The following is a 144179-nucleotide window of genomic DNA, read 5'->3' as shown; positions in this document are numbered from 1 at the left end:
GTTGTCTCTTTCCTTACTTAACATTGATCTGGTTGTTATATCCATTATCCAAAGAGAATTGAAGTCTACAACTACTATTTTGGAACTGTTTGGCAATTTTTGCTTCATATATTTTGATGGCCTGTTATTAGGTACATAAATGTTTGCAATTGTTATATCTTTTGCTGTATAAAATCTTCTATTTCAAAAATAATCTTCTATTACATATAATGTCCTTCCTTGTCTCTTGTAAAATTCTTTTACATAAAGTCTATTTCATCTGATATTAATATAGCTACCCCAGCTCTTTTTTGGTTACTATTTACATGGAATATCTTTTTCTATACTTTCATGCTAACCTATTTGTGTTTTTAGATCTAAGTAAATCTCTTATAGATAGCATATAGCTATATGATGTTTTTATTTTTTTTAGTTCATTCTGCCAGTCTCTTATCTTTTCATTAGAAATTTAATCCATTTATACTTAAAGTAATTACTGATAAGGAGAGACTTCTGTCATTTTGTTTTCTATATGACTTACACCTTTTTTGTCTCTCAGGTTCTGTATTAGTATCTTCTTTAGTATTATTTTTTGTAGTGAAATGTTTTAATTCCCTTCTCACTTTATTTTCTGTTTGTACCTCTATGATCAGAAGCGGCAACTAGCAATCAGAAGACAGATTCCTGATATTTGGAAGACAGGGTCCTTATTGTCACTCTGGCTCTGGCAAGCTGTGTGTAACTGCTTCAGGAACATGTGCTCAGTGGCCTGACATTTGGCTTGGGAGTGGGAATAAGTAACTGAAAAGTGATGAAATTGACTGAAATTAATCACAATTTAATGCCCAAACCTTCTCCTGGTAGCATCAAGTCTTCAGTAAACTGCAGAGTTCCAAAATAGTTATATCACACAAATTCTGCCAGTGTAACTGTGGGTGAAAAGCTGGATTTCTGATGCTTCCTACTACACCATCTTCCCAGAATCCTTTCATACCCAGGTAAGCCCTTTTAAGGGTCATCAAAAGCTTGCTGTACTTGCAATGAATATAATGGATCACTGGAATGAGAATAAAATATTTTTTTTTCTAAATTAAAGATGAAATATGATGCTAGGACCATTTCCAACTGCTTTCTCAATGCATTTGCATAATTTTTAGTCTTTTTTCCAGTGATTCCAAAATATACTCTAGTAGCTATGTTGAAGACTTGGCATTGGAGATTTTTAATAATTTTCTTTCTTGTGTATTATTCTGCTTAGTGACTCTCCAACTCAAATATAAAAGTGTGTTTCCCCTGTAGTTCCATGGAATATTTATTTACAGAAATGATTTTCTGCCTGGCAATATTGCCTGTAGTATCAAAAGTATTTTCTTTCACAGTCCCAACTTAGACATTGGGGAAGAGCAATAAGTACAAAGCAAAAAGTAAATATCATCTGAGTTATCTTTAAAAAAAGGATATGTACACATAACTTTTTTAAAGAACCATAATCTGTTAGGTAAGAATAAAATCAATGTGCAAAACTGCAATAAGATATAAATACAAATATACAGTTTCTGAAGTGACAAGGTATAAAGTATGAATATATAGAGAGAGACCTGAGGGATTTTGTTCATTTATGAAGATGGGACTGAGTTAGGGGATTCTCCTTTCCCCTGGAAAATCCCAATTTCTTCCCTCTTAGAACTGAAAGGGGCTAACTCCATGTTATGAGGCTACAGGGGAATTTCAGCTAACTCCTGTGGGGAAAGAAATGGAAACAAGCATTCCTCAACAATCCTACTGATCAACCACGCGTTTCTCATAAGCATCTTTTGAATTCCCATAGGTCCCACTGAGGGATAAGTGGGCAAAATAGAATCACCACATTTAGTTATCCTTACTATACTGACTGCCACTAACTGTAACAGCCATTCATAAAGGCTGGACCCACCATGGCACACATTAGAGGGTAAAAAGCAATAAGAGGCCTTACTGATCACCCTCACTTCCTAACAGGCTGGATTAGCTCAGTACCAGTAGGGAGCAGGATACCTACCTATGAAATCAGATAGCCATGGGAGTAAAAGTCAAACATTTCTTTGTTTTCCTTCTAAAATTACCCTCTATCATATTTTTTTTTCCTATTTGACAGCTTTTCTGGTCATTTGAGTATATTTGTCTTTATAGGTATACTAGAAGCCTAAACCGGCAGTCGGACATCCTTAGCGCTGCTGCGGAGGCAGGAGAGGCTCCCGCCACCGTCACTGCGCTCGCCAGCCGTGAGTCCGGCTTCTGGCTGAGCGCACTGACCACCACGGGGCAGCTCCTGTATTGAGCGTCTGCCCCCCTGGTGGTCAGTGCATGTCATAGTGACCGGTCGTTCCGCCATTCAGTCGATTTGTATATTAACCTTTTATTATATAGGATATTTGAAAAATATTTTGTCTTTTCTTAAAATTTTGCTTATTGATTTTTAAAGAGAGGGAGAGGAAGGAAGAGAGAAGAGAGAGAGAGAGAGAGAGAGAGAGAGAGAGAGAGAGAGAGAGAGAGAGAATATCATCGTTTTGTTGTTCCACTTATTTATTCATTCCTTAGTTTATTCTTTTATGTGCCCTAGCCAGGGATCAAAACCACAACCTTAACGTATTGGGATAACCCTCTAACCAACTGAGATATCCATCCAGGGCCAAAATATCTTTAGTCTTAAAAAATCTTTTGTCAGTGTATAAAATGGACTTTTCATGAATACAGCAAATAAATAAATATTGTTAAAATGTTGGTAACTATAAATAAGAGTGGAATCTCCATTACTATGTCTGCTATTGTCATGATAGGAGAATATAATTTGACCTATAGCATAACTCAGAGTTAGAATTGTATTAAAGGATTTTGCTTTATATATGTAAAATATATTGACTACAAAAATTTAAGAACTTAACATTTCTATTTCAAAATAATTCTAGTGAGCTATACATGCAGATATACCAGCAGTAATATAAACCATAACATTACCTATAAAAGGCTGAAGTGACATGTGGCCATGTATAAAGCAAATGTCATCCAAGACCCTCACACAGAGTCCCAAATAAGTCGCATTCAAACCACCAGTTTGAGTTTGATGCTCTAAATCCTAACCTGCAAATTTCTTAGGGTTTACTTTTTTATGTCCCTGTTGCTTCTACTCTAAATCTATGCAGCCTGTTGGCCTGACATGAATCTAGATATGTCACTTTTCTCGGATCTGCGAACCTCACTCCCAACAAGCATTCCATGAATCTAGGATCTTCAGTGGTCATGAGAAAAGCAATGTTATCCATAGAACAGCTGTATTGCATCTCCTGTTGCCTCTGCTTTGTTCCCATTGTCATCCCTCTCATAGCTTAATTCTGTTCTTTGCTCCCTCGTATATCAGCAACATTATCTCTACATCGCACAGGATTCCTGAACTCCAAGTGAGTCCAACACCATACCTGCAAAATCTTACCTCATCTAAGAACTTCTCATGGGCTTTCCAAATAAATTATGTTATCCATCTACCAAATAAATAAAAACTGCTCTTTTTTATCATGTGTGTAATACATATGAGTGCAGAAGACAAACTTGTATAATGGGGTCTGATATTTTACTCAGATCATGATATGTTTGGTATTTGCCATTATCTGTCATTACCTATCACTCATCTTCATAGACTTTAACAAATCATCTTCAATCAAGAAATGAATGACATTCAGAAGAAAAACATTTTCTTCCTTTTTCAAGAAAGAAAAGGGGAATGAGATAGGGAATCTGGAAAATAAGCTATATACTAGGTGACTATATGCTATTTGAGGCATATTTCAAATATTACTACATTCAATAGCTTTTTATATGAGACTTCACAGCAAATTAATAAAGGAGGTATTATAAGCCCTCTTTGTTCAGATGAGAATCCTGAGGCTAAAGAGACTGAGTAATGTTCTCAAGGTCACAACTGCCATTAAGTAGGGCAGGTGAAGTCCATATTAAATGTTGAATTAAAGATGGGAATAAATGTATAAGTTTTCTTTAAACATCCCTTTGTTATAGCTTTGACATCGCTCTTCAATATAAATTCTTGTTCCTGTGTGCACAAATTGACCACAAATTAAGCCAGGAGCCTATGCCTTAGTAAGAATTTAGACTCATTACAGATCCATGGAAGAGAATTTCAGAAACCCAAGGCTTGGGACATCAACTGCCTCTACTAGAGACAGTAATAGAAAAAAGTTAAATTTTTACCTACCAAATCAGTCATAACTTCATTGGTTTATCTAAATAACTCCATCACTTTATTGTAAAGTCAAGATAAAATTCAAAACTGAACTAGGATCTGTACTCTAACAATGTCTGTGACCTTAACATATTTACCCAGACTTTTACCACTCATAGTCATCCCCCAGACAGAGGAAATGACTCATCTTTCTAAAAACTGGAAGTGTTAAATTTAAAATAAAAAGACTTCTTTAAATAAATTATAGGAAGTAGTATAATTGTGGTATTACGTATTAATCTAATCCATTTGCAGGCCTTTAATTCTTGGCTAAGTTGAAGTTTCAATAAAAGTAAGTCTATAATTGAAAAATAACAGGTAATCAGCAGAAAGAAGCATCTATGCTTGGATTTTAATTATACTAGTTTCATAGGAAAATTTAAACTTTTTTATTTAAAAAAGTGCATCTATTACTTTTTTGACAAATGTAAAAAAATTTCCAAAAATCAGAAACCATGAAGTACTTCCTTTAATTATAAATAATCTATGATGAATTGAAAATATGACTGTGCTAACTTTTCACTTAAAGATTCAGCTATTCTAAAACTCAATTTTAAGAAGTCCATTGAAATTAAAAGGAAGACTGACCTCACTATGGAAATTCAGCAGGGAAAAGCCTATTTTCAAGGAGATGGTTGGTACCCAGTACGTAGCATGTACATTTTTTACATGACAGAGCACAGGATCTCAGAAGACAGAGAATAGCTTCAGATGAACGCCTCAAAGAGAAACTAAAAAGAAAAAGTTATCTATTTCCAAAGGAAGAAACAAGTTTGGGGTCTTGCTCAAAGAGAAGGTTTTTGCTTTAAACTACTCTAAAAAAGAAAAATGGCTGGCTGATATCCAATAGTGAAGAAAGCTTCGGCATTTCTAACCTTGGATACCTTAATGCACGATACACACACAAAAAAAACATATACTGCAAAGTTCTATCACTAAGCCCCCAGGAAAGATCAAGGAATCCTCCTGTGAAAGAAAGAAAGGATACCTACACAAGACAACCTTCTACTAGCTTTGCACTGGTGCCAGGATCTCAGACTCGAAGGCCCAAAGCTTAGCTGGATCTGGTCTTCCAAAAATGCCCAGTGAAAGCAGTAAAATAAAGGCCAAAGAAAATCCTGAAGTTTAAGGTCAAGATCAAAAGGCACTAGGAACCAAGATTATAACCTTAGGTTAATGCCTGGCAGAAAAAAAAGTGACCTGAGCATGTTGTAGGTGAAGCAAAGCACTCATGCTTGGCAAATAGAGTTGTTTTTATGGCTTGCTTTTTTTTTTTTTTTTTTTTGCTATATAGTAGAAAATGTTGGGTATGATCTTAAAGTAATGGGATCTTGGAAGATTATAGGTCTAAATAAACTTTCTTGGCCATCCAGTAATATTAGATAAGACATTTCTACTTTCAGTTTTTATTTTATTTTCCTCTGTTCTGGTTACTTTCCTGTAATTTCTATCATAGTTAACGGCACCACCTCTCCCCTCTTTGAGCAACTGAAAAGCAAGGGACTCATCCTGATTCTTCCTTCTGCTATTGCACTTAATATTTGTCTTTAAATAGACTCAGCATTTTAAAAACTTAAATAAGTTGTGTTTAAAAGAAAATTTTCATATTATTAATTAAACTGGAAAACCATTACCAGTTACTATAAAGAAATATATTTTTAAAAAGTCAATGAAAATAAAGCAAAATCATTAAATTTTAGCAGAATTCCACTCATTCTTTGTTTAAAAGGCTGATTAACAAATACAATTTAAGACATAGATTAGTATCAATCTAAGACTTTCTCCTTAGAGAGTTTAAAAGATAATTGAAAAGAAAATTATTTTTGCTTTGTGGGACTTAATTGTTATTTAAAACTGTGTCCTCAAGCAAAATGTCATCTGTAGTTGAGTCCCATACTTTGGGAAGCACTAGACTCTCATCTAAGAAAGAAAATCCAGACTCCATAGCCTGCTCTGATCTTACTCCTCAACTTCATTTCCTGCCATAAAATTAAAGGAACCATAACCCCAAAGTGCAGTGAGACACACACAGCATGACCACATTATTTCAGAAAGCTGAGGAGTGGCAGCCCATGGAGCTCAGACCTCAGGGACCACCGTGCAGCTCCAATGATGTCCTGCAGGAGCTGTGAGCTGCTGTCAAACAGCCTCCGCAGGACTCTGCAAAACACAAGGTAGGGAGTGGTACATTTTTTTTTATAATGTTATCTCTTTTAATGAAGTTTATTTTGTTACTTTTATTAAAAAGGGTTGGTGTCATGTATATTTTTCATACTTAAAGTTAATACACAATAATGGTTAGGATTAGCACACTACTAAAAATGTAAAACTAAAGGTGGGGGCTGTGTAAGTGTCCTTATTTTGCCAATAATTTGTAAATGCTTCTTCCTACATGCAATTGCCCTGACAGTAAACGATAAATGCAGAATCTTTATTGTGGGTTGATCTTTTGGCATATCAAGTCTTTGATTTTAATCACTACTTGCATCAATATCACCCCATTGCCTAAAACTTTGTTGTTTCATTCTCTGACCCACCCCTTCTCTGAGTAGATCTTACTGCAACCAGGCAATCTCCACAGCCATTAAATGGAGCCTGGAATTAACCACATGTCCTGGGCCCAGAATCCAAAGTGCCTGTGGAGTGTCCCACACATTCATGTACCCAGCAAACTGCAGCCACTCTCCCATCCAACAATTCTGTCACCCAGTGCTCATTGCTGGATGCCTGTCCTAGAGTCATACACCACTCCCCACGCTGCAACTGGTGTCCTAAGCTAACCAACCACTGGTTTAACAGGTGTCGTGCCCCCTGACTAGAATCTGGCCTAATACCTCACACCCTGCTCCTAGACACTGGCTGGAGATCTGCTTCCAACTAAATGAGCTCTTTCCTTTCCTAGCCTGGAGCTGAAACTATAGCACTGCCAGGAATTCCTGTTGCCATATCCTCCCCCACCAGATTCCAACCCCTTATAATAAATCATTCAAGGCCCAGAAGGCTAGTGCCCCTTCCCTCAGATACTGTGATTGGAAATGCTGGTCACTCACCTACTTTACACACTTACTACTCTTTCCTTGACCTGAAGCTCAGCACATCTCACAGTAGGCGAGATGTGGAATAAGACTGTCAGTGTGCAAAAAGCACTCATCACATGAAGAAATCTTAAAGGCATCTTTTTCATTCAATGCAAACAATCACCACAATTAATTTGTCTGCTGGTTTCTTTTTAGTGAAAAATAAACCTTTACATTTTCTCTAATGAGAAAACAGCAGTTTCCTTTTGTTTTATTGTTCCAGAATTTGATATGCCATAGTAGGATCAAATTTTTTTTTTTGAGATACCATAATATGTTAGCTATTAGAGAGCCCAGCTAGTACTTGGATTAAGTAGTTAACTTTGTGTTATGAGCTTGATCCTTTCTATAAAGCTCTCTGTACTATCTATATTTTGTGCTACCCAGTTTCCATGGCAACATGTTTGTTTCCATGGAGAAACAAAAAATGAACACCTGAACAGAGTTGAACTTGAAGATATAAAACTTCACTCAATGAATAATTTGCTCAGAAGCTCTTAAAGAACAAAATGACAAGACAAAAAAGCAGAAGCTATATATAGGTTTCAACTTTCAGTTCAGAGCTAAGAAACTACTTCGATCTCTTTTGATCTGGTGAGTAACAAAATCATTTTTTGGTGTCCTTAATAACAACTTTAAACTGTTCTTTTCCCTAAGGCAGTTTTTCTTTTCACTACCTAGGCAACAGGCCTTTTTAATGGTGATTTGATGGTTTAATTTTAGCAATTTGGTTCTCATAATGGCAATTTACATATTTTAAGAATTAATGGAATTTTCATAAAGCTGTCTAAATTTAAGTCAACTTAGTTTGAAAAAATAACTTATACACTAAAATAATGAAACTGTGAGTAAATGAGAATAAGATTATTTTTAAATAAAAATAGATTCTTTTTCTTTCTTCTTTTTTTTTTTTTAATGTCCAGACTTTTCCTAGCCTACCTATTGCCAGTTTGTGCCATTTGAATAGAGCTTGCAAACTGCAAATGGATGGAATTTCAGCTGCTTTGGCTGAATATGAAAGGAAGTCAGTAGCCTTATTTAAGGCTCACACTACAGTGACAAATTCCTAACACTTATTATAGCAGGACTTTGAATGTTACCAGTAAAATAATTCACACCCATTTGCAAGCTGCATTCAAGTGACATAACTCCACTTGTAAAAGACAGCCAGGCTCCCCTCTTTGCTCTGTAACCTCCCTCCCTCTGCCTGCCTACTTCCCCCACTTTATAATCTAGACACCTCCACTTCTATCCCACTTCTTTGTGTCGTGTTCTCCAGCCTTTGTGTTTTGTTTACCCTTAAGTCTCAACCTCCTTTTCCCCATTTTGTTCTGATGTTCTTACTCTACATTTTCCTCACCTTTTCTCTGGCTTCACTCTTGTTTTTTACTCTTTCCTCTTCATTCTTTAGCTTGTCTTGCATTATCCTTATTTTTCAGTGTCCTTCCCTGCCTTTAGCTTATTTTTATTCTTGCCATCGTTTCTTCCTCTATTTGCACCCTTTCGTCTCCTGGAAGTTTGTGCATTTTGCTCTGTCTTCTTCTTATTATGTATTGCTTTGGATGCCCTCTTTTTCTCTGTCCTGCCATGCATTATTTTTCCTTGATTGTTTGAATCCTAGTCCAACTGACTTTGTGCAAAAGATTATGATTGGACCAACTTAAAATATTTATTTAATATAATAAAAGTGAGAAGAAAAAAATAGCCTCAGAAAATAGCATCTTAAACAGTAGACAGCCTTCTCACAAATCAGTCTCTTAGCTCCCCATGTTCACAGTGAATAGAATCAATGAGATTTGTCATCTTCTATATTTGTGTGGATCAGGCATTATTCACCCTAATCAAGTAGTGAAGAGCAGGACTCTGAAATCAGTAAGTCCAGCATGCTGAGTTGTTGCCACTCAAGATAAAATAATTTTTGTACATTATGTGGTCAACTGACAAGCAGCAGAATAAAGATGTGTCCCAGGATTAACTGTAGTTTTTTAAGCAATAGTGACAAGGAAACAGGACACAAAGGTTTTTGTCCTACTCATTTTTGTATGGTGTTGGGGTAGAAGTACTTTCATCATTTTATATTATTTATTCTATATGGCAGATACAACAGTAAAAATTCCTTGAATACAGATTTTTTTTGCTGGTCCCATACCATCAAATGACATATATTTTGAGTTGCTCTTTTCTTCTTCTTCTTCTTTTTCTTCTTCTTCTTCTTCTTTTCTTCTTCTTCTTCTTCTTCTTCTTCTTCTTCTTCTTTTTAGTTTTGGAAGTTAGATGTTTATCTTTCTTTTCTAGATTTTCACCTAATTTCCAAAAGTATACAATAGTGTAAAGATAAATAGTCCACTCAGGTTTAAATGCATTCTTTGAACTATGAGATATATCCTAATATCTTATTTATTCATGACCATATAGTATTATAAACTATATGAGAGAGCTATATATAATTAAATCTACTGGCATAGTGGCAGATTCTTAATTTATGTGTGGGCATACTTGAAATTAATCTTTAGTGTAGATTATATTTATTAAGCACCTAAAAGTCGGGTTCATCCACCAACAAATTTCCAGTCTTTTAAATCCACGAGGGAATATTGGAACCCCACAACATCTACTGCTTTATCACACTCAAAGACTTGGTCACTCATTTTCACACACTTTTTTGTTTTCCTCAGTTTACTGCGTTTGCATTTAACAGTTTTTATCTTGCTTAAAGACAACAGGTTTTAAGAAAGACCATAATTTGGAAATTAAACCACTGTTATATACAATTTTTTAGTACAGAGGAATTTTCCATATCTTTTCTTTACTTCTGATCTAACTGGAGAGCCAACACATGTGGTCATGCAAATTGAACATTGCAAGGTTGTGGGGCCATTCTTGACCCATGTGTGGGGCCCTGTATGGAGCTGGATTCATTTTGCAATGCTCACTGATTCTATGCCATGCTCTTTCTCATCAGATGGAAAAAAATTTTACTATCATAAATGTTTGGTTTATTCTCAAAATATCCTGAAACATAACATTTTAGACTTGGGAAGAAACTTAGAAATCATCTGGTTTTCCTCTCTCATGTTACAGAGAAGAAGGATGCTTCCAGAGAAACAATGTACAGGAATACCACATTATTACACTTTGCTTGATAGTGCTTCACAGATACTGAATTTTATAAATTGAAGTCTTGTGACAAGTCTATTGGCACAATTTTTCAACACTGCTCACTTCATTGTCTCTGTGTCACATTTTTGTAATTCTCACAATATTTCAAACTTTTCCATTATATTTTTATAGTGATCTGTGACTAGTGGCCTTTGATATTGTTATTGTAATTGTTTTGGGGTCCACAAACTAAACCCATACAAGATGGAGAACTTAATTGATAAATGTTGTATGTGTTCTGTCTGTTTCATCTACTGGCCATTCCTCCATTTCTCTCCCTCTCCTCATGCCTCCCAATTCCCAGAGATACAATCATATTAAAATTATGCCAATAACCCTACAATGACCTCTAAGTCTGCAAGTGAAAGAAAGAAGTCACATGTCTCTCATTTTAAAATAAAAGTGCTACTCCTGTGAACAGAGTAATTATAAGAAAGCAAACAGCCTCATAGCTGATATGGACAAATGTTTAATGGTCTGAACAGATTAGGCACAACATTCCCTTGAGTCAAAGCCTAATTCAGAGCAAGGCTCTAACTCTCCTCAATTCTATGAAGGCTGAGAGAGATGAAGAAGCTACAAAAGAAAAGTTTGAAGCTAGCAGAAGTTGGCTGATGAGATTTTAAAAAAAGACAGCTCCATAACTTGCAAGTACAAGGTGAAGTGGCAAGTCCTAATGTAGAAGCTGCAGCAAGTTATCCAGCAGATCTAGCTAAGAAGTCAATGCCTGATTTCAAGGATTCAAAGGACAAGATGACTCTCTTATTAGGGGATAATGTAGCTGGTGACTTTAAGTGGAAGCCAATGCTCATTTACCACTCCCAAAACCCTAGGACCCTTATGAATTATGCAAAATCGAATGTGCTTATGCTTTATAAATGGAACAACAATGCCTGGACGACAGCATATCAGTTTGCAATATTTTAAGCCCACTGCTGAGATCTGCTGCTCAGAAAAGAAAAGAAAAAAAAGATTCCTTTCAACATATTACTGCTCATTGACAATGTACCTGACCACCCAAGACCTCTGATGGAGATGTTCAATGAGATTAGTGTATTTTCATTCCTGCTAATACAACATTCTGCAGTCCATGGATCAAGGAGTAATTTCAACTTTCAATTTTTATTATTTAAGAAATACATTACACTGGGCTATAATTGCCACAGATAGTGATGCCTTGATGGATCTAAGCAAAGAAATTGAAAAGCTTTTGGAAAGGGTTCAACCATTCAAGATGCCAATAAGAACATTTGTGATTCATGAGATGAAGTCAAAATATCAACATTAATAAGAGTTTGGAAGAAGTTGATTCCAACCCTCATAGGTGATTTTAAGAGGTTCAAGACTTCAGTGGAGGAACTAACTGTAGATGTAGTGGAAATAGCAAGAGAACTAGAATTTGAAGTGGAGCCTGTAAATGAGGCTGAACTGCTGCAATCTCATGATAAAATTTTAACAGATGAGGAGTTGCTTGTATGGGTGAGCAAAGAAAGTGGTTTCTTCAGATGGAATCTGTTCCTGGTAAAGATGCTGTGAAGACTGTTGAAATGACAAAAGAACTCAGAATATTATATAAACTTAGTTAATAAAACAGGGGGAGCATTTGGGAGAATTGACTCCAATTTTGAAAGAAATTCTAATGTGGGCAAATGCTATCAAAGAGCATCTTATGCCACAAATTCATTCATTCATAAAGGGAAGAGCCGACTGATGCAGAAAACGTCATCATTGCCTTATTCTAGGAAATTGCCACACCCGTACCAACCTTTAGCAACTACTACCGTGATCAGTCAGCAGTCATCAAAATCAAGGCAAGACCCTCCATCAGCAAAAATATTGCAACTCTTTGAAGGTTCAGATGATGATTAGTGTTTTTGGCAATAAAGTATATTTTAATTAAGGCATGTGCATTTTTTAGACATAATGCTTTGCATACTTAATAGACTACAGTACACTGTAAACATAGCTTTTATATGCACTATGAAAACAAAAAAAATTGTGTGACTTACTTTATTGTAATATTCATTTTATTGCAGCAGTGTGGAACTAAACTCACAATATCTCTAATATCCTGACCACAATTTTATCACTATATATATATATATATATATATATATATATATATATATATCAACAATGCCAGGTTTAGAGCCAACTCTCCTGATTCCTCGCCACAGGAATATCTTTTTTTAAGACATTTATGGTGACATAGGAAATATTACATATCTACCACATAAATCCCATAAGTATAACTTTCTAGACTTTTAGCCCAACTTTATTCCTAGACAACTTTATATTGTTAGAAAACTGACATAATTTCTGGCTAATTTTCCTTGTGCAGCTTGCTATGCAATCCAGAAGGATACTAAGGGGTTTTCTGAGAGAGGGCTAATGTAGTTGAGAATATTTAGATAAGGAATGTTCAGTGCTACTTTTTCATCTATATTACTTCAGTATTGTTTTGGAATATTATATATATGATTGAAGTAGAATTTCTTAGGAATTAAGATGTTTACTTTTCAATAATGTATTAGGAAACCACCAGTCTATCTTCTCTATGGAACTTTTCTTTATTAATATCAACCCACACTTTTCCTTGTCTTCTTTTTTATTTTTAATAATAATGTGTGGTTACTCCTATAGTATTTTTTTGTTTGTTTCTGTTTTCTTTTGCATTTAGAAAGTTCGTTAACTCTATGTGTACTGAATTTATCTTATAATTGCTTTCTCTTCTCCACAATCCTGGATATTCATTCAGTTGAGGTTACACGTGGGCTATTTAAGTAGACAAGAAATGATCTAGAGAAACTTCATCACAGAAGTCCTGATTAATTGGAAGCAAATATCCAATTTAGTCTGTGCTGCCAAAAGTGTTGTCAAAAGGGTACATCACAAACCTAAATGCTAACAGAATTAATCATTAAAGAAAAAAAATTAAAATGAAAATTACTATAAAGCAATAGCTAATAGTAATGTTTTAAAATGTTTCTTCTTTTGTTAGACATTTATATTAATGAAAAGAACAAGCAGGGAGGGAAAACTAGTGCATACCATCATAAAATCATGATGCTTTAAAATTTTTAAATAAATCTTTCTCTTTTTTTTAGAATTGCAAGAAGTATGTGATGGATTTGATCATAGACTTTCATTTCAAGGAGCAATGAAAGAAGAGAAGAAAAAACATTAGTACTCCAAGAAGCCATAGCCTCTGGCAGATGTTGCAAGAATGAGTTAGATCTCTGACCTTCTTTTTTTCTGTGGCCTTGTGTCAACTTTGAGTGGAGTTTCCAATTGCACAATGAGCATCTGGACAGTTTTGACATTTTTATTACACTCTGAGTTCTTAAATTGCTACCATTTTGTTTAAAGATAATTTCTTTCAAGATTAAAACAATTATTTAACTGCCAAGGATAATTAATCCCAATCTCATGTCTCAATACCAAACAATTATCTTTCCAGATCCAGTTTATGAACTTGTACTCATAATCAGAATACTTGTTATTTAATCAAAGTTAAGGTTTGATTGCTTGATGATATTAACATTCAAATCCACTTCTTTCTAGGCCTAATTCTGTTGCTTGTATTTGCTTTGTACTGAATTACTCTGATTTAAATAGCCCGTTTAACATGACTACTTTGAAACAAGATCATAAATTCTCACAAAAGCAAACTAAGGAATTCATAATCATAGCTCTTGGCCGCCACCTAAAGGTTTCTTTCTTACTGTATTTTACATAAGACCTACTGTGCATGCCTTTTATAATAAAATTGTTGATTATATGATCTCATGTGTCTACATAAGTATAGGGTAAAGAGACTTCTTTCAGTATGTCTTTTTCACTTTGTGTATTTACATTAACAGCCTATATAATTAAATCTACTTCCCAATCTATTCTGTATACAAAAGCAATTTAAGCTAGATCCTCTAAATAGTCTGAAAATTTTCTATTCATTCAAGAAAGAGTGTGTCCTTATTATGCACCAACCCCAATCCTAGGCCCATCTTGGAAATAGGAAAATATTTAAGTCACGGTCTCTGACTCAAGAAGCATGCACTAGTTGCCAATGATGTAAGAAACTGACTTCTCTTTTGTCATAATCTAGATTAGAATTATAATTAATCAGATGCCATGACATGAATCTAGAAGTCTAAACAAAGAGAAATGTTTCTCATTTACAACTTTCCAAGGTAAATTCAATCAAACTGATGTTTATAGAACCATTGCTGAATACAATGTATATGCTAAACTCTTCAAATTTTATAAATAATATTAATAACAGGTGTAATCTCATGATTATGTTTGAGAGTAAATGGGGTAAAAGAATTAATAATTCCATGCTCCATATCCTAGTCTCTCACTCACTTTTTTTTCCTCCACAAAAATATTTGATTTAATCAAGCACATTATCTCCAACCCCTACTTGGATTCTGACAAAGTCATGCTTTGAGAATTAAACTATTATGAGCTATTATATCATAGTGAAAAGTTAGATATGAGCTCTACAAACTTCTCATTTCAAAATCCATATATATAGAGCATTTATAAATCACCAAAATAATTTTTAGATGTGTAGACATGTTTTATTAGCATGAATATTTGCCATTATGAATTCCATTTATTTAGCCCTTATTTTACTTATAGATCACTATTCATTATTTATTAATTCAAAATATATATTTTTAGGCACTCACTATGTGCCAGGTATCCACCATTGTCAGTGTTCAATAAAACAGACTGGTCTTTGCCCTCAGGTGGCTTGTAAAGGAAACAATCAATTAATCAATCAATAAGGAAACTAAAAGGAAACAACACATGTACTGCAATAGAAGGTAATGTTGAAGAGAAACAAACCTACACTATAGGTAGGGTAATCAAGAAAGGCTTCTTGGAGGAGGCAATATTCAAACAGACCTCCTATATAATAAACAGGTAATATGCAAATCAACCGAATGGTGGAACAACCGGTCGCTATGATGCACACTGACCACCAGGGGGCAGAAGCTTAACACAGGAGCTGCCCCCTGGTGGTCAGTGCGTTTCCACAGGAGGAGCACCACTCAGCCACAAGCCGGGCTGACAGCTGGCAAAGCAGCCCACCTCCATGGCAGCGCTAAGGATGTCCAACTGAGGGCTTAGTCAGACATCCCCCGAGGGTTCCCGGACTGCAACTGCGAAAGGGCACAGGCCGGGCTGAAGGACTACCCCACCCCCCCGCCCCACCGAGTGCACGAATGTGGTGCACCAGGCCTCTAGTAAAGAATAAGGAGCCAGTTCTGACAAGAATAGAAAGGGTCAGAGGGAATTGTCTGTGCAAAGGCCAAAATATTGAGGGAGGGACAAGAGCAGTTTCATGCCACAGGAATGGAGAAGTAAGAAGGAACCCAATTGTGTAGGTTAAGGACTTTGGGTTTTATTTGAAATAAAATGAAAAACAATCATAGCAAGAAGGAATTGGAGACAGCCAAGAGAAGATGGAGACAGAAGTCTAGAACATAAATGCAGATGGGAGACCTGTGGTGACATGGACAAGGGTAGTGACAGCAGAGGCACAGAGAAGTGAACACACTTGAGATGAATTTTGGATCTATACTCAATAGGACTTGGTGGTAGGCCAGATGACCACTTGGTTCTGCCATTCTCTCCCAGATTGTTATCATTTGCTGATATAAATATAGTTTGAAATGCTGATATAGATTTCCATATTAGATTTAAATATATAAATTAGATTTTATATCACACCTAAGCTTTAAGTTAGCAAAAACAATAGTTTTATGTAAGTAATTAGAATGACCTAATTGTACACCAGTTAAAAAACACATTATCTAGCATCTTCTGCAAATGAAGTAATCTAAAAAAAAAAAAATTTATGGATAATGGTAGTTTGTATTAAAAGCATCAAAGTTTATTTAATTTTAACCAATTAAAGGGATTTTTTTCTAAAACTGTTAAATATTTCCCTAATCTCTTAAACAGAATATATTTTAAATAAATGAAACTTTTTAAAACTCAGGCTTACAATATTGAGAAATAGTTGCTGTGTCTCTGTAATATAGTGGTACCTCTAAATGTAGTGAGGAAAAAATGGGGGTTTCTTTACTCTGAAAAACTGAAAACTAATCTGTTTTGAAATAATTAAATTTTTGTTGATGTTGCTTCAATTGCTGCTAGTTTTCATTGTGCCGGACTGTAGCTCCATATCCTAACTCCATGTTTTTCCTCTTCTCTAAAGCTGGGAACCCTGCTATCAGTTTTTCAGGCAAGTTAATAGTAGTAGACTCCAAGTAAAATATGAGCTTTTGCATTCTATTTTGACTGGACAAAGGTTTTGGGTGGGTTTTTTTTTTTTTTACATGCTGTTTTCACATGAATATTTTAGGTCATTGCTTGATCAGCAAAATTCAAATCAGGGAGATGCCCTATGCTAGCATTTTATTTCCCACATTTTTTAAGATGCTCCTTGAAAAGGGAATTCACATTACCATATACATTATCCTTTTAAGTTTCTAAAAAGGATCTGTCCTAATGACGCAACTTCAGCTGCATCTTTATAAATGGTTTTTCTTTTGAAGCTTAAAATATAGTTTTCAAATGTAACATAAAACTTGACCATAAAACTAAACTAAAAAAAATCCCAAATTTCTTGACTTGTACTATAATGTTATCTCTTTCCCTTTTTCATTTTGACATGCATGGAAACGAAAACAAATCAAATGTCCACAAAACCCCAATCAGCAACACTACTTTCAAAGTGTCTTTTGACAAGTAACATGTGCATATTACAAATGCGAAGGCATGTTTGCAGCAACTCTCTGAAAGCTACATTCCTCAAAGCTCTCTCTGTATCACCACCTTGTTTCACAGAAGAAAATGAATAAATATGTAATAGAAATGTGAAAATGATTAAAGCATCTGTATAAACAAACAACAGTCTTAATGCGCACAAGAATTATTTTGAGGACTTCTTGAAAAACCAGATACCAGATGCCTAAAGCTGACCTGCCAAGTGAGAATCTTTAAGAGATAAGTCCAGAAATTGTCAATTGAAACACATATTCCCCAACTTATTACTATAGGTGGTCCTTAGAAGAATCTTTAGATAGCACTGTCATAAGACTCCAGGTAAGCAATCCTAAATGATCTGCCTTTTCAACTTTGTGGCAGACTGCATTTTCCAAAGATGACTGTACAATACATACCTTTACGCTTTTCCTTTAAGGTGACATTGACATCTCTCCACCAAAAGAAAGGGTGCATGTTTCCTCTCCTTGAATCTGGACAGACTTTGACTACAGTGGAAGTGATGCTATGTGACTTCCAAGACCAATGAATAAAATGCAACATAACTTCCGCCTGGTTCTCTTGGGAGACTTGCCCTTGGAATCCAGCCACCATGCTGTGAGAAAGCTAAGCAGACACAAGGAAAGGCCACGTGCAGGTCTTTCAGCTATAACTCCCGATGAAACCCCTGTCAACAGCCAGCCATCAACCACCAGACATGTGAGTGAAGTCTAAGATGATTCGAGCCATCAAATTTTATTTGAGCAATCCAAGTAAAGCAAAAACAAATTATCTCACCTTGTTAAGGCCAAATTTCTGATTTGTGAATAAAACTAATGTTGTCACTGTTCTAAGCTACTAAGTTTGAAGTGTGGTGGTTTGTTTGCTTTTTATAGAGGAATAGATAATTAGAACAAATTCCAAATATTCCTATGGCTTCTTTGGATAAAACATAAAGCCCTAGATAAACCTTCATGCATTCCAGTTTGCATTTAAGGATATCTGATTCTATCCAGACTTCCTTGCTAGGTCTCATTTTAGTTTATTTCCTAGATCTATGGTTCTCAATCAGGAATGGTTTTGCCTCCCAGGGGACATTTGGCAATTTCTGGAGACATTTAATGACTGTCACAACTGGGGAGAAAATGCAATTGACATCTAGTAAGTAGAAGCTAGGGATGCTGGGTAAACACCCTACAATGTACAGCATAGCTCCTCCCCACAACAACAAAGAATTATGAAGCCTAAATAGTGCAGAAGTTGAGAAACTTGGGCCCAGATCTAGTCCAGCAGTGAGGTACTCCATTCTCACCATCATGATTTTCTTCACCACCATATAGGTCTAGAGTTCTCAAGCCAGGACTTGAGAAAATTGTGTATTTGAGGGAGTAGGCACAGAATTAGAATATCAGAGTCATCTGTGAGGATTTTAAACCTATATAGGTGAACTTGTGGTGCCCAATCCTAGCTAAAAATTAGAAAAATTTGTCAAATTTTATTTTTTTTCTGAAATTCTTATTTTTACTATAATATTTTGGCATTTTTAAGTACTAACTCTATTTATACCAGCTCAATCCCCAACTCTAGATTCTGATTCAAAAAATATTTGATGCCAGTAGTTTTTAAAAGTACCTAGGTGATTCTAATGTGTAACTAAACATGAGAACCAGAAATATTGGTCCCTTTTCCTGGAGATTCTGACTCCTAACTTGTGAGAAGTGTTGGTGGAGTCTAGAGAGTGAAGTTGGAAAATCCTGGCAGGGAATTTTGTGGGCACCCCTCTCCTCCTTGCCCCACTGAGAACCTTTGGTCTACATGCTCTCATGCACTTAGCCTATCATGCTCTGGCAAGAAAAGAATCTGGTGCCAGACTCTTACTTCATCCTTCTGCACTTATTTGGGATGGAAGCAAACCCTAAGGCTTAGTTCATTCTTGTTAAGTCAGTAAGCAGTACCATTTAGTAAATGCTGAACAGCCAATTCTTATATAATGGGCTCAGTCTGCTATGCACATCTCCACCAAATATCAGCTCTATTTACTAGATTTTCCATTAATTGCTTAAGGTGGACATAAAAACATCAGTAATGTTTGTAGATTTTTACCACTGGAGTGTCAAGCTAAATTAGATCATTCATATAATTTATATAGTTCAAGATGTTGACTAAAGTTTTCAATAGGATGGTCTCCTGTTGAGGTTAATCTTCTAAATAATTTAGGACTTTTTTTGTCACCCACACTCTGAAAAACACTAGTGAGGCATATGCATTGCCATCTGCCTCCGATACTAAGCAGATGAATGTCTGCTTATTTTTTTTCAAATGACCTGGATGAAGAAGGAAAAAAATGTGAAATAGCCTATTATTTAAATAATTACCTTGGCAAAAATGTATTATTACATCATGACAGTAAGCTTTTCTGAACATGTTATTATTAAATTACATTTGCAGTTTAAAACAAAACAACTGCACTTTTCTTTTCAAAATGTAATTGTCAAAGGTAAACACCAATTTAATAAATTAAAATTTTTAGTAATTATCGAGTTGTAGCTTTTCTGTTTTTAACTCTTTCCCATTAAAGCCAAAACCAGAAAGACTCTTTAATGTTAAAATTATGCTTCCTCTCTATAAAAGGGAAATATGAATGTCTCTAATGGTTTCAATGTTAATTGTACAGTGTGTGTGCTATATCTGCTAGAAAATGGTCATGATTAAGACCATTAGCCCTTTACTCAGATTGCCTAAGTTTAAATCCTAAGTCCACCATTTACAATGTGATCTTAGGCACGCTATTTTATCTCATTTGACTCAGTTTTATCTTTTCCAAAATGTTAATAATAATAGTACTGATATAATAATTAGTTTTAAAGATTGAAAGATAACATAAGTAGAAAGTACTTAGCATAATGCCTAGCACATAGATGTACTTAATGAATGAAAATCAAATCTAACTATCAAAACCAAGTGATATTGCCTCTGTCACTAATTAGTTAAGCAACTTTAAGTCACTTTACCTTTCCAGTATTCAATTTTTCATGTGTATTATAAAAGCCTTGATTACTAATATTTAATTCAAGTTTTATATATAGTATTTCCTCTTCAACTGAAATCTAAAATATCAATTGCTTCTTCCAGGTAAGCTGCTAACAGGAAAGCGGTCTTATCAATATGACTTATACTAGAGGCCCAGTGCATGAAAATTCATGCACTGGAGGGGGGTCCCTCAGCTCGGCCTGCCCCCTCTCATAGTCTGGGAAACTTCAGAGGTAGGAGGTGACCCGGCAATCAGGGGAAGGTGACACCCCATCACACCTCTGCTGCTGCCACTGCCAGCAGCGCAAGCCTCGGCCTGCCCTGGTTACCTGAGCCTCGGGCAGCCCTGGGAGGCTGGGCAGCTGCCATCCAAGGCTTGCCTACACCTCAGGCTGGCCCTGGGCAGCTGGGGGGCTAAGGGGACTGGGGGACTCTGGAGGCAGGCATGCAGAGTGGGCCCAGCCTTGCTGTGCACCTGCCGCCCTGGAGGAGCTGAGGGGACTGGGCGCCGCCATCTTGTGGCTGTGGACGCTGCCATCTTTGAGGGCGTGGCAGTCAATTAGCATATTCCCTCCTTATTGGCTGTGGGCACTGCCATCTTTGTGATGGTGTAAGGGTCAATTTGCATATTCCCTCTTTATTAGATAGGATTGTGATCCCAAACAAAAGTTTCCATACTTATCTTCTAAAATATGAAATATGACATTATACATAAAGATTTTTTGAGAAATGCAGAAGTCTCACCCTCTCAGGTGACTCTCTGACTTCTTTTCAGCATCTCAAAAGATGTCTTCAACTTGTTCATGTACTATTCTCGGGCTCCTAACATGTCCTTCATGGAGGATGCTCTCCCTAGCAATAACAGTGACCTCCTGAATTCCAATCCAGTAGAGAACTGGAAGCCTTTGTGGTAGTTGATTTTTCTGTAGCATTTGACCTTCTGAATAACTCCTTCCTTTTAGAAATGTTTCAGCTCTTTTGGTTTCTATTAGTGAGCCTCTAGTATCATTGTTCTCTTGCTCCATTGACCATCCTGTCTCAACCTTCAATTGCTATGTTTCCCAGATTCATCTTCTTGGCCGTATTCTATAATCCTTCTATATATTCCCCCATAGAATGTCCATGACTTTATGTACTATCTTGCATATCTTTACTCCCAAATCTATAGTAATATTTCTACTTCTCTTTTAGGCTTCAAACCTATACTACCTCTGGATAGCTCTGTCTTAGGGATGGGCTTGGCTAATAATGTGTCTTGACAGGAAATCAGAAAAGTGGAAAAGAATGAAGTAGGGGTAGTTATTCTTTTGTCCCTGCCCTGTAGTGTAGTGTTATCAACTATAGTCACCATTTTATACTTTAGATCCTCAGGTTTATTCATCTTATTAAAACTCTTAATTTTAGTCTTTAAACTTTTCACTCACACCTGCTCTTCACCCCCACATCTGCCACTCCTCCATCTGGTACCAGCCTTTATCTTCCTGACCCTGTTTGCTCCGGGTTCTTTTAGGTCTCGGGATGACGAAGCCTTGAGGAAACTTCTTGTGTTCTACTTCAAAAGCTTTAATCACTCACTTAATCTAACATGTCCTACCAAGACCTTTATCTCTATGAATCCTGCTTAGTCTTAAGGATCGGGTTCCTGGTTAGCAAAAATAATTTTTCACCTTCCTCAAAACATAAATGTATGTGTATTATAATAGTTCCTTCTTGAATCTTCTGTCTTATGGCCTAAATATATAAGGAAAGAACAAGAAAGAATAAGGTTTGGGGATGATTTTTCAAGCTCTGGTGTCTTTTTAAAGGAAGGTCGTGTGGCAATTATGCACCGAGTGGGTACTTCTCTCCCTTCTCTAGAGATATATTGTTTGATATCTGGGTAAAATATTGAAGATGAACCTTTAAGTTCTTCAACTTTTGTTATATTTTATCCTTTAATAATTTAAAGAGTATTTATAAGTAGTTTCTTAAAGATGCTAGGCCTTATGTCATACTGAACATTGCATGTAAATGATAAAATCTGATGTTGCTTAGTATTCTATACTGTCTTTGGTGTCCACAATAGACAGTCATATTATTATATAGTTCTAGGACCACAAAACAACTGGTCAGGGTCTAGCTTCATAAAAATAAATTGCTTTAATGGGAGAGAAGCTGTTATAATTCTAAATGACTTTCTGCAGGCAAAATAAAACACAGAGAGAATAGGCACAATGGAAAGTGGTGAGGGACAGGACACAGAGCAGGTAACAGGTAATTACTATTTGGTAAAAGGAAATGTGAAAAGATAGTATGATTTGACTTATGTCACATCCCATTAGCCATCATGTAGTTCCTACTGCTTTGATACTGAATGTTCAGTTGATCCCAAGGAAACAAAAAGAATCAGAGGCTGGGCACTGCCTGCTTTGTCCATGAGACACTAGGAAGGGATCACAAACTTAAATGTCTACAGGACTCAGGCACGTAACATATATGAACAAACCCAGCCTAGGTATATAGAAAGCAGCATCAGACTCGCAGTGAAAAATGGACACTAACTCAAATATACAGTAGATTGTAGTGAGGAGTGTGGCAAACTAGAGAGCCTGGGTTCCTTCTTATGTGGCAGCAGACATGCAGTTTCAGCTCACTGCCTTGCAGAAATGTAGGCCCAGTTGTGGCCAATATTGTGATTGTTCAGGAGAAGTTGAAATTAGGGTTTTATGAAATCTTCTGAATTTAAAAAAATTCAACAATTTCTTTTGTTGTTAATCCTCACCGAGGATATTTTTCCATTGATTTTTAGATAGGGTGGAAGGGAGGGGGAGAGAGAGAGAGAAACATCTATGTGAGAGAGACACATCAATTGGTTGCCTCTTGCACGCACCCAGACCAGGACCGGGACTGAGCCTGTAACCAAGATACATGCCCTTGACTGGAATCGAATCCTTCAGTCCACATGTCGATGCTCTATACAATGAGCCAAATCAGCTAGGGCAAAGCCAACAATTTTTAAACCACTCTACAGGCAGATAGCATGAGGGCCAAACAAAACTTATATGTTCATATTTCATTCTGAAACTTGTATTTAACAGTCAGTCAAGAAGACCCAGGAAACCCAAACAAACAGGGGTATATTTGAGAGGCAAGGGACCTTAGCTAGCGGCAATACAAACACTTATTAGGCAAAAGTGTGAAATTTAGACTAAGGAGCAATTGTTATATTTCTTTTGCTAATATTGCCAAGATAGATTACGGCTATCTTAATAAAGCCAATCTCCTTTCCGTTGGCCATCTGATCTCTCTTAACGTGAAATGTATTAGATATTTTCCATTTGCCCATCCAGTTCCCTTCTCTACCCTCTTTGTGTCCCAGGATGCTGGCCAGTATAGATTGCATTGAAAGGTTACTTATCTCTGGCTTCCATTGGGTTTGGCCTATCTGGGGCATTGGCAGGAGTTTGGAGGATAGAGAGAAATTGACATCGGCACTTTTATTTGCCTGCTCTTTCCCTGCTGGTTCACTGACTGGCTCCCATCTTCCTATCTGGAGACTCTCTTTATACAGCTCCCCATGTGTCCTCTGTGTGTGTGTTCCTTGCAATACTACCTCTTCTTGACCCTTCAAGCCAAGGGTGCTAACGTCTTCCCACTGTTATATGCCCTCTCACTTGTTCCCTTCCATAAAACCTTCCCTATAGGTTTTAATTACCCAGCTTAACTACTTTCCATTTCCTGCTTGGAGCCTGCCTTAAGATGCCATTTCCAAGGACACAATCATTCCCCAGGGTTGGGATCTTAACTAGGCAAAGCTTCTCATCAAGTCATGTAATCCTTATTTTTCTGGGTCCTTTGGAAAAGCAGATGTTTGGCAGGAAGTATCAGAAACTTTGAGAATGTATCAAATCTTAGACCCAGTAACTTCACCTTGGAAAGAATTTTCCTAAGAAAAGAATCCTGTTTGAGAATTTAATTACAAATTCATGAAAATATGTTTATTATTAAAACTAGAGGCCCAGTGCACGAAATTGGTGCACGGGGGGGGGGGTGTCCCAGCCTGCACTCTCTCCAATCTGGGACCCCTCGAGGGATGTCTGACTGCCTGTTTAGGCCCGATCCTACCGCTACTTCATTCTTTTCCACTTTTCTGATTTCCTATCAAGACACAATATTGGCCAAGCCCATCCCTAAGCCAGAGGTCTTGGAGCCATAGCTGGAGTCCAGAAAGGCTGGACCCTCAGGCATAAAGAAAGGATCTGGCCTAAACGGGCAGTCGGACATCCCTCTCACAATTCAGGACTGCTGGCTCCCAACTGCTCGCCTGTCTGCCTTCCTGATTGCCCCTAACCACTTCTGCCTGCCAGCCTGATCACCCCCTAATCACTCCCCTGCCAGCCTGATTGCCCCTAACTGCCCTCCCCTGCAGGCCTGGTCCCCGCCTCCCAACTGCTCTCCCCTGCAGGCCTGGGTCCCCCACAACTGCCCTTCTTTGCGGGCCCAGTCACCCCCAACTTCCCTCCTCTGCCAGCCTGGTCACCCCTAACTGCCCTGCCCTGCAGGCTTGATCGCCCCCAACTGCCCTCCCTTGCAGGCCTGGTCCCTCCCAACTGCCCTCTCCTTCTGGCCATCTTGTGGCGGCCATCTTGTGTCAACATGGGGGCAGAATCTTTGACCACATAGGGGCAGCCATCTTGCGTGTTGGAGTGATGGTCAATTTTCATATTACTCTTTTATTAGATAGGATGGAGGCCTGGTGCATGGGTGGGGGCCAGCTGGTTTGCCTTGAAGGGTTTCCAGGATCAGGGTGGGGGTTCCCTTGGGGCATGGGGTGGTCTGGGCAAGGGGCCTGTGGTGGTTTGCAGGCCGGCCACACATACACCCCCCACGACCCAAGCGGAGGCCCTGGTATCTGGGATTTATTTATCTTCTATAATTGAAACATTGTAGCCTTAAGCGGAGCCAAGCCTCCTGCTTTCTCTGTGGCCACCACCATTTTTGTTGGGATTCATTTATCTTCTATAATTGAAACTTTGTAGTCTTGAGTGGAGGCCTGGGCCAGGAAGGGTGTGCGGAAAGCTTGGTTTCCTCCATTGCCGGGGAAACCCAAGCCTCCTGCTCATTCCGTGGCCACAGCCATCTTGGTTGGCTTAATTTGCATACTTGTCCTGATTGGGTGGTGGGCGTGGCTTGTGGGTGTAGCGGAGTGATGGTTAATTTGCATATTACTCTTTTATTAGATAGGCTGGTCAAAATGATAAACAACCCACCTCCCATCCTAGGAACATGCCAGGTATATTTCATTTGTTGCACCAGCTTCCCACTACTTTTTGCTTTCTTTATGCCTGAGGGTCCAGCCTTTCTGGACTCCAGCTATGGCTCCAAGACCTCTGGCTTAGGGATGGTCTTGGCCAATAGTGTGTCTTGATAGGAAATCAGAAAAGTGGAAAAGAATAAAGTAGGGGTAGTTTATTTCAGATTTGCTATGACTCTTGAACAAAGGTGACAGAGCTTGTCAGTTGGTATTCACACACTCAAAATCTCTGGGATTCAGTAATGCACCCTTCTTTTGCCCTCTGAAGCCTAAGGATAGTGATGCATGTCCCCACAGTTTCTAACTCAAGGATATAGCACTATCACTAACACCCTGTCCCCATGTTTATAAACAGCCCCTTCATTAATAAATTCTCCTCAAATTACCCAGTTTGAGTATGCCAAGAATCTGGGGGAGTCAAGGAGAGTATTTAAGTAAACTGAACAACAAACTCACTAGGGAATCCTATATAATAAAACCCTAATATGCAAATTGACCAAACGACGGAACAACCGGTCACTATGACGCACACTGACCACCAGGGGCAGATGCTCAATGCAGGAGCTGCACCCTGGTGGTCAGTGCACTCCCACAGGGGGAGCACTGCTCAGCCAGAAGCTGGGCTCACAGCTGGCAAGCACAGTGGCGGTGGCGGGAGCCTCTCCTGCCTCCACTGCAGGCAGGCAGTAAGAAGCAAGGGGTCCCACACTGTGAGAGCCCCAGACTGTGAGAGGGATGTATGCCGAGGGGTCCCGGACTGCGAGGGGGCACAGGCCAGGCTAAGGGACACCCTCTCCCCCCGTGCATGAATTTCATGCACCAGGCCTCTAGTAACATATAACATAGAAAGATACTCATGAAGAATTTATAGGGTGGGGCAAAAGTAGATTTACAGTTGTTCATATGGCAAATACTATAAAAATTAATAAACAAAAACACAAGAATAAACTCTGTGTTTAGCATCCTCACAACTATAAACTTATGTTTGCCCCACCCTGCATATTAACAACAAAAATGGTGAATCCAGTATGAGCAAAGCTCTATTTTTTAAGAAAACAAATAAAATTCACCATAAAAATGCAATATATGCTTCAAATTTACTATACTAAAAACACATTACTTTTTTAATGAAAACCGTTTTATTTAAGATTACTTAAAAGTGAAAGACACTGTAGTTATGCCTAGAGGAATTCAGAAAGCTTTTATAGGCATATTATAAATGATTCTTGACAATCAAACAGGACAATTGAGAAGGAAAGGGGGGGAAAATCATGTCAGCTGAGATGAGGTTAAAGCCTATGAAAAGGCAAGGGGAAGTGCTTGTAGAAAATCAGGTTTCTGTTCTGTAGAACAGGGTAAATGGAGTTGGCCAGAGGGAAGGAAGATGTCATGGAAAATGGTACTGGAAATATGATGTGGGGCCAGAATATTTATGGTTTCATAGTTGATGCTAAAGGCCTGCAGAATGATTGGAGAAATGCATAAGATAAACCATAAAAGGTTGTTGTTATTTTTTTAAGGATAAGATTAGATTTGTGTTTCAGAAGAAAAGCTCTCCTGGCAATGTGGGGATGAGATGACTGGGAGTTCAAAAAAAGGAAGAGAAAAGTCTGAACTACAGGAGCAGTAAAATCTTTAAATAGAAAGGAAAAGACTAGAGACCTTTCACTGAGGTGGGTTTAATGTAATTTGTTAACTAATAAAAGACAGGGGTTAGGCAGCATACGTCCCTAAGACAGAACAATAATACCTAGGACACACTAAAAAACTTGATAACCTCTGCTACTTTAGCTTGAAAAGGTTTCGATTGATGGAAAGTATCAATTGCATTTTTGTTGTGATTGCTTATCATACTGAAATGTGCATCTTTATAAAATTTTCTTATATTTCTGAATTTTCAGAGGACAAACTTCACAGACATAAGATTAGTGTTTAAAATACTTTAAAGATTTTCTTACATGTTGCCAACTGATTGCAAGAAAGCCAATTTACCATTCCACTATAAATGAGTTCCTATTTCAACCCTCTATTGTTAGCATTAAGTATTGTCATTTTGAAAAGTTTAATGGGTAAATCTTGCATCTCAGTTTTAAAATTAACATTTTTAAAAAATGATGAAGCTGAACATTTCCTAGGTTTTAAGTATTTGTATTCCCTATCCTCGAATCATATGCTCATGCTCTTTGCCCATTTATCTACTGGAGACATCTTCTGATTTAGTTGTAGGAACATATTCTATGGTATGTATTTTTATCTGCTTCTGAAATATTTATAAACATGTAAGTTTTAAAGAAATCATCAAATTTGTTGATCTGTTCTTTAAAATTGGATAAATCATTTTCACATTTAGAAAAAAGTTTTATTAGTAATAAAAATTATATTACTCTAATCCATCAGGAATGTCTTCTGGTATAAAGTAACTTTCTAAATTAATGTGTTTTTACAAATAGCTAACAAATTGTCCCAACACCATTTATTAAATTATTTATTCCTTCTTCATTGATTTCAAAGTATATTTTGTGTAATGTTAAATTATTATTGATATTAGAATATATTTCTGAGCTATTCTATTTACCAACTTAGTCATCTATTTTTATTATTACATATTACTTCCAAGTAAGATAATATCTTTGAGAAAAGATTGAGTTTTACTGATGCTTGTATTTTCCATAGGACCTATCACTTTACACATACTAAATGTTCAATAAATATTTACATATTTATTAAATGGATGTTTAAATTGAATATCCTATGCCTAATTTACAAAGAATTTCCTCACTATGTTAAAAGGTCACATTCTTCAAGGTGAAACATGAAGTAATTTTGAAATTGGAGAAGGGGGCTGAAAATGGAAGCATTCCAAGAATAAAAATACCATGTGAATTTGATTAGAATAATTTAAAATTTGTAGTGACTTCATTCTCCAGAGGCAATGTGATCATGAGAAAATGCTGAAAGGGGGAATGTTAGTCGTGGACTCACTGTGAGTTATTGAAGTTTGCAAAGACCTTTAACAGTATAATGATGTGCAAATCAGTCCACATACCACCATGGCTCAACAGATGAACTATGTCAATAGTGAAATGTTGTATTTATAATGTCTGGAGATACCTTTATTTGAGAGAACTAGTCATGGATCCTTAAAATGCTACACATTCAGAGTAATGAGCAATAAAGTAATAATTTTTAAAACATATATATTTACTTAACCTCCTGACTACATATAAGTTTAAACATGTTAAATTGTAAATAAAAGGCAGTATTAAGTATGTCATCTCTATCATGTACAAATTAGTAAAGCTTTCATGTCAAACTGTAAAAGGATGACTTCAGGCCAAAAAGATTGTGGAACAATGTGCTTTGATTAAGGAGACATAGAACTAGACTGTCATAAAGAATGCTAGGATTACAGGCTTCTATATAAAGACATGCTCATTACATCTATCAATGTGGGTAAAGAATTGTATAGTTACCAGAAAAGGAAAGTTATGTATAAAGCAAAGCAAAGATATTTGATGTTATTTTTATGACAATATGAAAGTCTTGAAGCATTTATGCATTTTCAATGTTGTTTATAGTATAAAATTTAAATAACCTAAATTAGCATTGCAAAAACCCTTGAGAAAATATATGATGACTTCTATAATGTTTCATTAATGACCTCCACTTTGATTCTCACAATAATCTTATTTGGTAGTGTGTGTGTGTGTGTGTGTGTGTGTGTGTGTGTGTGTGTGTTTCATAGATTATTTTTTTAGAGTAGTTTTAGGTTCACACAAAATTGAATACAGAGAGTTCCCATATACCTCCTACTCCTCCACACATATAGCCTCCTCTACTGTCAAGATCCCATAAAAGCAGTACTGTAACAATGGATGAACCTACAATGACACATCATTATCACTCAAAGGCCATAGTTTACATTAGAGTTCAGTCTTGATGTTGTACATTCTATGGGTTTTGACAAGTGTACAATGACATGTATCCACCACTGTAGTATTATAGAGTAGTTTCACTGCTCTAGAAATCCCCTGTGCTCCATTGATTTATCCCTAGCCCCCTTACTCTGGCAAACATCTCTTCACTATCTCTATATTTTTGCCTTTTCCAGAATGTCATGTAATTAGAATCATATAGTATGTAGCTTTTTCACATTGGGTTATATTCCTTAGCAAGATGCATTTAAGTTCCTCCATGTCTTTTATGGCTTGATAACTCATTTCGTTTTGGTGCTCAATAACATTCCATTGTCTGGACATACCACAGTTCATTATCCATTCACCTATGAAAGGACATCTTGGTTGCTTCCAAGTTTTGGCAATTATGAATAAAGATTCTGTTTTTGTGTGGATGTAAGTTTTCAACTCCTTTGGATAAACACCAAGGAGAGCAATTGCTAGATTATATGGTAAGTGTTTAGTGTTATAAGAAACCACAAAAGTCTTCCTAAGTGGCTATACAATTTTGCATTCCTACCAGCAATGAATGAGAGTATCTGTTGTTCCACATCCTCACCAGCATTTGGTGCTATTGATGTTTTGGATTTTGGCCATTCTAATAGAAGTGTGGTGGTATTTTGGTATTTTATTTTTTGTTAATCCTCACCTGAGGATAATTTTCCATTGATTTTTAGAAAGAGTCGAAGGGAGAGGGAGAGACAGAGAGAAACATCGATGTGAGAGAGACGTATCAATTGGTTGCCTCCTGTCTGCACCCCAACCAGGCCTGGGGAACCTGCAACCAAGGTACGTGCCCTTGACCGGAATCGAACTCGGAACCCTTCAGTCCACCGGCTGATGCTCTATCCTCTGAGCCAAACCAGCTAGGGCAGTATCTTGGTATTTAATTTTCAATTCTGGTAGTTATTTTAATTTCATCATTGCATAAATAAATAAACTGAGGCACAAGAAAGTTAAATGATTTTCTCATGGTTCTACAGCTAAGTAAGTAGCAGGTTCAAAATTAATATTTTTTCAGATTCCAAAGCCCTAGTGCTTTTTATTCTCTGGGTTGCCTTATAGCTAGACAAGAATAAAATTCAAATTCACAGATGGAGGACACCAGAGAGTAGTTTCCAGGCTCCTTAATTACTTGTCTTCATTAGGTTCCTCTAGAAGAAGACCCTGAGACAAGGAAATACCAGGAAGCAGAGGGGAAATGAGGGAGGGAAAGGCATCCAATAGAGGATATGCTTGAATACAGTTATCACTGTGAGCAATTGCACTTACTCCTGTAAGGAACCTGGGACAAAGGGACTCAACATTCCTCAAAATGTATTGTGTGACAGTACCAGTCCTTGAACTGTTTGAGACTGCTTCAGTATAAAGAATGTATAAAAAGTAAAAGTAAATATTTAGAAACTTTTATAACAATTGGATACTTTTATGACACCCACTTTTTTAATAAAAACAATTCAACATCATTTATTGTCATCTGGTAGTAACATAAGGGTATTGTAAGCCAATATGAATAAATAGATAAGAACTATTCTCTCAAAAAAAAGGACACCTAAAAAGCACAAACTGTATTGCTTTTCAATGATTTCTCACTTCATTACGTCATTTGTAAGTGGAGACACTTTGTAGCAGAGTAATATTATCTCCTTTCAGCATGATCCGACCTAGTTGTTTTCTTGACTTTGTTTTAGAATGACTCTCTTCTGCATCATCTAATACAAGGTTCATATACCCATCAAAACCAATGATACAGCCTTCTATCCACATATTCACTTGCTCATAAAGCCACACCTGATCCGAGATCTATTTTGCAAGTATCTGAAGATGACATTTATGGACTGGACCATCACCTTCTGCACCTTTTGGCTCTGGCCATGGTATGCCATGGTAGAAGCTAACAAAGACCACACTAAGCCGCCTGCTCCCTCAGAGCCATTTCTGAAATTAAGATGACACCCATTTTTTATAATTCATTTTTTAAAGTAACAATCCATGATGGACTGAAAATAAAACACTGGTCCAACAATAGCGTGAGATACACTGGTGTAGAACACAAGACCCAAGGTGGTTCCAAAGAAGGAGCCATGGAGCTAGGGTATTTATACCCCACTTCCTGTCGGGCCAGTCCTCAGTTGAGAAGTGTTCATTCCCCAGCACTTCTAGCTGTGTGGAATGAAGCAGTATGCCTGAAGGGACACAGGGGGGTCAACAAAGCATCTGTTGCAGACTTGGCCAATAAAGAATGTAAATTAAAAAGTTAATTCAGATACCACATCTCTATAATCATTCTGATAATGAGTTAAAGGCTAAATAAGCATTAGTTTGCTGCATGCTATGGAAGGATAATGCAAAGCTAGGATGAAACTATGCACAGATAAAATGTTTTATTCAAAAGTACCCATGCAGATAACTAGAACTGCTAACCAAAGCATGGGTTAGTGGGCAGGGTAGCTAAATTAAAGCTGCATCATTGCCCAAAATCCAGCTGTAATGAAAAGCTGTAGCATGTGGAAATTGGGATATGTGAGTAATGAGTGTTCGTCACTTTGCAAGGCTCCCTTCACTAACCTAAGACAATTTTATGTCATGTTGTTGGGAAACAGAATTAGATTTTCCATTGAGAAAGCCAAAGGGAAGAGCTCCTCTTCCTCACACTCCACGCCTACTAAAGTTCTGAAAATTAGACATTCCCAACCAGGATTGTGAAACTTGGAACCAGCTGTCCAAAAATGAAGGGATGATTAGAAAGCATTATCGCTACCTGGCCAATACTGCTATTGCTTATGCCTCCTTCCTTGGTTTCTGGCCTTTTCAATCCTGGTCACTCAGCCTCCTGCTGATTCTATAAATTCCCAATTTTCTTCCAATAATTTCCTTTTTTACTTATGGCAGACACAGTCTGACTCTGTTACTTGAAACCAAAAGTCATCATCGATATGAGATGGTAGAGAAGAAATCAGAGCTCTGATCCCTGCCTGCTCAGGAATTCTACTGAAGTGAGGCCAGTCTCCTCGCCAACCTGGTTCTTAGTTTCCACATTTGTAAGGTAGGATTAAGTCCCACCGCTGTACTTGACAGAAAACTAGCCTGTGAAATGTTCCCCGAATAAAGGGTTCTCCCTTTGGAGAATCCAATTGCATTCCGGCCTGTTAAGTTTCTGGAAAATCCTCCAGTAAATGATTTCACTTAACTTTAACCCAGCACTTCCCGAACTTAATTATGGAAGTTTTATAGCCTAAAACATTGACATCTCAGAGTTAATCATCCACAGAATAACTTGGGAAGAGAACGGGCTCCAGCAGTTCATTTTTCTTTGACTTTGCACCTGATACTGGAGTTTGTCCATAATCACACATGGGGCCTTTGAGGAATCTCTGTATTAAACCATTATGGTAGGGGTTCTTAAACCTCAGTGCATAAAGAACCATTTTAGAAACTCATAATAATGCATGTCACTGGCACCACACCAGATCTACAAAGTCAGAAACTCCTGGAATAGAACTAAGGAATCACTCTACAGGTAGTTACGTTGGAGGCAGTGCTCAGTTCTCAGTATGGAGAACAGTAACTTATGTAATATTTCAGTGAAACGTAACTTTTACTGGCTTATATTCCTTATCATTGGAAGAAGCTTGAAGTCATAGTCACAATAACATGTCTCAAAGGTTGGACTGTTTCATCTCCTAAGAGCTATGGATGAAGCAAGCTTATAGACAACTTGTGAATATCTGTTAAACTTATTACATATCTCTGATACCAGTTTCTGATACAGGTGGTCCCAACTTACGATGAATCGACTTACAATTTTTTTATTTTACAATTGTGTGAGAGCAACATGAATTCAGTAGAAACCGTACTCCAAATTTTGAATTTTAATCTTTCCTTGGCTAGTGATATGCACAGTATGATACTCTCTCATGATGCTGGACAGTGGCAGCCAGCCATAGCTTGGACTCAGCCACACCATCACCAGGGTAAACAACTGATACTCTACAGTGCATTCATTGTGTTAGGTGATTTTGCCCAACTGGCTAATGTAAGTGTTCTGAGCATGCTTAAAATAGACTAGGCCAGTGGTCGGCAAACTCATTAGACAACAGAGCCAAATATCAACAGTACAACGATTGAAATTTCTTTTGAGAGCCAAATTTTTTAAACTTAAACTTCTTCTAACGCCACTTCTTCAAAATAGACTCGCCCAGGCCGTGGTATTTTGTGGAACAGCCACACTCAAGGGGCCAAAGAGCCGCATGTGGCTCGCGAGCCGCAGTTTGCCGACCACGGGACTAGGCTAAGCTATGCTATTTGGTAGGTTAGGTGGGTGAAATGCATTTTTGACATGGTATTTTCAACTTAGGATGGTTTTATCAGGACATAACCCTATCATAAATTGAGGAGCATCTGTAATATTAAAATGTGGATATGGTTTTAGCTGTAACTATGAGGTCAATAATTTGTACAAAATCTAGTTAAAAGGCTGAATATACCGGAAAAGGGCAGTCTCCCAGATGTTTCTCTCATTCCTATGATTCCTCTATATCTTATTCATTCTCACCATAAACTGAGTTAGTGAGAAATCAAGGTTAAAGTAGTAGGAAAGAAAGTTAATTCATCTAATTTTATGACTTATTAACAACTAAAAGAATCTGATGATAGGAAGGCTGGAATGAATAGCTAAAATGTTACTACTTTGACACTATCTGTGAATTTCATTTGCTCTCATTATCACAAATGATGAAAAATTAGCTGTCAGAAATTTCAAAGCAAGACAGCAGAACATGATAAAGACAGGAATTAATCTGGAACACTTTTTTCTCTGTTAGAATTTTTCAGGTAATATGAGGAAGATAATACCACATGCCTTCACAATACGCTGTAATTCTCTTACAGGAAAAAGAATGAGTTGTAGTGGCCCATGGCATTTGTTAAAAACAAGGGCTTTTTTTTTTTGTTCTAGGCCACTAGTTATATTTACTGTAAGAAAACTCTACAGATTATTTGCAGGACTCAAGAGAATTCACTTTTAACTTTATAGACCAAAATGTACAGATAACTTGTTTGTAAATAACTTATAAGGATCACAGTCTCACAACTGGGATATTCTGACTTACTTTATTTTGATAACCAGATTGTAAATCTCTTTGAAACTGGGAAGTGGCGATAAATGATGCTGTGCTTTTTCTTCAACAACTCCATAAAAGTGGCTTCCTGACATATATCTGCCTGGGCTTCATAAAACAAAATGTGGAAGTCTTCTTTACAATACACACACACACCCTTATAGGAATTATGGCTTTTTTTCTTTATTACAGCACTGCACTGTCTCAAGGGTGGCTGCGTTCCTTTGGATGTAAAATAATCTCTGGAAAATACACATGCTACCCCACTGAAGAGTACTAATTAGAGTTTGAGTATGTTCATTTTGTGCCTAAATTTCAAGTCCTCATCCCCACCCAGCCACTTCTCAGGCCTTTCCTTTAAGACCACAAAAGGCAAAACTATAGTTGTTTAAAGTTGGAACTAAGGAAAGAAAATAAATAATGAAGCTGAGCTGGATTTCACTGTACATATTTAGCGTACATTGCCTATAGTGGAGCTGTGCGTACAAGTACCAGTTTTTCAGGTTTGAATTATTCATTTGGTCTCTCTCTAAAAAAAAAAAAAAAAAACAAGGGCAACAACAAAAAACCTGCTTTGTAGATCCAGGGCACTTGTAATTTTCCAACGGGGTTCCTGGTCTGCTTGGCTAATTCTGTGGGCTTCGATGTGCACTCCACACCTGAAAAGGGGGGGTTTTCAATGTTGTGGTTTATTAATCAGGTACTTTCCATTCACTCAGTTAACAAATAGAAAACAGAAAGAAAAAAGAGAGAGAGAAAGCCTCCTACTTGTTTTTTTACTCCAAATATGGAGATGGAAACTATTAAGCAAGTACAGAGGGAAACTCCGGCATACTTCACCTTGACCTGGCTGGACGGGTCTGATGCCTGTAAGGGGAGGCTGCTCTTTGAAAGAGGCTGGCAGGCGGCTAGTGGGAAACAGGTCAGACTTAACCAGGGCGAACCACGCCTGCCCCTAGAGGTAAAAGAGAAGCATCACTCTCGGTCTGATTGGAAACTGCCTCGTTTTCCATCCGGAGGACTGGGTTTTCTCCCTCGGCCTAGCCTGTTAGTGACAGGACCCGAGGAGGCGCTCGGCTTCCCGACAGATGCGCAGCAAAACACCCCTTCCTGCAGGCACCTAAATTTCCGATCTGCGAGCAGCAGAAATGCCATCCCACCTCCCTCCCTCGCTTCTCTCTCCTGTTTCGCCGGCCTTTGTAACTTCTTTGTTACGTTTATTGGGAAGTTGACGTTCAGGTCAAAAGACCCAAGATAACTTGCAAACGCCCAGAGCCAACCACCAGACCCTGGAAAGAGCAGGGCTGCCCAGCCCAGGGTTGATGCTCCGAGTGGAGGAGCCACGAGAAATCCCGGCCAGCAGCTTCTAGTACGGCTCCTGCAGGCTGGAAACTCCAGCATATTTGGACGGGTCAAGTCTCCAAGTGTTAGGGAGACGCGGGGCAGTCTCGGGGTGGGGGAAAGGATGAGCTCCTAGCTCTGCAAGCAAAAGTAGGCAGTGCGCGCTCGCAGAACAGAGGGTGCTGGAGGTGGGGTGAGGCTCCCGGACTCCGCTGTGCAGGCGGCAGCTGCCGAGCTTAGAGTATCTCCAAACAAAGGAGTGCGCTGAGCCGGGGGCGAGAGGCTGGGGTTTGCGCGCAGCTGCCGCTTGCGCCCAGCGAGCCTCTGCACCCGGTGGGCGCGCGTTAGGGTGCAGGAATTCGGGGAGGAGAGGGAAAAGAACGGGGCGTGCGATTCCCGTTGTACGGCTACGCTTCAGGAGTTCACGTGAACTATGGGAATGGCAACCATCAGAGTCAAGGGGGAGAAAAAGAGCTGGAGTGAGCAAAACAAAGAGCGAGTGTGGGCCGCGGTGACTTCATGCCTCACTAATGTCCCGCCCACGCTACTCCGAGCTTTCGCTGTAGCTGCGAGCAGCCGCGGAGCCTCTCGGCTGCCGGGACCCGGCGCTCCGTAGCGTGGGGCGGTTTCCTAGCAACTCAGGGCCCTGAGCGCGCCCAACTACCAGCACCCAGGGAGTCACCTCCCCACCCCTCGCACCCGCGGGCCCGGGCAGGACCACACCTCCCCGCTCCCCACCAACTGGCCTCCCTCTCGTCCTCACGGGGTGCACCCCGGAGCGCGCCAACAGCCCGGGCTCTGGACGGCCGGACATCTGAGCTGTACACTGAGGCCAAGAGAACCAGGGCACGAAGCTCCCGCCCCGCGAGGCCGGGCTTCAGCACCCCCGCAGCGGTGCGCTCCACTCCTTCCTACCCAAGCCGGGAGCTGCCATGCCTCGCTCTGGGTCCGCCAGCGCCGGCGGTGGCTCTTAGGGCGCTCCCGGAGCCGCTTCCCCGGGCTGCTGGCGCCCCCAGCTTCCTCCCGGCCAGCCAGAACGCTGCCACTTCGACTTCGCCCGCTGGTCCACGGACGAGGCTGCAAAGCTGCAACGAAGTGGAGCTGGCCTCCCTGCCCACCTGTGGAAGAAGCTCTCGCTGACTGATGCGACAGTGACTGTTTTCCCCTTTGGCCTCACCGGCGTCCCCTCCCACAGATGCAGCATCACCCAGTGAATGTACATTAGGCTGGTTTTTCCCCCCAGCTTCGGGCTTTGTTTGGGTTTGATTGTGTTTGGCTCTCCGCTAAGCTGATTTATGCAGCAGAATTCCCGTCGGCTGGAGAGAAACAAAAGCCCTTTTCTTTGTCCCGGAGCTGGCTGCGGAGCCTCGCTCGCGTTGCCGCCCCGAGCCTTTGGCAGTCGGAGGAGGCGCTTCTCGCAGAGATTTCGGGGACCCACCGCGCCGAGCTGGGAGGGCCGCGGGGGCCCTGAGATGCCGAGCGGCGCCTGGGCCAGCGTACCTGCACCGCTAGTTCCGAGCCGCGGGGTCCGCCTGCCGGGCCTGCTGGAAACGTCCTAGCGACCCTTGGTCCGCGGGGCCCCAAGGTGCGCCCGGGAGGCGCGAGCGCGCATCCAGAAAGCAGCCGAGCGGCGGGCGCTGTGTGGGCTGCTTTGCATTATGTGCTGCTCGGCCCTGGCTTTTCTTACTGCCGCATTTGTCTGCCTGCAGAACTGCCGGCCGGGTCCTGCCCCACTCCTCCGGGCGGCCTGGGTGTTTTCAGTTGTCCTTGGACTGGGCCAAAGTGGTAAGTTTGTGTGTGTGTGTGTGTGTGTGTGTGTGTGTGTGTGTGTGTCTTTTGTTTTCTTCTCTTCCTCAAAGGTCTTGCAAGGGCTGAGGAGCATCCCGGCCAGTTAAGTGGCCGGGTTTCAGTCTCCCTCCATCTGCCCAGAGAACTTCAGAAGGCTAGTGTGCGGCACCATCCCCCATCACATGTGGCCTGAGGGAGGCCAGGTGTCAAGCATGAACGCCCTGGAGTGACATCCATCACTAATTATAAGCGAGGATACTGTGTGTTGCTCCTGGGTGTTGGGAGAGCAGTAATAGAAGGGACGTTTGGAAGTGTGGGCAGTGGCATTTACAGAAGCCAGTTTAGGGGTTCTGCCCCATCCTTGAAGGCATCCTTAAAGATGCTCCACATCTTTCTAGCATGTGGGCCTAACCACTAGCTTGCATCTAATTCAAGGCTGAGGATAAATGGGTGTAACAGGAGTGAGTCTTCTGTTATTTGAGAACATGAAGGAAAAGGATGGCAACATACAAGTTTCTTCTGTCACAGTGCTCAGCCTGAATGAATTAAAAGTGCAAAAGCGTTTGGGCACTTTTGAATTATATGCAAATGTTAGATGACACTACTGGGTTGCTAGCAAACATAGTGTAATAGTAATAATCATCAATTTAGGATGCGTTCTTATTGGTTTTATACATAAGCCAAACACTTCTTTTTGCCAGTGCAATGATTATTGCTGCAGTTTATGTTTTGATTTACTTTGTGTGTGGCCATCCAGTCCTTAAGTTCTAGTAGAGCCTTTCTCTGACCGCTCCTGTTGAAGGAGAATTGTAATTGTTTTGCAGACCAAAATTTTCTCCAATGCTCTGAACTGGTGTGCCAAGTTTCTGCCTGAAGCTAATTAAAATGGTCAAGTCATACATAGCCTTATAAATAAGGGTTTCTAATGGAAACATCCAGCTAGCTTCACTTATTGGTTGCTTATATAGCCGTCTCATATATGTTTCAAAAGGAATTTACCCAGTTATGTGAAATGAGAGCAATTAGAGTAAATTTTTATCTTGTGGTTATTTTTTGCCTTATGTGTTGATTTAAAAATAAGTGAAACTTAAGGCAAAGGAAAGAGTAACATTCATTATCAATGATCTCTTAAGTGGAACATGCATTTGTTACAGCAAACTTTCCACTGAGCATAATTCCATCCTGTATTAATAAGTGACAAAGTGTTTTTCTAGATTTAATAAACAGATACAATAGTAAAACACACACAACAGTAAAATGACCAAAATTGTGTCCACAGCATATATTACGTCCCCAATTCGTAGGCAAAGGAAAAAGTTCTACTTGCCTCTAGAATTTGTTAATAATAGTAATCATTTTTATTCATTGGGCTTGTGATGATTAGTCAAGTTCTCCTGTAATAGCATTACATTTCCAGGCAGTGACTATAACTGACTTGAAGCAAATACTCTGAATGGGCTCCCTTGCACCTGCAGTTGTGAAAAGGGAATGCTTATCTGAAATCAGAACAAGGCATCCTTTTCCCAGCCTCTGTCAATATACAAAGGTTTCTCATGTATACTGGTTTGCATGGCAGTTAAAAACATGCAAAAAATTTAAATTACAGCCAGCACAAGTCAGAAAATTAGAGATCAGCATAAACTGTTGTACTTTTGTGATATAGCTACAAGGCTCAAATTATATGTCTTCACAGTGCAAATTAGACGCTTAAAGCAGAATAGAAATTTAGGTATCAGTTACAAAGGAAATCTTGTTCCCTGGCTCAGTAGTTTACACCAAGGAAATGTTGAGGGCATTAAAGCCATACAAAAGAAACCATAAACTGCACAACATACCTTTGGGTTTAGTTTTTGAATTAGAATGTATAGGTCCCAAATTACATAGCGGACTTTTGTTAATGAATATATCACGAGCAAGAAGAATGCTACTAATAAAATCTGAATATTCTTCTGATCTAGAAAATTTATTGGACTTTGTTATTCAATTTTCCCTGGTGGAAATTACTGACAATTCAAGTACCAATAACACTAAAGAGTGGTTAATGAGTAACTGGAATACACTAAAGAATACCTAGTAGTTAATATTTGAAGTCTTAAGGTAGCAACACTGTTATTTCTACATTTGCTAGTTTTGAAAGGTTAGAAACTTTTTTAAAATATATTTTTATTGATTTTAGAGAGAAAGGGAGAGGGATAGAGAGATAGAAACATCAATGATGAGAGAGAATCATTGGTCAGCTGCCTCTTGCATGCCCCCTACTGGGGATCGAGCCCGCAACCCAGGCATATGCCCTTGGCCTGAATCAAACCCGGAACCCTTCAGTCCGCAGGCCGACGCTCTATCCACTGAGTCAAACCAGCTAGGGCAGGTTAGAAACTTTTTTAAAAAATATGTTTTTATTGATTTTAGGGAGAGGGAGCGAGAGGGGAGGAAGGGGTGGAGAGGGAGAGGAAGAGGGAGAGGGGGAGAGAGAGAGAGAGATGAGAGAAACATCAATCTGTTGCCTCCCATACAGAACCTGCAACCTGGGCATGTACACTGACCAGGAATCAAACCTGTGATTTCACCTTCTGTGTATAATAAACTATTTTTCTTTTAAGTAATAACCAACTAGATTATCATTGTTTTTTAACTATAGTCTTACTTTACCTCAGAACATATTTTGTAACATAAGTGTTCTCAAGTTATTTATGGGTTACCTAAAGTGAGAAGATATTTAAGAGAACCAAGCCTTTGTTTATAAAAATCCAGTCTCAAATTATTTGTGCAACAGAAATCCAAATTAATTATATTTTAAAGCAACTGAGACACCTTCTGAGTAAAAAGTAAGTTTGTACTATATATAAAAGCAAATTAACTGATAAGATTAGAAAAAGCCAAAAAAAAATCCTGTGCCCCCAAATATTTACCTGTTACCAAATTATCTGAAATTTTACCATTTAATGGATTTATTTGGATTAAGCATGGTATTGACACTATGTTTCTTCTAATGTTTACCTTTATATTATGGAAATTGTGAAACACATGCAGAAGAAGAGATAATGGTATAAGGAATTGCCATATACCCATCACCCAGCTTTAATGAACTATCAACTCAAGGCCAACTTTTTTTATCTCCCTCCCCACCCAGTTTATCTCTTTTCCCCAACTAGATTATTTTGAAGTAAATTTCTTACATATATTTTATCCTAAATATTTCCATAAATCAAAATACTATTGGAGAAGTAACACACTCATTAATCCCAGAGCATGAATTTTTTTTAGCTGAATTTTAGGGCCACAAGATTTTTCATTATCTTTGATGGGAGGAATGCAGAAGTGAGGGCCTGGAGCAAAGACCATTTTAACCACTTACTTTTCAATGGTTCTATTATGGCTCCATTAAAAATATTTTTCTTAAACATATGCATATGTAACAGGCTTTTTGATATGCATGTATATGAAGAAGGAAAAAATAACATGAATACATCTACTTCCCCAGCTAAATGCTAATTACTTTATCCCAATGGAATCACAGAAAGTATACCTTGTTTGAGTTTGTTGGAAGGATTGTTATCGGTCTCTTGAATCATCATTTTTCCTCCTCTCTACTGGGTCATTTGTAGCATATGCATATCCGTACACACTGTAGTATCCCTCTTCTAATTCTCACTCTCTGCTATAGCCAAAATTCTTGAAAGAGCTGTCATACTTGTTGTCTCCAATTCTCCTCACCTGCCTGTTGAAGCCATTGCTACAAGTATCTACTCTGTTCAAATCACAGTGAGCTCCCTATTGCCAAATCCCAGGGCCAAGCCACAGTCTTCATCCTGTTATCTGTCAGTAAGTTAACACTGTTGACCACTCCCTCCTTCAAAGCACTTCTTTCATGGACCCACAAGCTCTTGGTTTAAGCTCCTTCTCCATCTCTGGTGTCAGTTCTTCATGTCCCAACCTCCAAATGTAGGAGTGGCTCAGGACTCAGTCCTTGGACTGGACTTTCTCTTACAGCTAGTTATTAAGTCCTCAGATGAGCTAATCCAGTCTTGGGTCTTGAGTACCATTTCTATGAAGACAATTTCCGTCCTGACCTCTTATCTGATATTCAGAAGTATAGCAAACTTATTCAACATCTCCACTGTATGTCTAAAGGCAGAACTACCCTAACATATTAAAAAACAAACCTCCAGTTTTCACCTTCAAGCTTGTGCCGTTCATACTCTTCCTCATATGAGTAGGTGGTAAATCAGTCTTCCTGTAGTTCAGGATAACACTTTGGTGGCATCCTTGATCTCTCTGTTTCTCTAATTCACGCTAGAATTTGCACTTTAAGAACTATAGTGTCCTACAAAAGCAGGTTCTACTATAAATGGTTTAACACAATGAGACACTTGTTTCTGCCTTCTCAGCCTACCCCAGAAAGCAGGCTCTTGACCTCGTAGGCAAATCTTTAGCAAAGATCAAAATAAATACTAATTTTTAATCAACTTTTTACAAATTTGTTTGCTTTCAAAATTTCTGTGATAATTATTTTCATTGAAAATTAAGTATAAAAAGTAATCCTGACTTTTTACCTCAATATCTATTTTAAAACTGGTTTCTATTTGGGCTATATAAACTGGAATTTGTAGTCTTTTTAAAAATATTTTTTATTGATTCAGAGAGGAAGGGGAAGAGATAATCATTGATTGGCTGTCTCCTGTACGCCCCCCACTGGGGGTCGAGCCCCCAAACTGAGCATATGCCCTTGACTGGAATCGAACCTAAGACCCTTAAGTCCGCAAGCTGACGCTCTATCCATTGAGCCAAACCAGCTAGGGCTGTAGTCATGTTTAACCAAACACTAAGAAAGGTAATAAATAAAAAGACAAACTATTCTAAACCTTTTAATCATTATTCATTTAAATTTTCTTCAACCACCTACATACAGCCTTGTTCTGGGTTTGACAACAGTTAATATTGTGAAGCATTTGCTCTATGCCAGACACCCTCCTGGACATGTGGTATAAAAATAAATACTTTCATGCCCACAACCCTCTGAGGTATATACTCTGATTATTCCCCATTTTATAGGCAAGTAAATTAATTAAAGAGACATTGAATAACTTCTTCAAGATCTCTTAACTAATAAGTAATGGAAACAGAATTCAGACCTCCGTGGGTTTGACTCTGTACTCTGAATCACTGTTACAGACTATCTTCCAGGGGTAAAGGGATCCCTATCCTTTTCTGCCTCTCCACAGGCAAGGAATCCATGAGGCATGCCCCTCCAGAGACTTCACACCTCTTCTAGATCATTTCAAGAATTCTCTGCCCAAATACTAGTCCCAGACAACTTTCAGGGCCACACTGTGGTATCACTCTGCCACCCATATGCCAAAACCCTAGGAAAGGGAAAGTATACGGAACTTGGCCATACTGGCAGGAGTGTCCATGCAGGTGAGTGATAGGCAACTTTTAATACAGAATAAAGCTAGAAGTGAGAAAGAAGAGGGGCAGATCAAGGAACGGAGGGGTAATCCTTTACACACTGCCAAGTTCTCAACAAGAAATCTAGAGTGTGAAATTCTAAATTCAGACTTAGCCTTCTAGGGCTTTATAAATGTATATTAGGAAAACAGAACTTATTTTACTTACTGGTTTCTTAGCCTGGGTTGTAAATATTTACTCTTGTTATGCCCACCACAATATGTATTCTTGTTTTGGCCCTGAAAAAGTTAGGAGCAGACTTCCTATTAATTTAAATATTATTGGGAGGTTGACAAGCAATGAAAGCACCAGAGATCATTGCATAAGGAGAACCACCTCATGTCAAGAGAGTTCTAAGGTGTATACCAGTTACACTGAATTACACTTTCTTGTAAATGGTGTTATAGTGACTCTAGTATATGCATATTTTAGGTTTAGTTTTATTTTTATAACCTCTTATTAACTTAAAACATGTCACAGAAAACAACATTTTATGGACACAAATTAGCCAAATTTGGTTGAATCATTCAGCTGTCATATATTGACTATCTATAAGTACATGAATATGTAGAAGAAGAAAAAACCTATCATACTGCCTTCAGGGACTAAAAGGACTATTTTTCAATTTAAAAAACCTATGTTAATGTGACTTCTTTTCTGTTTTCACAGTAAATTGGTATAATTTGCATACCAAAGAAAAATGTAATTAAAGTCAAAGTGGTTTCTATTGGCATTTTATAATTTAATTAAAACAGTCTTATCTATCAACAAAACTAATAGGGTCAATTTTTGCTCGGAAACTACTAATATTAAACATAAGTTAAAATTATCTTTCCTGAAGTGAGTGAGCCATATAGATATTGGCAGGAAGAGTCCAGATAGAGACAACAGCAGGCTCAAAGGTCCTGGGGCAGAAATGTGCCTGGAATATTGGAAAAAGAGCAACAGGGACAGTGTAGCTAGAGAGGAGCAAGAGGGGTGAGTAGGTGAGGGAGGAGATCTGAGGGATTAAGAGCAGAGAGATCATATTGTGCTGGGTCCACGGAGAGTTCAGTGTGCCCATGAACTAGTTTTGGAAAAGAATTATAGTTGTATTTTCATATCTAACAAAATATGCATTTGTCTTGCCAAAGACCACCCCATGGTTGAATGTAATTATTCAAACTAAACCACCCTAATATGTTTTTCAAAAATAAACTTAAATGTGTTGCTTTTTAAAAAGTATTTTTATTATATACTGCATTAGTAAAGAAGTACATATATTACTTTAAAAATTATCTTTACTGAGTTACTTTAAAAGTTCCCCAACTAAAATTAATTTAGGAAGTCAGAGTAAGATAATTGAATTAAAATTGAAATGTTAAATTATGGTGGTCTTAATGGATATATACTCTTCAGATGATTTTAAAAGATGCTTTTATTTTGAGTGCTATTAGTCAAAGTACTAAAAGTTCACGTTTTAAGATAGCATATAAGGTTCAAAGACTGGCCTTTCATGCTGGCCTTATCAAGAAGCCAGCCATCATTACTCTAGTGAGTTATCTTCCTTTCCCAGGTATTTTTGTTGTTTTGTTTTCTTTTGTTTTATTCCACAAATACTGTCATATTTGTCAAAGACAGAGTCTGTTGCCACTCCAGATCAGTATTGGTGCAGTTTGATTCGTCTAGAGAATTGCTTCCAAAATTCACAAGGCTAGTTCAAGCCAAGGTCCAAGGAAGAGACCTAATTTGCAAGTGGAGGGAAAGACTAGTAATGAAAACAGGAGGATGAAGACTAGAAATATGTCTTATTAAGAATGTGAGGTGTGCAGTGGCTTTTTGCCAGGAATGTTTAGTCTTTTGCATGGTTTTTGGATCCAAGTTCCTTTTATAACAAAAATACTTGATATTTCAAGATATGCTGAGGGAAAAATGCAGCCAGAGCTAAGATACTGTTGTTCCACATGTATACATATCAGGGTCCTTTCCTTGAAATTGAACCACATTTTCCCAGGTACAGATTTTTTTCTGATTTCAGTGAAGGCCAGATATTTAGTACAATTCCCTGGAAACTGTTACTGATACTGGGTAGGGAAAGGAGCCTAGTGGACAGCTTCATTCCACTATGCTTCAAAGGGACTTCAGAATATTATGAGGTCAAATGAAGAAAATAATTAAAAGAAAAGTTCAAAATTCTACAAAATTAGGTTGTTAGAAATTACCTTAAGGGGTGCCGAACTAGGGAATGTTGTTCCTAATTGCCTGCTTGAGTGAGGCTAGGAGGCCAGGCTGGCTACACCTAGTGTTGTAAAGGTATTCATTAACTGCAGGAGAACAAAGAATGCAGGAAAGTTTTGGGGTGTGCTGGAATTGCTGTAGGACTGGCTGTTCTAGTTGGAAACAAAGAACTCATTGTGCAGAACTGTATTATTGGCAGAAAAGTGATCTAGCCACTTTATTTCTTAGTAAAAGGAATACCTCCCAAGGTATTTCTCTGTTGTCTTTTTGTGCATTTAGTTTGGATTTTTATGGAATTTAAGTCAAGTACACCATAATTTGCAAAAGAAAACTTTCTAGAAATGATAACTGGGGCTCAAGTTCTAAGAAAATGTATCTGGAAGACACTAACACTGTAAAACACACCCAAGAAGGGAGTCAGTTTCAGGCATTCTGAATTTTGGTTTAAAAGGAGACACAGAAGCATGGAACAGACTGTTGATCTCAAAGGGAAGGGGATGGGTGGGTGGGTGGGTGAGTGGGTAGGTGGGAAGAGATTAAAGAACTTCTATGGGTCTATGCATAACCCATGGACATAGGATAGACAATAGTGTGGTAAGGCCTGGGGCAAGGGGCAGGTTCAGGCTAGAGGGGATCAATGAATGCGGGGGGCGGGGGAGGGATATATGTAATACTTTGAACAATAAAGATTTAAAAAAATAAAAGGTCTCTTTGGATAAGTGTTTCAACCACAATCACATAGAACCAGAGCACTAAGGTGAGAGCCAATGTACGGAAGCACAGTGCCTGACCTCTGATGTTGGTAATGGAAATATGAGGACTAAATCTTGTTAGCACAAGTCTTTAATGCAGAGGAGGTAGGATGCTTGATGCCTCTTAAAGGATCCCAGGCCACAGGATGCTGGGGACATCTGAGGGAACTAAGATGAGGTGGGAACAGGGGAGGGAGTTCCTGAGCATGTACCTGTGCCCTATTGAGGGCAGCATAGAAAGCTGGAGAATAAAGCCCAGTGCTCCCTGTAAGGATGCACATGGTGTTGATATACATGTCCAGGGTTGACCTTCAGCTACTTAGAGGTCAGCACAGCTTTGATGCCAGAGGTCACTGCTCTCTGAGAACACAGTTGCAGACTAGATTACCGGGTGACAGCCTTGTTAGAGTAGAAATTTATTTATAGGCATTATGAAAATTCAGATATCAGGGCTTTTTGGACAAATTACTGATTTACTTGGCAGTACAGAAATGTTTAATCAGTTAAAACTATCACTGGGTGTTATATGCCTCTTCTCTACAGGATCAACTTCTAAAATACTGACCGATAGCATAGCTTTTTTTTTTACTGCTACACTGGGTACTTAACAATTTCTTTGGGCTTATTTTTTAAAACAAGAAACCCCACATATGGAACCAGGATTTTCTTGACCCTTTGACTAAATTAGATGCTTCTAGCTCTACAATAAAGAATTTGAGCTCCAACCAGAATTTGGGCCTTCTAATTCTGTAGAGCTGCCATAGTGGCAATTTGTTAGGGGTCCAGAAAATCCCAAGAAATATGGAATTATACAAACTTTGGAAGTCTACCTCTCCAGAATAGTGACACTCCTATCTATATAGGAAAGAATTTCGGTTTTCAAGAACTTTACCCATTATAGCACAAACTCACTTTTCTAGGGCTTTGAGGATGCTGTACAGTAAATGGCCTAGGATGGTCCAAATGAGTTGGTTAAACAAGGCAGGCTGCTGGATGTGACCCCCTCCATCCAAAAGATCATAGGAGATATCACATGAATACTGGGAGACTGGCAGGAAATTCCAGAATCTGAGAGCATATTACCAATAACTTATATACCCATGGCATATTTCCAAAATGTTCTTTCATTCATTCCCTTTCTAAATTTTTGGCGTACAAAGGTGAAGCGTGTTGGAAATCTGGGTGATTTGGGGGTTGTTCAGGAGGTAAGGCCACAGGTGAGAGCACAGAAGCCTAGGGACAGAGTTTGGAGTCTGGTTGTCATTTGGGAAGAGAGCAGAGCCTTCCAGGCTAACAGGAGTAGATAAACTGGCCTAGCTCAGCATACTCAATGGATCTATAACGTAGGTCTGACAGGGTAGAGAGGTTCTTTATAGCCTCAGTCATGGCAAGGGCGTAGCTCCTCTTGACTCATTAAAATATAAGCATACTTGATTGTACATATATATTTAAAGACAGCTTGGGAGTCTGTAGCAGAAGTGAAAAGGGTAATTAAGTATTGGAAGACAAAAGAGATCTGAGGTACAAAAGAAAGCTGAGTAGAAAACAGGGGTTCTTCAGTAACAAAGATTAGACCTGGGGTGTTGGATGCTGGGAGATGATTTCATTTCTCTGAGTAGATTGCTGATATTTTGCCAGATTTCACTGGTCCAGCTAATTGGGCTGACTCTCGATAGCAACCTAACAATACTGTGTGATTTCTAACAGACAGCATTTTGGAGCCAGACAGAATAGAGAGGCAATCATGTAATAAAAAGACCTGGCAAATTCCTCAAGTTTTCACTGCCCCTCCCTGTCTCCCCTTGAGGTGACATCCTTCTGTCATCTGCTGTCATAGCACCCTGCCTGGTCCTTTTTGTAGCATATTTGTTAAGGTTCTGTCATATGTCAATTATGCTGTCATTCCATAAGCTTCACAAGACAGGTACCCTATTTTTAATATACTGCATAATGGCATGGTGATAACAGGTATTAAATAGCTACCAGATAATTCATGGATGGATGAATGCTACCCAAATCAATACAACTTCCAAATTCCTTAAGACATGGAATTTTCTGCTTTCTATTCCTAGATGATAATGTCCTTTCCTCTTTTGACCAAATCTTTGCCTATTCTCTTCATTGTAATCAAGAAATCTTGTAATAATACTAACAGAGCTGCCCATGAGAATGTGAAAAAGAGTTAAAGTAAAACCCTGGTTATTTAGAGTGCATGTAAAAGATAGTATTTTAGTTAATTAAATCCATGATCATTCATATTTTGACTCTTTCTTTTGAAAATCTCTTAAAGATGTATTTGTAAAATTTCCTGTCATGGTAAGAATTCAGCCTTTGAGATTTGAAGAAAGCCCACAGTTATCATTCAATCAAGCACCTACTCAGTACATTTGACTTGCACTAGTTGCAGTGGGAACAGAGAGGAAGTAAGATTTCACGCAGATTGAATAGTTGAGCTTGGGGAACAGTGTGAGTAAACAACACAAGAGAGTGAGAGTGATGTGTGGCTGATGTGGGTGGTCTGGGCCATTAGTGCTGCAGGGCTTTAGACTTCTTCTGATTCAGACAGAATAAAGGTCAAATGTGTCCTGATGCCAAGAGAGAAATTTTAAGTCTCTTAAATATTAATACTTAGTTCTAATATCTCCTATCTTTAGCAGAGAATTATAGTGTAGAGTTTGACTTGCCTACCAGCACTTCTTATTCCCCATCAGAGTGTGTTTTTCTCTACAGAAGGTGCTAAACATACAGCAACTTCTAGTTTGCTATACATTCTATTTATTTTGTCAATGGTCTGCCTTCTTCCATTAGAATGTGGTATCTGAGCCCAGACCCTAAACCTTGAGGGAAATATGAACAGAACAGCATCTACCTCAATGATATACCACTTTAAAGGCAGAGATTGGCACTTATATTATAATCTAATAGGTTATATAACATAAACTAAAATCCAATAGTTGCTAGTCATTTAACAAATAATTTATCACCAACAACTGTGTGGAAAGCACTGGTCTTTGTGTAAAAGACATTAGGAAACAAAGGACAAAGAACTTCATCCTAATGAGTCTTATATCTTGGATGCAGGAGAAATAAAATAAAAAGTAAACATAATTACTAATAATTATGTAGTAGGTTAGAAAGTGATTTGTACTGTGGGAAATAGTAGAGCAGGATTAGGGGGATAGGAAGGAGTTAGCATTTTAAATGGATTAGACAGGATTGATCTGATTAAGAAAGGGGATGTTTGTGCAAAGTTTTGAAGGCAGTGACCAAGTTAGCCTTATGGATAACTGGAGAAGGGGTCGAGAAAAGAGGATATCACAGGATATAAGGTGAAACAGGTGGGAGGATGGAAGGACTGGAGGTGGCAGATTGTTGGTGTCTAGATCCTAGAAGTGAGTTAGAGTAAAAGACAGGAGGTGGTGGTCAGAAAGGGTAATATGGGAAATTGAGATTGTAGAGGGGTTTCAGTTACTGGTAATAACAAGGTCTAAATCTATGATCATGGAAGCAAGTAGTTAAATCAGAGTAGAGGACAAAATAATTGGTGAAGAGAAGAAGGAAGTGAGGCATCTAGGTATTGCAAAAGATGATCTGCATATGTACTGAAGTTGCCAAGAACTGAAATAGGAGTATTATTGCTGGAGAGTGTGGTAACAGGCAAAGAGTGAAAGTTCTCTAGAAATGAGAAGGCATCATCCTGGGGCAGTAAATGCCTGCAATAATGCAGAGTTCTGGACAGAGTACAGAACTGTGAAACTGTTCTGAGTATGACCTGAGTACAGTGTGAAAGCTGGGAGGGTTTAGAGATGAGAGAGGTGGAATACCCTGGAAGTGGCAGTGAGAGCTAAGGAGGGCAGCTATCTGCCTCCAGGCCCAGTGTCCTGAAGACTTTGGGAGAAAATCAGCCATTATTCATGAAGTCAGCAAGGGAAGCCTAGTCCTCAGGGGAGAGCCCGGGTTTATCAGAGCAAGAAAGAATGGGGAAATTAATAGGAAATTAATACAGGGAATTCTTCTGGAAATGGACTATGAATTTTGGAGAGGACATGGAGGGGATTCTAGGTTGTAAAGGAGTGCAGATGGGAAAAGAAGAGATTGTGCAGAGCCATCTAGGGGTAGAGTATGTGGGGAAATTAGGGCATTTGCAAGTCTCAGACTCCTTGAAGGGACTGGTGTAAACGTGTGAAAAAGAGATTAGTCTTTGTGTACTCAAGGTAGACAGTGGTAGTGAGGCTCTGAGTGGTGAGGGGGAGGGGCAGGCTCTGGGGCTTGATCTGGATTCCTGTGGAAGGTAGGGAGGAGGTCTGAAGAAGCCTGCTTTCGTTCTGGTTTGACAGGGTTCACTTTACCCCATCTGCCGAGTGGGAGATGGGTTTCTTTGAATGCCTTGGGATCCCCCTGACTCCAGATGATGAAGCTGACTGCCTGCGGAGGTGCACAATACCTGAAGGTGGCACAAACCAGCAATGTTTTAGAAGTGAAAGCGTTTACTGAAGACTACCCTAAGAACATCTTCCTAGGGGAATTTGCTTCTTGCTAAATATAGTTCCATATGTGTAATATGTAAATTATATACACATATGCAAACACACAACTAAATAAACAGAACAAAAATAATTAAGTAACATAATACAAATAACTATATTTCAATGTAGTATGTAAAGATCACAACACAAATTTCTTAAAAGTGGAGAGATCAGCTACATCTGAAGGGAGCAGGAAGGAATTGATGGCAGAGATGTGGAAGTGAGATAAGTATCTAAGTTGCATGCTGGAGAACTGGAAGGATTGTAATACAGGGAGATGCCCAGGAAATGCCCAGCAAGCAGAGAGAGGAGGCACACATATTGGTCAGGACATAGGGCATCAGGGGAGAAGTGAAAGAGAACACAGAGTTCGATATAGGTAGATTTGTTTGAACTTTATTATTCAGGTGGCAGGGAATAAATCACCAAAGGCTTTTTATTGTTTAGTAGGGTAGTAATGTGATATATTAAGGACAGTGTATCAGGGAGTGAATCTGGCACTAATGCCTATATTGAATCTTAGTGGTAGATGACGAAGGTAAAAGACTGTGAGAAGTTGTTACAATAAACTAAGGGAGAGATGAATGCTAAAGAGATCTAGATAAAAGTAAAGAATTCTTGGTGATTCATAGGTTGTTGGGATTATGGTACAGGGAGGAGTTAAGTTTCACCACAAAGATTTAAAGCAGAATAACCAGAAAAATAATATAATTAGCAGAAACATCAGTCAAGGGGTTTCAGTTACTGGTAATAACAAGGTCTAAATCTATGATCATGGAAGCAAGTAGTTAAATCAGAGTAGAGGACAAAATAATTGGTGAAGAGAAGAAGGAAGTGAGGCATCTAGGTATTGCAAAAGATGATCTGCATATGTACTGAAGTTGCCAAGAACTGAAATAGGAGTATTATTGCTGGAGAGTGTGGTAACAGGCAAAGAGTGAAAGTTCTCTAGAAATGAGAAGGCATCATCCTGGGGCAGTAAATGCCTGCAATAATGCAGAGTTCTGGACAGAGTACAGAACTGTGAAACTGTTCTGAGTATGACCTGAGTACAGTGTGAAAGCTGGGAGGGTTTCAGACAGATAGGGAGATGATTTTTACTTGAGACTTACAGATTTGGAAGTTCTAGTGAATCTCAGTGGAATTTCCAGCAGATTGAGAATTCAAGACAGTAAGTTGCATGAGAGTTTGGAACTACGGATGCTAATTGGTGATCATGTGCAAGAAGGTAAGACTTACTAGTAGTCATGTTAATTCATAAAGCCATCAATGCGTAGTCTAGAGAGATGGAAAAATAGTCAAAGATATAAGAAGATGATTAGTTGTGAGAATGGAAGAAGTGATAGAATGTCTACCCACCGTTAAAAGATGGAGGATATTTAAACATTGCTAAATGCTAGTTGCTAAATAAAATTAGGAAGTCATTGTTGGCCTTTGAGTGAGCGATTCACTAAACAGATAGAGGGAATGATCTTGGCAAAAAAGAAAACTCTTCTCCCTCTGAAAAGAGAATGAAGACAATTTTAAGTTTGTTTTGTGTTTTTTAAAGTTATTTAGATATTCTGGGTAATACAAAGGTATGATTAGGGCCATATCTTAAGTATTCGAACTTGGTAGAAGTGTTTGGGGATTTGAGGAGTAAGAATTAGAATAACTGAATGTGAGAAATGATGATGGAAAGTCAACGAGATGAATAAAAGCAAGGTCTCGGGGCTAAGTGAAGTAAGAAAGGAATTTGGAAGAGACACAATCCTTAATATGCCCATGACAGTACCCCACAAAGGCAGCTTCAAATGCTAAAATGTATGCTGTTGCATCACCCCATTTGTGTCTGATCTACTTAAGTTTATTCAACTTCATGTTTACAATTATTGGGTCAGGAGCCTTCCTTCTGTCCCATGCTGTGGTTCCTTTGGAATTTGTCACTCATTCGGCTTTTCTTTGGCCTTTGGACCTAAGAACTCTTTCATGGTTTCATGATCCAGTAGTCCCTTTAGCTCATGAGAATTCCCCACCACAGTCCCTGGCCCCAAGAATTCCCAAGGTGAAGGTAGTGTGATGAGGGCATAATCTGGACAATTACATGGCAGCTAGTGAGGCAGAAAACCATCAGCAAAGTGATGAATACACTGTAAAATTTAGGAAAGTCTCTGGTGATAACAAAGATGGAAGAGCATATTAAATATGAGCTTTGAACTTTAAAGAATAGAGGTTGATACTTTTGGGAGGTAGGGCATGGGGAATAACTCTACAAGCAGCCAGTGAGAACAAGATGATTAAAGCATTGGTTGAAGATTAACCCAAACAATGATGAACTCTGACAAAGCTGAGTTTTGATGAAGGAGAAATAGTAGTTGGACTGTTTTGGGAAATATGAATAATATGGAACAAGAATTGCATAGTATAATGTGGACTAAAGATTAGCTCATGATATAGTGTCAATAATAAATGTCCTGAATTAACCACTTCTATGGTAGTTTTGTAAGAGAATATCCTTGGTCTTAGGAAGTACACACTGAAGATGATGAAGTAAAGCACTGGAAATTGATATATTTGTATAAGCAAGTACCTAGTAAATTTCCAGCCAATGAAATTTAACGGGGCAATTATTATCTGAAATAATTTAAAGTATTATAGAAAATTAAATTTCTATCTTTGAAAATATTTAGGTGATAATCTTTTTATTATAATTCAGAATTTCCCTTGTCTGAGCCCAAAAGTAAAATTTAAAATACTAATTTAAAACAAATTTGATATAATTTACATCAATAAACTACATCTACTTAAGGTATCAATCAATGGATTTTGATAGATGTGTGGATGGACCTATGAAACTACCGCCACCGTTGGCATACAGAACAATTCCATACCCAGAAAAGTTTGCTTGTGCCTCTTTGCTGACAATGTTAAAACATAAGACAGTAAATGAGTCTGCATTACTGGGCAGCTGATATACCTAGCAGAGAGGGTTTTGGATGGCCTTTTAAAATAAACCTTTCATTTTTTAAATACCTTGCATCTTAAAATATTCCCATAAATTAAAAAGAATTGCACATGCTATAAAGCACATGTTGTCCACCCATCATGTCATTTAACTCACACTCTATTTTTTAAAATATGTTTTTATTGATTTCAGAGAGGAAGGAAAAAGGATAGAGAGAGGAACATCAATGATGAGAGAGAATCATTGATTGGCTGTCTCCTGCATGCCCCCTGGGGACTGAGCCCACAACCTGGCCATATGCCCTGACCAGGAATTGAACTGTGATCTCCTGGTTCATAGGTCGATGCTCAACCACTGAGTCATGCTGGCGGGGCTCACATTCTACTTTTTAAAAATGTTTTTACAACTCAGTGGATGCATACAGTACATGAACAAGGGGAGCATTTTCCCTACCTCATCAGCAAGGAAACAAAACCTCAGCAAAGTTAAATTATGAAGCCAAGGTCAGAGGACAGGCAGAGAATAGAACAAGTTGCCTGCTGCCCTTTCCAGATTTGGCTTCCAGTGCAGAACTGGAAATTCACAAATGGAAACAGCAACTACAGACATCATTTCAAGTGCTTCTGCCTAATTAACATGCAGCCCAGAGCCATCCCCTGGCAAGAGGTTGGGGAAACAGAGTTGTAAATGGAGAAGTGCTCCCCCATACTGAGCAAGTGCCAACCAATCTAGTTCAGGCAGTTAGTGAGAGGTTCAGGCTGGGGCTTTGGTGTGAAAACTCAAAGTTTCCTTGTGCATGGAAACAAAATGAATTTCGAAAAGGGCACTGAAGCATTTAGGGAGGTCTTTGGCACTGAAGATAGAAAATAATCCTACGGGGAGAATCTAACATCTTCATCTATAAAGTGGGACTGATGAGAGGAAAAATAATGACATGCTACTTGTGTGAAAGAATTATCTTGACCTAAATGGGGATTATTATTGAGTCATCACTTAAGGACTTATAATAGTACAATCAGCAAGGGTTTTAAATCATACTTTGGTATAATTATCTTTCTTTATGGTATTTCCTATTGCATATAGTGTTAAAGAAAAAAAAAAAAAAAACGACTCTAGTCAGAACTGGGTTCAAACTTGGTCTCTGTACTTACCAGCTTTATGACTTTGGGATGATACTTTGCCTAAGCTTTTGTTCCCCATCAGTTAAAAGGGCATAGTAATGCTTTCCTCATAGGATTTTTACAAAGTTTCAATGAGATAATACATATAAAGTGCTTAGAACAGGCCCCCAGAGTAATTACTTAGTAAATTATATTTTTTATTATCTCTAATTTTAACCTATTGTATATATAAATTTAATTTTCAAATGTTAGAGTAAAATATAAATATAAATACCTTTCTGGTCTTTCAAATGTAATTACAGGAAAACCAAATGCTAAATGAACTAAAATTCACTTTAAGTTTTCATTTATTTATTTTACTTAGAACAAGTCTTTATGATATAGGGCGTTCCTTTTCTGCTCTAATCAAGTGCACACCTGTGATACAACTTCAGCTTTAAAAAATATAATGTAGAAAATGCATTTTTACTACCCTGAGGCATTTCTTTTACCTCCTTAGCTATGGCATTTGTGGTTTTGACATGAATTGTGGTGTGATTTTTTTTTTTTAGGGAGAGAAAGGACAGTCATACCTGCCAAGAGTCGGAGAGGAAAATAGGAAGAGCCCCTGGAACTCTAGTATGTTAGATTAAAAACATTATTCAGAGCAACAGAGTGGGAAACCGGTGAATATTTTGGCTTTTATAAAAAGGGAGTGTGCCTCATAAACAGGACAGTTGGAATGTATGGAAAAGTTCCAGTTAAAACAAGACACAAAGCACATGACTAATATTGCTTTTCCAAGTTAGACAAATGCAGCTTTAACCAGACTTTGCCTCAGGGGGGACTCCAGAGCCCTCCCTGAATCTTGAGATTTTGATCCCTTTTGAAGTTCCAAGTCCAAAGTTATACTGAGAGGTGCTGTGTTTTGACCCCCTTCTTTCTTCCTGAGTTTCTCCCACTTTCTCCCAAATTCCCACCAGGTGAGTGAGGGTCAGAAGACAAGCTGATGTACTCAGATAAAGGAGCAACTGCAAAACTAAACGTGACCCTCTTCAGGAATGGTTATTGTTGTATGTTGCATACCTGCTTGGCCCACCAAGAGAAACTACATTGTCTAGGAAATAATATGAACTGCAGTGTCATTTTCGTATGTAAATGACAAATATTCTTAATACTCTTTTATCTCTTCCTAATATCAATGAATATATATATCAAGGTGTAGATAGCATGTAATCTAAGAACAAACAAATTTTAACCAGGTTTCAGCATGGTACCTATCCTTCAAAACCTGTCAGGCCCTCCTTAATGTGAAGAGACTTCATCACTAACTGGCATTCTCTTTCTCCTGTCACATTTCCTGTCACCTCAGCATGGATTGCCTTGCTCATTGCTTTTATTTCTTGTTTTATACCACCACATTACTGCTCACTTAGGGTGACCTTAAACCTCAGCTTACCTGAGCAATTCCAGTATACACCTGCTGTACAGTGTAATGAATAGTTCCCCCTTTCAACTGTTCTTATGTAGAGCATGAGCTATACAGTCATCCAGTGTATGCTGCAAAGGTTATTAGAAAGTGTATAAATGAATAACAATGAACACCCTTCTTGGGATGGCCTGTTTGAACACAAATGAGTGTCATTAGTGGTTTCTCAGTGATTCTTATTGTAAATTCCATCATGAACAGAGTTTTGATTTATGCCATCTCAGCCCACTTTAAGTTCTGACTCAAGTCGGGATTGCCCCAAACAGGGCAGGGCAGGTGGATGGAATGTACAGCGCTGCCCCAACATTTCTTAACCTGCCCAATGTTAAAAGTGGCTTTTCCCCTCTTTACTTCCCAAAAACCTTTATGCCAAGCATAAAATCCTCATGAACTCTCATGAATTTTTTGCTATGTAACAAGGGAGGTTGAAACTTGTCTCTGAAACATAAAGACCTATAATAATAAAAGCGTAATATGCTAATTAGACCGGATGTCCTTCCAGACGACCTTCCATAAGAAGCTGGGGCTACGAGGGAAGCCCAGGTCCTGGGTGCCTGTTGGTGGCCAGAGGGAGAAGCCTGGGTCCTGGGTGCCAGAGGGAAGCCGGTGCTAGCAGCCGGGGGAAGGAATTTCGTGCATCAGCCTCTAATTACATATAATAAAAGCCTAATAAACCTGGTTGGGGAGAAGCAAAGATAAAGTGCTATTTCTTAACATGGGCATTATATGAAAGTTCTCAGAAAGAAATTACTCAACCTTATGCAGGGGAGGAAGGGGTCAATTGAAATCTGATTTAGATCTCAGCAATAAGGGAAAAAAAGCAAATGCAATTATATTGCTTTGTTCAATAACTGGGTTTTGGAAATGAAGATTATTTTAAAATGTAAATAATCAAGAGTTATAAACCTAAGAAATTAAACTGCCAACTTGATCTCAACTTAGGATATCATTTATTCATCAGACATTTCTTGAGTGTGTTTCAGGCACTAGGCTCAGATTCTGGGCCTAAAGAACACACATAAGCACCTTTCCTCCAAGAACTGCTAGCCTAGTAGCCTTACTTTTCCAAGGAAAGAGAAAAAAATGAAAAACAAACAAACAAACAAACAAAAAAACACCTCTTCAAAGTGTATGGTCTATTTCGTGTAAAGTAATGTTCTGCTTAAAATTTGTAAAAAAGCATTTACGTTAATCCTGCTCAAGTCTTCCTCTTATTATCAAAACTCAGGTGAATTTTCCTCTTACATCAGAAACAGTTCTGAGAGACAACCCAGAATGAGGGCAGCAACTCCATGGTGATGTGAGTGGCTCAGACTCTTTTACCTTTTGCCACCCTTAGCATTAGCTTCCACGAGAAAGGACCTCTTGGGTCTGAAGATGGCTGCTGCTGGTCTAGACATCCTTCCAAACAGCTGGTGCACTATCCCCAGCTGCTCAGTTCTGGCCATTAACAGCCCAGAGCTGCCACCTTCTCAAAGGAATTGGCTTCCATCAAAGCAAGCCACATGGCTCAGGGATGTCTGGAGGTTAACCCATCCTCACCGCCTAGCTCCCCTCCACCGCCTGACTGCTCCAAAGTAGCACAACATTGTCATACCATTTGTACTCCGAGTTCTGGGTGGAATCAGGCTGAGGCCGACTTCAACTGCAATTACATCTTTGCTTGGCACCTTGCCCAGTCCTGACCTTCTAACCTCACTTCCCTTTTCAAGAAATCATTTGTCAAGAATCTCTATCTCAGGTTCTTCCTCTCTGGAGCTAAGACAATGTTTCTTATGATGTCCTCATTCCCTCATCTTTTCTTCTGAGTCCCTATATAAGAACTGAACATTATCATACCACCATCTATTCCTCCAAATACAGCTTTAGACTATCAAACCTAATCCCTAGAATAGCTAACAGAGAAGACAAGAAACAAATCCAAGCTGCTTTCCACTAAACATAAATATGGGTGTATGTTTTTCAAGTGCAAGTAGAGGCAAAATTATTTAGATAAAATGGTTTTCCCCATAAAGATACCCATTTTCATTTTCATGAGCCGAATGCTTATTTGCTACAAGTTTGAAACAAATGATATGGTAGACAAGAGGAATATTCGGCTGGGTGTTGCTAAGGAGTAGTACTTTTTGATGTATAATTTTATAGCAAATTACAATAGTTAAAATGAATTTTTCAATTAATTGTATATGAGCATAGCTGAAATATGCATTTGTTGCAAAACAACATTTTAGTAAGCTGAAGTTTTGCCACAAATACATTAATTTAATTATATCTGCTTCTTTGTCTATTTCAACAGTAAAGTTATATTTCATATATTCTGAATACTAAGTAAAAGAGCAAATGAAAAATGCTAATAAATGAAGAATGCGGTTTTGTATTATGTTTATATGACATTCAAGGGGAAATAAGTAGGAGGAAGAGAGAAATACCAGCAGTTATCCTATTTCCTTGTTCCCTGTGTTTTGAGACACTGCCTCGGGCTCTATCTTCCTCTTAATCCATCTGGAGATCTTCAGAGCTTTCTACCCAGATCCACCTTTCCCAGACAGCTCCCTATGCTTCTACTTTTTCTCCCAGGCCCCTTTCTTTAATCCTTACTAAAATTGAATTGCCTTTGGTTTTAGTTCCTGTGCCTGCTTTTCCAAGAAGTAGCCCTAACCACCCTCCCCTCCTTATGTGTTTGTAGGGGCTTTTAGGAAACAGTTCCTCAATCAAAATGTGGAATAACTAGGTAACGGCAAATTATCTATTTGTTCGTTGTGATTTTTTAAATCAAATGATAGCATATGGTAAATTTCTGTATACAAGAGAGCTTTCAATAATCAGGTAATATGTTTTAAAGGTATCTGTAAAATGTACAAGACCATGATACACATCGAGAGCCAGGAATACCCAAAGTTATACTTCAAACTTTATTCTATGTGTGGTCAATTTGCCTGGTTTTGAGTGCTATCAAAGTATATTATGGACCCATTATAACAGTGCTTACTTTGTTGTTGTTTTCTCAAGGAAGTAGCTTTTATAATTACCCAAATTTAATTTAATTTGTAGAGTAAATGTAATTAGGAAGAGAATACTGCCTGGGGAAAAAGTGCATTTCTGCTTTTTTCACAAATCATTCTGTCTAGGAGTAACAGGAGAATCTAGAATGATTTATTCTTAATACCAAGGACTATAATATTTATCAGTTTTAGTTGTTCCTTCTTCCAGATAACTGTGGAGATCCTTTAAATTTTGTTGAAATTTTGTGGCATCAATTTTAGAACAGAAAAACATTAAAAGTGTTTCCTAAAACTTTCACTGATCTGATCACTTGATTTACAGAAAGATCTCAATCTAAACATTGAAACTTCTATTGTCTTCTTTAAATTTTTTTATCTATTTCCTTCCTCCTTTCACTTCTATGGATTAAACATTCTCAAAATAATATGAATAAGCCCATCATCTAAATTAAAGAACATCCAAGAGAGTGTCATGAGTATGCAGTTTCCCAATTTTTGTTTACTCTATCCTGTTAACAATGGATATTTATTATACCTCATGAAAGAAGTTAAAGAAGTCATTTCACATATGTCCTAAACATTTAACTCTGGGAAGCAACTCAAAAATTATTCAGATTAAGTTAATGTTCACTTTGCAAAATGTGAACAAAATGAAGGTGTTATAAGACATTTTCAGAAACCCAATTATAGTCGATAGTCATGCCAAAATTTAACCTGTGATAGATTGGACTGATGTGTGTATACCTGACTAAGTTAGATCTTAAGAATCATTTTTAAATAACTAAAATACAGTAACTTTTACCTTAATAGGGATTTTTATATATTAGCTATATTTTTAAACCTTTGCCTTTATGACCCAAGTGACTTTATTTTGAAAACAGCCAATTACATTTACAACAAACTTAAAGACACATAATGCCTTCCTTTTTTAAAAGCTAGAATTAAATGCACATTTATGTATGAATATATGTATATATACAATTAACCATTATAATATTAATTATAATAACACTACAATAGTCCCTTTACTGAGTGTCTACTATACCATAAGTACTATTCTTGGCATGCGTATACTTGCTCATTTCATCTCATATTGGTATTTTATATAAGTGTAGTTAGCCCAGGGTTACTGTGGAGGAAATGGAGCCCCAGCAGATTTAGGTGACCAGCCTAGGGGCACATAGTAGCTACTATGGAGCAGTGCTATGAAAATTTGGAACCTTGCTCCCAGTATTCATTTAGCAATACTAACTCATCACATTTACTACCTACAGTTGTAACAAAATGAGAGAAAAGCAAGACTCACAGCCCATGCGTATGAAGGAATAAAATTATTCAGAAAGTACAAACATACTGATGATATGATGTTACATCCTCCACTGATTTCTGTCAAGGCAGCACATTTTTTAATGACATGTGATTTGTGAGGCACTTAGGACTTTAAAAAAAAAAAAAGTACAAAAGAGGGTTCTGAGGCTATGTGGTTGAAAATATTATCCTTCTGCTTCCATTGGCTTAAGAATTTCCAGTACAATCCACTTTAAAAAACTATCCCTAATGAAAACACGGTGCTAGAACATAAAGAACAAGGTCTTTATTGCCACAACACTGGACAAGGAGCTCCTACCGTCCTAGAGGGAAGAAGAACCGCTCAGGCACACCCTCTAATGAGGTGTCGGCAATGAGAGCTGCTAGAAACCACCTCTGGAAAGTCGCCTTCCTGTGATACTGGATCAGGGATGGGAATGAACTGAGTAGACCCAGAGGCTGATGACAAACTGCCAGTGTCTGTAAACAGAAGTCATACGTTGATTTGTGGACAGTGTAAAGCTTTCCACTTGCACAGAAGTGTGTGTGAGAGAGACAGACAGATACACACACACACACACACATTCCTAACACATAGTGACAATAGCCCCATAGTAGCATATCCACTTGGTGTAAAGAATTGCTATAATTGGTGTAACCTTTTTTGTGTTAGGTTTTTTACTTAATTGCATGTTTTAAAATTTAAAAAAAAAATCCTTAAAATGCTCTTTACCAAAGTGTATCTGGCTTGTCTTCTGTAAATTCTAACCATGACACTCTACAGCAAGAACGTTCGACACTGTTCCCCTGGAGTTCAATTTTTGGCCTTCCTCCAGTTCTGCAGAACTGTAAGGCCTACCCACCCACCTCCTCCATATCCATTTATAGGATCAATTTTCGGTAGTCCTATAGACTCTGAGAAATGTCAACTTTTAAACCTGGGAAGTATTGACAGAACCAAAGTCTCTATCCCTCATAGTCATCATCCTCAGGTGTCTGAAGTTTCAGAACAGAGGTTGGCCTAGAGCTTTTTAAAGGACGCAGCCAGAAAGCAGAATATAAAGAAAATAGATTTTTGTTTGTATCTTCATTATTTACCTCATGTGCTATGGAAGTGGGAGCCTGACTTGAACTTGAATTTGGGTTGACCTAGGACAGAGTGAGAAAACCATTACAAACATGAGGAGCAGAACTGTAGGGTCTGCTGCTTCCCTTCCAGGAGATTGCAATCTTAATTGCCAGAGCAAAAGTCCTACCGAGTCAGTAAAAGGCTTGGTCAAGTATGATCTGCAGTAAGCTTAATTCCATGTTCCCACTGGGTTAAGTTTAAGAGTTGTAAAGAGTTAGTAAAGGTCAAGTTGGATCTGCAAATGTGCTTGATTTCTGGACCTAAATTGGTTTTCTTTCTGGAAACAAGTAAAAAGGTCACTCCCTCTTCTGACTACTTTAGGAATAAGCATCTTTTACAGTTTTGCGCTAAGCCAGTTGGAAGGATTTTAGGCTATTGGAGTCTTCCTAGTTAGATGGCCACACTGGTAGTAAAGGGAGCCCAAAACAGTATTTCTTTTTTGTCCTTGGAATTCCAGGCCAGTGCATCTATATTAGTGAAAGAGTTTTAGATAATGTATTTTAAAAGTTGGTATAAAGCCAAGGACAAAGGGTACAAGGGAACACAGAGAGGAGATAATAGAACAGCAGGGATGTTAGGGAAGGATACTTGCAGCTTAACTCATTGCTATCTCGGGAGTTACAGGGAAGAGTACTCACTACCACCCCAGTTAGCACCTCTCTGCTATGATTACTCTCCTACAGTTCCTCTCTCTTCTCACTGCCAACACCCACACCATACCACCTCCAGGTCAGAACTGTTTTCGCCCTGTATTCTAGAATGTTTGGGGCAAGTTGTAAAAGAGAAACCAATTGGATGGGGACAGCTAGAGACTATGTGGGCTCTATTCTCTTTCAAACCATCATGTCCATGTGTGATTGTGCATGCACACAGAGTCTTCTTTCATGCCTGTTACATTTTTAAAAGAGACGGGCACAGATTAGAAGAAAAAAGAGACATCCTAGATATGACTGCCTCTGGGGAACCGTTCCTCTAAAGCAGTGTGATGGGGCGGGGGAGGTTTAGATGGGAGATACCTGTATACTATTAACAATAAAAAATATTTTAAAAAAATAGAAATAAAGCAGAGTGAGCATCTCCTCACTATGTTCATAGTGCCCTGGTGGTCCCTCCCTTGTGCTTATCACACTGTATTTCACTGTCTGCTTATATAGTTCTCTTCTCACCTGAACTGTGAGGTACTTACAGCTAGCATGTCAATGCTATTTACTGTGTGCTTGTGAGTGAGTTGAACAGTATGCTGTGGTTTCCAGTGTCCTTGGGATATTTCAGAGTAAACAGTAAAGGATAGAATGTAGGAAGCATGTAGGGATAATACAGAAAGGATGTGGCCCTGGCTGGTTTGGCTCAATGGACAGAGCATTAGCCTGTGGATTGAAGGGTCCCAGGTTTGATTCCGGTCAAGGGCACATGCCCAGATTGTGGACTCGATCCCCAGTAGGTGGTGTGAAGGAGGAAGCCAATCAATGATTCTCTCTCATCATTGATGTTTCTCTCTCCCTTTCCCTTTCCCTCCAACATCAATAAAAAATACATTTTTTTAAAAAAGAAAGGATGTGATTATTCCACTAAAAACTCATAACAAAGTAATTTATGACTCATTATTATATTTTATGTGTTTAAGTATATAATGATGAGCCTTTTTTTAATGGTGTAAGTAGTTTGTGGCTAGAGGGACAAAGGTAAATAGTTTCCAAGTACAATTATGTTATTAAAATGTCACAGCCAAGTGTGGGTATCTACGGAAAGTGAATTGGTCATGAATTAAAGTGGTCCAGTCAGAGTAATTAAATGAACTAAAACCATTCATTTTAACTACGTTACCTTTAAAATACTGAATCATGTTTGGTTCTGATATTCTTCAAGTCAAAATAATCAATATTAACACAAATTAATTACAATATATGTCCTTCAAGATTATTTCTCAGGAAGGCCATTCACTATAACTCAATGTGGATTTTCCTGTTGAGATTGAGGTCTGTATTTGATTATTCTTATAGGAAAAATTCTAGATCCAAAAACACCTCATTGGTTCAGATAATATAAATACCGTGAAACTTCAACACATTAAACACTTTGGAGGGTTCTCTACTATTGCAGCAGAATTCAAGCCAAACCCCAAAACCTAGCTAAAATCATAGTTCTACTATTCTCATCTCCCCCAAATAATAAAACCAAATAATAACTATCCAGGAAATGCAATACCTATTAATAGCAATGAGCAGGTTAACGCCTCCCAAAAGAAGTTGTGTATTTTTTGATGTCATGTACTTAAAACTATTGCCATCTTATTTCAGTTTTCAAAAAGCATTTTGGTCTAGAAGTGCATATACTTCCCAATAGGAGAATAAGCCATAACCCCTCATTTTGTCTTCCATTTCAGAAAACAGCAGATGTGCATCTTCGAATGCAGCATCCTGCACCAAGTGCCTTGCGCTGGATCCAGAATGTGGATGGTGTGCTCAAGAGGTGTGCCTAATTTTTTTTCTTTCTTTGTTCTTTTTTTTTTCTCTTTTCTGTTTTTCTCACAATCACCCTTCTCTCTAGCATAATTTCATTGCCCTGAAACTCCATACCTTGAAGGTGCATCAGGAAAACGATACTGATGAGCATCAGGAAAATTTTATTTGGTTTTATGCCTGGAAACAGCATATCTGGCTGAATATAAAGTATAACCTTTTTATTAGGAAAATTATGGTAATTTTGAAATGAAGTGCAAACCATTTTATGTTTTCCATCTGTTCTATAGAGAAAATTGGCAAACGCAAAGAGTAACTTTTGCTTAGGTCAGAAGGCTTTGTGTGAAATTCTTGCTGCAGCTCGGGGCATTCGGTTATATATCCAAGTTGGATCATTGTCTTGTACTTGCTTATTAGAGAAAAGCAAGCTAATTTATTGGTCTGTTTCATTTTTTTTAATACTTGGAGATAAGTGATTTACTCTATCATAATATTGTGTATCAATTCTTTAGTTAGTTATGGAAAATGGAGTGCTTTTTTTTTTTACGTGATAGTGTGTACATTTAAATTCTGTGGTATAGAAAATAATTAAGAAATGTTTATTGTTAAAAATTTGTGTTTTATATTCTAACAAGAGAAACATATCCCAATATCATCTTAGTAAAATAATTATAATGCATTCCTTCTCTAAAGTAGTTTTGTGGGTGTTGGTGTTGGTAATCTCTAATTAGAACCACCTATTATATAAGTTGTAATGAAGAAGCCATCTGCTAATTTGGGGTTTCTATTATGAGACTGCGTAGGTAATTTTGTATTTATTTATGTAGCCCCTGAGAATTAGAACAGATAGAACTTTAATGGCCTTTTGCTTGCGATGAAGAGAAATCTCTAGCTTTACTTCCTCTGATTTAGCTCAACAACTGCACCTATCATCATCTTTCCAACCTCTCCTATTACTGCTTGCTCTTATGCATCCCTAAGGAGGAAAAAAGAAAGGTGAAAAGTAGCAAAAGATAGTGGATGTTACTTTCTTCCATGAAGCAAGGCAAGAAAGTGGTAGGGGAGGGATTCATGGAATAGTAGCCATGTCTGAAAGTAAGTGCCCCTCCTACTGACAGCCTCAAGGCTTCTGAATGTGGCCTGGGTTTTACCAGTGAAAAAATCAGATGTCACTCAAAACTAGAGTTTCTCTGTCAAGAATGCGTCATAGCTTGATGTTTCCTGACCCTAACCCAATACTCCATTTTAGATTTTTACTGTATCACTAAGGAAAATCCTTAGAGTCATGGAGTTTGGGCCAACTTGACATCAGTTGCTGAGAACTTTAGTGTGTGTAGTTTAGAAGACCTTTCAAAAGATGGTTTGGAAACCCAGTTATCAGCTAAATGCACCATGCCAGCCATATAGAAGGTCTGGTTCCAAAGGGACCCCCTCTCCATCTCACACCGCTGCTGGCACGAAAAATCTGGAGAGTCACAGTTATGGGAGTTGCAATGTCAGGCCTGCCAGGGGAGGAGGGATTTTGAGTATTCAGAGGCATGGCCGGTCAAATGGAAGGAGGTAAGCCAAGGGAAGAGGTGGGTGGCTGCCAGGACAGAGAAGACAAAACCTGTGTATGCTCTTGATCAAATCCCCATAAAGGGATCTCAGAAAATATTCAGAAATGACTTGGCTGTTCATGTCTCAAAATATTCTATGTACTGAAGGGTAGTCTAATTTAGAGGTTGAAAAAGCAGGCTCTGAAATGAGATCACCTTGGATTCCAATCCCAGTTCCATCCATTTCTAACCATAGTAACCATATTAACATGTCCTCTGAACCTCAGTTTTCCCTAGCTCTAAAATGGACATAATAACTGCACTTATGACACACTGTTGTAAAGATTAAGTGAAACAGTGTGTGGGAAGCACTTGGCAAACAGACATTGCTTAAGAAATGGGAGTTGTTATTATAAGAACTTTGGTGAAACTCTGGAGCAATTCATTCAGGCTTAGGAAAATCAGTATTGCCTGCGTTAAGAACACAACCCTAGGTGAAGCAACCAGTGTTAGGACTTGGCCACTAGACACATCATTAACAGAAGGAGCTGTCCACTCCTACAGGCTGACTTGACATCACCAAGAGAAAGAATGCAGTGGTTAGTTTTGAAAGATCGCCCACCGCTTAGGTAAGCGTGCAACTGATGTCTATTATTCCTCAATCAGCAAGGGTGTAGGGACAGAGAAGGAAGATGTGGTTTTATCTGTTCTTAAGCCTGGCTTATATGATTTTCAAAGCTGGTCAAAAGTAAAAGAAATGCTGAAGAAATTCATTACCATCAAATCAATAAATGTATTACAAGAAATGTTAAAGGGGCTTCTTCAAAATAAAGAACAAAAAAATATGAATAAGAAAATATCGCAAAGAAAATTCTCACTGACAAAGGCAAACACATAATAAAAGCAGTAGTTCAACCAACACTAAGCCAGTACAAAGGTTAAAAGGCAAAAGTAGGAAGATCGTATGTAATTACAACAGTAAATTAAGGGATACACACAAACACACAAAAGAAGGTAGAATAGATTGAAAAAAATAAAAATAAACATGGAGGGGGTGAGTAAAAATGGTAGTGATTTTAGAATGTGTTTGAACTTAAGCGACTGTTAACTTAAAATAGACTGCTATAATCATAGGTTGGTATATATGAAGCACATTGAAACCACAAACCAGAAATCTACAAGAGATATACAAGAAATAAAGAGAAAGCAATCCAAACACAACACTGCTAAAAGTCATCAACATACAAGGGAAAAGAGCAGGAAACTAAGAAAATAAGAGAACTACAAAAACAATCAGAAAACTGTTAATAAAATGGCAATAAGTACATACCTATCAATAATTACCTTAAATGTAAATGGATTAAATTGGCCAGTCAAAAGACAAATGGATAAAAAAGAAATGGTACATACAGGGTGTCCCAAAAAATGTATATACACTTTAACAGCTGACTCGATTACATTTTGAAAATGAAATGTATTTTAATAAACACTGCTTTTATAATTATTCAAAGTGTGTATACATTTTTGGGACACCCTGTATATACAATGGAATATTACTCAGCCATAAAAAGAATGAAATCTTACCACTTGGGACAACATGGATGGACCTAGAGGATGTTGTCTTGGGTGAAATGAGTCACAGTGAAGGACAAATACCATATGAATTCACTTATATTTGGAACCTAAGAAGCAGAATAAACAAACAAGCAGAAACAAACTCATAGATACAGAAATAAACTGATGGCTCCCAGATGGAAGTGTGTTTGAGGGGCTGGGTGAAAAAGGTGAAGGAATTAAGAAATATAAATTGGCAGTTACAAAACAGTTATGGATGTAAAGTACAGCTTAGAATATAGTCACTAATATTGTACTAACTATGTATGGTATCAGACTTATTAGGATGATCACTTCACAAGTTATTATAAATGTCTAACCAGTATGTTATACACCTAAAACTAATAATAACATTGAATGGGAACTGTAATTGAAAAATAAAATTTTAAAAGTTTAAAGAAACTTAATTGGTATCTATTTTTCTTCAGTATTCATGCCCTGAAGCTAAATTAATGATCAGTTTGTTGTAACCACTTTAGCTAAGAGACTCTTATGACCTGAATAAAATTAAACCTATGAACATATAGTACATATATATATATATGACTAGTTATTTCACTAGTTATATATATCTATCTATCTATATATCTACCTATCTATCTATATATATATATATGACTAGTGAAATAACTAGTACTAAGAATGACAATTGTACTATAAATAACAAAGCAATGAATAAAGTAAAACAAAAACAAGAAAAAACCTCTCTGTGTATTCTCTCTCTCTCTCTCTCCCTGTGTTCTCTTTTTTCTTCCCCTCCCCCACCCATCTCTTTCTTTTTAATAACAAAAAATAAAAGATTCCTAGAAAATTTACACAGGATATATACGCAATTTGCCTACATTCTTGTGTAGCATGTAAATCTGCATATATATATATATATATATATATATATATATATACATATATATATACATATATATATGTATGTGTGTGTGTATATATATATATATATATATATATATATATATAATTTACCTTCTCTTTCTCTCCATGCTACAGAAAAGCAATTGAAAAATATTGAAGATAAACAGAACCTTATCAATATTACCTAGTTTGCCTCATGTTCATTTTTAACATATGTGAAGGACTTGACCAGTCTCTTCCTCTCCTGCCTGATATGTCAGATACAGGTTGTGATTGCATAGCCAGAAGTTTAGAGGGCAGCCTGGAGCATAATTATATTAAAATATGATACCAAGGGCATTCACTATCAAAAAGAAGATGTTAGAATTCTTTCATTTCTGTGCAGATTGCCAAATCTGAAACTCAGGACTCAGAAATGAGGAGGATAAAAAACTTTTCTTATGTATCTCCCCAGATTATTCCATTAAATGGGTGAAAGTAATAACTGAAGAAAAGCCAGCCAGGGTAACTTCAACATGGCCTTTTCATTCTAAATAGGTTTTATTATTTATTTATCTATTCAAAAGATAAAGTAATGTATTTTAGAAAGAAAAAGAATACACTCGTTATGTAATAAATACAATGAAACACTTTATATGACATAAAATTTCCATGTCTGTAATATCAATTCAATTAATAACCTCAAAATAACTAAATTTATACTTTAGAATTTGATGCCAAATTTAAAAACTCAACATTTGATTCTAGTTTTGTTGTTGTCGAGTTAATTGGGGTAACATCAGTTAACAAAACCATGCAGGGTTCAAGTGTATAACTAAACAAAACATCACCAAAAAGGTTTTAGATGCAGACAGTTGAAGTCTAAGTTAGCTTGAGTGCTTCTTGTAGAAAAAGTAAAACCTAAGAATTAGAAGAAATTAAAATGCCACAAAACACCAAAAATTAAACGGGTGTGGCTTCAAATTCTTGTCTTTTATACAAAGTGGAAAGTAGGCCACAGTGGATAGGGGCAGCATTCCATTCTTTATTTTGATGCCATGGTCTGTTCTTCCCTTTGCAACCCTAATTGTCAAATTGGCAATGTTTTTATGACTTAGTTGTGTGTGTTGTGTTTTTTTTCAATAGAAGTTAGCTACTTTATTCCTATTATTATTATTTCTGGCCTCTGCATTGGCCTTGCCTAAGCCCGACATAGTTCTTTCTGCCTGGGCATTTACACACTATGCTCCTCTTCCTGTATTTTCCTCCAGAAATCCCTGTAGCTCACTCTCTGATCCTTCAGTTTTGTTCAAATGTCATCTGACCATGCTATTTAAAAATGCAAACAAGAGCCCATCTCCTTTTCACATCCTTTTCAAAGATAGCTGGCATATATTATATTCATTTCAAGTGTACAACATAGTTTTTACATTGGAGTAAAAACAACCAGGCTGATTTAGACATTGCAGAAAATTGAGACTATTTGGCCTTTATCAGCAAACTGATTTGACATTTCAAGGTCAAATGTCATAGCATGATCTATACTTGCAGTGAATCAATCACATTCACTTCTTTTCAATTCTGTATATACAAATAGCAAAACCCCTGGCTGAAAAAAAAAAAATCAGTTATTTGTGCTTTATCCCTTTCCTGATTTAAAGGCTTGGGGCTCTTACATCTGTAAAACACATGTCGCCCTTGGTCTGTGTCCTTTCATGTGAGGCATGAATGAGCACACATTCCCCAGGCTCTGGCACAGGTGGGATTCCCCACCCCCATCTAGCCTGAGGCTTTCTGATGGAAAGTTACAATAAGAGGATGTGCCACCTTTCTCTGAGGAACTCCAAGTTGTTTATAAACCTAATCTCACATTCTTAGTACCTCTAAGTTTTATCAGTAGATAGGGTAAATCTGAATACACAAAATTAAGGCTTTGAACATTTTTAACTTAGGTCTAAAATCTAGGTGTATGGTCAATAGAAAAGCAAATTACATTTTTTCTGTTTCCATTAAGTCATTTACCAAATGACATCTGAAAAAATTGATTGAAAAGGAAATATTATTCTCTATTGTCTTTTCATTATATTTATATTACAAGTGTGATCAGTACTGTAAAAGCTCACATAGTAAACATACTTTTTCTGTTGCATGTTCTCCTTTTTTATTGTACTATAGCATTTTAAAATCATTTAAAAGAAACATTTTTAGCATTAAAGCCATAGGGAAAAAAAAAGCCATGGGTTTTATTTGTCCCATTGTTCCTAGTTCTCCAACCCTTGTTCTAAACTGAGATGGGAATTAAATTAAAATCCTTATATGAATGTTTTTATATTGCCTACCACCATCCCATCTAATTACTCTCCACTGCCAGGCATGTCCCTGTCCATAATTAGTGAGTGATCTCATAATCAACTAATATTAAACTTAATAATCTCCATAACCCTAGGACAATCTGTGCTTCCCCTAAGTTTAATGGCCATGATTATTACATTTCCTTGCTTCATTGCTGAATTCACTGATGTTTTATTGACTCTTTGATGATAGGAGCTCTGTCTATCTTGTTCTATTCTGTATCCTCCGCACCTAAAATACTTCTGTCTCTGAGTAAGTATTCAATCCACATTCTTTGATTGAATGATTAATTGATTGTTAATCCAGTTCTCTGAATCAGCTGAACTAAAGGAGGAATGACTGAATGCCAGATGGAAATAGCCAGGAAGGCCCTAGCCGGTTTGGCTCCAGTGGACAGAGTGTCGGCCTGAGGACTGAAGGGTCCCTAATTCAATTCTGGTCAAGGGCACATGCCTGGGTTGAGGCTTGAACCCCAGTATGGGGCATGCAGGAGGCAGCCTATCAATGAGTCTCTCTCATCATTGATGTTTCTATCTCTCTCTCCCTCTCCCTTCCTCTCTGAAATCAATAAATATATATTTTTAAAAAAGAAAAGAAATAGCCAGGAAGATCACTGAGCAAATAAATATCTAGCTAATGTGTAAGCAAATATCACATATAATTCAGGCCAACATTATATATAATAAAACATATTTCTGTACTTTTCAATACATATCTTGTTCTTAGGAAAAAACCTGGATGATTACATGAAGAATAAAAATATCATTTTCTTCACAGTTAGATAAACTAAATTTCAAGGTTGCTCCATTAATTCCAAGTTTATTGGATGGCTCTTGGACAAACATCAACTAACCAATGCTGAATGATAATGAACATTTTAGATTTAGTTGCAAAATAAGGAGAATTTGAGCTGCCATCTTATCTCCCTGCCTCATTATGAGCATTGATCGTACTTGATTATTGAATTACTGTTGTGTGTATAAGAAGTTGGCAGTTTCATAGGCTAAGAAATGTAGATTTCCAATTCATTCGCTTATGAATTTTCTGTACTTAATTAAGCATGTGACTTCTGAGGACTTGCTCTTGTATTCCAAACATAACAATATGTAATAAACATACCAGTTGAGTTCTTTGAGAACTGAGGCTTAAATTTGGAACCGCTGAATGGTCTATTTTGGATAAATTTTCTTCTGGAGCAATCTCTCCAATTTAATGTCCTGTCATTAAATTTTTAAATATTAAGTTGGTATAATTTTACAGTGATCAGTTAACAAAAGTACTTGGTTTAAATCTCCTCTTTAATATTCATTTTCTCTTTAAGTAAGATTTAGAAATTAAAGCTTTACTTAAAACAAATTTGCCAATACTCTTATTGGAAACATGCGGCTCTTTTGAATAGTTGCATAAGTGGTGCAATATTAGAAGATGGCTTCTTTGCAAAAGTTGTTATGTGGTTTTCTTTGGTTTTAATTGAGATGATATGCACTAAAAATGTCAGTGATTTTCCTTCTTTTAAACAGGATTTCATTTCAGGTGGATCAAGGAGTGAACGTTGTGATACTGTTGCCAATTTATTAAGCAAAGGATGTTTGATTGATTCAATAGAATACCCGTCTGTGAATGTAAAACCAACTGAAAATGAAATTAATACCCAGGTGACACCAGGAGAAGTATTGGTCCAGCTGCGACCAGGTTTGATGATTTTCAAATAAATCTATGATGATTCTTAATTTGAAATTATACTTAGTTTTACTTGCTCATATTTAACAATGTGTGGCAGGCAGTATTGTTGTAGTGAAAATAACAGTGAATTCTGAATCAGGACATCAGAATTCTAGCCTTTATTGTGCCTACAGCTAGCTAGCTGTGTGGCCTCAGACACTCCAGCAAACTTGACGGCACTCTATTATAATTATGTGTTTCCAGACTTGATCATGCTGTAGTGTAATTGTGTTCTTGCTCTACTGCCAGCCCTGGAAGAAAGAGAACATATTTTATTCCACTCTGTTTCTCCGATGCTGGCATATAGTAAGCATTCTATAAGTATTTGTTGAATTTATTGGTTGAATAATTAATTAGTAAGAGATATGAATTAAGCTAGGTCCTTAGAGCCTTTGTGATAAACTTTTAGACACAAAACTACAATTCATAATTGTCATAATTAACTTGAGCAGCTTTGTGTTGGCCCCTGACACTAGTACACACTCTACCTCCTATATTTCTTCTGTACTTGCCCTTCCATCGCATTGTATTCCACAGTTTGGCATATATAATAGGCCACTAGAAATTATTTCTTTTCTGCCAGTGCTAGAGAATCCCAGTATACAACCTCATATGGCAAGATAAATTCAGGTACACTGGTGTGCATCACTCAATTAAATATGTTTAGTTTTAACTAATATGCTAGCCTTCATTTTATTTTGTTCTGAGTGGTCTTGTCCTGTCATTAAATTTTTAAATAACCATATTGACACACAAGTTCCCTATTCCAAAGCTGAACTATTTCTTCCACACTCTTGGATTACCAGAGAAACAAAGTCCATTTCTTTTTTGGCCATAGCATATTCCAAGCTTCCAATTAAAACTGTGCTCGTCACCATATAAAACAATTATACAGCACAAAGTATGGATATATATGAGCAACAGTTGGAAAAGGATACACAAAAAAATGAAAGTAAGATTGTGATGCTTGCCACCTTCTGTTGCTGCCATATACAAAGTGGCTTAGACAACGGGAATTTATTTTCTCATAGTTCTAAAGGCTAGGAAGTCCAAAATTAATGTGCTAGCTGGTTCAGTTCCTGGAGAGGAAGAGAGAGTAACAGAGAGATAAAGATAGAGTGAAAGAGCTCCATTGTGTCACTTCTTATAAGGACACTAACCCCCTCATAAGAGCCCCACCCTCATGACCTGATCTAAACCTAATTATCTCCCAAAGGGCCCATGTCCAAACACCATCTCATTGTGAGTTAGGACTTCAACATATAAATGGGGAGGGGCACAATTTAGTCCATAGCACTTGATAAATAAAATAATATTTTCAAAGGTCATGAAATAATTTCAGAAGTAAATCAAATTTTAGACAAGAAAACTGATTTCCAAAAAGTGAAACTGTTTTTATAGGCCAATATCTCTGAGTACTGCACAATAAAATTTGAAACCGAGAGGATGAACAAATATTAAATAACAGATTACCTAATAAAAACTTCTGAATAAATTCTATGACCAAGTATAAATAACAACTGTAGTCATAGACTATTTAATAATAATAATAACAGCAAAACACATCAAGATATATAGTATGTGACTGAAACTATTCTCAGGAAAAGTCAAAATTTTAAATGCTTTTATTATTAAAGAAGAATGAAAAAAAATAACTAAGTATCCAAGTAAAGGTATAGGAACAACAAAAACAAAATCATCATAAGGAAAACAAGATGAAGGAATTCATAAGTTAAGAATAAAACAAAGTTAATGAAATATAAAATAGAAATAAAAAAGGAAAATGAATGTATAAATCCAAGAGCAAATTCTTTATAAAAGCTAATCAAATAGATAAATTGTTGACAAATCTAATTAAGAAAAAAGAACAAAAAAGCAAATAACCTAATTATATAGACTATAATCAGAGAAACAAATAATGTGAAAAATACTTTAAGAAAATATTAAACACAAAAATCCATGGTAAAATGTATAAATCTTATAATATAATTTTGTAGAAAGTGTGATTAAAAATTGACTCAAGAAACAAGGAAACCCTAAGAAACCTAATGAAAATATAAAAGTACACATGAGTGTATATATAATTTGCCTCTAATTAATATGATTATATCCTTTAAAACTGTCTTTTTAAAAAATATTTGAAGATTTGAAATTACAAGGTCCATTTTTTTTTTTCTACTGGTTTGTTACATTTAAACTTATAAACATCAATGACTTTAGCTTGGTCCCTTTTGTAGATATAATGATGATTGAATCCTCCCAAGACTATAAATTAATTAACAGTTCAAAAGTTGAAAAATTGTTTCAGTGCTGTTTCCACAATGATAGTAATGATTATGATAATAATGGCATAATGGTATCGAGGCAGGAGAAAGATCGACAGACTTGGGAGATAATGGGGAGGTAGCATCCTCAGAGGTTTGTGATTGATGATGAGCATGGCCACACATGGGCTCTGGCTCAAGCATCTAGGTGAGAAGGGGGGGGTTGCCCTCTGTAGAGGGGGTGGTAATGAGTTCAAATTGGGACTATTTGGGTTGAGGTAGTGACTTATATGTATGAGGCTGAAGTTCAGGGGAGAGATACAGACTGGAGATAGAGACATGGGAGATGTCAGCATGAGATGGTAAGTGAATGCAGTAGGCATAAGATCATGGGTAGTAGAAGAGTGAAAAGAGAAAAGTTTTGATGTCTATGTCAATTATTAAGGGCTTGATTTTATTCAATTTCCCTCTACTATTTGAATTTATGTTTGCAAATTAATATAAATGTCTAATATGTATAAGTCATCTTTTCAACACAGCTATGACATAACTATCTATAATAATAAAAGCGTAATATGCTAATTAGACTGGACTCCTTCCGGACGACCTTTTGGACGAAGTCAGGGCTGCAAGGGAAGCCCACGTCCTGGGTGCCTTCTGGCAGCCAGAGGGAAGCCCGGGTCCCAGGTGCCAGAGGGAAGCCAGTGCCAGCAGCTGGGGGAAGGAAGGCCTACTCTTGCACGAATTTCATGTGTCGGGCCTCTAGTATTTTATAATCTGCATATATAGCAAAGAGTCATTAAATTAGGTTTATTAAATTCATCTAAATAATGCATTGTGACATCAAAGACATGCCAGCTTTGGGGCATCCTATCTAATAAAAGAGTAATATGCAAATTGACCGTACCTATGCTACACCCACAAGCCACGCCCACCAGCCAATCAGGAGAGAATATGAAAATAAACCCAACCAAGATGGCTGTGGCCACGGAGAGCAGGAGGGAGGCTTGAGTTTTCCCGGCAATGGAGGAAGCCAAGCTTTCCACTGGCCCTTGCCGGCCCAGGCCTCACTCAGTGCTACAAAGTTTCAATGATAGAAGATAAATAAATCCCAACAAAAATGACGGCAGCCACAGAGATGGAGAGAGCAGGAGGCTTGAGTTGCCTCCAGTGATGGAGGAAGCCAAGCTTTCCACTTGCCCTGGCTGGCCCAGGCCTCCACTCCAGGCTACAATGTTTCAATGATAGAAGATAAATAAATCCCAGATACCAGGGCCTCCACTTGGGTTGCCAGGGGGCGTGGCCGGCCTACAAACCACCACAGGCTCCTCGCCAAGGCCACCCCACGCCCCAAGGGAACCTCCACCCTGATCCGAGACACCCTTCAGGGCAAACCAGCTGGCCCCCACCCAGGCACCAGGCCTCTATCCTATCTAATTCTATCTAATAAAAGAATAATATGCAAATTGACCATCACTCAAACACACAAGATGGCTGCCCCCATGTGGTCAAGGATGACTGCCCCCATGTGGACACAGATGGCAACCACAAGATGGCCAGCAGGGGAGGGAAGCTGGGAGAGACCAGGCCTGCAAGGGAGGGCAGTTGTGGGCGATCAGGCCAGCAGGAGAGGGCAGTTGGGAGGGACCAGGCCTGCAAGGGAGGGCAGTTGGGGGCAATCAAGCCTGCAGGGGAGGGCAGTTAGGGGTGACAAGGCCGGCAGAGGAGGGAAGTTGGGGGTGACCAGGCCTGCAGGGAAGGGCAGTTGGGAGGGACCCAGGCCTGCAGGGGAGAGCAGTTGGGGGAGACCAGGCCTGCAGGGGAGGGCAGTTAGGGGTGACCAGGCAGGCCTGAAGGGGAGGGCAGTTAGGGGCAAACAGGCTGGCAGGGGAGCAGTTAGGCATCAATCAGGCTGGCAGGGGAGTGGTTAGGGGGTGATCAGGCTGGCAGGCAGAAGCAGTTAGGGGCAATCAGGAAGACAGGCAGGCGAGCAGTTGGGAGCCAGCAGTGCTGGATTGTGAGCCAGCAGTGCTAGTAGGATCGGGCCTAAATGGGCAGTCGGACATCCCTCGAGGGGTCCCAGATTAGAGAGTGTGCAGGCTGGGCTGAGGGACACCCCCCACCCCTGTGCACAAATTTCATGCACCGGGTCTCTAGTAATATATAAAGCTATATTGTACTAACTCCAGATATTTAGAAACATCACTCCTCATAATGTCAAAGTCCATTCCATCATGATACAAATAAGAGTTGAGAGTTTGCCCTAACTGGTTTGGCTCAGTGGATAGAGCATCAGCCTGTGAAGGGTAGCAGGTTCAATTCTGGTCAAGGGCATGTACCTCAGTTGCAGGATTGACCCCTGGCTCTGGTTTGGGCATGACTGGGAGGCAACCAATTGATGTGTCTCTCTCAACATCAATGCTTTAAGAGTTGAGGGTTTGATACAATGCATACCTAAGTGTAAAATGTATCTATCCCCTAATATTGTTTTGATTTATTTGGTTTGGTTATAGATAATCACTTTATTGCTTACTGATAAAAATTCATGACTTTCAATATAACATCTATTAAGAATTTTTTTTTAATTTTATAAATATTTCTATAACATCACATACTGACTAAATGTTTAAAAGAATGTTAGGACTATATAAAAACATGTATAATATATAATGAATATTTAAAATGAGTTTTTAAAATGACATTTTATTACCGTATTTTCCAGCGTATAAGACGACTTTTTAACCCAGGAAAATCTTCTATACGCCCAGTTGTCTTATACACCGGAAAATACGGTATTTTATTTTACTTTTCACTTCTTAAACTATACTTTTTTTTTTTTCTTATTTTTACCTATCAATCTTATGGAAAAGTAATAACAGAAATAGGTCACTGATCCTAGTTGATGTTCCTTAAGAACACTGAAATGAAATCTTTAGGAAGATAGGAAAGAGAAGAGAATTGTCTAATTCTGCTTTAGAGTAATATAATCCTATATAATAAAAGGCTAATATGCAAATCGACCGAATGGTGGAACCAGTCGCTATGACATGCACTGACCACCAGGTGGCAGATGCTCAATGCAGAAGCTGCCCCCTGGTGGTCAGTGCGCACCCACAGGGGGAGCAGCACTCAGCCAAATGCCAGGCTCACGGCTGGGGAGCGCAGTGGTGGTGGCAGGAGCTTCTCCCACCTCCGAGGCAGCACTAAGAATGTCCTATGGGGAGTGGACCTAAGCTGGCAGTCAGACATCCCCCGAGGGATCCCAGGCAGCAAGGGGGTGCAGGCCAGGCTGAGGGACCCCCTCCACCCCCGCCGCCCGAGTGCATGAATTTCGTGCACTGGGCCTCTAGTGTATATGATAAGGATTAGTATAATCTATACCTCACTCATTCAAAAAATATTTCAAACTTGATTCATTTTAATATTGTAAAGAAAAAAGTTCTTTATTTAGTGTAGCTTAACCTTTTGCACTCGGATGTCGAGTGTGACTCAACACGGTTAGCATCGGTAGCATAGAGATTAAAATTGCAAGCAAGTGCAAAGGGTTAATTTAAAATGTAAGATTTCTCAGGTATTCTTCCTAAATTCAATAATTTAAAAAAATAAAAATGCAGAAATTATGCATTTTCCCCCCACTCCTGCACATATACCCCATTTTACCCACCACAAAAATTCAGAATTGTGCTGGAGTCTGTGCTTTCCTATTTTCAACCAGTCTCATTCTTAGGCCTTCTTTTTCTCCTGCCCAAGTATAATTAATAGTAATTGGCTGCTCTTTCTTCCCGCTACACTTTTGTACATTCTGTTATGGTTTTTCAATTTCACCTTATGAAGAATATTTTAAAATTATCTTTTCTTAATGCCCAGTCATATTTGTTGTAGCCAGTACTTCAGAGATGCTTACTCCATAATTTGAGTGATTCAAAATCATGCTAAGAACTTTTAATTAATTCTTTGGGCTATTCAAACCAATACTGGCAGTAGCTCTAAGTAGGTCTCAATTTTCCTCCAAGTCCTCTTTCTCATTCTCTTAAAGGATCTGAGCCTTTAGAATCTCAAAAGATATGAGAATGAAGCTTTCCTGGAGATAATAATATACATGGTAGTAGCATAAACATTTTGGGGCTAGAGGATCCTTTTTCCTCTTAAAGAGAGAAACGAAGACCACCCCCCGCCCTAAACTGTGGGAAAGAAATCATAGATATTAGCTTCTTACTGTGATAAATATGTGGGCCTTTTAAAAGGCTATATATAAATGTGCTTCAAATATTGTCCAGTTAAAAAACATTTATAAGTGGCTATGCATGTACAAAACCTAGAAGCTTCAGAGATGGATAGACAGTTCTTACCCTAATGCTGCTCTAGTAATAGTAATGATAATAATTACTAACATCTAGTGAGACCAAGATTTGCTTGCTGGGCTGTGAGCAACTGGCGTGTGTTGAGGGCCCTTATGTGACTAGCATTTGCTTCGAGCTCCCTGAATAGGCCTCCAAGGACTGTGTTTTGCTGATGCTTCACAGACTCTGCCTCTGAGATAACCAACAATATAACAACCTGCACAATACACTTAACTGGTTTATTTTGCAATGACTATAAAAAACAGACAGCCGTTCATCTTTAGACAGAGCCACCATAAACTGCAATGATCCACCAGGATGAAAATAACATGTGGCCAGTGCCTAAGGCCTTCAGCCGTATCTCCAAGTCAATGATTAAAAAGCAACTACGCAATTTGTAAAAAATATAAAAATAAAAATGTTTCAATACTGACCCACACATTAAAGTTCAAACTCCTCCTCATGAATCACACTCCCCAGTTCTAATCCATTTCTGTTTTTCACCGATCCAGCCCCGTCGGCCAAATTCTATCATTCTCCTAAATTGAAATGCTCTACCCAAATTGCAGATACTTCTACATGGTCAGGCTTTTTCACCAGGTACCGAAAGCTGAGCCCAGCTCCTAAATGTAAGGACTGAGAGAGTTGGCTAGGCTGGACGATACATGCCAAATTTCTCCCCCAAACTCTGGGGCCAAGAAATTAGCAGTGTTACAGTAAAGGGGTTTCATCCACATATTGACATATTAGGAATGAGTGAATAGTCCTGTTCTCCCATAATTATTAGGTACCAGAAAAACAATAACTTATAACTTTGAATGCATTCCTTAATCTGGCTGGAAAACTTCTGGTTTGTGAAATAATTTAAGAGAAAATATTGCTACTTTTAAGCACATTAAGACTGCAACTACCGGTATGATAGGCTAGATTAGAGGATCCCTTTAACTCGGATGTCGAGTGTGACTCGACACGGTTAGCATCGGTAGCAGGAATCGAGAAAAAAGCAAGCGAGTGCAAAGGGTTAATCGGTAGATCAGACTACCAATTATGCATACAAATTGGTGTTTTTAAAAAATATTTCCATTCAAAATATTCTCCATGGACAAATAATGACTTACAAAGCATTTACTTTATTATTTAAAAAAGTAAAATTCACAAAGTATTTAAACTGGTAAGTTTTCACCATCTACTTAAATAAGAATACAGAGCTACCAACTCTGCAGGGCTGTCCCTGGGAGGCTCCCAGGGCTCTCCTTGTGGCCACCCTCTTCTCACCCAGCTCCCTTGCCTCCATGATCCCTCCGCCACATGTTTATTGAGAGAGAACCCAGCATGGTCCTCACTGTGGCACTGCTGGCTACTGTTCTTTAGACCACTTTCTCATTCCTTCTCACAACTAACTGCTGAGAAGAATCATATCAAGTGATTTTGATGATGTACTAATTGTTTTGAATTGCTTACTATACTTCTCAGTAACAGAGTTTCACATCTCATATATAAATATGCCTTAATCCGAAAGAGTGAATTTATACCTGAATGCAACCTTTACATGAACCATAGCCACCTACTCTCTCTTGAGATGAAATGCTGCTTGCTGTCTTGTGCTGTGCTTTTCTAGATACTAGAACTACATGTTCAGATGGTAATAAATACATTTCCTACTGCATTTATACTGAGCTGGTCCATTTGATGATACTATCTCTATCTGCCCTATAAAATTGTGAGAAATGCATTGTAAAAGTTGGAAATTCACACATTTGTGTGGTTTTCAAATTGCCTTAAAATTATTCCAGAATATTCCTGATTTCATTAATTATGCACAAATCTGTTATTATTGTTCTATATCTAAAATGCGACTTATTTATTGAGATATTTAAAATAAATACATGATATTTGTCTTTCTTTGAACTAGGAGCTGAAGCTAATTTTATGCTGAAAATTCATCCTCTGAAGAAATATCCTGTGGATCTTTATTATCTGGTTGATGTCTCAGCATCAATGCACAATAATATTGAAAAATTAAATTCCATTGCAAATGATTTATCTAGAAAAATGGCATTTTTCTCCCATGACTTCCGTCTTGGATTTGGTTCATACGTTGATAAAACAGTTTCACCATACATTAGCATCCACCCAGAAAGGATTCACAATCAATGCAGGTATCTAGTGTTTGAGGTGGATATCATAATGCTAAATGACATTTTTTTCGTATTAAATCTCAGTTTTTATATAAAGAAATTACTAAATTTTATATTTTTGTTTTATTAAATGAGAAGTGAAAATATTTGGAGGGGAAGTATATTCCTATCTGAAAACTTCTGAGATTATCTGTTGCTTGGGCTTTTTATTTTTTTCAAATATCATTCACTTTTTATCACACATAAAACACAAATAATATGAGTAATTTTGGACAAACCTCCAATAATCAGGCTTCCATGTATATAAATACCTCTTTGAACATTCTGTATTTCTCCTTTTGATTGCTTCAAATTTGTTGAACTAAGGTTTGTTGAATTTATACTACTTATGTTGCCAGTACTGCGTCTATTTCCCCTTACTGTATTGTGACTGTGGATTACGTTGTTACTTGTGATGTAACTACTAAGCAAACTCAGCTAACACATGGAGGGTAGGTCATAAAATGAGAATTTGCATTCTAGAAAGAGCCCTTTTTCTTTTGAAAGTTCAATTCTAAATAGCATATGCCCCACTATAAAACAAAACCGACCTTAAGAATACAAGTTTCTCACAGTAGTCTAATTAGCCTGTTGAGTTTTCAGAGAGAAATATAAATGTTTAGGGCCTCCTTAATAAAACATTTCATTTTAACATCTTATTTCCTACTTCCATAAATAGCCCAGGCCACTTTATAGTAAGTACACACACGTATTACCAAAACAGTGCTGCTGTAGTGCAACCAGGACTGAAACACTGCAGTGGGGTTCCTGAGACTTCTCCCTGTGGGGATGCACCTGAGGAATGACGCCCACTTTTTGGAACACCATGGAATTCTCAAAACATTTTTTTAAAATACTTTTATTGATTTTAGAGAGGAAAAGAGAGGGAGAGAGAGAGAAGAAACATCAATGATAAGAGAGAATCATCGATCAGCTGCCTCCTACATGTCCCCTACTGGGGATCGAGCCCGCAACCCAGGCATGTGCCCTTGACCAGAATTGAACCCGGGACCCTTCAGTCCGCAGGCCGATGCCCTATCCACTGAGCCAAACCAGCTAGGGCTCAAAACAATTTTAATGAACTTTGAATGTTAGTCAATAATTGCACACCATGCATCAATTTAACAAATAGCACAATATTTTAAAATAATCTAATAATAGTATAGTATTTTCACTGAAATCCTAAAAATCATTTCCCAAAAAGTATTTTTCAGTTGTTCCATGGTCAAATGTGATAGGAAATCACTACAAATTTTTATCTCCTCTTCAAAATTAACACTGCATACTAACATAATAAAGTCCCTTAAGTGTCCTATCCTATCTAATAAAGAGGGAATATGCTAATTGACTGCCCCGCCCTCAAAGATGGCAGCTCTCACAGCCAATAAGGAGGGAATATGCTAATTGACTGCCACACCTTCAAAGATAGTGGTGCCCAGTCCCCTCAGCCCCACCGGGGCAGCAGGCATGCGGCAAGGCCAGGCCCACCCCGCGCTCCTGTCTTCTGAGTGCCCTAGTCCCCTCAGCCCCCCAGCCGCCCAGGGCCAGCCCGAGGCATAGGCAAGCCTCGGCTGTCAGCTGCCCAGCCACCCAGAGCCGGCCCACAGCACAGGCAAGCTGCGGATGGCAGCTGCCCAGCCACCCAAAACTGCCCGAGGCTCAGGTAACCAGGGCCAGCCAAGGCTTGCGCTGCCGGCAGTGGCAACAGCAGAGGTGTGATGGGGCATTGCCTTCCCCTGGTCGCCATGTCACCTCCAGCCCCTGAGGGCTCCCAGACTGAGAGGGGGCAGGCCGGGCTGAGGGACCCCCCCCCCCTCCAGTGCATGAATTTTCATGCACTGGACCAATAGGGGGCAGACTCTCAACACAGGAGCTGCTGTGAAGCACACTGGCCATTTACAAAGAAACGGCACCATAGACCTGGCACCAACAAAGCAACACTCAGCTTCCCCCAAGTGGGACACAGGCCCCACTACCACACCAGAGTGACACCCCACCAAATTGCAGCTGATGCTGCTGAGACCCCATGGCGCAAAATGCGGCCCACAGCCCAGCCCAGCCTGCAAATTGTGGTGCTGTGGGTACCAGGTAATGATGTCACATAGTAATGCCTGGCTTCCCTAGTGACTAGCCTAGTGACTAGCCTACTTGAAGTTTCTTCAGCCCAGGAACATGACTTGCTTTATAGCCAGGTGGAAACATTTCACACTTTAACCAAATGTCTGTGAAGCATTTTCCCGTGCCTCATCTAATTTGATCCTCACAGAAGTCCTGGAGTAGATAGATAGGAGACTTGGTGGAATCCTATTTTCTTTTCATTAGCCAGAAAACAGAGATTTAGAAAGCTTAGAAACTCCACCTGACTGATAAGAAGTAAGACATGGTGGACCTTGAAAATGACTTCAGGTTTTCTCACTGCACAGAATATAGTCAAACACTGCTGCAGTTAAGTATTTTACCCTTTGTTCTCCCTGCATGATCTACAATAATAATCTGCTTCGTGTTGATATTTACTGCTGTGTTGCTGACAAGTACCTGAAAGAGAAATTGGGGTGCTTCACTGGCCTGGAAAAAGTTTAGCTACATCAGAAAGCAGGTCTAATTAAGCAAGTTTATTATATCCAATATAATAAAGAGGTAATATCCAAATTGACTGTCATGCCCTCACACAAGATGGCCACCCCCATGTGGTCACAAGATGGCCGCCACAAGATGGCTGGCAGGGGAGGGCAGTTGTAGTTGACCAGGCGAGCAGAGGAGGGCAGTTAGGGGTGACCAGGCTGGCAGGGGAGTGCAGTTGGGGGGGACCAGGCCTGCAGGAGAGGGCAGTTGGGGCAACCGGGCCTGCAGGGGAGGGCATTTAAGGGCGACCAGGCTGACAGGGAAGGGCATTTCAAGGCAACGAGGCCGGCAGGGGAGGGCAGTTGTGGGTGACCGGGCTGGCAGGGGAGGGCAGTTGGGGGCGATCAGGCTGACAGGCAGAGGTGGTTAGGGGTGATCAGGCTGGCAGGCTGGTGAGCATTTAGGAGCCAGTGGTCCTGGATTGTGAGAGGGATGTCTGACTGCCAGTTTCTGGGCCGAAACCAGCAGTTAGACATCCCCTAAGGGATTCCAGATTGGAGAGGGTGCAGGCTGGGCTGAGGGGACCCTCCACCCCCCATGCACAAATTTTGTGCCATCGGGCCTCTAATATATATATATAAAAGGGTAAGTTAACTCGCTCATGCGCGATATATATAAAGCTCTAGCTGGTGCCAATAGCATGCATGTGCTTCAATCTGTCAGTGTCAATCGTGAATTTGGTTGACACTTCTATTATAAAGAAAGGGAGAATAGCGATATTAAAATATATTTTCTAATTAATTTCCTTTCAATGTGCATGAATTCATGTACCAGGCCACTAGTATTATATAAGAAACATGTTTAATATTCTTTATTTTTTAACACCAAGTTATTATATTCCTTTTTCCTACTTGCAAAGAAATACTGACCAATATTGAACTTTCCTTAGACTTTATAAAGTACAGATTTTAACTAATAAAATTTCCTTGGCAAAACAAACAAAAAAACAACTATTACCTTCTCACACCAACCACACAATTTTACTGTGAGTAATATTTTGGATCTTTGAAGGAAGCATAGCAAAATAGAATTTTCATTTCTTCTTTACCCACACAGCGACTACAATTTAGACTGTATGCCTCCCCATGGATACATCCATGTGCTATCTTTGACGGAGAACATCACTGAGTTTGAAAAAGCGGTACATAGACAGAAAATCTCTGGAAATATCGATACACCTGAAGGAGGTTTTGATGCTATGCTTCAGGCAGCAGTCTGTGAGGTAAGTTTCACACCATTGAGTGTTTGTGCAAATGCAAAACTCCCCAAGAATTTAGGATTTTCTTTTTCTTTTTTATTTATGGACTGAAAACATAGCATAGAAGAATACCTATATCTCTTATTCATCAGCAGTGTTACTCATTTTGGTCTATGTTTAGGACTGAGGAGCTAAATTTGGAGTGGGTTATAAATAGGAAAAGATAAAAGGGTTACTTATGTACTTGGAAAATCCTTTCCAAAAGGGTCGCGCTTTTCACTCACCACCAGGAAGCGCCTGCTGTCCTATGCACATCATGTTGGGTGTTCTGCACTTCTTATACCTGGCTTGTCTTCACTGGGGGATCACAGGAATCTCTAGCCAAGAGCTATTGTGGCCAGTGGCTGTAGTAAAATAGAGAATATACAAATAAAAGTTAATTCTACTTATGAGACAGCATTGTATTTATGAACATCCTTCCAGCCTGTCTTGATGTCTGGGCATGTGAATTTATTGTTTACTTGAGAGAAAGACCACGGTACAAATCTATGTTATTGTACGAAGTCTAATTACATATTTCTTTTAAGAGTCATATTGGATGGCGAAAAGAAGCTAAAAGATTGCTGCTGGTGATGACTGATCAGACATCTCATCTTGCTCTTGATAGCAAATTGGCAGGCATAGTGGTGCCAAATGATGGAAACTGCCATCTGAAAAACAACGTCTACGTCAGATCAACAAGCATGGTAATGTAGCTGTAGCCTCTTAGTAGGTATGACTATTGGTTGAAGCATAAGTTTAAGTGGGCAATTCAGCTATTCCTGTACCAAGAAATTACCTCAAGGAGCATCATACATAGTTAGGATAAGCCATGAGAGAGAAGTTCTAGAACAATGAAATATAAAGCTAAAATACTTTGACAACATCTAGCTGACTTTCTGATGTGCTACAAAGCACTATATTTATGAAAACAAAAGTGATAGAAGAGTGATAGATATATTTTAGGGTCCTGCACTTGAAGGACTCTAAAATATATGTGTGTTTACATATATAACTTTGCTTTATATAAATAAACTAGTTCTTCGGGGTTAGTATCTAAAAACATATGAAGGATTGGTTAAGAAAAGTGTCTTTGGCTTGAGGACGCCTCACAATATAACAGGTAGAATCTAAGTAGAGCTGGGATTTTTTTTTTTTTGGGGGGGGGGAGTAAAATAAGGCCAGCTTTCTATATTCTATATCTCACTCCTTCCCTATGAAGCTTATCTATATTTAGGGACTTTTCTTTTTAATCAGAAAATATCTGGATTGCTTCCTGAGGGTGTTTCAGCTCTGAGTCACATATTTACATATACTCTCCTAGTATCATATCTTTCCCAGCATTATTTATGCTACATGTAGGAAAATCAACTGCAGAAAGCATCATTTATTTCTGACATTGACACATATTTATACATTCATACAAATATTAGAACAGAAACTTCCAAACTTTCTCAGATCTTCGTACTCTAGTGTCTCAGTAATTTTTCCCCTGGTGCCATTAAGCCAAAACAAAAACCAAACCAAACAAAACAAAAAACCTGACCATTCTGTTTTTTAAGTAGTCAAGTCCAAAAACCTTAACTATTTATGACTTAAAAACTTAGCAGTCAGTTAAAATATAATATACATTATGAAACTCATATACATATATTTGTGTCATTCTTAGTAAATCAGTTACTAATGGGAACTTCCAAGCCTTGGAATCAGATTGGACATGGCCGCCCTCATTTCCTGTTTCTCACTGATTTTCATTCTGCCCAGCTTTGCAAAGACACAGTGTCTTCTAAAGGAACCAAGTCAAAGGTAGTCTTAAAACTGTGAACTACATCCAGGTGCCTGAGAGATGCCAAGTATCACTGTTTCCCTTAAAAATGTAAGACATTTCCAGGCACCCTGTTGAGTGTACTGCAGCACTCCAAGACACCTCCTGCCCAGGTTGGGAACTGCAATATTTAAAGCATATAAATTATGCTGAAAAGTGTGTGGTTCCCATGAGTAAAATTTTAATTGTTTAAATTTAGTTAATGTGGAACATCCTACCAGACTTATTCAAAGTCTAGAGGAGCAATTGCACTACGGCATAAAACAAGTTCAACCCTTGGTTGGTTTAGTCTCTTGAAGGCAGCCTCAAATTTTAAAAATTTAAAAAGTTAACAAGAGTTTGAATTTAAAAAGGTAGGGTTTGGAGTTATTTCAGCTGTCTTTCCCTTTGTTAATTCTCTTCTACTCAGCCACATTTCACTTTGGTTGACACATCCATTTCAATTTAGTCATTTCTTATCTTTCCTTCCTTCTAGTTAACCTATTTTAATCCGAGATGGAATTTCAATTTGTTTTCTTGGGAGTGGAAAAGACAAGAGGAATTATTCTATTGTGAAACAAGGAGAAGCTTATCTCAAAAATAAAAACAATAATCACATTATTCTCAAATTGCAATGCATTATTCTTTTGAAGTCTTGCCAAGTCACTGAAGTCATCTCTCCATAATTGCATTTTAGAGGGTGCTGTTGCTCATCTAGGAAGGATTCCTTAAGGCAAAGAAATGCTCTCATAATTTTAGACATATGCCACGCCATATAACCTTATGGAAATTAATTACAACTCTGGTGGAATTTTACAAAGTATTAGGGCTTTTATGACAACAGGAATTTGTATAATCTATTTAGTCTCAGGATAATAATAACAGTATTTCTAATATGGCCAAAATAAAGTATATAATAAAAATTTTCACCTTACTTCATGATTCCTATTTTATTTATCTCTGCTTAACATTGCATAAAAATGTAACTTTTTAAATTAATTAGAGAGATAATTTTACAGTGTTAGCACTTTTGGGCGTTATGAACATGCACAATCAGGAAAGTAAAGGAACTGTCCCCCAGGCAGAATACCCCAGAAGAGTTTTACTAATAAGTCCATGTGCAGTAGGTTTTTTTAAAATATTGTTACAACTTTTAAAACTAACAACATGCCTGTTATCAGCTGATTGCTCTCTGAACTATCTGCTTTAAATTGTAAATGTCGTGAGAACAATAATGACTTCAGAAACTTCAGAATAGACCTAATTTTGAATGCTTCTCATACGAGCAGTAAGTAACCAGGAACTGATCTCTGCAAACAATATCCAGTTTATTTTTCCTTTTAAATTAAAAGCAAAAGTTGCACACAGAATCAAACTGGCCAGGCTTACACTAGCACTGCTTTTATAATGGCTCTGATAATGAGAAAAAAATAATGGTTTGCCTCAGTGACACAATGGAAACAAAATTTGATGAAAATATTTATGAATTGCAGTGTTCCAATTAAATTATGTTTCAGTTCACATTTAAGCATAAAACATTTTAGTACTACTCAGTGATTGACAAGCATATAAAAATCATTAGTCCATGTCCCTCACCTCGGTAACTAGGACATCACGATTACAATTGATACTGGGTCAGGCAGGAGCCACAAACTCAAACGCTTCAGGGGCCAGTTACCAAGGGTACATAAATCAGACAAGTCAAAGCAAGCATATCCAAGAGCCCAATATCTAGCCTTTAGTAATGGCATCAAAATGTGTTTCATTAAGTTTTTTAGTGAAAGCTGTTTTATATTAGGCAGTCGTTGTGTGGTGTTTGTCCCTTACATTTCCACACCACCACCCAACAACTCAGTGAGGTGCAGATATTGCTATCACCTCCATTTTATAAATGGGAAAACGGAAGCAGTAAAAGGATCAGGAACTTGCGTGTGGTCAGACAGCCCAGTCCTAATCAGTATTGCCTATGGTAAATGCCAAGCAGTGTGACATCAGGACATGAGCTGCTACTGACCGCTAATGTAAGCTTAATAATTAGAGAATGCTAAGTAAAAGCCTTTACACATGGTAACACGTTTAATTTCCATCATACCTCTGAGAGGTAGATACTGGTATTTATACCTCTTTTATACATAAGGAAACTGGATCACAGAGAGGTTAAGACAGCTGGCCAGTGTTACATAGCTAGTAATTGCAGAAGCAGGAGTTGAGGTCCCAAAATTGTCTGTTTTCAGAGACCCTGCTGATGGTATGGTTCTCAACTGGAGTGATTCTGTCCACCAGAGGACATCTCAATGTCCAGAGATATTTTGCCTGTTACAACTGGGAGAGGTGGGAGAAATTAGCATCTAGGAAATAGAGGCCACAGATGTTGCTAAATCTCCTCCACTACACAGGACAGACCCCCAACCACAACACAGAATACCTGGCTCGCGAATGTCAATAGTGTCACTGATGAGAAACCCTGGTCTATGCAATTTTACTGTGTAGGCATGTACATAGAAAATAGGCTGAAGACACATAATGTAAAGTCTTCATTTCTAAATAAATCTCTGTTGTAAGATTGCTTTCATGTTGCCTCTTTCCTCTAAAAAGTAAACTGTAAAAAATAGTCCAGATGATTGAGAACTTTAACGAAGGCACTGGGGTTGGGGTTTGGGGGGGCATATCATGATATTCAATACTACAAATTCTATATTATTTTACAAAATTTTTTTATGAATCTCACTTTTATGAAGAGAATCTTAAACAGTTCTTTTTTTTTTGCCACTACATATGCACATATTAAAATCCTCCCATAGCCCGGCCAGCATGGCTCAGTGGCTGAGCGTCAATCCATGAATCAGGAGGTCATGGTTCAATTTCCTGTCAGGGCACATGCCTGGGTTGTGGGCTCGATCCCTAGTTAGGTGGTGGTGGTGTGTGGGGTGGGGGGGGGGGGGCTCTCATCATTGATGTTTCTGTCTCTCTCTCCCTCTCCTTTCCTCTCTGAAATCAATAAAAATATATTTTAAAAATTCTCCCATACATCACTACCCAGTTATCTCTTTAACCAAAATTGCTTTCAACAAATCTTTCTTACCCCTTCCCTCTGACATTTTAAAGTCATTTCCCACAAGTCACAGTGAAGGTGTTGGTGAAGAAGAAAAATGTGAAAGAATCCTTTTGCCCTTAATTACATTGCAGCTGTCTTGGCACACTGCTTTCCCTTCTTCCAGGAATGCCTGTTATCACTATTAATTATTCTCAGAGTTTAGAGAAACAATGTGTGATGGGTTAGAGTAGACGAAGGGGGAGTTAGAGAAGAGGAGCAGTGACGTCACCACAACAGCTGGCTGAGTGGGAGTGTTCCTGCTAGTGAAATACTAGACATAAAAGATAAAATACTTAAAAGATAATGTGCTTCATGGAGGAAAGGGGAAGGGGTTTCAACGATGGCCATTAATCCACAACTCTCCTGTCAACAGTGGTTTATTTAAACATCTGTTAAGCATTTGTAATTTTAACAAATCTGCATCAAGGTACTTGGAATTTTCTTTTAAAACAGATTTATTTCTAGGGTTCAAAATAAATGTGTTCTTTTAAGCTTAAAAGTCCAGTTGACCTTTTTTTTAATGAGCTTTTGACCAAACTAGAACTTTCTTGATTTAAATTTTGTGTACTTTTGGTCAACGTGACTTCCTGTTTTTGGAAGGGGAAAGAGATTAAGAAGGCTTCAAAAGCTGCTTATATCTTGGACTGTGAGTTTAGTATAAGCTAGTTTAAAAACATATGGGTTTAATTTTCCTTAAAATATGAATGGTTTTAAAAATTAAGAAGGGGGAATGCTTGGCAAATTGTGATTATTTTTTTGTCAAAGCAAAAATATTTGAAAAGTAGTTGCTGCCATTTAGAAATACTCCCAATACAGCTAGACTTGCCTTTCCTTTACTTGTCTTTAATTTACTAGCATTATGCAAACTATCATGCATCTATTTTAAGAGTATACATATTATTAGGAACAAGGAATAAGAATTTATCTGGTAGGATTTATATTTGAGGGATTATTTTTCCATTACCTTAAATTTATATTTTATGAATTGCTCTGGGCAAAATTGTTCTTATGGAAATCCATGTGCTAATACTTTTTTAACTTCTTCATGAATTGGCTTCATATCACATTTAAATGCAGTTCATGAAAATTTGATTTGCTTCTACCACAGCAATTATAAATTATATACAAAAAAAAAGCATATGTGCTATGGTTATTATCTTAGTCCATTTGGGCTGCTGTAACAAAAACCCATAAACTGGGTTGTTGTTTTTTTTGTTTTTTTTTTAAATATTTTATTGATTTTTTACAGAGAGAAAGGGAGAGGGATAGAGTTAGAAACATCGATGAGAGAGAAACATCAATCAGCTGCCTCCTGCACACTCCCCACTGGGGATGTGCCTGCAACCAAGGCCCTTGACCAGAATCAAACCCTTCAGTCCACAGGCCAACGCTCTATCTCCTGAGCCAAACCGGTTAGGGCTGGGGGGCTTATTAACAACATAAATGTTATAGTTCTGGGGAGTGGTTAGTCCAGGAACAAGGCACTGGCAGATTCAGGGTCTGGTGAGAGCCTACTATCTGTTTCATAGGCGACACTTCTAGCTGTAAGCTCGCATGGTGAAAGGGCAAGGGAGTTTTTTCTACTGGTCCTCTTCTATAAGGGAACTAATCCATTCATGAGGGCTCCACCTTCATGACATAATCATATCCCAAAGGCCCTCCTCCCAATACCATCACCTTGAGGGTTAGGATTTCAAGACATAAATTTGGGGAGGGAGACACAAATATTCAGATCATAGCAGTTGCTCATGTTAGTGATAGTATTTTAAGCACAAGGCTATCTTCTATGACTTTGTATATACATTTAATATATGGGTCACAGAACTTAGGCTATAAGCAAAATTAACAAAATTAGTTTTTTACTAAGTTCACTTATTTGTCAAAATACAGAAATGTTAACCAAGATTGTTTAACAAAAGTTTCCCTTAAACAAACACAATTAGAATTGGAGGCTAGAAGGGGGAATAAAAACTACATAGTAATTTGAACTTGGGCCACATGATACTAATTAGGCTCAGTCACATGATCCATGGCTAATGTAACTAGGCACCAATGGGCAGGTAAAGTTTGCCATCACCTCTCTGAGAGGTGTGTGGTATGAAGTTGTTATTTGAGATTATGAGTTTAATTTCTAGAAGAGCATTTACAGAAAGAAAAAATATCAAGTACAATATCTAACAATATCACTAGATGTAGCAATTTCCAAGTTGTCATATTTCTCATATATACTAAAATAAATTTTATTCCCCTTCTACTCATCCCAAGCTTTCTCACTACTACAAGGAATGTCACAGTTGGCTCTATGTAAGTTTTATTTATCAAAGTAAAACAGATTTATAACATATATATATATATATATATATATGACAAAAAGTTTAAGTAGAATAATATGTTGAGAGATCTATAACCTATTGAGGGAAGTAAAATCATGATAATTGCTATTAGTTTGAGTACCTACTCTATGAAAGAAGCTGCACTAAATAGTTCACATACTATTGTTATCTTTTTCATCTTGCCAGCAATCATGGAATCAGATACCATTCACATGTTAGAGAGGATGGACCTAAGATAGAACTTTTATCATAAAGTGACAACTTGGAATTTGAGTACAGGGTTTTCTGCTTTTAAACAGAATTTGTACTATATCATGTTATATATCAAGATATATATATATATAGATATATATATATAGTATATATACATATATATATAGATATATAACATGATATATATATTAGTATGTATGGGTGTATATTTGTGTATGCATAGGCACATATTTGCCTTTAAACACTTTTATTGAATTTTGCCTCAGAGTGTGATTGTCACTAATATATCTGTCTGAATATTAAATTATCTTTCAGTTATATCACTTTGATCACAATGTTAATCTAAAGAGGCACTTAATACTTTGTGTACTATGTTGAATTCATCCCTTTTCATTAGACAAATGCTATATGCTTTCATGGAGCTTTTGTCTATAAAATATTCTTTAATACATTGATGTTGATCTTATTTTTTTAAACAATTTAAATGTCTCCAGTAAAACCATAACCCTTCCCAACAAAACACATTTTTATGTCAGTCATGTGGTTTCCTTCCTAAGAAATGTTTGGATATGTGTGGGATCAAGCTACTAAAGTTCACTCCCTTCTTTATTTCATTGTCCATTAACAGGAACATCCCTCGCTAGGCCAACTCTCAGAAAAGTTAATAGACAACAACATTAATGTCATCTTTGCAGTTCAAGGAAAACAGTTCCATTGGTATAAGGTATGTTCATTCCCAAATACAAAAATTAAAATGTTTGCTTTGGTAGTTGAAACTAGAATACTTCTTTGAACCCCAGGTAAGAATTCTAGAGTATTCTGAATACTGTATTAACTAATGTATACTACACAGTGTCTTAAGTTAACATGAAGTATAAATTTTCTGTATAGCAACTAGAATAAAGTGTGGGCACTGATACTTAGTGTGGTACTAACGGTGACAATAATGTAAAAAGTAGTTCACGCTCGAGCTACACCTTTACATCCAAGGTCCTGCTTATGTGCTAGTCCATGGTAAGATCCTTATAATAGACTAGAGGCCCGATGTACGAAGATTCGTGCAAGAATGGGCCTTCCTTCCCCTGGCTGCCGGCACCGCCTTCCCTCCAGCCCGGAGCCACCTTTCTGCCTTTCCACGCTGCCCAGAGGCCCAGAGCTGCTGGGGCAGTGTGGAACACCTGAGTCATCGCCATGGCAATGATGCAAGCATCCCACCCTGCCCACGGCCGCAGGGCACCTGCATATGCAAATTAACCCACCATCTTTGTTGGGTTAATTTGCATACTCACTCCTGATTAGCTGGTGGGCGTCACAAAGGTACAGTCAATTCACATCTTTTTATTTTATTAGTGTAGACTAGAGGCCCGGTGCACGAATTCGTGCACCAGTGGGGTCCCTCAGCCTGGCCTGCGGGATAAGGCTGAAACCGGCTCTCCAACTTCCCCCAAGGAGTCCCAGATTGTAAGAGGGCACAGGCCAGGCCAAGGGACCCCACCAGTGCACAATCAGGGCCGGGGAGAGACATGGGAGGTTGGCCAGCCGGGGAGGGACTGCAGGAGGGCTCCAGGGCATGTACAGCCCGTCTCGCTCAGTCCCGATCTGCCGGACCCCAGCAGCAAGCTAACCTACCGGTCGGAGCGTCTGCCCCCTGGTGGTCAGTGCACGTCATAGCACTGGTCGACTGTCTGCCCCCTGGTGGTCAGTGCACGTCAAAGTGAGCAGTTGAGTGGCCTTAGCATATTATTAACATATTACGCTTTGATTGGTTGAACAGCCAACCAGATGACTGGACACTTAGCGTATTAGGCTTTTATTATATAGGATTATGTTGGGGAATATCAACTTGTTAATAGCAGCAGCTAACCTAGATTTGGTCAAGGTCATCCAAAAAAAAAGAACAAGAGGAGCCATGGAAGTGGCTGACCAGCCAGAGCCTCCCCACATAAGAATAAGCTTGTGTCCAGAATCCTTCTGGCTAGGAGAGACCCACAAGCAGAATAGACAATTAGCAGCTATGTCACTCTGGCAGCACCATGGGCCCACCATCCCCCTCCACCAACACTATTCTTCTGTGCCCTACTGTAGCTTGCTTTTTGCAATCTTAGGTTCTTTCTTCCAAGAAACCCTTTTTTTCTTCATTTCCATGATGCTGTGATACCCTAATTTTCGTTGCACATGTCTGTTCTTGGATTTTCTTCAACTCCTTTGTCATCCTTGTTCTTCCTTGCTCCTGATGCCTTTTACTTATTTTTTTAATACTTCAGATAAACTACATTTTCACTTGACTTCAATATATACTTGAACCCATTTCCATTTGCCTGAAGCTGGTGTTCTCTCCACCAGCTTCCATAATACCTGGCTACTTATCATATTGACCATCTGAAAGCACTACTTTAATCATACTCCTTCTTTCCTTAGAAATCTATAGTGAAACTTTATTTAATTCACTGTTTTCCCAAATGTATATACCTGACCCCTCCTTTTAATGTAACAACCATTAACATCCACAGAAGTAGGACTCTTGCCCAAATCCAATGCCCAAACCACTTTATTAATGACAGTAACAGCTTCCACTTATTGAATACTTATTATTGTCAGGCACCAAGTTTATTAACTCATTTAATATTCTTAACAACTCTTAATAATGAGGGTAGTATAAATAATATGCCCAATTGTAAAGATGAGGAAACACATTTAGATTTATTTAAATCACAAGTGTGACCAAAGTGCTCCCTAAAATAAAGTATCCCCAGGATTCCCTCTGATTTAAAGGATCAAGTCTTTAATGTAGCATAAGAGACCCTCTGGTCCCTGCTTGCCTCTCTGGACTCATCCTCCATTATTTTTGCCTTACATCTGTCCCTCCAGCCATGCTTCTAATTTTCCTGGGCACACCATTCACCAAGCTCTTTCTATCATTTGTGCCAATGTTCTTGCCATGCACCCACCATGCCTGGAAGCCCTTCTCCCTTGTTACTTGACTAAATCTTACTCATCCTTTAAGATACAGCTCATATGTCACCTCCTCCAGGAAGCAGTCCCTGTCAACCTTCCGCAACCCTCAAATGCTTCCTGGGTATCCCTCCCATTGGGGCCTGTGCATTCATTCTTTTGCTTCATGTGGACATTGTTTTGTGAAATTGTCGTTTATGCACCAGTGGGATCCTTAAGAATGGAAAGTAAGTGGCCTAGCAATTTAGCGTTTCCAATGTGGTACACAATAGGTGCTCAACAAAGGTTTTACAAATGGATTTAAAAATGTACAGGAATACATTTTCCCTATTACCTACAATTCCAAGTTGATAGTGTCTACGTAGTGGCTGGCATACTGCAGGAACTTAATACTTATGAATGATAAAAATGAGTGTATAAATGGATTTCAAGGCTTTCCATAATCTGGCTCCTTGTAGGTTAGTTATGCATCCTTCACTCTAATCAGACTGGTTTCTTCTCTGTTCTTATTTTATCTATAATTCAGATAAACCCTTAAGGCTTTGCTAATTCTTTTTCTCACCAGGAATACCTACAGTCTTCTCCATAATTATTCAGTAATTAAGAAGATCCATCAAGAACACCTACCAAATGAAGCTTCCCCTTGTAACTATTATTTTTTTCTCCAGTCTGGGCCAACATGTGATAAAGTTCATTCCATGAAACAGTCATTCTACAAAATGTTTATATATGTTACATAAGAAAAGAATTTTGTAATTAAAGAAATGGTGGGAGCCCGGCTGGTGTGGCTCAGAGGTTGAGTGTCAACCTATGAATCAGGAGGTCACAGTTCAATTCCTGGTCAGGGTACATGCCCGGGTTGAGGGCTCGATTCCCTGAAGGGGGCATGCAGAAGGCAGCTGATCAATGATTCTTTCTCATCATTGATGTTTCTGTCTCTCTCCCTCACCCGTCCTCTCTTAAATAACTATATATATATATATATATATATATATATATATATATATATATATATATATAATTTTAAGAAATGGTAGGAAATGCTGCACTAAATAATGCTAAATCATTTCTGAATTGCAGGACTTCTCTGAACCTTCAATTTGCAAGTGTACATTTTGAGTCTCTAAGTGAAAGAAACCATGTGTAGAACTTGGCAAACTTATCTTCCCTTAGGACCCTTTCATGTTTAAAATCTCTTGAAACTATGTTCCATGGAATATACTTTGAGAAATGCTGGTCTGTACTTTGATTGGGTTTTAGGTCAGCATGTAATTTGTACATGCACACACACTCTTGCATATACACATATACACACCATTTTCTTTTCTCATATTTTTTGATTCATGTAATGTCACCGCTCACTGGTAACTACAAGAATTTTCTCACTTGTTGATTGCTAAACCATTGCATATGATTGTCATTAATAAATTTTATTGGTATATATTCTAGGACCTTCTACCCCTCTTGCCTGGTACCATTGCTGGTGAAATAGAATCCAAGGCTGCAAACCTTAATAATTTGGTAGTAGAAGCCTATCAGGTATGTACATATATACTCCAAATAATTTTTAACCCCAGTTTCTATGACAAGGTACAAACTAGTGCCGTATCATCTTGAAAGGTGTGGTAGGAAGAACATTACATGTAGAATTGAGAACCTAATTCAGCCCTGGCTCTCCCACTGACGAGCCATGGAACCTTGCGGGGAAAGTCACAGGTATGTGCCTCAGTGTGTCTCACTGACAATAAACCCAGGTTGGGCTGCAGGCAATCTAAATTTCCTTCCAAATCAAACATTCAGTGAGTCACCAAATCAGGACTATAGAATATACTTTATCACCAAGAAATTTCACAACTTCCTATATCATAAAGATAAAGTAAGAAACCCATACTGGTATATAAAGTGGCAACCTGTCAAATAAAATGAATACCTGGGATATAGAGATTACTAAGAGGGTTTCCTTGTCCAATCAATTATTTTAGCAGTTTTATGAAACTAGTTTGAGCAAAAGGATCACCTTAAGAGATATTCTATTTTATTGACAGTTGTATGCTGTCCTCAGGCTGTGAAGAGTGGATGCCAAATGCCAAGATATAAAGAAACATCTGCTCTTTCAACCTATGTCATTCCTGAAAAGAATTCTCTGTTAGGATGTTGTTATAATAGTGACTGTTACTTTAATTCCACTAAGAACCAGTTACTTTCCACATGTGACCTCATTTAATCTGCACACCTGACCTGTAAGGCAGGGATTAGTATTCCCATTACGCATTTGTAGACCCCCAAAGAAGTTAAGCAAATTAACCAAGGGTCAAACAACTAACAAGCAGAAGAAGCAGGAATAGAATCCAGGCCTTCCTTAACCCCAGGCCCCAAGTGATGCCACCCATTTTGTTTTGTTTTGTTTTGTTTTCATTTTACATAGCATCCAAAGACGTGCTTTATTATACCTTAAATTTATGGACCATTAATCAAGTCTCACTTCCCAAATTTCTCTGATTCCCTTTCTGACACAGTAGAGTTGAATAGCGGAAATAGTAGCCCAAGTATTGTGAGAAATCCCAGGCTTCTCATTTTCTCCATGTAACATCTGCCTTCAACTCGGGTACAGATGGGAAAGACAGAAAGTAGACACAGGATAGAAAATGAAGGACTTGTTTAAACTTCCTTTTTTAAAAAAGAAAAATTAATCTTGTGAAAAAAGTTTTTAAAGGAAAATAAATCCTGTGAGATTTTCTTTTTTTTTTACCCAAAAGTTGTTTGTATATCTGAAAATACATTGAAGTAAGGAAGTGTATTTTTAATTCTATTGCTTTTTCACTGTTACCAATGAACATTAGGACTGGCGGAGCTTCTTATCAAAGAAAATCAACTGTGTGTACAATTCATTCCCATCCATAGTTTGTTCTCAAGAATAATCAAAATAAAGAAGGAGTTCACAGTATTAGAAGCCACCCTAGTTTTTATAATATGAACCCACTTATTACCCCCAAACAACTAATATAAATTGACAGACTTGCCTGGGTATCAGGCTGCACCAATGAAAAGGAAACAGCAGCATTTGGTTTTAGGTTTCTTATTTGCATAGGGTAGGTATGTGAAGCCTTAAGCTAATTGCAGTTCTGATTAACCTTAAACAATGGAAAAATACTAGTAAATCTAACAAAAACTTACTCTGGCTAAGTAATCTCCTTGAGTTGAGATTCTGTTATTATTTTATATATCTATATTTTCAAAATGCTTCTGAAATTTCATTTTGTTTTCACAGTCCAACAGAAACAATTCACAATTCATTGATGGAAAAAAAAAAAAATATTTTCATTCTAACTTTTCACTTTATTTTTAAGAATTTTATAAAAGTACATACAAATTTAGTACATGGTGAATGTAATTACATTTTATTTTTTATCTTTTACATCAACACCACCAGTAGAATTAAAATGACATAAAAATTATAACTCTAGCCCTAACCGATTTGGCTCAGTGGATAGAGTGTCGGCCTGCGGACTGAAGGGTCCCAGGTTTGATTCTGGTCAAGGGCATGTACCTTGGTTGCGGGCACATCCCCAGTAGGGGGTGTGCAGGAGGCAGCTGATCGATGTTTCTCTCTCATCGATGTTTCTAACTCTCTGTCCCTCTCCCTTCCTCTCTGTAAAAAAATCAATAAAATACATTTTTTTAAAATCATAACTCTAAAAACAATAGTAATTTAGCTGAAATTAAGGGAAAATATATTGATAAAACAATTATACATTACAGAAAATAAATTCTACCTCTGTACCTTTCAGTCATTAAAAGTGAAGCTTAAGACTGTGTTTGCAGCTTAACTTCTAAAAGCCAAAACTGGTCAACATTTTAGATATTTGTCTTCAATACCCTTCTTGAAAACATTGGTATAATAGCTCAAGGTTTTAAGAGAAGCAGAATTTCAGAAGGGCACTCAGAATATGAGGAATTTCCTTCTGATCTGTCAAACCATCACCATATCATCCCCATTTGTATACCATTATAAGTTTCTGTTGGTTTGCCAAAATTGTTCAATTAAGTGATTATAATGTATGAGCTCTTTGGGAGATAAAAAATGTGGCTCATACAGTCTTACCTAACCCAAAATAAAATTTACTAATTTGAGGAAGTACCTTGTTTTAAAGAGTTACTACCATAATTCCATGATTAATTATAATTAGTATACATGTGTTTATTGATTTTACAATTGAAGAAGAAAAATTACTCAAGTAAAGAATTAGAAGACAGTGGAAATTATTTTATTTTCTTCATATCCATCTACTCACTCTCTTTCCTTAGGTCTATATGTCATCTTTTTCCTTCCTTTTGTTTACAAGTATATGTTAAGGATTTTTGCATGTGTAGACTCTTAGTTTTATAAAATGAAAATACACACAGATCTACAGTATATATTTAATGTAGCTAGAATTTTTGGAACTCAGAGATTGTAATGGAAGAAATGTGTGCTTGGTACATGATTTACATAAATGGCATTACATAAATGACTTTTGAAAGTTTGCATAAATGAGTGGATGGTTTTCTGCTCAGTAAGGGGATCTAGTTCAGTATTAAGAATTGGAACAGATTTGATTGACACAAGCAAGCCTTAGGAACTTGGCAAAAATCCTAGGCCATTCATGGAGAATTGACTAGTGTAGGACCATATCAGGCAGGTAATTCTTTTGCCTATTGTATAGAAATTGCCTCCCAAAAATTGTCTTTCAATTTTGTACTAATAAGGCATTTTAGCCTTCAAGATAATCTCAAGTATTTGAAACTGAAATGTTTCTTGACAGCTGTAAAGGTCAGACGTATATTTCAGATTTTAAGCTGTCAAGATTTATCCTCTTTGCCCTGACCAGTTTAGCTCAGTGGATAGAGCATTGGCCTGCGGACTCAGGGGTCCCAGGTTCGATTCTGGTCAAGGGCATGTACCTTGGTTGCTGGCACATACCCAGTGGGGAGTGTGCAGGAGGCAGCTGATCGATGTTTCTCTCTCTTCAATGTTTCTAACTCTCTATCCCTCTCCCTTTCTCTTTGTAAAAAATCAATAAAATATATTTAATTAAAAAAAAAGGTTTACCCTCTTTGATGGTATGTGTTCTCAATGTTTTATTTAAAATTTTTTACATAATATAAATATTATTGGATTAAATGATTATTTTTGTAACAAGCTGAGTAAGATTTATCTTTGAAGTTATCAAATTACAAGAAATGCATGAAAATATATTTAAAATAGAGCAATTAAATGCAGATAGTTTAATCTTCAGTATTTCTTACATATTTCAAATATAATTGGGTTATTATGTGGAAATGATGTTTTTATTCATCCTTTAATAGAGACAGAATCTTTAAGTTAAATCTAGAATGACAATAAAACTGTTAGTTGCTTATATTTGATAATGCTATAGTATAAAATTTAAAAATGATGTCTCTGCAGAAACTTATTTCAGAAGTGAAAGTTCAGGTGGAAAACCAGGTAAAAGGCATCTATTTAAACATTACCGCAATCTGTCCAGATGGGACCAGAAGGCCAGGCACAGAAGGATGCAGAAATGTAACGAGCAATGACGAAGTATGTGGGTGCGCGTTTTTCCTATTTCAAGTAAACTAAGCTGTTTGGTATGCTTCCTCACAGAAAATCAAAACATCCTGAAAACCTTTACTTACCTCTGACCCCAAGGATCTTATTTAGACTTCAAAGTAACTTTTATTGTCTCTTTGCAAAGTTCCTACTTGTTTTAACTTCATTGACTGTTCTCTCAAACTCTCAAGTTAAGATAAGTATATATTATATACTTATTAATAAGTATATATTAATAAGTATATATTAATATATATAAGTATATATTAATAATAATAAGTATATATTATATACTTATTCAATGATAATATCTTTAAATCTAGGTGTCCCAGCCATTAAATATTAGGAAATCACATCTCCTCAAATAAGTAGTGTCTGCATTTATGATGATACTAATTTTTTTGGTTTTAAATCTGAAAATTCTCAGAGCAAATGTGAAACTGAAGGTGAATAAGCCACAGAAAAGAATGGGAGTTATGGAGCAGTTGATAAAGACTAAGAATTCCAAAATCTTTCACTTTGTGATTGTCCCAACCTATAATAATAAAGGGTAATATGCTAATTAGACTGGATGTCTTCCGGACATCATTCTGGATGTCCTTCCTGACAAAGCCGGGGCCAGAGGGAAGCCAGCCTGGGTCCCGGGTGCCTGCGGGCAGCCCAAGGGAAGCCAACCCAGGTCCCAGGTGCTGGAGGGAAGCCAGTGCCGGCAGCCAGGGGAAGGAAGGCCGACAATGGCACGAATTTTCATGCATCGGGCCTCTGGTACTCATAATGATCTAGGAGGAGGTAGGGAAATTTGTTAGAACAATAAAAAAGAAGTGTCATCATTTAATTAAAAAAAGGATGAAATGTGGAAGAGAGGGGCTCATATTAAGGTAGCATCAGGAAACAGGACAAGAGGAGATACTCTCCAGTGACCACCACAACAGAGAGTAAACACACCAAAACATGCTTTTAAAGGGAATTATTCTTGGATGAAGTGATTTCCAGTGAGTCCTTTACCTCTTGAGGCATCAGTTAGTTGCCTCATATTTAAGTGAATAGCTTGTACTAGGAGATTTATAATTCCCTTTGCTTCCATTTCTAATGCTGTATGATGTTATTAATTATTTTAATGCCATTATATAGAGAAAAAGAATAAAAGTTATTCAAAGAGATAGAAAGTCCTAAGATCCTAAGATTGAATAAAAGAGAATCTTCCTTTCTTTTTAGTGTGAATATATGTATTCCTCTTGGTAAATTTAGAATCTGAAGGTAGTATAGTTGTTCCAACAAGTTGTATATTTGAAATTAGTTATTGCTAGTTTCGAGTTCTGTAGGTTCCGCCATAGTCATTCCTTGGATTTTCATTTAAAAAATTATATGCCAATTTATAAAATACATATTTGATTTTCATTAAATATAGAGAAAACTTTATGCTAAAAAAGATAGCACTGTTACTTTCTGAGAAAGGGTTATCTACTTAGAAGTGGTTCTTTCTTTCAAAATCGGTTTTGGCAAAATGTTTTTCCTTATTTCTTACATTTTTCTTTTCTTTTTTCTTTTTTTTTCTACATACCTTCATTCCCCTCACTTTCAATAAGCAATATAAACAGTTTGACTCTTAGGAAGAATAATATGACCTCTTAATTATATAAACCCTACATTTTGCTCTACTATTAATACCGACAATGACTATATTATTGTATATATCTATTAATCCTTAACATTCTTAAAGACAACAAATTTATCAAATACATTTCTAAAGCATATATATATATATATGCCTAAATTTAGATATTTCATAGTATCCTATCTAATAAAAGAGTAATATGTAAATTGACCATACCTCTGCTACACCCACAAACCACGCCCAACAGCCAATCAGGAGCAAGTATGCAAATTAACCCAACCAAGATGGCTGCGGCCACAGAGTGCAGGAGGCTTGAGTTGCCCCCGGCTATGGAAGAAGCCAAACTTTCCACCCGCTCTGGCCTGCCTTGGCCTCTGCACAAGGCTACAAAGTTTCAATTACAGAAGATAAATAAATCCCAACAAAAATGACTGTGGCCACGAAGCTGGAGAAAGCAGAAGGCTTGAGTTGCCCCCAGCGATGGAGGAAGCCAAGCTTTCCTCCTGCCCTGGCCTGCCTTGGCCTCCACTCAAGGCTACAAAGTTTCAATTATAGAAAATAAATAAATCCCAACAAAAATGGCTGCAGCCACAGAGCAAGCAGGAGGCTTGGCTCTGCTCAAGGCTACAAAGTTTCAATTATAGAAGATAAATAAATCCCAGATACCAGGGCCTCTGCTTGGGTCGCCAGGGGGCATGGCCAGCCTGCAAACCACCACTGGCCCCTCACTCAAGCTGCCCCATGCCCCAAGGGAACCCCCACCCTGATCCAGGACACCCTTCAGGGCAAACCAGCCAGCCCCCACCCATGCACCAGGCCTCTATCCTATCTAATCCTATCTAATAAAAGAATAATATGCAAACTGACCATCACTCCAACACACAAGATGGCTGCCCCCATGTGGACAGACATAAGATGGCCGCCACAAGATGGCCAGCAGGGGAGGCCAGTTGGGAGGGACCAGGCCTCCAAGGGAGGGCAGTTGGGGGCAATCAAGCCTGCAGGGGAGGGCAGTTAGCGGTGACCAGGCCAGCAGAGGAGGGAAGTTGGGGGCGACCGGGCCTGCAGGGAAGGGTTGGGCAGGACCCAGGCCTGCAGGGGAGAGCAGTTAGGGGTGACCAGGCCTGCAGGGGAGGGCAGATAGGGGAAAACAGGCTGGAAAGGGAGCAGTTAGGCATCAATCAGGCTGTCAGGGGAGTGGTTAGGGGGTGATCAGGCTGGCAGGCAGAAGCGGTTAGGGGCAATCAGGAAGAAAGGCAGGCGAACAGTTGGGAGCCAGCAGTCCTGGATTGTGAGAGAGATGTTCGATTGCCCGTTTAGGCCCGATCCTACCTGGATCGGGCCTAAACGGGCAGTCGGACATCCCTCGAGGGGTCCCATATTGGAGAGGTGCAGACTGGGCTGAGGAACACACCCTCTCCCCACCCCCCTCCCCCTCCCCCGTGCACGAATTTCGTGCACTGGGCCTCTAGACATGTATATTTGTGCTAGGCTTTTTATTTGGGATATATAGAAATATCTATCTATATATAGATTGATAGATAGATAGGTAGATAGATAGATACCCATCTACCTATATTTATATCTTTATATCTATCTATTTTTCTCCATTCCAAACAAAAAGTCTAGTACAAATTATTTTTAAATTATAACAGATTTCAGTCTAACATGAAAAAAACCATATAATCTTATTTGTCAAAGTACCTTAAGATCATAATGTGGGTTAACAAATACAAATAGACACATAAAACCAACTGTGTGCAAAAAATAAAAAGGAAAAATTTGCCGAAACCGGTTTGGCTCAGTGGATAGAGCGTCGGCCTTCGGACTCAAGGGTCCCAGGTTCGATTCCGGTCAAGGGCATGTACCTTGGTTGCGGGCACGTCCCCAGTAGGGGGTGTGCAGGAGGCAGCTGATCGATGTTTCTCTCTCATTGATGTTTCTGACTCTCTATCCCTCTCTCTTTCTCTCTGTAAAAAATCAATAAAATATATTTAAAAAAAAATAAAAAGGAAAAATTTGGCAAGAGAAAGAAATTCTGTAGTTTCATAAAGGAACCAATATCTCCCAGCCAAGATTCTTCTTTCTAGACTAACTGCTCCACTAAGACAAATGTATGACCTTTCATTGAGATCTGAAGATTTGAGAGTAAGAGTCCTGGATATTTTTTCCTTGACTAAATCAGAGAAAGTAGCAGTCAATGCATCCTTTAACTCTCTAGTTCAGTGGTTCTCAGCCTTTCTAATGCTGCGGCCCTTTAATACAGTTTCTCATGTTGTGGTGACCCCCAACCATAAAATTATTTTCGTTGCTACTTCATAACTGTAATTTTGCTACTGTTACGAATCGTAATGTAAATATCTGTGTTTTCCAATGGTCTTAGGCAACCCTGCTAGCGGTTCTCAACCTGTGGGTCACCCACAGGTTGAGAACCACTGCTGTAGAGCCTAAGACCATTGGAAAACACAGATATTTACATTACGATTCGTAACAGTAGCAAAATTACAGTTATGAAGTAGTAACGAAAATAATTTTATGGTTGGGGGTCACCACAACATGAGGAACTGTATCTAAGGGTCGTGGCATTAGAAAGGTTGAGAACCACTGCTCTAGTTCATTAATTAGGAAACAAGTAAAATTAAAGAGGGATGTTACATCTATGTATGAAAGAGTGAATGTGCAATTTATAAATATTAATTTCTGTAAGATAGAAAATTGATTCAAAATATCATTAACAGATATCATATTGGTAATGAAAATAATCAAGACATGTATTTTTCTCCTCCCCTGCCCCAAATTTAGGTTCTTTTCAATGTAACAGTTATAATGAAAAAATGTGATGTCACAGGAGGAAAAAGCTATGCAATAATCAAACCTATTGGTTTCAATGAAACCACTAAAATTCATATACACAGAAACTGCAGCTGTCAATGTGATGAAATCAGAGGACCTAAAAGAAAGTGTGTAGATGAAACTTTACTAGACTCCAAGTGTTTCCAGTGTGATGAGAATAAATGTCATTTTGATGACGATCAAGTCCCTTCTGAGAGTTGCAAGTCACACAAGGATCAACCTTTTTGCAGCGGTCGAGGAGTTTGTATTTGTGGGAAATGTTTGTGTCATAAAACTAAGCTTGGAAAAGTATATGGAAAATACTGTGAAAAGGATGATTTCTCTTGTCCATATCACCAAGGAAATCTGTGTGCTGGTGAGTATAAATATATAAATATACATGCAGTTTTCACTAGTCACTATTAAATTAGCATATATGTTAAAGTATCTTTAAATCACAGCTTTATAATTACTAACCCCGAATCTGAATTTAATTTTTAAAGTTTCAGAGTCCGTGAAATTAAGGCATGGCAACAAATTTATATCACATGATTCTGATATTTATATTTTAAATAATTGTATGCAGTAAGTAGTTAAAAATAAAAAACAAAAATGAGTTATTATTCTCAAGTATGACTTGCCCTTGTGAAGATATATGCCAGAAAGGAAATTACAGATGATGTCTGACAGGCTTGCTATAATCAGGGTATTCTTCTAGAAGGATCTGATTCATTCTCATAAGTGGTCACTCCCTCCAGCTTGCTCAGAGGATAGTGAACTTTAAAAATACACTTTTTATTCATTGGAAAATGCTTACTGCATTATTATAGGTGATATTAGAAAGTTGCAGTTATTTAAAACTCTCCAGTTTATTTTTGTAACAATACCAGACACAAAATTGTCAAAAGACAGCATTCTTCAAGAAAATAGTGGTTTCATTAGCAATCTAGAAGATTAGTCCCAGAGGCCCCCACAGACCAAATTTTACAACAGAAACCTAAGCACTTTCTGGCTAATTCAGTTTACTGCCATCTGGAGGTTAGAGTCCGAAAAATCTGCAGCATTTAAAAATTAATACAAATCATTTGTTTTTCAATGAATTAAGTTTTCTGTGACAATGCACTAAATCCACTTATTGTTAAAACGCCTTTTTAGTATTTGCATTTTGGTAAACAAATAGTAATTAAATTATTGATAAATATTTCATTGTCAAAAGCATATGGAAAGTAAAAAAACTATACAAAATAAATTTTTTTGTGTGTAAGCTAAAATTTTGCCCTATATCACATAAATATGCGATGGCATATTGCCTTTTTATTCTATTATATACACAAAATATTTTGTATTTTAAACATGTATTCAGCTCAACCTGCTATCATAGGTAAAATGGATTATAGATGACTTTAGAACAAAGCAGTAATTATCTGCTAATTTTTTAGAGCTAATCCTGTTTGGGAGAGGGAAGAGAAAGAATCTGAGATCCTTTCCCACAGCTGTGGATATATCAAAAAAGTTTGAAATGCACTGAAAATCCCAGCCTCTGTTTATAATAAAAATAGTGTCCCGGTGCACGAATTCGTGTACATTGAAAGGAAATTAATTAGAAGAAATATTTTAATATGGCTATTTGCCCTTTCTCTGTAATAGAAGTGTCAACCAAATTCATGATCGACAATGACAGATCAAAACACATGCGTGCTATCAGCGCCAGCGAGAGCTTTATATGTATCACACATGCGCGAGTCAACTTAGCCTTTTATATATATAAAATAAACTTGCTTAATTAGACCTGCTTTCTGATGTAGCTAAACTTTTTCCAGCCCAGTGAAGCACCCCAACTTCTCTTTCAGGTAATTTTCAGCAACACAGCAATAAGTATCAACACGAAGCAGATTATTATTGTAGATTACACAGGGAGAACAAAGGGTAAAATATTTAACTGCAGCAGTGTTTGACTATATTCTGCACAGTGAGAAAACCTGAAGTCATTTTCAAGGTCCACTGGTTCTTATTTCTTTTCAGTCAGATCGAGTCTATAAGCTTTCTAAATCTCCATTTTCCGGCTAATGAAAAGAAAATAGGATTCTACCAAGTCTCCTATCTACCTACTCCAGGACTTCTGTGAGGATCAAATGAGATGAGGCATCAGAAAATGCTTCACATACATTTGGTTAAAGTGTGAAATGTTTCCACATAGCTATAAAGACTGGTCTGAAGAAACTGCAAGGAGGCTAGTCATCGCTAGGGAGAGGAAGTCAGGCATTGCTAAGTGATGTCATTACCTGGAGGGACATTTAGCATATTAGTCTTTTATATATATATATAGACTAGAGGCCCGGTGCACGAAATTCGTGCACTGGGGTGGGGGGGGTCCCTTAGTCCAGCCTGCCCCCTCTCACAGTCTAGGAGCTCTCAGGGGATGTCCTACTGATGGCTTAGGCCCGCTCCCTCTCCAATGGCAGCGGGCCTAAGCCGCAGTCTGGCCTCCTTCTGCGGGAGGTGACTGGGCTGATCAGGGGAAGATGCCACCCCCACCACCCCGCTGCTGCTGCCACTGCCGGCTGCCGCAGCCACCAAGGTATTTTCATCAACACGGACTCCAGTCCCTTCACCATGAAAAAATGACAACTTTCTTTAGGCGTTTTCAAGATGTGCCTTTCATAGGATATGACCTTCCTTTTTTTTTTATCCTCACCTGAGGATATGTTTCCATTGATTTTTAGAGAGCGGGGAAGAGAGAGGGAAAGACAGAGAGAAACATCAATGTGAGAGGGACACTTTGATTCATTGCCTCCTGCATGAGCCCTGACCTGGGCCCCGGCCAGGGAGAACCATGCAACCTAGGTACATGCCCTTGATCAGAAATGAACCCGGACCCTGCGGTCAGCAGGCCAAGGCTCTATCCACTGAGCCAAACCAGCTAGGGCAGGATATGACATTTCTTAGCCCCTCCAGCAGCGGACCTTAGTTTTTCCCTCCAGGAGTGAGGTGGAAAAACCCTAGATCAGCTTCTTGGATTCTTATTATCCAAGTTACCAAGAACACTGTGAGTGACAGTGTACAGGGAGCTTAGCCAATGAGCGGTCAGAAAGGTGTTTCCTCTGCAGCTCATGCACAGAGGCCCCCCTGGTGTGTGTTTGCTGGGGTGGGGGCGTGCTCCGAGCTGTGGTCAGCCCTGGTGTTGTGTCCACTGGGGTGGGGGCATGCTCCGAGCTGCACCGCAGCCACTCGGAGCATGCCCCCATCCCTGGTGTTGTGTCTCCGCTCCAGCCCGCCCCCAGCCCCAGCCTCCCTGCGGCCACTGGGGCTAGGGGTGGCACACAGTCCCCTCCTGCCCATCTGCGCACGCAGCTCCTCCTGAGCCAGTCATGATGCAGCCTCCTCCTGAGCCAGTCGTGACGCCTTAAGGTGGCCAGGCTAATTTGCATATTACCTCCTTATATATATATATATATAGATATCAAAAATTATTGTGCTGGCGCTCTTCTATATGACTATGATACTACTGACACACAGGCAGCTGAGAATCTGCTTTGAATTATTTGTATATAAATTGTAAGTGCAAACTGTAGACTGACAAGCATTTTCTTCACTAGTCTCCCTTGAGAATAAAAACACATGTTCACAGGTCGGTTGCCTAGGATTAGTGGTGCAGCCTGCTTACAGAGAACAGGGTCTGGCAGGCGTTTGTTTGGCCTGAACCTCATTAGTTTTATGCTTAGCAAATTGAGCCAATCCAAAAGTACACCCTATGTAACAGTTACCTTGTGAGGTGTTCTGCAATAGAGGGAGGGAGACAGGGAGGAAGGGAGGGAGGTAGGGAGGGAGGGAGGCAGAGAGAGAGGAAGGGAGGGAGGGAGGGAGAGATGGAGGCAGAGAGAGAGAGGGAGGGAGGAGCCTGTGGCTAAATTAGCCCAAGAAACACTACATAATCTTGTAAAATGTACCCCCTCTTGAAGACTTCTAGTTCACATCAGCATATTAAATCTTGGATACTTCTGCAGTCTAAAATGCATTAACTACATATAACTAGTGTTTTTCCTCAACTTATTTGTTGGCATAAATGCCCCAACCCCAACAAACATACACATCTACCACCTTGCTTTCTCTCCATACCCCGTAATAATAGTGCACAGCATACTTTTGATGTTCCCTGCCAACTGATGTCCTGAAGACGTGAAACGATTAGTTTGGCTTCTCTCGAAATCTTATCTTTAAACTTGCAGAACTGAAGCACTAGAAGGTTTGCCTCAGGAACCTTCAAAGTGATCCCAGGCCCTTGGCAATAAGGAGAGACAAAGAGAATAAATTATGGAAGCTATTAATCAAATACCCCCGTTTTCAAATCAGGCAGTTAACATTATTTCAGTCTTCGTGGCTTAGTTATGTTTGTGTTTTTCATTTAAAACTGAATATACAGTGACTTTCAAGTAGTTGGGCAGACTTCACAATTGTCAGCACAATACAACAGCATCAGGAGATTACACTAGAACAGCGTTGGAAATAGACACTACATCCTGGCGTTGTTTATGTCAGACAAGTAGAAAAGGATGTTGTTTGCACTCACCGCACTGTCGGTGTGTTTCCATGGAAAGGGGAGGGGAATTCACATTTGGAAATGCTTCACAAAGTCGGCGGCCCCAATAACTTAGATCCTCTGGTGTCTGTTGCAGGGCACGGAGAATGTGAAGCAGGCAGATGCCAGTGCTTCAGCGGCTGGGAAGGAGATCGGTGCCAGTGCCCATCAACATCAGCCCAACACTGCGTCAACCCAAAGGGCCAAGTGTGCAGTGGACGAGGCACGTGTGTATGTGGCAGGTGCGAGTGCACTGACCCCAGGAGCATCGGCCGCTTCTGTGAACACTGCCCCACGTGTCACACAGGCTGCAATGAAAACTGGTATGTGTTCTCTGACTCCAAACATGCATAAAGCAGTACTCCATTGCAGCTATGCTTGTCTTTTTAGTTCGGCCTTTCATAACCCTGGAAGTGCTGCATCTTCTCCTCCGAATTAATTATCATCATGCTAAAAGAGAACTGAGTGGGGGATTTGGGAATTTTAAGACTTAGATTCCAATTTTTGGCCACTAGATAGCTGTGGAGTATCAGAATTTAACAAGGCATTCACTGCCTTCAATTTTGAGAATAAGGTTTGCTTTTTTTTTTTAGCCTTTTGCACTCGGATGTCGAATGTGACTCAACACGGTTAGCATCAGTAGCAGGAATCGAGAAAAAAGCAAGCGAGTGCAAAGTTCATTGGTTTCCCCACCAGCTTTTTAGATATATAATTGGCATATAACCTTATGCAAGTTTAAGGTTTATAATGTGATGTTTTGGGGGTTGCTTGCTTCCCAGCTTACTATTAATTAGCTGTTTGAAATAGGGCAAGTTGTTGAAATTCTCTGTGAATTTTCTGAGGATATTCCCTATCAATATTCCTGATACCAGAAGTGAGGAAAATAATACCTTGCTATAGTTCTGTGAAAGAATTAAATTAGATAATTCATATTAAAAAAACTTTGTATTTATACACAGTAATCATAGAAAAAATGTTAGATAGTATCACTGAATGATGGTGGTTATGAAGCACTAAAGAAACAAATGATGGATAAATGAAAGGTGATATGTTAAATGAAGACAGCATTATTGTTTTGTGCCAATAATTAATTTCCGAATAACAGTTTGAGCCCTGCTCAAACAAAGCCACTACTCTAAACATTACTGTACACTCCAATTTGTTTTATTCAAATTTTTATAGCCTTCACTTTCTTGGAGTAATAGCACAAGTAAAATTTTTTAAAGAATGCATAGCAAATTATGTCTCTCTCTTATAAATGCATTTCCTAAACATAATGATGGAATTAATTCTAATGAACTAAACAAAAATTTGAACTGTGTATTTATTGCTAAACTTTTCTATTAGTGTCTTAATATTCATCTTCTAAAATATCTATGCTAGTTTGTGTGTGTGTGTGTGTGTGTGTGTGTGTGTGTTGAGAGTATTCATTTCCTATAGAGTTTCTTCTCAAGATGGAAAAGTCATTTTATAAATATTTTTCAAGTACAGTTTACATTTAATATTGTTTTGTATTGGTTTCAGGTCTACAACATAGTGGTTAGACAATCATATACTTTACAAAATGTTCCCCCCCCCCCCCGATATTTCCAGCACCCACCCGGCACCATACAGATATTATAATATTATTAACTATAACCTTAGGCTGTATTTTATATCCCCATATTTTGTCATGACCAATTTGCACTTCTTAACCCCTTCATTTTTTTCACCTAATCCCGCAACTCCTCTCCCCTCTGGCAACTATCAGTCTGTTCTCTGTATCCATGGGTCTGCTTCTATTTTGTTTGTGCATTTGTTTTGTTCTTTAGATCCCACATATAAGTTAAATCATATGGTATTTGTCTTTCTCTGACCAGTTTATTTCACTTAGCATAATACCCTCTAGGTCAGAAATCCATTGTATTTTTATACCAATAATGAACTGTCAGAAAGGGAAACTAAAAAAAAAACAAAAAAAAAAAAACAGCCCCATTTACAATTGCATCAAAAAATAAAATAAAATACCTAGGGATAAATTTAACCAAGAAGATAAAAGACCTGTATTCAGAAAATTGTAAGACACTCCAGAAAGAAACTGAAGAAAATACAAATAAATGGAAGCATATACCCTGCTCATGCATAGGAAGAATTAACATCATTAAAATGTCCATATTAACCAAAGCAATCTACAGATTCAATGTGATTCCTATCAAAATACCAAAGTTTGTTTTTCACAGAACAAGAACAAATAATCTAAAAATTTATATGAAACCATAAAAGATCCCAAGTTGCCACAGCAATCTTGAGAAAGAAGAACAAGTTTGGAGGTATCATGCTACCTGATATCAAACTATACTACAAGGCTATAGTAATCAAAACAGCATGGTATTAACATAAAAACAGATACATAGAACAATGGAACAGAATAAACAGCCCAAAAATAAACCCACACTTATATGGTCAATTAATATATGACTAAGGAGATAAGAGCATACAATGAGGTAAATACAGTCTACTCAATAAATAGTGCTGGGAAAATTGGACAGATACATGCAAAAAAATGAAGCTAGGCCACCTTCTCACACCATATACAAGAATAAGCACAAAATGGATTAAAGGCTTAAATGTAGGATTCAAAACCCTAAAAATCCTAGAAGAAAAAATAGGCAGAAGAATCATTATTTTGATTTTATATGTTATTAAACTATTTCAAGTGGTTAGAAAGTAACTTTGCCATGGTATTAAATTCAGCCAAAATTACAAATAAGTGTCATAGCTTTCTTTCCCAGTTTTACAAGTCTGCTATCCTAAAGCAGTATTCTATTCTAATTTATTTCTTGTAGAAAATACTACAGGCTACAACCTTTTAAAGATTATATGTTTTCATTTCTGTTTCCCCTTACAGGAATTGTGTGCAATGCCTTCACCCCCACAATCTGTCTCAAGCTATACTTAATCGGTGTAAATCCTCATGTGCTTTCATGGAACAGCATTATGTGGACCAAACATCAGGTAACCCAAAGCTTAGTAATCAAAGCACTGAGAAAGTATCGAATCATGTTCCCCAAAAGGGCCCATAATCAGCCATCCTAAAGAATGGACTAGCTGCTTCAATGTTTTCAATATCTCAGAGATGGTACTCAATAAAATTAGCTGAGTGTGTCTGTCACGGTTGGCTGAAGTGTTAGATCCCCCTTCTCAACTGCCCAGGTAAGTTCCCATGCTGTGCACCTCCATGGAAGTACACCAAACATATTTTCTAAAGAGGCCTCAGTGAACCAAGGAGTTTCCTATGTGGAGATCATTTCACCCTTAGAGACAATATCTATGGAGCCATAATTATTTTTCATAAACCAAACTTGCTTCCAGTTATAACCTTCCTCATGTCAAACCAACATTTTCATGTTTTGGGGGAAGCCAAAAAATTCTAAGTAGCAAGATATGCTTTTGTAAAGTGCATTAAGTTCAAAAGGGCTATTCCTTCCTAATACTTTTCATTATATAAATAAAAGTTAGTGTGAATGATTATAAAGGTGACACGATGGAAAGGGTATGGGACTTTTACTCTGAAGACCTTGGCTTAAACCATGTCCCTTGACATAGTAGTTAAGAAATATCAGTCTCTTACAATACTTCCCTGTGCCTCAATTTTTTCATTTGTAAAATGGAGATGGTAATACCAATCTCGGAGTAGTGTAAGATTAAATGAGCCAGTGAACACGAAAGAATTATGTAAATTAAAAGATGACACATAATGAAATTATGACTTCACTGAAAACATTCTCAACTGTTACTATACTCTCTCCTACAGGTTGGAGAGATTAGCAATAATCTCTCCAATCTGTAAGAATAATCCCAGCTCTTACAGAGAGAGCACAAAATAATAAACTCTCTCGAGTTTTGCTTCCTTCTTCCCCCCCCCCATCCACACTGATGTTAGCCCACACTGAATTTGGCTCTGAAAAGAGCCCATGTGCTGCCAGCTGGGGCTGTAGCAATCACTCCCGAAAGCTGAGTGCCTTTTCTAATAAATGGAGCCCTTACTGTCAACATGTCATTTGTTATGTTAAGTAAACAGACCTACCGTGACCTAAGTGTGGTTACAAAAAGTATTCCATTAAAGCTCCTTAGAAAAAGCCCTCACTTGACCTAAACCAAGATGATAGTCATGGCCATGGCTTAATGTTTGCTGATCCAAAATGACATTTAAAAAATGCACGCAGATTTGGGCCCCGAAAATGTCATCTACCCTAACCCGTTATAAACATTTGTAAAATGGCTGGGTAGCTAGGGGAATCCCCTCCCCTTCACAACTCTTGTGCAAGGAGAGAGAAAGGGCATGTGTTAGCCACCTCTATTATCTATTCATTCAATCACACTTAAAGGGTGTTCTTTGGTCTTTCTGGCTAAGCTTCTACTAGGCGAGAAGCCAGTAAGTGGGATCAATCCACATGCCCCCTATAAGGGTATTAGCTGATTGAGTAGCTCTGAGTCAGCTAGGGGAAATGACAGTCTGTCAGGATGGAAGGCATGCATGTCACAAACTTTAAGGTCGCTGTGAAAGACTCCAAGGGCATCATCTTTGAATCGAGCATCCTGGATTCTCCGTGTGTGAAACAAAGGAAAACTTGCATTTTGTGTTTGGTGCTTCTATTCCAATTAGTAGTCCTCCAGCCTCTCTTTAACCTTTCTTTCAAGGAAATCTTATCGTTGACCAAAAGAATACTGCGCTCTCTCTTCCCATTTGGAGAGGAGCCCTTGCTCTTGTTACTGAGCTCTTGGCTTATTCAAGAGCACACTTGGTCATCCCTGGGAATTCAGACACAGATCACCCATTGGTGGGTGATTGCTTTTCTAAGTCTTGGCAGGTCCCCTCCCAAAAGGCCCTCCCTCTCAGGGAGACCTTCAGATGTTTAGGTGAAGTCCCCAAAGTCTAAAGAATAGGCAAGAAACACATGCCTCTTTAGGCCAGGAGGTAATTTTTGAGTCTGGGACAGCTGGTAAGTTCTGTGGAATACTGACATATTGTGCAACCACGTTCCTCTTAGATTTGGATAATACCTCTGGCAGCCACAGAGTCTGTAGACTTTCCAACTAGAGTTTGCCAAAAGTCTAGTGCTAAAACAGAGACCTAGCATGCCCCTCCTCTGAATGCAGCATATCCTTTTCCAGCTAGTAATTATTTACTCTTAAAAAACTACAAGTGGAATATTTAGATGCAAAACTTGGTTAACAGACAAGTAAATAAAGAAAGAAAAAAAATTGAGGAAAGGGATTTTGTGTATTGTCCTGAACTGGACACTCTTATTTCCTGGAGAATCTATATGTAATAATTATGAAAAGTGACACTGCAATTTCAAAGGAAATATTTTTTCATCTGTTAGAGTAGTACTGATTTTAGCTTCTGCAGATGTTTACTTTATTTTCCATTACTGGTTTGCATCAAATGAAGAGGAGCAAAACAAGGGGAACATAAACTAATGAGGGGTGCTGTTAAATAATTTTTTAAATCCCAGTTTCCACTTGTGATCAAGGGAACACATCACAAAAACTGTCCCTCTCTCTATCATGGATACAGTTATATTTGGTTAAAGGATGTGGACATATTCCAGTTAATACTACTAAGAATCAAGCAAGTTGCAAATAAATACTCTTATTAAATGCTTAATTGTGGCTATTCTACAAAGGAGAGTTTTATGTTAAAAATATTTTAATAAAGGTGTAATAAAAATTGAGAATCTTCTTTGAATTTACAGTAATGGCAGTCCTCTGTTTTCAAAATGTAAATTTGCAAATATCTCTGCTCCTATTAATTGAGATGGTAAACTCTACTTGTTGGAATCCTTTGACCTACTCATTCCCATTTTTAATCAATTTATTTGTTTGCTTCATTACAGAATGCTTCTCTAGTCCAAGCTACGTGAGGATATTTTTCATCATTTTCATAGTTACATTCTTGATTGGGTTGCTTAAAGTCCTTATCATTAGACAGGTGATATTACAATGGAATAGTAATAAAATGAAGTCCTCAGCAGATTACAGGGTGTCAGCCTCAAAAAAGGTCAGTGAATTCTAAAAAAAGCATTACTATCAGTATGTCATCATCTACTTCCAATATTTAGGTCCTTAATTAATGCTAATATTTCTTCTCCATTAAGGACAAGTCAATTCTGCAAAGTGTTTGCACAAGAGCAGTAACCTACCGACGCGAGAAGCCTGAAGAAATAAAAATGGATATCAGCAAATTAAATGCTCATGAAACTTTCAGGTGCAACTTCTAAAAAGATTTTTAAAAAGTACTTTATGGGAAACTGGATTTTTAATAATTGCTCCTAAAATTATAGTTTTAGAAGTCACAGGAGGAGACAAATTGTTCTAGATCATGCTAGTTGCTGGTTTTCACTGGAATGGAGACTGACAAGCATCCTCATCATCATGTGACTCACATTGCTGCTGACTTTTTCAGAGAAAAAAATGTGTCTTACTACTGTTTGAGACTAGTGTCATTGTAGCACTTTACTGTAATATATAACTTATTTAGATCAGCATAGAATGTAGATCATCTGAAGAGCACTGATTACACTTTACAGGTACCTGGCCATTCCTAAGCTTCCCAGAGAGAAGCAATGCTTTTGAGATAGTTTTGGCATTGTGTCACTGCAAGGGTACAGTAATCCCTACATGGAACATGCAAATGAAAAACAATAATAAGGCATTTATTCTAATGTTGCCAAACACTTCAACATTTGGCAGTGAATCTACAAGAATAACTAGATGAGTAAATGATTAGTGTTTCACTCACGAGGTGAACAGATAAAACATTAATCTTAAGGGTTATTGCTTTTGAAACTGTAGTTTTATGCATGTGTGTTTGTTTTCTTCTTTTTACAAGATGGATACTAATTCCAACATTCTCTCCTCTTTGCCTTTATGGTTTGGTTTTCTTTCTTACAGGATAAGTTTATATATGTCACAGATGACTGGATTAAATAAGTGCTATGTTACTACTGCCATAAAAACTTAATAATACAATGTCACTTTATTAGAATACTGGTTTTAAAAGCTGAATGTTTAATAAGGGACACTGTAAAGTAACATCAAAATTTGAACAGCTTCGTTGTTTGAAGATGTGGAGTCTGATATCTTCTTACCTGGTTAACTGGACAGACTATTTCACCATTTCATTTGTCTAATCATCAGGTTAAAATTCAGAAGATATTTAGAAACTCTGCCTCAAGCAAAGTGCCAGACTTTTGACTGAGCTTTCTCAGATATTTACTCTAAGTAGATATTAGCATTTTTTAAATTAAAAGTTATATTAGGCTATATAATATAGTATCGCCTCAACCCCACTGACTAGAATTCTAAAAGTATGCAATTGGAGGAAGATAAACAATATCTAAGAAATAAGCTAATTCATCATGACTGATTCCATTAGTCAGGGAATCAAGTTTAAGTGATGTCTCAAAAACCATCCCAGTGATTAAGTGGCAGCATTTGAAGACAATTTCTATCTTATTGCCAGGCTAGTGTTCATTGCACAATATCATGCTACCTCTTGAGTCTTTAAAATATCCAATTGGCAAGTGTTTTTAAATGTGATTTACTGAAGTCTCAAGTATATGAGCATGAGAAAATTGCAAAGCAAAGCAGAGTCATTCAAACTGAATTGGCCATGACTAGTTTCAATATTTCCTGCCAATCAACTTCTAAGAGTTAACTATAGGTGTGAAATCCATTCATGCCTTAGCCTGTGTGAACAGCACCCCCTAGAATTGTGCAGTGCTCACCCCGAGATTGATACAGAGGCTATGAGCTTTTATCTTCCCCAATGGAAACTTCTTCACAAATACCATAGCCCTACAGATTTATTCTCATTTTATTGGCTAGAAGTCCAGTAGTCAGAGCTTTGCCTATGACAACAATGTCTTTTTATAATTAACATCCCAGATTTACTGTCTTTCAGCACTTGAGTTAATCAAAGTGCTAAATATTTGCATTTCAATGAAGACTAAAGTCCGTACCCCACATTCTACCCAAAAGTGCATTTTAATACATAAGTTGCTCTGGAGCCAACAAATAAGGCAACTCCATTAGCTGTCCCCATAACCAAGCAATTATGACTCTAAGTTGAACTGTATTTCCTTCCCCAAATGAGAGATTGGGGACACTGACATAATTCAGTACTGTGACTCACTTGTTTAAGATACCCTTGACCACCAAGGATAACGTAAAAATCACATTTTGCAGTTTGTCTGTCACATGTAGCATCCTTTTTAAAAGGAAAATAAATTGATACCTGACAGTCCCAAAAGGAAAAAGTGGAAAAATTCCATTTATTAAAATGCTGACAATTTAAAAATGAACATTATGATGTTCATAAACTAATTTTCATGTGGAATAATTATCCAAAAGAGCAAAATAAATTGAAATCCTGAAAGTCCAGAGTTTATATTTTTACACTCTCACTAGTTTGCACTAATTTATAACAAACTGAAGCTGTTATTGTAGGGAGAGACAAACTTCCTGATATGCTGTTCAAAGCTAGATGATGACTGTTATGTGCTTTCTTTCTTTCTTTCTTTTTTCCACTTAATGATCTAATTGTTAAAGGTTTTAGAACTTATATTTTACTTGAATAATTGGTATGTTCCTGTATAATGGTTTGTGAGAAGAGAATTAATATTTGACTAATTAGAATTAAAAGGTAAGGGAAAACAGGGTATTCTTAGATTAAATAATATTTGTAAATAGAGTCTATTTTCATTATGACCACAGGAGCCTTTTAAGATTCACTGATATCAAACACAAGTAATGACATTTTTAATGATTAACAAAGTTAGGAACTTGAACACTTTTGGTACGACAGCATTTCTGTGCCCTAAACAACTTACATTTAAATTACATGTGCCATGTAATGACTTAGCAATGTGCCAGACATAACACTACAATATAACTGTATGCATTTGATTTCTCTGGGGACATCTTCACACTGCAGTGTACATGGGTTTTTAAGCATTTGGTATCTTTTTCAAAATTTGTTAACATTTATGAAGTCATACATATTCTCTGCAAGACTCAGAAATTCACTAAAAATCTGATTATGTCCTAAATATTCAAAGCAGCTTTAGTTAATAAAGATTTTAAAAATTAAAATAAACAAAATAGATTTTTTGTCTTCAGGCAAATTTTTTTAAAATCATTATTAAAATTACTTCATCATATGTAATCCTTAACTAAAGAATACATTTCAATGTAATACATTAAACAATAAAGAACTTAAATTAAAAAAAGAATAAATTCCAAATATTTCTTAATATTTCCTAATCTCCATTAAAGATATTCTTATGGCATCCATGAGACATTGATATATTTTTATGAGGGACTATGAAAATTTTTCTCTATAGAATTATTTACTCCGAGTACCTGATATAGCAAATTAGATTCAGTGCCTTTTACTTCCTTTCCTTACTCCTATTTTTTTTCCCACTCAATTTTCTAAGGGATTGCCCTCAAACTCAATAAGCCCAATTATGAAAAATAACCAAATGTAATGGAATAATGTTTATTTCCAAACACCTCTTAATAATTTTAAAACTCATTGGAATCCATGTACCTGAACAAAGACAGATCCATTGAAAATTAAGAATTTTAAGTTCTCACAACTGTTAAAGATTCAGTTTTAAAGGATTTGAGACATATATTTTAATAAAAGTTTCAAGAGAAATATAACTACTTGGGAGTTCAAGCATGTGCATAATGTATTGTTTTATTTGCTCTAAACATTTAATTTGTGACTGTCCTTACCAATATATACTGACCTTAAGAACTCCATTTCATGCAATGCAAATTGAAATATATCATCTTTCAAAGAAATACAGAATTAGTTTTCAGATCATTTCCCTTCTCTTTTATAATTCCTCTATGGAAAATTTGCTGTGGGTAACTGATTATACACATTAGTATTTCATTGATTCTGACACATCCGCTTTTTCAGTATAACATCTCTGAAATTGTGATGTATCTTGCAATTGTTGGCATGTTAGATGCAGTGTTGAAAGTTGTGTTTGAATAAATGGTACACTAATTTTTAACTATATGTTCATGAGTATAGGGACACTGCTTTCTTACAAATATTTGAATATTCATTTATGATGGCATATGAGCCAGTTTTCAGGACAACTGAATCACATACAACTCAGCATGGATCCTAACTGTCTGATTATGAGCTCACATCCTGCAGACCTTTAGGTTATTAAAGCTCTTTTAACCTCCTCTTTATGCCAGTGGCTATGATTTCTGCAAAGCCTGGTTTAACTGATAAGAATGAGTGGGTTTCTCCCAGTCTTGTTAATATATAATTTTTATCCTTTCTATCCCTTTGTAATGAATTCTTCTATATTATCATCTCTCTGTTAAACAAAATTAAGTGGGAGAATATTACATGTAAACATTATAATTACATTTTGCACCATCTTGCATATGTTACATCAGTGACAGGAGAAAAATATGACACAACCAATCAGTGCTGTTGGGGAAAAAATAACTTTCTCTTTGAGTCCTTCTACATTTTTATTCTTCTTTAACATTTCTCTTCTTTGGAGTGATTTTTTTTTCCTTTGGCTCTGATAAATTTACCTTCAAGCCCATGTAATGACTGTCATAAAAATGCATATTTAAATTATTTTAATTATATGAAACAGTTGTTCAGCTATCTGGGCAGATGTTAACAAAACACCTGAGAGTAACAACACTACTCTTTTATCTACCTGAAATACTTTCCTACATAAAATGTATATTTTAAGCTAACTCTTTTAATCAGGTTTGAACCTCTACAATCTAATTTCAGTTTAAAATTATTTAATCCAACAATTAAACACACAAACACACACACACACACACACACACACACACACACTGCAGTTACCAAGGATGGAAACTGTGATTTGTCTAAAGAACTTTTATTAACTTTATATTATACCATAGATAAATATGATTTTGATAAGAATTCACACAATGACAAATAGGGTACATGAATTTTATTAAGGATATTGAATATCAAATACTTTAATTCTAAATTATAGGAAAATACAAATTTGCACATGTTAATATAGAAATTCATTTTCGGATATTTAACATAACTTTAGAACTATTTTACATTTAATAGCTACTTCATTTTTAAACCTCTGCAAAGAAAATTTAGAAATGTTTTTAAATTATCAATGATATAACCTTATTTGTTTCATTTAATTAATGTTGCCTTTGTAAAAAATTTTTAACATAGAGTGTATTTTTAAATTAAAATATTTAAATATAAAATAGCTCTAAGAAACATTCTCATTAAGCAAGTTTCTTATTATTTCTGGCTTTGAATTATACATAAAATTAAATCTCCTTAAAGGACACAGAAGATTGGGGAATATGACAATTTCATATAATATACTATGAAGCTGTTCATATAATTCTGATTGACTACTAACTGCTGTTTTATGTATTTATTAAAGAGCTGACACTGTAGTTGTAAGATGTCTATTTTTCTAACAGAGCTTATGATAGTTATGACAAGGCATTTAATTAATGCATCATTCTGTTTAAGCGTAGGTGTTAATTACTATAAAATTTATGTTTTAAAATAAAAATCTAAAAATCTAAGAATTCGCCTTTATTTACCATTGTGCCCCTACATAACCCTCACAACTACCAGACCACAGCACACTGTCACAAAAGGAAATGTAATAACATTCATATGTTGTCATTGATAGAGGACATTACATAATTCCAAAAACTACTACTTCTAGAAAACTGTAGGGCCAAAGACATAGGGTGGAGGCCATCCTAATTGCTCTACTTACCTTTTGATTGCTGCCCAATTATGGAAGCAGAATGACTACCTTAATTACAAAGAACTGAAAAAGTAGCACCTTGATATAAATATGAATGTTCACAAACTTCAATCGCACATTCTCTAGAGTCATGTTTAAACTATTGAAATTTATAAAATGCCCCTGCATTGTAATTTTTTAAAATTTAATGTAGAGAATGTAGTAAAGCAAATGAGGGGACACATTAAAAGCTAAATAAGACATGTAGACAGAGTCCTGTCCTTTAGGAGTTTTAACAGTTTGAAGGAAAAGGTATGTGTAGCAAATCTATATAGGATTGGGCTAGAGAGATCAAAGGGAAACTATCAGGAGGCCTCACAACTCAGAAGTGTAAGTTACAGTCTTTTGGATCAGAATCCTGATTTCATTATGAATATTGTTTGGCCCCAATTCCCCTCCCTGTTTAGTAATGAGACCCACCCGCCTGAGTTTCAGTAGAGCACATAGCTAACTTAACTACTCAGACTCCTTTGCAGCTAAATGTGATTACAGGACTAAATGTTAGTCAGTAGGATGGAAGAGAAAATGATATGTGCAACCCCAGATCACAACAACTTTTTTGTTGTCTGGATCAACTAAAGCAGCTGCCTTAGCAAAAGAAGCCATGTGCTGAAATTGTCAGAGCTTCCCCTTCAGTCATCAAATGCTCACCTCAAGACATCCCTGGTAGGAAAACAATTTCTTTTTAGCTAAACCACTGCACTCCATGTTATATCAGATAATCTGTGTTATTCAAATAATTGTCTCACTGAATCCTTAGCAATACTAAATCCTATTTTCCACAAATTTTCAAATAAGAAAAACAAGGCACAGAGAGGTTAGCGACCTTGTATAAATGCACGCAGCCAGCAAGTGGCCAAGGGAAGATTCATATCCAGATCTGTTTTACTCTCCATAAAGGAGTGATCCTATGTTATGAGAGAATAGATTTTACTAGTTTAACTAGTTTTAGTAGTTTAACTATGTCTCTATCCTTCCCCCAACAAAAAGTAATAAAGAAAGTTGAGCTAATATATGTGTACAAATACTACATAGGAAGAAGTAAACAGACCTTTAGAATATGAAAAACAAAATGCTAAGCATACTCAGATGCTTGAGTTAGACTGCAGCAGGGTCCATGCAAGATAAATTTGGCTTATAGGCCTTGGAAGAAAGGTGAGTATGGACATGCTAAAATTCCATGTCAAGAATTTAAACAATCATTTTGCTAGGTGGATATATCCCAACCATGAATGTGCCATAATCGTAGCTCTTAAATTCAGTGAGAAAAAGAATGAGTAGGATATGATACCAAGTATAAAATATTGGTTAAGAATTTCAGCATTTAACAAGAGATGGTTAAATAAACTTTTTTGAATGGGAGAGATTCACATATTTATAATGGAAAATGAACAAATGTAGAGAGAAATGTTTATGTGAGGAAAGTTTGGATTGGTCTAAAGTACAATAGGGGAACATTTCAAATTGTGACAAAGAGGAGTCAGTCAAATGAGCTTGGAGAATTTTCATGAAGTAAATAGACAAAAGAACAAAGGGAGGGAATATGAGCTACAGCTGCAAGAAGATGTGAGAGAATTTAGGGACTGGCTAGATATAGGTGATAAAGAAGTTAGTCAAAGAAAATTCTAATGCCAACTCTGAAAGTCACTATAGACTTCTATCCAAATTGGATTAAAAATTCCCATTCTGGTCTCACACACCACATTGTTCTTGCCAATCCATGACTATTAGACTAAATTCTAACTTGATCAAAACATTTGGCCAGACAAAACTAAAGCTGTAAATTTTTAAACTGTGTCAATTATCATGCTTTCAATATTATAAAATAAACCCATCTAAAAAGACATACAGTAACTTCTTTTTATCTATGAATATTTTTATCATAATTAGCAGCAGTGGTGGGCTGCTTGCGAAAAACAAGTGTCACCTTGGCTTTCAACTTGGTAACCTTTTAGTATTATTTTGGACTGGTATATTATTTAGTCCTTAGACCCTAATACTGTTTAGACTTCTTCCAATGAATTACCTTTAGGTCTAAAAACATTTTCAGACTGTAGTGATGAAAGGAGAATTCTTTCTTTATTGGGCTTTGTCATTCTCCGTGCTGTTTTAACATTGTTATGACTACAAAATATATTCTAACCATCACTAAAGTCATGAGAGATAATTATCCACTTAAGAAAATCTTAATTTACCATTATCAACAATTTTTATACATTTTCCCCTATTAAATTTGAGATGTTATGGTTTTCAAAGAGTAGTCCCCAGACCAGAGGCATCAGTGTCACATGAAAATTTGGTAGAAATGCAGACTTTTGGTTTCTGCCCCAAATCTTCTGAATTAGAAACTCTGGGAATGGGGCCCAGTGATCTGTATTTTAACAAACTCTCTAAGTAATTGTAATGCCTGCCAAAGTGTGAGAGCCATTTCCACGAAGAGTGAAACCTAGCATCAGGAGACTATAGTTATAGATTATACTTACCAGTGCACCTAGGCCAGCACATGATACTCAATATCCAGTACTCAATTAAGTAAGTGTTGAGTCAGTCAAAGATGTTTTCTTTTCTATGAGCCCCTCAGACATGTCCCTGAGAAAATATTATGCTCAAAATGTTTGTATTTTTATAGTTAAAATCAAAGTAATAAAATCATTATCTGCATGTCATTTAAAAAAATAAGGTGGACTTCAATTACTTTTTATAACAAGACACATCTCGTATGTAGAGTCTCACATTAAATACCCTATCATCCACAGCCAGGTCTCATTTTTCTGTCACAGAAACCCTCTCTATTCTTAGCAAAGGCTAAATGCATATAGATCGTGTGTGTGTGTGTGTGTGTGTGTGTGTGTGTGTGTGTGTGTGTGAATCAGCTGGAGGATATCCACTACTGCCATAAATAATAGAGAAATTCCTAATGTGGTTTGTGCAGTTCCATCTTAGAGGACTAAATCTTTCAATTTCTCATCTTCACCAAAGTATACAACTTCTCTCCTTCCTCCCTCAAAGACACTTAAAACTGTCTAGGTCTGGCCCTGATTAGGTGGCTCAGTTGGTTGGAGCGCAATCCCATACACCAAAAGACTGTGGGTTTGATTCCTGGTCAGGTCATATACCTAGGGTGCGGGTTCCATCCCCATGTACAGTTTGGTTTTTATGATGTTTCTTTCTCTCACTCTCTCTGGGTCTGTTGGTTGTCTTCAGGGAACACAACTGGACAGTCACACCAAGGACAGCTGGACACAGCATCCCTTCCTTCCACTCCTTGGTCGCTGTAGTAGAAAATCCTTCTGCTCTGTCACATTTTGAGGAATCACATTTGTTTACTCTTTTTCTCTCATATCTAAAACACTCCTTTCTCCCTTGCCCTAGATCCAGTTTTATCTCATCTTGAAAAAAAAAAAATGTAGCTCTATGGGCATGCATCCAAATCTATCTCTAGTCCACTAAATTTTGCACTTATTTTGATAGTATTTCTGGGCTTGGAAAAAGGAGGAAAACCTTATGGTGCCAATAAATAGTAAAAGAGAAAGAAAATATGTATGTATGCAAGGGTAAGGTAGACCCAAAGAATAAGAAATGGTACTGAGAACCTATTCTGGGACTCTGGATATAAAGAGACAGCAGGGATGGGAAGGAAAGAAGATTAATTCTTTTTCTTTGAGAGATCTCTGCTTGAAGTCTCTACCACACCTTTCTTTAAGGGTTGGGTAAGGGCTATTCCCTAACCTCTAGCCTAATGGAGTTTCATGGGAACCACTAGGAGCTTTGAAATGTATTCCTGACATCCGGGAGAGAGAGAGGTCTGATGTCTGGCTCATGCCAGAAAAAGAAGCTTTGTCACAGATTAGTGCTGATAACACATAAGGCTATGGCCTGGTCCTACCTCCTAGGAAAAACTAAAGGGGATGAATGGCCAGGACTAGGTGTGTCTATACTAATTCTAACTGTCTATTATTATTCTGTAGGTTAGACTATAATTTGAAATAAATAAATAAATGCCATTTTTCCTTTCAAATATCAAAATAATATCAGACTATATATCAGATTATATCAAAACTAGAGGCCCGATGCATGAAGATTTGTGCAAGAATGGGCCTTTCTTCCCCTGGCTGCCGGCACCACCTTCGCTCTGGCCGGAGCCTCCTTTCTGCCTTCCCACGCTCCCCAGAGGCCCAGAGCGGCTGGGGAGGTGCAGAATGCCTGTGTCATCGCCATGGCGACGCAAGCATCCCACCCTGCCCCAGCCGCTCAGTGCCTGTGTATGCAAATTAACCCACCATCTTTGTTGGGTTTATTTGCATACTCACTCCTGATTGGTTGGTGGGCATCGCGAAGGTATGGTCAATTTGCATCTTATTCTTTCATTAGTGTAGATAATCATTCTCAAGAATGATTTTAGATCTAACAACTCCCTCTCACCTGACCAGAGAATCTGAAAAAAAAATGAATATATTGAAGAAATGTTCAATAACACTGCTTATTATATTCTTTAATTAATTGTTATATTGTAGTGCATTTAAATTTTATGAGATTACTTTGCATAAAAATATTCACCTTAATCTACAGACTGATTTTGCAAATATAGGTTACTTTTCACTTGGCAATTTCCTAGCTTCCTTTTGTTTGATTAAGAGCTTTTATTTTAAAAAGAAGGAAGGAAAGAAGGAAGGAAGGAAGGAAGGAAGGAAGGAAGGAAGGAAGGAAGGAAGGAAGGAAGGAAAGAAAGAAAGGAAGAAAGAAAGAAAGAAAGAAAGAAAAGAAGACAGATGTTTTTCAATATTTATTTTTATATATATATATTTTATTGATTTTATTTATTTCAAAGAGGGAGAGGGAGGAAGAGAGAGATAGAAACATCAATGTTGAGCCCTAACCGGTTTGGTTCAGTGGATGGAGCGTCAGCCTGGGGACCTAAGGGTACCGGGTTCGATTCCGGTCAGAGACCTGTGCCTTAGTTGCAGGCTCCTCCCCTGCCAGGCCCTGGTTGGGGTGCATGCAGGAGGCAAGCAATTGACATGTTTCTCTCACATCCATGTTTCTCTCTTTCTTTCCCTCTCTCTTCCACTCTCTTTGGATATTGATGGAAGGGTGTCCTTGGATGCGGGTTAAAAAGTAATAATAATAATAATAATAATAAATAATCCTACCTAATAATAGACAAATATGCAAATTGACCATACCTCCAACACACCACAAGCCACGCCCACAAGCCACGCCTACCATCCAATCAGAGCGAGTATGCAAATTAACCCAACCATGATGGCTACAGCCACAGAGAGCAAGGTTTCCTAGGTAACAGAGGAAGCCAAGCTTTCCACCTGCCCTGGCCAGGCCTAAGCCTCCACTCAAGCTACAAAGTTTCAATTATAGAAGGTAAACAAATTCAAACAGAAATGGTGGCAGAATGTAGCTTGAGAGAGCAGGCCAGGGTTGCTCCCGGCAACAGGGGAAGCAAAGCTTTCCGAACACCCTGGCTGGACCCACCCGCTTAAGGCTACAAAGTTTCAATTATAATCCCAACAGAAATGGCTGCTGGCCGCAGAGGGAGCCCCAGGCTTGGCTCTGCTCCAGGCTACAAAGTTTCAATTGTAGAAGGAAAATAAATTCCAGATACCAGGGCCTCCGCTTGTGTTGCCAGGGGGCATGGCCATCCTGCAAACCACCATAGGCCCCTCGCTCAGGCCACCCCATGCCCCAAGGGAACCCCACCCTGATCAGGGACACCCTTCAGGGCAAACCAGCTGGCCCCCACCCCTGTACCAGGCCTCTATCCTATCTAATAAAATAGTAATATGCAGATTGATCATCATTGCAACACACAATATAGCTGCCCCCATGTGGTCAAAGATCCTGCCCCCATGTGGACACAAGATGGCCACCACAAGATGGCCAGCAGGAGAGGGCAGTTGGGAGGCACCCAGTCTGCAAGGGAGGGCAGTTGAGAAGGACCAGGCCTGCAAGGGAGGGCAGTTGAGAGAGACCAGGCCTGCAAGGGAGGGCAATTGGAGGTGATCAACCCTGCAGGAGAGGGCAGTTAGGAGTGACCAGGCCAGCAGAGGAGGGAAGTTGCGGGCAAACAGGCTGGCAGCGGAGTGGTTAGGGGGTGATCAGGCTGGCAGGCAGAAGCGGTTAGGGGCAATCAGGAAGGCAAGCAGGCAAGCAGTTGGGAGCCAGCAGTCCTGGATTGTGAGAGGGATGTCCGACTACCCATTTAGGCCCGATCCCACTGGGTAGTTGGACATCCCTAAATGGGCAGTTGGACATCCCTCGAGGGGTCCCAGATTGGAGAGGGTACAGGCTGGGCTGAGGGACAAACCCCCTCCATGCACGAATTTTGTGCACCGGGCCTCTAGTAATAATAATAAAATGGCAATAGCCCTAGCCAGTTTAGCTCAGTGGATAGAGCATCAGCCTGCAGACTGAGGGTCCCAGGTTCAATTCTGGTCAAGGGCACATACCTAGGTTGCAGGCTCAGTAGGGGTCCATGCAAAAGGCAACCAATTGATGTGCCTCTCTCACATCAATGTTTTTCTCTCTCTCCCTCTCTTCCACTCTATCTAAAAGTCAATGGAAAAATATCCTCAGGTGAGAATTAACAACAACAACAAATTTTAAAATTAAAATAATAAAATAAAATGACCACATTAACATATAAAAGGTGCTCTCTTTTGCCCTTGGAAGAATTGTGAGAGACCACTTACTAAGCTTCAAGATTTCATTTCAATCTGATGACATTGAGTCTGAGTAAAAAATATGTCAAAATCGGATGACTAGAATGGTAACTATATAAGTCATCTTTTAAATTGCCTTTATTAATAAAAGATATGTATTCAATTTAAGTTTCTTCCTAGTTCCTTAGTCATTTAGTAAGAACAGCATATATCTTAACTCTCTATTCTAGTAATGGGTAGATAATTGCCTAGTCAGTAATCATTTGAAAATAAGAGAATAGATGAAGAAACCCATACACTTCCAAAGAATTAGGAAGAAAGTAATGCATTCTTTAAAATGATGGTGAGTGAAGGTGTCAGTGAGTCTTTATAGTGGGTGTGGGTAGTTCAATAAAAAAAGAGAGAGAGACAAATGGGGAAGACAATGTCATAGCAGGGAAAATCTTCATCACTTATCTACCAGCCCTTACACACACACACACACACACACACACACACACACACACACACACACACAGAAACACACAGAAACACACATATACTCTATGAGATAACACCTCATGACACAGCTGCCCAGCACTTCTTTAGGATTTTTTTCTTATGTATAATTTACATACAATATAGTGCACAGATTTTAAGATTACAACTTGAGTTTTGATAAATGTACACACCTACGTAATCACCACCCCAAATAAGATATCGAATATTTCTGTCCATTCAGAAGGATCCTTATGTCCCTTTCCAGTCAATAAATCCCCTCCTGTGATGGTTAATGGATATTTCTGTGGGGCATTTTAGGGTGAGATTTACATTTAAGTCTGTGGACTTTGAGTAAAGCAGATTGCCCTCCACAATGGGCTTAATCCAATCAGTTTCAGTCGAATCAGTTTGTTCTACTGCTGAACAGAACAGCAGGCTGACCTCCCTCAAGCAAGAAAACGTTTTCCAGGAGACTGCCTTTGGAGCAACATCAGCTCTTTCTGCTTCTCCAGCAGACTGCCTTTGAACTCAAACTTCAACTCTTCTTTCCTGAGTCTCTAGCCTCCCCAGTTAGATGCTGAACTTATCAAGCCTCCACAAGTACATGAGCCAGTTCCTTAAAATAAATCCCTTTAGTTACACATGCATACATATACACACACCCCCTTTTAGTTCTGTTCCTCTGGAAAACGTAGTATACCGCCTCTTCAATACAATCACTCTTACCATAACCAAACAGCTTTTTTTTTCAATTACAGTTCACATTCAATATCATTTGGGATTAGCTTCATATATACAGCAAAGTGGTTAGACAATCCTGTACTTCACAGAGTGCACCTCCTTTCCACAGCTTCAAGTACTCTCCTGGCCCCATATATAGTTATCATGAAATATATATATTCCCTATGTTCTAATCTGTGTGACATTCTGTAACTACTAATTTGTAAAGCTTAATCCCTTTCTTTTTTACCCAGCTTCCCAACCCCACCTCCCCTCTGACAACTGCCAGTCTGTTGTCTCTTTCTATTTAAACAACTTTCTTACTTGTCACTTCCCTCCGAATTAATAGCACTCACCTGACATTTACCCAAACCTAATCTTCTCAGGTCAATACTGAAGTATGAAAGCTTACATAATATTTAAATACATTATACTTGCTTTTTTAAAAGTCAGGTTTACTGTAGTATAATAGAAAACTACACTCTTTTCAGAAATATCTTGACAAACATACACATAAGTTGTATAACCACTACCACAATCAAGATAACAGAATGTTTCCACCATATCCAAAACTTTTCAATGTCCCTTTATAGTCAATTCACTCTCCCTATCCTCAGCCCCTGGCAACCACTAATCTAATTTCTGTCCCAATAGCCTCCTTTTACTAGAGTGTCATAAAAATGGAATTATGCAATATATACCTTTTGTATACGGCTTCTTTCCCTTAGAATAATGCTTTTGAGATTCAGCTATGTTGGCATGTATAAGTAATTCCTTTTTATTGCTGAATTGTAAGAGTCCAATTTCATGACCCACTCATTGGTTGAACAGCATTTGAACTATTTCCAGATTTTGGTTATTATGAGTAAAACTGCTATAGGCATTCTCATAAAATATTGCACAGACATATGTTTCATTTCTCGTTTAAATACCTAGGAGTAAAACTGCTAGGTTAAATGGTTAAGTGTTTGGTTAACTTTAACAAATTGTTTTGCAAACTGGCTCTACCATTTCACATTCCCAGCTGCAATATATGAGTGTTCCCATTGCAGTGCATCCTTGTTAAGTCTTTGTAGTGTCAGGATTTTAAAAGCCATTCTAGTAGGTGTGCACTGCTCTATCTTTGTGGTTTTAATTTGCACTTCCCTGCTGACTAAAGATGTGAAACTTATCAGTGCTTCTTTGCTATCTGTAGTGGTCAGCATTAATAAAGATGCCCCCCAAATGATCCCTAAATACTGGTATTCGCACATCTCTGTAGCTAGCTCCTAAATTTAATAGGGCTGGGTAACAACTGGACTGTGGAAACGATAGTGTGTGACATCTAAGGCTAGGTTATAAAAGCCATTGCTGCTTTTTCCTTTATCTCTCTTGGCTCACTCACTTTGAGGTAAACCAGCACCATGTAATGACATTCAAAAAACACCATGGGGAGAGCCACATGATGAAGAATTCGGGTCTCCTGACGGTAGCCAGCACCAACTTGCCAGCAATGTAAGCCATTTTTTTTCTTTATTGATTAAGGTATTACATGTGTCCTTATCCCCCCCATTGTCCCCCTACCCCCTAATCATGCCCTCACCCTCACCCCCTATTGTCTGCGTCCATTAGTTATGCTTATATGCATGCATACAAGTCCTTTGGTTGATCTCTCCCCCTTACCCCCACCCTCCCCTACCGTCCCTCTGAGGTTTGAGCACCATTTGCAATAGCATAGATGGAGCTGGAGAGCATTATGCTAAGCGAAATAGGTCAGTCAGAGAAAGATAAATATCACATGATCTCACTCATATGTGGATTATAATGAACAACATAAACTGGTGAGTAAGCCATTTTGAAGGCAGATTCTCAAGTCTCCAGTTAAGATTTTAGAAGACTGCTATAAAACCAGAACAACCAGTTAAGATGTTTCTGATTTCCTGACCTGCAAAACTTATGAAATAAATGTTTATTATTATTTTAAGCCAACATTTAGTAAATTCTTACAAATTATTACAGGTAATACATTATTCATATTTTTTCTTTGGTAGAATGTCTGTTCAGTTCTTCAGTCTATTTTTAAAATGGATTATTTGTCTTCTTATTATTAAGGAGTTCTTTATATACTTTGTGTATAAGTCCTTTATAGGATAGATGTTCTTCAAGGATATTTCTTCCAGCTGTTGGCTTGTTTTCTCATTTTCTTAATAGAATTGTTCAAGAGGAAAAAAAAAATTGTATTTTTATGCAGTCCAATTTGTCTACTAGTATTTTTTCTTCTATGATTCATGTTTTTGGTGTCATAGCTTAAAATTCTTGGCCTAATGAAAGGTCAATGGATTTTTTTCCCCTGCTTCCTTCTAGAAGTTTTATAAATTTAGGGGGTTTTTTAGGTATATAATCCATTTGAGTACAATTTTTGAAAACTTAATTGTTTCAAACATGATTTCCCCATTACATAAAATGGCACCTTTGTAAAAATAAATAAAAAAATGTTGACTATATGTGTATGGTTCTATTTCTAGATTCCATTCTATTCCATTGATCTGTTTGTCTCTCCTTATGCCAATATTGTATTGGCCTTATTACACTAGTTATAGAGTATAAATCTTGAAATCAGTTAGTATGAATTCTCCAGCTTTGTTTTTTATTGCCAAAATTTCTTTGATTATTCTAGATATTTTGCTTTTCTATATACATTTTAAAATATGTTTCTCAGTTTCTATAAAAAAATCTTGCTGAGGTTTTGGTTAAGACTCAATTGAATATAAATCAATTTAGGGAGAATCAAAATCTTAATAATCTAAATTCCTCAGTCCATAAAAAGATATATCTCCATTTATTCAAATATTCTTTGATTTCTCTCATTAATGATTTATAGCTTTCATCTATAAATATTATTCATATTTTGTTAATATCCCCATGTATGTTATATTTTAATGCAGCTTTAATAGTGATGTTTTATCTATTTAAATTTTCCAATGTCAGTATAGAGAAATGCAATTAATTTTGTGTATTAACCTTTTATCTTGTCACCTTGCTACACTCATTTATTAGTTTTAGTAGCTTTTTCATAGTTTGGGGAATTTTGTATTTAGACAATTATACCACCTGTAAATAAAATAATATTATTTCTTCCTTTCCAAATGGTATAGCTTTTATTTCTTTACCCTACTGCACTGACTAGGACTTCCAGTGCAATGTTGAATAGGAATGATAAGAGCAGGCACTTTGCACTGCCTGCAACTCTCAGATAAAGGCATTCAGTCTTTCACCATTCAGTTATTAACCATTGGATTTTATATGTATGCCCTTTATGAAGTTGAGAAAATTACCTTCTGTTCCTCATATGCTGAGTTATTTATGATGGATGTTGAATTTTTTCAAATGTATTTACTGCATCTATTGACATGTCATTTTTAAGCTTATTGATATGATTTACATTCATTGATTTTTTTAAATGTTGAATTAACCCAGCTGCTTTTTTTGCAATTATTTGTTTCTTATTTATTTGCTTAATTTATTGGGTGATATCTATAATAATAAAAGCATAATATGCTAATTAGACCGAACACCCAAACAACCTTCCGGACGAAGCCAGGGCTGTGAAGCCCAAGGCAAGCTGCCGCAGCTGCAAGGGCCAAGCCCCTTGCACAAATTTTGTGCATCGGCCTCTAGTTGGTTAATAAAATTGTATAGGTTTCAGATGTACAATTCCATAATACATCATAGGTACATTGTATTGTGTGTTCACCCCCCAAGTCAAGTCTCCTTCCATCATCATTTATCCCCCTATATCCTCTTCTACCTTTCTCCAACCCCTTTCCCTCTGGTAATCACCATAACTCACCTGCTTTTAAAGACCCACCATATAATTTCACTCTACATAATCAACCATATTTTGCACAAGGTACAATCACAAATCCTATCTATCTTGCTTGACTGATGCTCATCCTTTGCCCCACAATGCTCTTTTGCCTTCACTATCTGGATCCTTATCTCTCTTCAAGTTTTAATTTAATTCCACCTACTCCATGAACCTCTCTCCATTCTAAATTCCTTCTTCAAGGGCCAATCATTTGGACTTGAGCACTCTTCCAAACCATTTTTGTTAGCAAGAAACCATGACAAGAAGAGAAAGAAACTGCTAGGGATCAGTGGATGGAGATAAGAGTCAATGTGAGAAAGTACTGGGAAGGCAGGGAAGAATATTTGAGTATTACAACTGATATATATTTTTTCCTGGTACAATTACACAGGGAATTTCTTGTACTAGTTCTGGGGAGATTCCAGTAATGTTATGCTCATAGACAATCCTCCTCCCACCCTTACTGCTGTTGGAACAATTCTGGAAGACTACACAATTTTTTTTTTTTTTTTGATGGAACTGCAAAGATAAAGAGACCGTCCTGTTCTCTGAAAATCTTTTGTAAAAATATGGGTAAAAGAATAAGATAAATGTAACATTTATTTACTCAATAAATGCTCATAAGTACCTTGTGTGAAACACTATTAAGCTTTGTGGAGATACAAAAATAAACCTGTTTGACATCTCTAAATTTAAATTACATATAACATCCTGTATATACTTATTCTTTCTTGTTTTGAAATCCCTATTCCTTTGTAGTCCGCCGCCCCAGACACACACACTCAGCTGCCTTCCAGCCATGAAAAAATGCTATTCAATATACAAATACTAAAATACATGATTACATAAAAATATAATTAACTTAGCACTATTTTACAGTTTTACACAACCAGTTTCATTATCAGTTATTGAATAATCTGTAAAAATCATGTTGAATATTTTCTCATCTTTGACTAGAAAACCCAGTTAAGATCTAGAAAACTGGTTTTCATTAAAAATTAAAAATGAATTGGTGAAAGCCAGCTTTTCTAATTAAAACTGCATGGGATCCTGGAACAGTGCAGCTTCTGATGCTGTCAGGATTTCCTGTGATAAAACTGGCACCTGTTTCCATGGAAGTATTTTGCCACCTAAGCTCTCAGACATTTTCAGTTTTGGCTTTCATAACTGTCTCCAGATGATTATTAAATTACCTGGGTAAGGAACTGAAAATTGTGAAATGAGCCTTTTTAAAATTATTTACCTTAGTGTGGAAGATATAGTACATAGTAACTGCCTGGGTAAACAGAAATTGCCAAATATTGGATTAGCAATACCTTCTGCCCTAACCCCAGATCAGAATCTTAAAACACAGCAGTAAAAATTTGGTGATTTCCATGATCCAAAACGAAAAACAAAGAAGAAAGTCTTATACTGTAAATGATAGTGGGGATTTTTTTCCCTTGTATTAGAACCCAGCTAACTAAGTTCAGCTGGAATTTATAGCACTCAATGGTCAAAGTCAAATGTATACCTTGAACTACAAACAAACATTAATTGCAGTAGAAATTACAGATTAGAATAAATTATGAATGCCAGTTTTATGTGTTATCCACAATCAAATTCTACATGCAAGTTTTAATTCTACCTTGAATAATTTAGGAGCCATCCGCCTAAGAAAGTCTATGTATTCTCCTTTCTTCTATCCTCTGATACTCTGTTTTTTGGTTTGTTTTTCCAGTTAAGCTTTGTCATCCTAAAGTAAATAATGTATTAGTCCTAGAAAAGATGTGATGGGAGAAGAATAAACAGCATAAAATAACTTATAAAAGGAATGTTTTACAAGTCTACAACTATGTAAAAAGTCTTCTTGAAGAAGACTTCTATAAATCATTCATGAGAACCAGTATAGAAAATCTAGAGTATCTGAACTGAGAGGGAATGTGGGAAGTATCCAGAAGAGGAGTACTGTACCTTGTTCACCCTTTGCCAGCTCCTGCAGAGCCATACCACACTGAGAAACTAATCTCCACTAACACACAGAAATCTTCCCTCAGTATATCCCCTGATCCCTCTCGCTCTTCACATCCTCCCCTTTGTAAGGTGTATTTGCCATATTACTTGAGAATATTTCGTTTTCCTATAGAAGATAAGAGAGCCAAATAGAATCAATGAAACTCATAAAACATTAAATATAGATAACAAATATAAAAGTAGCTTATGAGGCGCAAGAGAAATCCTTAATTTGTGTTATGCATAAAAAGTAAGATAGTAACTCATGAAGTGGGTTTCTTAGACATCAATAAAGTAAAAAGAGCCCTAACTGGTTTGGCTCAGTAGATAGAGCATCAGCCTATGGACTGAAAGGTCCCAGGTTCGATTCCAGTCAAGGGCATGTACCTTAGTTGCAGGCACATCCCCAGTAGGAGGTGTGCAGGAGGCAGCTGATCGATGTTTCTCTCTCATCGATGTTTCTAACTCTCTATCCCTCTCCCTTCCTCTCTGTAAAAAAATCAATAAAATATATTTTTTTTAAAAATAAAGCAAAAAGAGCATAAATGATAAACATAGGTGAATATGGAAAGACCAAAGGTACCAAATATTCATATGGCACATGAGAAACCAAAAATTCACTTTCTATTTAAATATTTATGAGTCAAAGAAATACCAGATATTCATGAGGTCGTCAATATTTATGAGATTTTAAATGTCCCCCTTCCATTGATGATACTCATTCTGGCTCACATGTCCTTTACTTGAGACATGCAATTGCTCAGCAAGATAATGGGCAAGCTACAGCTGTGGTTAGGCATCCTCGCCCCCGTGTCTCTCCTATAGCACACTCCAGGCACTTTCCATTGGCTGAGTTTTTTGCTTAATCTCAACTCTGGTCCTTGTAATCACACTGATGATGGGATGGCTCATGAGGCAGAAAGACAGGACACAGGAACAACATTATCTTACCTAATAAAAGAGAAACATGCAAATTAACCATCACTCCGCTACATCCACAGCCAATCAGAGTGAGTATGCAAATTAACCCAATAAAGATGGAGGTTAATTTGCATATGCAGGCACAGAGCAGAGTGAAGCCTGCTATGAGGGGAAGGGAGGTGGCAGAGGGAGCTACTGGAGTGGTGTTCCAGACAGAAGCGAGGACTTGCCGGCTCTGGGCGGCCAGGGAGCGGGGACTTGCCAGCTCCCGGATGGCTGGGAGTGAAGCCAGGGGAAAGAAGGCCTATTCTTGCATGAATATCGTGCAACGGGCCTCTAGTGTAACATAAAATTCCCATAGTGTGGTCCTCCTACACTATGGTAACTCTCTATCCTTTCCTAAGTATGTTAAACTACCCCCTCTCTTTTCTTTTGCTTTTCTCACTCTTTATTTTACGTTGATTCAATAAACTAGCCACTTTGGTGATTTAAGTTTAGTTTCTGAGTCTTTCTGTTCTGTGAGCTCTGGGAAAGCTTCTTTTATTGGATACTTGTAAGCTTCCATTGTACCAAGGTAATTTCCCATATGAAACACCATCCCCACCACCTCTGATGTTGAGGATCCTTGCTGCCAAGAATGGGATAGAGTAATAACAGGTACTTAAGAATTTCACAAGGCTCTTACTCTTGAGCTTCCCAGACTTAGAACCTCTTGTTGTCGTTTATGCCTAAATAATGAAGTACCTCCCTACACTATGAGTAGATTGACTTTCTTTTCATATATTCTCTCATTTTTTTCTGACCTTTAGGTTGCCAGTATTCCACTGCATTAGTTATATCATAAATAATTTTCACATTTAGACCATTATTGGAAATTTTTTATTAAGTTATTGAATTTATTTATTAATTTCCCCAGTCAATCAGTTTTCTTCTCCATAAACATCAAATATTTTCAGTTTTTGAGTAGGAGAAATTAAATAAAATAGAATAATTTTAGTCACTCAAATTTAATTTTTACTCTATTCCCAAGTTTGGTAAAGATGAGAGGGAATAATTTAACCAATTTCCATCAGGAAAACATTACAGTATTTTATTATTAATAAGAAAGTAATTATAAAAAAGGTTTTTTATACTTTCCATTAAATAAAATAAATTTTCAAATCATATTTTTTAAATAATCACTGAAACTCTTTGGAAAACAAATATAATAATATTAGATATGTGATCACAGGCAAGTTTATTAACCTCTCTGTGCTTCAGTTTCCTCATCCTATTAAAATGAAAATAACAATAGTACCTAAATTATAAGGCTGTTGTATTAAAATAATGAATGCATGTACAGTGCTTATAATAAATTCCTAGCACTTAATGATTTGAATTTCTCTTCTAAATTTAACATGTTTGTTTTTTATTTCTCTATGACATGTTCATCTTCATTTTAAAAATGTTGTAAGGATTTGCTATTTATAAAAGATGTAAACCTGTTGTAAAGATAAGAATACTTAGAATTAGCCCTAACCGGTTTGGCTCAGTGGATAGAGCATCAGCCTGCAGGCTCAAGGGTCCCAGTTTCGATTCCGGTCAAGGGCATGTACCTTGGTTTCGGGCACATTCCCAGTAGGGGGTGTGCAGGAGGCAGCTGATTGATGTTTCTCTCTCATCGATGTTTCTAACTTTCTCTCTCCCTTCCTCTCTGTAAAAAAAAAAAATCAATAAAATATATATTTTTAAAAAATAATACTTAGAATTAGACTTCATTGAACTCTTGCCATGTTCCAGGCATTCTGCAAAGTACTTTATCTAGATAATCTCATTTAATAGTCAAAACAACCTTATACTAGTAAGTAGATTTATTATCTCCTTTAAACAGATAAAAAAATTTAGACTTATCATGATGAGTTTCCCCAAGGTTACACAGCTAGAAAACATAGTCAAATGTTAAACCAATTAATGTATCCATTTCTGTCTCTAAAGTCCATATTAATATTGTGTTTAGTGCCCTTTATCAAAACTTATTATAACTTTGTAATATATTTTAAAATCAGGGAACATGATGCCTTCAACTTTGTCTATCTTTCTCAAGATTGTTTTGGCTATTTGGAGATTTCTGTGGCTCCATATGAATTTTAGGATTATTTGTTCTATTTCTTTGAAAAATTCCATTAGACTTTTGATAAGAATTGTGTTGGCTCTATAGATTGCATTGGGTATATTGGGTACTTTAACAATACTGATTCAATCCATGAGCAAGAAATATTTTTCCACTTATTTTTATCTTCTTCAATTTCTTCATGGCTTGTCTTTTTTTTATATATATATACAGGTCTTTCACCTCCTTGGTGAAATTTATTCCTAGGTATTTTATCCTTTCTGATGCAATTGTAAATGAGGTGTGTGTGTTTTTTTTTTTTATTTCTCTTTCTGGTAGTTCAATATTAATGTAGAGAAACAGAACAGATTTTTATGTATTGATTTGGCATCCTATAACTATTAAATTTGTTTATTCCAAAAATTTTTTTGTGGAGCTTTTAGGCTTTTTAATAATATCATGCCATCTACAAATAGTGACAGTTTTATATCTTTTCAATTTGGATGCCTTTTATTTCTTTTTCTTGTCTAATTGTTCTGGCTAGGACTTCCAATAATACTATGTTGAATAGAAGTGGCAATAGTAGGCATCCTTGTCTTGGTCCTGATCTTAGATAAAAGGCTTTCATCTTTTCAGTACTGAGTATGATGGTAACTGTGGCTTGTCATATATGGCTTTTAGCATGTTGAAGTACATTCCTGAATCAGTTTATGCAGCAACTCCATGAGTCTATCATTGAAAACTGCTGGCCTGGCTGGTAATTCTCCAGCACTTCCAGCCATCTCTAGAGGTAGACCTGTCATCAGCAGCCCGATAACAAGAGAGGAGGACTGGGGGAAGTATACTACAATAGTGAGAACCAGGGAATTAGAAAGGGAACAGACAGCTTCTGCTCCAGTTGGTAAACAGAAATGCCATTAGTCAGGATTCATGTTGAATGAATTGTTGAATTACAGGAAGTCTTCAGAAATGAATTCCTTGTGATTGCTGTGAATAAAGTGTAAATACTTAATAAGATGATCTATCTATGTATTCTATTTATTCTAGGGTGATTATCTATTCTGACCTATTACTCTGTCAATCTACTCTTACAATATTTTAATCATAATAGGTAAGCACTTTAGGGGCAAATCTCTCCATTTTATATTTTTTCTTCAGAATGCTTTTAGCTAATTTCATTCTTCCAAATGAAATTCAGAATTTTTGAATCAATTTCCACATCCACCCAAGAAAGAAATCCTATTAGTAATTACATTGACACTTCAAAATTAATTTAGTAAGAACTGACCTCTTTAGAAACAAATGCAACCTTCCTATGCAAATTCAACTCCTCTTTTATACCTCTCAATACAATGGTGTAGCTTAATTCACAGGCCACAAAAATGTTTTGGAGGATTATTCCTGTATATGTCAGAAGGCTTTCTTTTTTGTTCTTCAACAAAGCAGTGATTTTCAACTGGTATGCCACAAGAGGCACACTGGTGTGCTGCAAGAATTTTTAAAACATGCAATATCTGACTATAGTCAGGGGCACTGAACTCTTTGCCCTTAGATTGTCAAATAAAAAAAAAATGACAACAGTCAAAACAACAATAGCCAACTGGTGTGAATGAATCAAAATTATACGTATTTTTTGTCAGATTAGCAAAAAATAATTTTTTTTGGTGTGCCACAGAATTTTAGTAATTAGCTTATATGTACCATGAGATGAAAAGGGTAAAAAATTGATGCAATGAGGGATATCCACATCCTTTCTTCATTATAACTTCTAACTAGTTATAAATTGTATATAAGAAGATTACTGATTTCATTTCTATTATATTCAATCTACTTTTTAAATTCTAAGCATTTTTATTATTTTCTTGTGCTGGCTAGGTTATATACAAGTCATCTGTAAAATTTATCATAATCTGTTCTGCCTTCATAAAATTCTTAAAAGTTTGTTCCTTTCACCTGTCTAGCATAGCTCAGTGGTTGATCATCGACCTATGAACCAAGAGGTCATAGTTTGATTCCCAGTCAGGGCACATGCCCAGGTTGCAGGCTGGATCCCCAGTGTGGGGCGTGCAGGAGGCAACCAATCAATGATTCTCTCATTGTTGATGTTCTATCTCTCTCTCTCTCCCTTCCTCTCTGAAATCAATAAAAATATTTTTCTTAAAAAATGTTGTTCCATTGACTCATAGCATCATTTCTAAGGTACAATATCCACCTAAGAGAGTAAGAATGTATCTGGCTCTTATCAATCATTACCAGATCCTTTATAGGAGGACATTTCATTGAGATAATGTATTAACAGGGAAAGGAGAGAATATATTGGTAGAAAGAAAAGGCTGAGGGTTGTTTCTAGGGTTGTGGAGGTAGGATATGAACAAAGCTATTACTCTTGGCTGGGAAAATACCAAAGAAGACTGTCCTCTATTGTGCAGGGATAATTAGGGAAGGCTCTCATCTCTAGTAGCGTTGCCACTTATCAAACTGGTAATTTTCTAGGTCTCCATCTAGCTACTGCTTCCACTTTATTAAATGACGAGAAAGAACAGAGTGAGAAATACTTTCACAAGGAGTTTGGCTGAATACCCACACACTTTCTGAATTGCCTAGAGCTGCATGTTTAGGATATAAATAGTAGAATATGATGGATTTAATTATTACACAGCTGGATTATGAAGCATTTTTCTAAGTTTATGGAATTATGTTAGCACACAAAAATAAAGAGCTTCATTACATTTTATTCTAGGATCCTAAGATTTTTTTTTTTTTTTTCAAAACGTCCTGAAATTCAACATTACAAGGAAACAACTTTAGGTAGAATATTAGCATTTTAAATAATTGTAAATAGACTAGCAGGATGAAAGTCTTTATCTATAAATTCAAAACTTCTCTCTCACCAAGCACCATATGGTTGAAAGTAAGAAAAGAAAGGAGGAAGGGAGGGGAGGAAAAAACATGGGAGAAATTCTTACACTTCACGTGATTTTTCCAATGAAAGAATCAGGTCTAATTCTATATTTTACTTTATTTTTATTTAATAAGTATGCCTTTCTGCAAGCCATCTTCCAGAATATCTTTGAGGAAAAGTTATTTTTAGGATCCTCCAGATGGAAGTACCTTTCTAAAAACCAGAAAAGCCTAAGAAAATTATTACTTTAAGAAATAATAATAAAAGCCAGGACCGGTTTGGTTCAGTGGATAGAGCGTTGGCCTGCGGACTGAAGGGTCTCAGGTTCGATTCCGGTCAAGGGCATGTATATTGGTTGCGGGCACATCCCCGGTGGGGGGTGTGCAGGAGGCAGCTGGTCGATGTTTCTCTCTCATCGATGTTTCTAGCTCTCTATCCCTCTCCCTTCCTCTCTGTAAAAAATCAATAAAATATATATTTGAAAAAAAAAAAGAAATAATAATAATGAAGACTTTGGGTATAAAAAGACTAAAGTTCAAAACTTGTTTTCAGACCCAATGAACTAAGACTTTACAAAATTATTCAAGAATAGCTTTCATTCTTATCCTATCTAATAATAGAGTAACATGTAAATTACCATCACTCCGCTATGCCCACGATTGGGCAGCGGGAGGCTGGGGGGCGGGACTCGGGGTAACCATTGAGAGACACGGATCCACTGCCACTGAGGGGGGCTACCCTGCTGTTGAGAGGCGCAGGGAGAGGGACTCCCGCCCCCTGTGCCTCTCAACAGCCAGATCCGCGGCCACTGAGGGGGCCTGCCGCGGACACCCAGCTGCACCTCTCAATGGCAGGGTAGCCAGGTGTCCGCGGCAGCCCCCCTCAGCAGCCGTTGAGAGGCGCAGGGGGCGGGACTCAACAGCAGGGTAGCCCCCCTCAGCGGCAGCGGACCATCAAAAGTGGGGGAGCTGGGTGCCTGTCTGCTCCGGCACCAGGCCTTTCAGAAGCCTCCGCCGAGCCGGAGGCTTCTGAAAGGACTGGTACACCAAAGGACAGGCACCCAGCTCCACCGCGAAAAGCGAAGTAGGGGACCCTACACGTGCATGATTCAATCATGCACTGGGCCTCTAGTCCTATCTAATAAAGAGGGAATATGCTAATTGACCATCACTCCGTCACAAAGATGGCTACACCCACAGCTGAGGCCAAATTCCCATAAGGAACCTTAACAAGCAATCAGCAGGGACCTGAGGCTACACCCTCCCCTGCCCCCATGGGGCTTGACAGGGGACTTCAGGCCATGCCCCCCACCCAGTAGGGCTTGACGGGGGACCTCAAGGTGCACTTCCCATCCTGGTGCTTGGCTAGGGGACCTCAGGCTGCTCCCCCTGCCCCAGCGCCAGGCCAGGGGACCTCAGGCCGTACCCCCACCAGGTGGGGCTTGACAGGGAACTTCAGGCCGCCCCTCCCACCCTGGCACCAGGCCAGGGGACATCAGACCGCACCCCACACCTAGGTGGGGCTTGACAGGGAACTTCAGGCCGCCCCTCCCACCCTGGCACCAGTCCGGGGACCTCAGGCCATGCCCCCCACCTGGAGGGGCTTGACAGGGACCTCAGGCCATGGCCCCCACCCAGCGAGGCTTGCCAACGGACTCAGGCCGTGTCCCCCACCTGGCGGGGCTTGACAGGGGGACCTCAAGGCATGCCCCCTGCCCCGATCTGGGCTTGGGGACCTCAGGCCATGCCCCCCATCCTGGTGCCAGGCCAAGGGACCTGAGGCTACATCCCCTGCTTGGTGGGGCTTGACAAGGGTGGGACTGGCCAGGTCTGGATCTAGCCCAATGGGGGTTGGGGGTGGCTGGGTCTGGGTCTCAGGCAATTTTGAGGCACATGTGGGTGGGTGGGGACTTGACTCTGGGTCCTGTGGTGCGCCCCAGACTCTGACAGGAGGAAGGTTTTCATATACATTTTACTAATTTTATTTCATCTCTGACACTTCTATTATAGAGAAAGTGTAAATAGCAATATTAAATTATTTCCTCTAATTAATCCCCTTTTAATGTGCACAAATTTCGTGCACCGGGCCACTAGTCTTTTTATAAATGAACTAAGATTATTTACACTAAGGGTGTAAAAAACCAGCCTAATGTTCAGGAAATCATTAGGTAGAAAAAGAAAAATTCTAAAATTTAAAGCTAGAAGCACATATTTCTTAATTGGAACCAAATAAACATCATCTGTTATTTTCTTATCCAGCAATGTCAAACCCTTAAAATCTCATTTATTGTTGAGTGGGTTATTAGAAAAAAAAAGAAAAGAAATTAGTATTACACAAATATCTACCTCTATATATAAAGAGCCAGGGACCGTAACATCCTAAATGACCGAACAGATGACCGAACCCGGAAGTCAGTCCTGCCGAGGGGGCTGCGAATCAGGTCCAGAGAGAGGTCTAGAAAGAGAAGCAGGGTCTGATCTGCAGCTTCCGTGGCAGCTGTTGATCAGCCCTTGCTTCTCTTTCTCTCTGGGCCTCGCCAGCAGCCATGGGGGCTGCTGATCAGTCCCGCCTCTCTGATCAGGCCCAGAGACACTGACCGGCATAGAAACTGACCAATCAGAACCAAATCTGGGTGAACTGTGAGGAGCCAATGGATGCCTAGGAGGCGGAGCTTTTGATGCTGACTGGCATAGAAACCGACTAATCAGAACCCAATCTGGGTGACCTGCGAAGGCAGAACCTAAGGTGGGGACTGAGGAGAGGTTTTAAGGACAACAGCTGTTTGGTGTAAGGTGTAATAAA

The 144179-nt window shown here is 38.1% G+C and overlaps 1 protein-coding gene and 1 pseudogene across 1 annotated transcript; one reads left to right on the top strand and one right to left on the bottom strand.

Annotated features, from left to right (window-relative positions):
* Window positions 1-31146: 31146 nt before the first annotated feature.
* LOC114234067 (small nuclear ribonucleoprotein E-like) lies at window positions 31147-31430 on the bottom strand (annotated as a pseudogene).
* Window positions 31431-37658: 6228 nt separating this feature from the next.
* Window positions 37659-116151, top strand: ITGB8 (integrin subunit beta 8). Its single transcript, XM_008148286.3, has 14 exons — window positions 37659-37790; window positions 64092-64177; window positions 72038-72209; window positions 80756-81002; window positions 84699-84864; window positions 85428-85586; window positions 92952-93047; window positions 96725-96814; window positions 100722-100856; window positions 105283-105688; window positions 109986-110211; window positions 112776-112882; window positions 115768-115931; window positions 116029-116151. The coding sequence occupies exons 1-14, from the start codon at window positions 37664-37666 to the stop codon at window positions 116149-116151; spliced, it is 2304 nt and encodes a 767-aa protein (XP_008146508.2). The 5' UTR covers window positions 37659-37663.
* Window positions 116152-144179: the final 28028 nt, after the last annotated feature.

Source organism: Eptesicus fuscus, chromosome 14, assembly GCF_027574615.1.
Source record: "Eptesicus fuscus isolate TK198812 chromosome 14, DD_ASM_mEF_20220401, whole genome shotgun sequence".
Lineage (NCBI taxonomy): Eukaryota > Metazoa > Chordata > Mammalia > Chiroptera > Vespertilionidae > Eptesicus > Eptesicus fuscus.
The sequence above is the reverse complement of the archived record's forward strand: the minus strand, read 5'-3'. Positions and strand labels throughout refer to the sequence as shown.

Coding starts and splice junctions, on each gene's coding strand:
- ITGB8 (XM_008148286.3), top strand. CDS start 37,664: ATGTGCTGCTCGGCCCTGGCTTTTCTTACTGCCGCATTTGTCTGCCTG. Junction 84,865..85,427: donor TTCAGGCAGCAGTCTGTGAG/GTAAGTTTCACA, acceptor ATTTCTTTTAAG/AGTCATATTGGATGGCGAAA. Junction 85,587..92,951: donor ACGTCAGATCAACAAGCATG/GTAATGTAGCTG, acceptor GTCCATTAACAG/GAACATCCCTCGCTAGGCCA.